Genomic DNA, 107,555 nt, shown 5'->3' with positions numbered 1-107,555 from the left:
CATCTTTAGTTTTCTTTTATTTGCTATATTGTATACATAAATAATGTAATGTCAAGTTTATAGTTGATCATTTTACTATACAAAAGTGACTTTTTTTAACATAAGGTTTCAAATAAACTAATGAAATTATAATTGACCAAAAAAAAAAGAAAAAGAAAAAAGCAAATAAAATTATAGACTTGCAGATCACACACGGCAAACCTTATTTTTCTTATTAAAGTCTATAACATAAGAAGCCCGTGGCCCGTGGCAATGACCACAGCAGAGGCCCATTTTACTATTTAGGGGTTGATTTATTTACCAGGGTAATTGGGCGTTGGCTCATAAAATTTTAAATTATGTAAACCTTTAAGAGTAATAAAATTATTCAAAAAGCACAAATTTTTTTTTTTTCAAAATTTGAATTTTATTTTAAGACAACAAAAAAATTATTATTATTATTATTTATTTTTGATAATATAATTATAACCGATCGACAGCTATTGGTTAACAGGAGGTAACTGGCAATCTGCGAGAGGTTGATGGATTGTCTTCTCCGACAACCACATTTTGTCATTATTCTGAGTGTTAACCGAAAGACCTCAATGGGAAGGTAGACATTTAAAAGCACAAAATAATAGAAAAGGACAACAAAACCGCCCAAGATTAGGCCTTTTTCCTTTTTCGTTTTTTTGGTTGTTGTTGTTATTATTATAAGGACAATAAAACCGCCTAAACTTCGACAAGTAACTAAAGGTTCTTTGGTCGGCTAATCAGTGACTGATTTCTTCCCATGGATATCAACTAAAATAGAAAGGAATTTTTCCGAAATTTAATAAAATTTGGGTACGTACAACTAAAAATTAAATTGAATTTACTGTCTAGGTACTTCTCGAAGCATTAAATTAATTGGTTACCTAATATTTTTGTAGGGTCATAATATATATATATATATATACAATAATAGTCATAATGGTATTTGCTTATTTCATATATATTACCTTTCTGTTTTTATGATTTATTTATTCCTATTAAATCCATTTGAAAATCGTAGAGTGATTAATTATCGATTAGTCAACAAAAACTTTTATTTTTCCATAAAAAATAAAATATTTTTTTTCCAATAATAACAATATATTTACGATTTCTTACAATTAAACAACTTTACACCACTCCAAATTATGAACAAAAAAGAAAAAAGTACTTCAAAAAGAAAGCAATTGACCGTAGATTTCTGATAAATAAGAATGTTGATGGAAAAAAAGAAAAAGAAAAAAAGGCAGGTAGAAAAGCAAAAAATAAAGTGAAAAAAGTTCAAACAATTAGATATATAAAATATGCGAACTAATGAGAAATCAAATAGAATTTGTCTTCCCCGATCCATGGGTTTTGCCACTGAAGGAGTGTGCGGGTAGGTAAAATGTGGGGCACTATATAATCAAGCAATGACATGCTTGCTTGCTTGCTTGCTTTGATCATGACTTCCTGTTCTTTGCCTAATTCATCATATTTTATTTTATTTTTTTTAACTTTTAACCACAACCACATGATTTAATAATTCATGTACTTTTTCTTAGGATGGTCGAAATTCCATTGACTTATAAACACGGCTGCAAAATACGCAACAATCTATTTCAATCCTATATAACTTTTTGCATATATACCAGCATGATACGTTTAGATATGCTTGTTTAATTACTCTCTCTCTAAAAAAAAAAAAAAGATTTATAGATAGAAATTGATAAGTCATTCTCACTAATTGTGATGCAGATGGTTATCTTCTACTTAACTGAAAATTGTAGTGATCATCATAATCTTGAATGGTATATCTTTGTTCTCATCGAAATTATTACTTGGGAATTGTTCCCTTAAAGACTCAGCCAAGTGGCAAAGCGAAAAAGATTAACATTGTGTTTGAGTTTTGGGGTGAATATTGCTTTATTATAGTGCCCAGTTCGCATAATTAAGTATTCAAATAAATAATCGACCCTGTTTTTCGAATTTTGGATTCCCTTGAAAGAAAGTAAAAACGAAAGCCTACAACGAAAGCCTACATATTTTCGTGGAAAGTACAAATGCATATTTTCTTCTCATTTGAGATGTATTCTTCGTAGCTTTCTTTTAAGTAAAATACAGAAAAACCAAAAATCTCTTCTTCTTCTTCTTTTTTTTTTTCTCTTTCTCTATTCTTCATTTATATGATAATGGAATTCGAAACTCAACAAGAAAACGGTAATTTTTTTTTTTTGGAAACTAACTAATAATAGGTTAATATAGTCATGGTACAAAGCAGAATTTTCTGTGAGCTAACCAAATTCAAAACATTTGGAGCAAGGAAATGAAGACAAATAGTTGACATTTTGTAAAGGTCTTTATCAAAGTGAGGGGCCACTAATACTAGTGGAGTTGGACTCAAAGCGAAAAGAGTTAGGAAATGACACACCCAAGTAAAAATGACTTTAAAAAGCCAAGAATGTGATAATCCCTTTATCAAAAATAGGTCAACATGTATTATTTTATCTTTTGGTGAATGAAGTTGCTGGATAGCCCATATTGAAACCAACAAAACACCACCACAAACTCAAATTACTTAAACAAAATTAATCACTTTATTTTTGCAACAAATATTTTTTTTAAGTCACAAATCATATAATTATTATTATTATTTTTTAATCTTTTCAATTTCTTTCTCAAAAAGGTAGCGTGCCATTGCACGACCCTAAGTTGTCGCATCCAATCTGATTTTTACGAAAAAAAAGTAGGTGACTCGTGCGACCCTTCTATACGTGTCAAGTTATTATTATTTTTTTGTCCAAGGAAAAAGTTGAATTTCATGTCCAAGAAAGGACAATGGCTACCACTATGGTTTTTAATGGAGTTCTTATCTTATTAGCCACTGATTTCTGTCTAATACACACCTAACTTTGCTGGTTTTTTATATACAGATTTTCTTTTTTAAGACAAAAATTATATGAAACGTTTCGATATTGAGGTGCTTAATTTTGCTGGCATAATCTTATGCGAGAAGAAAAAGTGCAGGACCAAAATAAAAGCCAAATACTCCACAATTGGCGGAATCGTAGGGCTAGATGAGTTTCAATCAAAAAGTAACTAATGTATAATTAAAACAATAATACTGGGCTTAATTATTTTATTTTTTTATTAAAAAATTCACTCCTCCATATATAGGTTATATATATAATTAACTATTAACATATTGATATGTATTATTTGATAAATAACTTTAATAAATATTATGATATCTATAATATTATTATGATTTAAATAATTATTTTTAACAAAATAATGCTGATAACCTATTGATGACGGATCACTTGTAATTAATGGATTGTGAGGGCAACATAATGTTGCTATCATCCAGTAGAATATTGTAACAGTCCAATATTGTCCTCTTTGAATCTGTAAAATTCTCTTACAATCCAGTCCTCAATGTTTTGTCAAAATATATTATACGGAAAAGGTATTCACACCCACTTATATGGCATGTTTCGTTCCCTTTCCAACCAATATGGGACTTAACAATATTTTGTCTTTTTTTTTTTTTTTTACTAAATCAAATTCGATATTTTAAAATATAAATCTTTAAAAGAGTTCTAGCTTGCTAGAATTCCATCACCAATAGTTTTGTGTTTATTTTTAAATTTACAATTAAAATGTAAAAACTCCGTTACTTAGCTCAATATGAGTGGCCATCTATGTTTTGTCAGGTTTTTAATTTGGTACGTAGGCATCAGAAATTTTATAGACAAAGTTAGACAACTTTATGCTCCACCAAAGAATATATAAGATCAATTACAGAAAAAAAAAAAAATTATATATACATATATGTAGATATTGGCACCAATGCACTTTAAAATATCACTCTACATTTTATTTTTTATAATATTGTGCATCTTGAATTTCACTCTTCTTTGCACTTTGCATATTTCTCATTTTTTTCAGCTAACTTTTTAACAGACTTATTATATGGCTGGCACTGAAACAAAAAATGAAGATGCAAAATGCAATTTTGTATATTTTTGGATACAAAAGTAAAGAATTTTCACATAAAACAATAATTATGTACAAAGAAAATTATTAAATAATACTATTATATTTTAAAGAAGTTTGTAAAAAAACCAAAAAATAAAATATGATTTTTTTAAAAATAAAAAATAAAAATCTTTACATATAATAGATATCCTTAAAAAAAAAAAAAAAGACGAAGACCAATAAAAAAATTTAAACATGCATTAAAAAAACTTGAAAAAATAAAATTGTTATAATAAAAATAAATATCAGAAAATACTATAAGTATTTTTTTTCCCTAAATAATAACTTTAAATATAAAAAATATGTATAATAAATAAAAATAATGTATTTTATAATAATAATTTTCCACGTTATTTAGATTTTATAAATACCATATTACTTTTTTTATGGGTTTTGATATTTTTAATTTTTAGAATCTTTATAATATCTACAAATTATTATTTAATTTTTTTAAAAAATAAAATAGAAATCCAAAAAACGGAAAGACTAGTAAAAAATATGAACAAGCATTAAAAAGGCCATTTTTATAAGAAAAGTAAAATTTATAAAAAAAAAAATACATATTAAGAAAATTTTAAAAGTGTTTTTTTTTAAATAAATATAAATATAAAAATGCATAAAATAAATAAAGTAACATACTTATAAAAATAATCTTTCAGAGTTTTCTTTTAGATTTTATAGTACTTAGATTGCTGTTTTTTTGTAAGTGTTTATTTTTATTTTTTTTAAACCTCTATAGTATTTACATACAAATTTTTTTATATTTTTAAAAAATTATATTTGCGTTCCTTTTAAACTTTACTAAATTATTAGAAGAATAATAATTCTATTTAATGAAAACAGTTTATTAATCTTTCATTAATTTTTTATTTAAAAATTTTTGCATGCGCATCCTAAACTAAATAATTTTTTTTTTTTTTTTGCTAAAACCTAAACTATCCTAAACTAAATAAAATTGCAGTTTGCACCTCATTATTTCCCTCATATATTGGTCATGTGACCCAAATTTGTTAAAAAGTTAATAAAAAAAGAAGAGGTGCAAGGTGCAAATAAAAGTGAAATTTAGGATGCATTATGCAAGAAAAAAAAAAAAAAGGGTGCAAAATGACAAAATATGGTACATTAATGTCAATAACTCTATATATTTATATAGAGTAAATCTCTTGCATGTACAGAGAAGGGAAAAAAAGAAGAAGAAAGGCCTGCATGGTGGTGTTTTTATGGAAATTAATTATTTAAGATTCTGTGATAAGAAACATGTTTTACTCATAAGAACCGTGATTAGACAACAATAATACCTATTTAAATAAGTAATACAATTCCGTCCAAGTTTTACGATAAAATTTCTAAACAATATCTAGCTATTTGATTATCATATATAATTTTAATGGTAAAGTGTACATGTAATACATGATGTGTGACATTTTTTGTTATAAGCGCACTTTGTCATTATAGAATAATTTTGAGAAAAAGTTGATCTTTGCTTTTTGGTTTATATAGTTATTTAATCACGGTTACATATACTTTATATGAGCTAGATATAAAAACTGTGCTTACTGTTTTAAGCCAGAAAGTAGATAGTGCAAATCATCTGTAATCTTTATATAAATAGTTTTTCTATAATACATCAATTTTTCTACCAGGTGGGATCACGATACACCTAAGTGCTTCTTTGTCCACGAAATGAGTTAAAGTATGTCGTGTAATTACAAAATGCTTTTTTTATAATATGTGAGGCTGATATTTGGTGGATTTAGAAGATCGATATAAATATGAAGGAAATTATGGATGATAGAAGACCCTTAAGTGATGGTTATAGAGAGAACACCAAGGAAACATATATCTTAGACTGACCATGATTTTATTTAAAATCAAAATACAAAGTATTGCAAAAGGGTAAAAATTTAACAAAATTGTCACTTACGAATAGTAAGTAGGCTTGTTTTTATTAGTATGGAAACGGAAACTGGATCTTTTGCCAATTTTAATTCTTGGATGCTTGTGAATGCTTGTTTTTGACGCTTGAAATATATTTAAATACATGTTTATATTCAATTTATTTATATATTTTTTAATTTCTTTTATTGACAAGATAATTTAATATTATTCATTGAATTAGTAAACCATGGTTGAAACTGAAAACCAAGCATCGAAAAATGTGGGGAAAAAACAGTTATATCAATGATCATATATGGAAATGACTATGTGGATGGAAGATGTAAATTCTTTTATTAAGTTTGTATTATTAATTAGAATAAAATGCAATTCTTATAGTAAATAGTTCGTAGATAGAATATGGTTTATATTAAATTATCGTGGATCTGATAATATATATTAAAAAACTAAACCTTATATTTGTAAGCTTATTAGTAAAGAGGAAAGAAATTGGATACGATCAAATATGACCTTTTGATCACAAAATACTATAGTGAATTCCTATCAATTACAAAATCTGTAACTAATAAGAAATTGATTCAACAATGTATATCAAATTTTACTTTCTACTATATAGATATTGTTGAACATAGAAAGATCGTATAAAAATATATGATTGTATTATTCATGGTGACTATACAATAAGAATTAGAAAAAAAAAAAAAAAAAAAAAGAGAGTATATGCTAACGAACATATCGATTCTTGCAGCGCCTAATTAGTTAAAAAGCTCCATCCCTATTTAAATGAGAGAGACTTGGCGGATTCAAAATGTTAAACAATTTGCACTTTTCGTTGTCATGATTAATTTCTAAATAGAACTGAATAGGATGTCAAATTTATATAGAAAGCCGCCAAACCAATCAACTGTTTCTGGTCCCAATTAAGCTTTTACCAACTTTCTCCCTAAACGCAGTTAAACTAAATCATCTATGCATTGAATGGATGGCATTCTATCCACCATTTTAATTTAATATCTAATTATTTCAAAAGCATGAATAAATAAATAAATAGATTTTTTTTTATGTATAGGAGTAGGACCTAATTAGAACACCTGCTTTTGTGACCATATCTGATGAAGAAACCAATAGGATACTTAATTCTTTTGCTACTTAATTCTTTTGCACCAGTGGCGATATTTAATATTGGAAGTAAAAGGAAAAAAAAATAAATTAAAATTTTAAAAAAAAAATGAATATATTCATCAGTGGAATTTTGATGTGAGTGATATAGATTGCCACTTGATAGAAACACCCACCATGCCACTCACCGACTGGCACCTAATTAAGTAATAATAGGAAACATATTACACATTACAAAATAATATTACCAATATTCAAAATTAATCTGGAATTCGCAATGAAATTAAAAAAAGTATCAAAATAAGCAAAAATTGGTGGAAGAAAAACTCAACCTCATTAAAATATTTTATTCTATTATTATTATTTTTTTCAATACCAAATAATTTTCACATGCCACCATTAAAAAAGTTGATGCTTTGTACCCGACTGATGTTCCCTTGTAGAAATTAGCATTTATCTAACAGTATGACCGAAAGCAGTGCCAAAAGAGGGCCACTGGCAAAGTGACAAGAGGATATCTTAGTCTTCCTCAAGAGCTACGTTTAATTTCTTCATGGTTCTTAAGTATATAGTTCAACTTCAATTAATTCGGTCAAATTCTACATTTTATTAAGTGGGTAATTAATTCGGTCAAATTCTACATTTTAAGTGGGTCCCTAATACGTCTTCTCGAATACAAGCCAGTGACAAAACTACAATTCTTCGTACATGATTAATAATTCAAAATCAAATTTAAGAAGGAAAAAAATCATAACAGAATTAATTATCTTATAAACAAAATCTATTTTTGGTTAACTCTTTATAGGATTGTATCCAAATTATTATTATTATTTTTTTAAAAGGATTTGAACTTTAGCTTTCTATTTCAGAAACAATGGATTTTTATGACGACTGTTCCCGACAAGATACCGTATGTGTAAGTTAATACTAACTTATAAAAGGGCTTTATTTATATAAGTTTGGTTATTTATGGACAGAACATAATAGGGGGACTTAATTATATATTTATTGATTATACCTACAAATCATAGAAGTTCCATTAATTCAGACTCCTGATCCATATTCTGAACCATGGTGGTCCCGATGGTCTCAGTGGTTATTTCCCTGATTTCGAATTTCCATAATTAGCTCAATTCCATTAACAAAATAATCATAATAACAATAATAATCATAATAATAATAACAATAACACTAATAATAATAAATTGCATAGACAGTGACTGTGTTCAGTATTGAAGCACACAAACTAACAGATTAAAGAACACTACTACTAGCTATATTAGCAAAAATATTTTCCATTGCCAAAACCTTCAAAAGGACAAGCCATCTTCTCCAGCAAATACATTCCAGATTTTTGTCTCTCAATTTTCTATATTGTTATTATTAAGGATATTCTAATATTGTCAGCTTGACAACCACACTAAAGATAATATTCTCTTAGTATTAGTCTTAATTTGGATAATTTTTTAATGAGATAATTTTGTTTCTTCTGTTATCTTAATATTGATTCCTGACTAGTCTTAGATAAAACTCATATGATCTTTATCAGCAAGCCTGCATGCCATTCATAATTCACATAATTTTCCTGCTGAGCCAATTTCTTCATTTCACCAATTGAAGGATTTCTTTCTTTCTTTTAAAAAAAATAATGAGAAAATTTTATCCAAATCAATAAAAGCGCAGACTTTTTCATGTATAATTCAATAGTACTTCAATGGAAATATGATAGCAGGTTAGCGCACAAGTCTGTAAAAAAGTTTTTAGCCGACAACTAAAAAAAAAAATGAAATAAAATTCTCCAAGTGCAAAGTCCCAACCTTTTGTTAGCCTTGGATAAAAAGTTTTTATTTTTTATTTTTAGCCAAAAAATTATTTTTTTAATAAAAAATCAAAATGTTGCATCATGGCACTGGACCTGGATGGTATTTTTGAAAAATCAATTAACACTCCACGTGATCCACACGCGCGTTCAGGACAGATCATCAAAGTGGGCAGTGTACTGTACGTGGACAAAACAAAACGAAGAAAAAATAAATAAATAAAAGGCACAGAAATATTTACAAACCAATGTTCCTATCCACAACCCATCATCTAATCAACCGGATTAAAAAAAAAAAAAAAAGTCTTTCTGATATAATTCAAACTACTTTGTTTTTTATCGACATACATACAGTTATGTAACATATACAAAATGTTAATCAAATATATTTTTTAAATAATAAGTGTTAATAGTATTATTAATATATATATTCATATAACTTAAATATAAATAAAAAAATAAAAAAATAAATCAATTAAATATTATTATATCATCTATTAAATAATTAGATAAATAAATTTAAATAAATATTTTGATAATTTTAACATTATTAATATATATAATATTTTTAAAAAAATTTTAACCATAAAATAACCATACAAGCCCACTATAATAAGGCTTTAACAAAAAAATAAAAAGAGCAAAATAAATAAATAAATAAATAACTGTTATATAAGATTCAAAGCAAATGCACTCTACTTTTTTTTAAAGTGAGGCCACCTTTTGTAGGCTTCAACTAATTATAAGGCACAACTCAATTACATAAAATTCAATAACTATATGATTCCAATGAAGGGATCTCACTTTAAAAAGCAAATTAATTTTATTATTATTGCCTAGTAACAGGATTATTCTAGACAAAAAATTTATCTAAATTTTGAATAAGAGAATTTTCATATATTTATATTCAAACTTTATTAGAAGTTATTGTTATACATTAATATCAATGCTATTTTAGTGGTTTATTTATTTTTTTTTATTTTTTGAGCAGTTTATGATAATTTCTTACGCAGCTTGATAAGTAATAGGACAATGACACAGACGCCCACGATCCTATTATTAGTATTAAGATGCTGACATCTAGCATAATTTCAATATAATACTTCCTACTAAAATAAAATTATAAATATATATATATATATACAAAAATGTAATGGTGGGAAATTGCCTATCATTTGGTGGGCGAAAATAATTAACAACTTTTGAAACTATTACCATTATATGATGTCTAATTTCGCTCACAATAGCAACCATATATATATATATATATATATATTAAATTTGCAACTTTTTAGGCCGTGTCCCTTAGAATTCCCACTCCTTATCCCACTAGACGGGTTGGAGGTCTTCCTTTTTGGATTCAAGACTTAGGGGAAAGAGTATAAAAGTCTTAGGATTGAAGATGTAATAAAGATGCAAAATAACATATTAGGACCTGCACCTTGAGTCGGCCTTATATTTGTATTTATACTATATGAAGTATATTACAATGTACAAAGTATGAACAAATTTTATGATTTTTGAAGGCACAATCTACTAATACAGTCATTGTTTTCTCAAACGATGATTTGGATTTAAATCTTTGCATAACCTTTTATATAAAAACAGAAAAAAAAAAAAAAAGAAAAAAAAAAGCAACAACGAAAAGCATGATTAGAATTTTGTGTTAACCCCTTTTCTTAGAAGCCAAAGTAGAGCCGTGAGCCTTATCCAAATGGAAAATAAATTTTGGTCCAAAAAGAAAGAAGTGTGCGTGTATATATATATATATATATACATATATATGTATATATATAGAGTTTCAAAACATGAGTAGAAAAAATAAAAACTACAAAACCAAAAATAATGTGAAAAGCAAACCCTAAACCAAACTCTTGATGGCCCAGCCTCCCTCATATATATAATAATTGCCCACGAAAGCGTTAGTGGAGTACTCAGGGTGCATATTTTATTGTCTCCCCCATAATTGCTATAACATACAAATTAAAAGCTTCGTACGTCACCACCAAAGGATATATCCTCTTCTTAAATTCCAACCCTCCACCCAAGCGAAAAAGAAAAACAAAAACCAAACACACTCCCATTTTAACCCCTCCATTCCATTTCCACTACTTCCATTCCATTAACCAAAAAAAAAAAAAAAAAAAAAAAACCAAAGTCAAGCTATAGCTATGGCTGAAGAATGTACGGAGAGTTCTGTTGCTACTTCTTCCTCTGCACCACCAAACTGGTGGGATCTTCATCAGCCTTCTTCATGGAGCAACGCCAATATTCATAATAATCCATGGCACCAACCAAACCCTAATTCCAACTCTTCTTGTGATGAGGATGTTTCTATCTCTACTTCCTTTACTAATGCCTCCAACCACTCCGGTCTCACCGTCGAGTCATCCCGTCGGCTTGTTGAGCCGGCCGCATCGTCTAGTGACGAGTTGATTGGTGGTGAACAAGGTGCTGATAATCATATTTGGAGCCATGTTTTGCTGTAAGTTTTTTTATTTTATTTTATTTTATTTTTTGTATTTATAATATACACATACCATGCATATACAGTAATATTTAAAATATTTTCATCTTTTTGGAAAAAAAGCTATAGGTGATCAAAAATATATTTTCTATATCACTAGAAGTTGTAATTATTTAGTGCACTACTTTCACGATTATTGAGTTTAAGTGGAAGGAAGAATCTTCAGCAGATTAATGAAAAAGAATAAAAGGTAGTTTAATGGGTAGGTGCACGAACACAGAGGAAAGTTCCATGGTTAGGTTTTTCCATTCAAGATGTACCTCCCTTCTTTTTCTATTAAAATTTTGTTCACTTTTTTACTTTTTTTTTCCCTCTAAAATTGATAATATATATGTTCATGCTCCTACCTATGAAAGTAAGGAAACAGGTAGAAAAGTACCCCTATCATATATTATTATTATTAGTATTTTAATTATTATAAGTTTGATTAATCATGCAGAAGTGTTGGAAGCAATGGAGATTTGCAAAACCATCAAGATGTTGGAGAGAATTTCCTTGATGGTCTATCATCAACAAAAAGCATGCAAACCGGTATGTTCGAACCGGCTTGTGATTATTTGAAGAAACTGGATCATAGTACATGGGAATTCAACAACCCTACATCTTTCAACAATTTTGATAAGCAAATGAATGGTTTCAACGAGACCATGATCGAGAACAACGAAAGGTTAACGAAGCTGTCAAATCTTGTCAGCACCTGGTCCATTGCACCTCCTGAACAGGAGGTTCGTCGCCAATTCAATCCTCAAACATGCAACAACAATATATCTTTGAGTTCTTCCATGGATCAATACCAACAATCCAATAATCTTTGCCATTTGAAACAAACTTTCAACGATAATTCAACGTCTTGCGAAATTGGAGTGAATAGAAACAACTCAAGTTTGTTTCCATGTTATAGTCATGCTCTTAAAGTAGAGACCGGACATGATCAAGAGACTGCAACACCGGGAACGTTGCTTCGGAGATCGTTTAATGGGAATGGTAATATTGGATATCAAATTGGTCTCAACGGTCCTGCCGTTGAAGATAATGGCAAATACTATTATGGCATGCCTGATTCTTATTCTTCATGTCAAAGTGCAAGAAATTTCGCTGATGTTATATCTTTTACTAGTCGCTTAGGCAAGCCATTGATTGATATTCATGCACCAGCTAAACCTTGTTTTAAGTCTCTGAATTTATCAGATTCCAAGAAACAAGGCATTCAGACTACTTCTCCACCGGTAAGCCAAAGTTTTTGTTTTCTTATTCATATACTTTAATTTTATTTTTCATGATAATTGATTAAACAATATTTATATGGACTTGTATCTCATATACAAATATATATTCACCACCACCCTGAACATATATACAATTTTTTTTTTTTTTCATCTGCTGAAAACCTTAGATCTTGTTTTTGTGCGAGATTTTAATTCTTGATTTCCATATTTAAATATCTTGGAAATTAACCTAAAGCCGATAGATTAATAACTTTATTATATGCACTACGTGCAGACAAGAATGAGTGGAAGAGGACAGGGAATTACAAGTGAAGGAAAGAAAAAAAGATCCGAAGATAATTCAGAGACAAGCCTGAAAAGACCAAAGCAAGAAAATTCTAGCGTTCCGTCTGTTAAGGTTCACCACTTTAATATCGAAATCACAAATTCCTAAAGAAAAAGGGAAAAGAAAGTGAAAAAGATTAGCACAGTTTCGTATGTGTGAAAAAGTTTTGCTTATTTAATTAAATATTATATTTATTATTTGACAGATGCAGGCACCAAAAGTCAAGCTTGGAGACAGAATCACGGCCCTTCAGCAAATCGTGTCCCCCTTTGGAAAGGTTAGTGACAGTAAGATCCCTAGAGTGCTACTTACTTGCTTTAATTTCAACTTTAATTTTTACTTTAGTTTTTTATTCCACAAACATACATTAATTAATCTATTTAATTATTTTTTTTTTCCCATGGAATATTTTTTTAAAATTTTTTAGACCGATACGGCTTCGGTACTGTTAGAAGCAATTCAATACATAAAGTTTCTACAAGAGCAAGTGCAGGCAAGTTTCCACAAAAGTTTAATTATTATTTATATTTATTTTATTATTATTATTGAGAAATTATAGAAATTAAATTAAGTTTATTGCACGAATTTCGGAGTTGATAATGACTATAATGATGACATTGACCTTTAACAGTTGGTTTCAAAAAGAAAAAAAGACTTAGTAGTGACTTTTTGCTTCCTTTTATACCCTTGTCCATATCAAAAAAAATAAAAATAAAAAAAAAACAGAGGAAAAAGGACGACAACATTTGTCAAAAATCTCTAAGTCATTCCTCTAAATGCGACAAAAGTCTTAAGAAAAAAAGTCGTGCAGCTAATTGTTATCCCAAAAAGAAAAAAAAAAAAAAATGGTCGTGCAGCTAATTTAAAGCGAAAACAAAATTAACTATTTGAGTTTGGACGTCAAAAGCATGGTATTATTGCTGTAATTGTTAATGCTCTTCTCTATCTATTTTTATTTTTGATGTTGTATTGATTTGCATCTTGTATTCCATTTAAAATAAGAACACCAATATTCATATACATGAAATTTGCAATTGATTAATTAATTTCCTTTAGCTTATATCCTTTTTTATTTATTTTTTCATTTTTTTGGGCAGTTATTGAGTAATCCTTACATGAAATCTAATTCCCACAAGGTACACGACGATTAGTTATACGTACTTATTAATTGTTAAACACACTACTTTTACACCCAAATACATGATATTAATTAATTAATTGATTGATAACAATATATTATTAGTTGTCTTTGGATTTATTTTCAGGACCCATGGGGAAGCTTGGATAGAAAAGAAAAGGGAGATATAAAGCTTGACCTGAGGAGTAGAGGTCTTTGTTTAGTTCCAATATCATGTACACCTCAAGTTTACCGTGAGAATACTGGTTCAGACTATTGGACGCCAACATATAGAGGGTGTTTGTATAGATAAATTATTGTTAGGTCTATTGTCTTTAAACTATATTACAGATAGTTATATTTATATTTTCTTAGTAGCCAATCAAAAAACTTTCTAGAATAAGTGTCTAAGTGATATGAGATTAATTAGTCTACAACAAAAAACCTTCAATTGTAAATAAATTTGCAAATGCTATATTGATAAGTAAGCTAGCTATCAATTTGCCTTTGCATAACGGCTCATGTTTGCCTCAGAGAATAATATTGTTCTACATAATATATATTGAGCATGCTTATTGTCATTATGAAATCAACGACAACTTTCTTTTTTTTCCCCAAATTAAGGGGTAGTATTTAATGACACACACACACACACACATATATATATATATATATATATGCTGAGATTATTTTCATTCTTACACATTGAATTAAAACTTTGCCAAAATTCTTATATATGTTTTTTTTTTTATTTTCTTTTTCTATCTTACGTATATATATATGCTATTTTTGAACAAGAATAATATTGACACACATATATATTATAAAAAATTATCATATCAACGGTAAGCTAGCTAGTGTATATATTATATATATATATATATATTTCTCCGTTGTTTTGCTTTTTTTCAAATTTATTAATTAGTATAACCAGCACATTTTGTAAAATTTAAAATAATAGGTGGGACTACAGTTGATCGTCATAATTTTGATTTTAAGATTGAAAATCTATGTAGGAATATAAATCCAATTTATGAATTAAATTGTATGGAGCTAGCTCATTGACAATGAATTACCAACGGTGATATATTTTGTTTTTAGATATAAAATTCAGCATGACTAAGTATTTTTATCTTCTTTTTACATTTTTTGTTTATAAATTGAAATCATTTTACTGCATTTCAGTTCCATTTAAGATATTAGCCCAAAAAAAAAAAAAATCCCTTAAAGCTTAGGCATTCTCATTTCTTAGCCATTTATATGAAATTCACTTTTTCTTTTTTATTTTGGAGTGTATATTAAGTTCACTTTTATACACAGAAGTAAGAAAATAGTACGTAAAACAATTAATTGTGGAATATAATATCGGCAAAATAATATATATATATATATATATACATACACACATATATAACACAAAATTTATTACATCAGATTCATTTTGTTCCGTATTTACTAATCATTAATATTACTGGTAGATGCTTCAAAAACAAGAAAAATATTACCGGTGGAATTAAAAACACCTAAATACATTAATAATTATGATAAAAAAATACACTAATAATTCAAACATAAGAAAAAGACTTAACAATATATTGAACGACATATAAGTATACTAATATATGAACCTCATTCATCATTATTATTAGCAGTTAATTCAACTACTTTTTTAAAGTTAATTGAATTTTTTTTTTCTATGAAGCAATCCATATGATAAATTTCTTTGTATAAATCCCTTATAAAAGTCCTTTATTGTATTGAAACTATATAATATATTTACATTATACTACTTGGATGAAATTATTTCCTTTTCCAATGGATCAATAAAATGATGACCAAAACGTTGAAAGCAAAATATGTGGAGGAGCCGGCAAACTTTCCAAGGTGGCCATTAATTTGTCATTTTCTTAATTTGTCTCATACATATGAGATGTCTCAGGGCATGAAGCAAAGTGAAATTCATATTTTCTCCAACCCTGTGGAGAGCTCTCCTTTATTTTCTAGAAGGAACAAGTAGCTAGTTGATGGAAAAGCAAAAAAAGTAAATGCAAAACACAGGGATCGTCAATGGGGAGATGAGCATAAAGTGAAAAATGAAAACCGGAGTTGGTGGTGCACTTAAAGACATGTTCTTGGTGGTGTTCACAATGAGAGCTCAAGAGACTCTTTTGGGTCTACTTGGAAGAAAAGGGCACGATGTGCTTTCCAAGTGCCTGAGGCCATTCCCAACCACAGGATATATAAATTTAATATTAATATAAATAAACTTCTTAGAGATAATTATATTGTTACTACAATTGACTTTGACTAGATCATGATCATCATCAATCTTTCATTTAATCTTCAACGTGTACGTATATAATTAATCAAAATAATAATATTGCAAAGAAAAATAATAATATTGCAAAGAAAACTGATGCAATATGATATTGATATGTCTAAATATATATATATATATATATATATATATATCACTTTTAAGGACAATGTGATTGAATTAATGTATTCCCAATGTAGCATGAAAATGGTATAAAGGCTTATGAGCAAATGGAAAGAATATCAATTAGCATGCTTGAAATTTGGTCTTCTTCTATCTCCTCTAGGTACAGTATGAGGATAAGTCTATATTCAGTTAATGATCATAGGAGTGGAAAGAATTATACCCATATCATTCATCCCACTATATATATGTCGATATACAATATCTACCTTTCAAAACCACTTAAATTACTTTCACAAATTATAATTATAAATAATTATTATCTTACCTAATTCTCTCCTATTTTATCTGAGTGTAAATGTTTAGATTTTTCCAAGATTTAGCCATGTATCAATTAAAACTACTATTTTTTTTCCTCATATTATGATGATTACTACCTAATACATAAGCAGTGAACCTGAGTCCAACTTTTTATTTTTATGAAGTCAAATACTGTTTATTAAATACAGTAATAAGTGTATATCCTATTCCATAATATGCATGCTTAATTATTTAAACGCATATCAATAAAATAATAGGTATGTAAAATATTTATGCACCTATCTTTTAAAAGATAGGTATGTAAATGTAAATGTTTTAGACACTCATTAATTAATGCTTTTTATAACAAATCTTATTGTATAATATGTAAAAAAAAGTTATTTAATTTAAACAAGTATTCTATAGTAAGGGAATAATTGATTTTATTCAATAAAAGATTTTTATTCGACAAATACTACAATTGTCAGATCATGTTTTAGGTTTTTAGATTTAAATTCAAATAATAACTTATGATATAATTGATCAATAAATATTTGCTATTTAATAAAATCAGAAATTCTCTAATAGGAGATAGGACTCTTCCTCTAAATATATAATTATATCTATATCTATTTGGATATGCAAACCATATGTACACATATACATAGTAAACTAGATGAGATCTATTAAATTTAAGTATAAATGTCTGGCTGTTGTTAATTTTGGCAGGTGAACTAGAGAAATGAAAATGCTACAAATTTTTATTCTAAGGAAGAATTTTTATCTGGTTGTAAACTTTTTTGGTCCACTAGTCATATATGAAAGTGAAATCCCAACAGATGAGAGGAGAGGGAAAAACAAATATATATATATATATATATATATATTATATTTAGAAGAAAAATGTATATGCATTTCAGTTTTTACATCGAGGACTGGGTAAGGAGCCATGAAAGGAAATAGACCGCGCGTGGGCCATGAGGAGCATTTGGAGTTAGAGCATGGTTGGTTGGAAACATGGAATTGGATGCTAGTAAAACTAAAGCAATCACAATTAAAATAACAAAATCAAATTAATATTAAAATAATTCAGGTTAAAAAAATGTTACAGAAAATATAAAATCGTCCAACTTTGAGTTTCAAATTAATATTATTGGTAATAGTTGAGTGCCAAAATAATAAAGGATTTAAGTTTGAATTTCTTCAACTTTGATGATATATAAAAAAAAAAAAAAAGAAAAGAAAAAAATTGTCAACCTTTTAAATGAAAAAATTAATTTAAAGGGAAAAAAAAATAATAGCAGGGTTAAAGTTGACAGAAACGTTGAAAGTCGATAAAAATCTGAAGAGGCTTCGATGATTTATGTATTTAAAAAAGCCAAATGGAGCTTGAAGTTTCAGCCAATGGAAAACGATTGAATTGATTGCAGATTAAATTTAACAAGTATAAATATTTATTAAAAAAGTTATTTCATTTTAAAATTACTAAGCATAAAAAAAAAAAAAATTTCTTACATTTTAAAATTGATTGATTAATGAAATTTTACATTAAAAAAATAAAATAAAATATTAAAGAATCAAATATGAAAAGAGGGCAAATATCCAGTGCAGGCCCGCGCTTCCCATTTCGGTGTACCGCCCAATTTTGTCAAAAAAATAAATTCTGACTTTTTATTTTATTTTATTTTTTTTTAATTTTTCTGGTTTCGCCCAGACAAATGGCGCTTCTTTTTCTTGTAAAGCAGTTCCAATTTTTGGGAGGTCTTCAACTTTACCTATTCATCACTCCCATTATCACACACAAACACACTCTGTGTTAGGGCTTTTTTTTGACAATTTAACCCCCAAAATTAACAATGAAATGAAGCGTGTCTTCGAAGAAATCTCCGACGACGAGTGGGAAAACCACTCCTTTAAGCCCTCTCGAATTCTCAACAACAAGTCCTCCCAAAACCCTAGCCTTCCTCAACCTCCTCCTATCGAGTCCTTTGCTTTCCGGTCGTCGTCGTCGTCGGCGAGGATTGAAATCTCCGATCAAAGTAGCGACGATTGCGTCGAGATTAAGGAGGATTTGGAGGACGACGATGCCAACGTCGAGCTGGTTAGGCCTCCGGCAAATCGTGGCCGTCGGTTCGTGATCGATGATGATGAGAGTGAGGGAGAGTTCGATGAAGTGGTGGCGTTGAAGTCCACGACTGAGGATGAGGAAGAAGAAGAAGAAGAAGAAGAAGAAGAAGATGAAGAAGAAGAGGTGGATGAGGAAGATGTTGTAGGGAAGGCTTTACAGAAGTGCGCGAAGATTTCGGCCGAGCTGAAAAAGGAGCTATATGGTTCTGGAGTGTCGGCTTGTGATCGTTATGCGGAAGTAGAAAATTCTTCTGTGAGGATTGTCACTCAGGTTGGTACATTGAAATGCTTGTGGATTCTGAGGCCAGAGGAGTTCTTTTGTATGCTCTTCTTCTTTGGTCTTTACAGTGATTATGTGCATTTTGTTATAGCTGAGCTAGTTGTGCAATGTTTGAAGGTTTTGGTTTGAATGTTGTAGTCTATTACTTTTACTTACTGTTAAAATGATTGGAATAGGGAACTCAAACTAAATCTTAGTTCAATTGGACACTGCGGAAGTTTGACAACTAAATTGAAAGAATAATGACATGAAAAAGAAAAGAAAAGCCTTTGAGGATTTCTTTAATCTTTTTGTTTAAGAACGATGTTAAATTACATATTTATGGTTTAGGTCCTGCTCTTAAATTACTTATACACAAAAATAAGAGAATTTGAAGTGTATTCATCGCATATAACATGCAGATGATTTGCAGCTATAAAATTAAAAGATTGCTGAACTTTTAATCGTGAAAATCTTATTTAAGATAAGTTAAAAGTGTCGCGACTTAAAGGTTATGAGTAAAATTTGATGGAGTTATAATGAGAAAGTTAAAAGAGAGAACTATTTGACTCTGTTTTTATACTCATAACTTATGTTTTACCACAATTTATGGTTGATATTTTTTGAAATTAGTTCAGGAGCCAAATTGTCATTAAATGCTTTTGGCTGCACCTTTTGCCTAAATTCAAGAATTTAATCACCTAATTATTTTAATTTAACAGTCAAAGTGTCTAGTCGACTCAAGCTTAGGGTTTCATGTGTTTGCAATTTTCCTTTAGCCACAATGTAAACTTAATTCTAGGATTTAAATGCCACAGTTTTCAGTCCTGGAATCTATGTGCTAAATCATGCAAAGTTGAGGGTTTAAGACTCAATAATATTAATTGCCTTCCTCTAAATGTCCTTGCTATCACAAATTTTCTTTCTGTACTAGTTTATTTTCAAAGGAGTTGGCTATTGAATTTCGAGTATTTATTTTAGGATGATATTAATGCGGCATGTAGATCAGAGGATTCAGATTTTCAGCCTATTCTCAAGCCATACCAGTTGGTTGGTGTGAACTTTCTTCTTCTATTGTATCGGAAGGGTATTGGAGGAGGTACTCTTTTCTCATTTGAATTATCATTTTACTTCTGCGTTTGATAGCAGCTAATGTCTTTGATGCCATAGGATCAATATCTAGGCGCTGCTTACTGTGAAATTATAAAACCCATTTTATTGGTTATATTTGGAATGATTATATGCATATAAAACTTCAACATGTGTCTTTTTAGTTATTCCCTGCATGAATCTTACATAACCACTATTCCTCTCAAATAGCAAGAGAGAAAGGCTTTTGATTTTAGGTAATTCTCTCAAATTAAATTTATATGTTTGAGGTGCCTTCATTGGCAAGGAGGCCATCCATGTATACCCACCTTTTTGGTAATGGATTAAGAATTATTGCTTGATGATCAGGGTATTGTGATGATACTAGAGTAAGATAGAGCATTAACTTTTGTTATGCTGTTGAAATTCTAGATTGTTTCGTTAATTTTATTTTATTATTATATGTAATTCCTTTTTCAGTGTTTGATTTCTCTCTCCTAATTATGGTTTTATGGTTTTTAAAAATCACTCTAATGAAAGAGAATAATAATTGCTTTGTTGGGGTTTCCATGTATCTTAGAGGCAGGATCAAACTTATATGATTCCTAAGTAAGCATTTGGAACTTTAAAATACCGAACTGAGCAGCCTCTTAGAGGTGAACGATTGTATATTAGGTTTTTATGCTTTGATTTACATTCTTTAATATTTGATTGTTAGCCTGGATTTAATTAATTCCAAAAGATGAAACTTCTTATTCAATGCAGCCATATTGGCCGATGAGATGGGCCTTGGGAAGACTATTCAGGTATACGGGGCACAATGCTCTTTTTCTGTGTTTCAATGTTCAGTGTTGATTTAATTGTAACTTTGATCATTCTATTTTATGATAGTTGTTCTCTCCAACAGGCTATAACTTATCTGACCTTATTGAAGCATTTAAACAATAATCCTGGTCCGCATTTGATTGTATGTCCTGCTTCTGTTTTGGAAAACTGGGAAAGAGAACTTAAAAAGTGGTGTCCATCATTTTCTGTTCTCCAATATCATGGGGCTGCACGATCAGCTTATTCAAAAGAGTTGAGCTCATTGGCCAAAGCTGGGTTGCCACCTCCATTTAATGTTCTTCTTGTTTGCTATTCACTTTTTGAAAGACACAGGTTTGTTTCATAGTATTTATGGCAGAGTGGTACGGTCTAGTTTTCATTGTATTTTAACGAGTCTTTTAATGGTCTTACAGTGCACAGCAGAAAGATGACCGCAAAATTCTTAAACGTTGGCGATGGAGCTGTGTGCTTATGGATGAAGCCCATGCCTTGAAGGATAAAAACAGTTATAGATGGAAAAACCTAATGTCAGTTGCACAAAATGCGAACCAGCGTCTAATGCTGACAGGGACACCATTGCAAAATGATTTACATGTACGAATTTTCATGGTTTTATTTTGAACTTTTATATGATAATGGCTTGAATACTTATATATCCACATAGTGTTGTGAAGGAGTGCCATCTTTAATTTGCAACTTCATAGTCTAGTGCGTGATGCTGATGTTCCATGATAAAGGAAGCCTATAAAGAGTAAACTTATGTTGTATATGAATAAGATTTTTATTACATGATATGGTGTTAGAATACTAAGGTTTAGTATCTGATTTTCTGATCACAGTATGACTAATCTCTAATAAGAAATTTAAAACTTAGCATAAACTAAGATGCAAAAAATAGGTAAATTAAACTTTATTTATAGATGTAGCAGAGGATACAAAACAAAAGACTATAATGCATTATGAGTTTGGACGTTTGGACTTCCTCTGTTTCACCTGGATAGATTTTATCTTGCCATTAAAACATATATGGAATGTGGATGCTTCTTAACATATTGAACTGGGTTTATGGGTTGCCAATGGCAATGTTAAATTCTTGCTAAGAGAGGGATGGCTATTAGCCAATGGCAACGTTAAATTCTTGCTAAGAGAGGGATGGCTATTAGGCAGCATATAGATTCGGTTGCTAAACATTCTTTTGTTTAAGTTCAATTTCTAGCATTTTTTTATTTTTTTATTTTTTTATTTTTTTGACCTCAAAGACTTTGGTTGCAGGAGCTATGGTCGCTGTTGGAGTTTATGATGCCTGATCTTTTTTGTACTGAGGATGTTGACTTAAAAAAGTTACTAAATGCTGAAGATAGAGAGTTGATTGGCCGTATGAAATCCATTTTGGGACCATTTATTTTGAGACGTTTAAAATCTGATGTAATGCAGCAACTTGTTCCAAAAATACAGCAGGTATATTATATGATTTTTCACATGGTTAGGTTTCTGTTAAAGTACTTTATAAATGAGGAAGGCTTGGGAATTTCCTCTCCTTTCAGCTGATTTTTATTATATCAGAATGTATTTGAGAGTTGATTTGCAGGTTGAGTATGTTGTAATGGAAAAGCAACAAGATGACACCTATAGAGAATCTATTGAGGAGTATCGTGCAGCTTCACGAGCTCGTATGGCAAAAAGTTCAGATGTTAACTCTAATAATATATTTAAAGTTCTTCCTCGGCGGCAGATTTCCAATTACTTTGTTCAGTTTCGTAAGGTGCTGTCTCTATTTACTACATTCTCTTTATCCACATTATTTAAAAGTAATTATGCTCTATATCTTTTGTGCTTATCTTTGATCCATTTTTTTCCCCTCTTTCTCCCTTCCTAGATTGCAAATCATCCTTTATTGGTGAGGCGTATTTACAGTGATGAGGATGTTGTTCGGTTTGCTAAAAAGTTATATCCAATGGGTGTCTTTGGCTTTGAATGTACATTAGATAAAGTGATTGAGGAGCTTAAGAGTTATAATGACTTTTCTATCCACCGGGTAATATTTCTAGCTTTTGTCAATGATTTTAGTTATTTTGACGTGGCAAATCACATGCAAAAGATTTATGAGTTGTTAATTTTAATATAATTATACCTTTTTCTCTCTATCTCTCACTCTCTGTTTTTTTATTTTATTTTTTATTTTGAGGTGTTTATTCTGTTATAATCTTTTGATAAACACGTAATGATTTTCTTTACTAAAATTTCTTCTGGCATAATGAAGGATTAATGTTTTTGCATTAATGCTGTTGTACAATCATGCTCTACAGGTTTTGCTTTACTATAATGTCAGTGATGCGAAGGGATCCCTCTCAGACAAATATGTTATGCTTTCAGCAAAATGTCAGGTATGATCTTTCTTTCACAGCTTCTCTAGTAAATGGCCCGATTCAAAATATTGAGAGGGAAAAGGTACTATGAATGATACACTCTTTCCAAATTTGAAATTGCTGGTTTATCTTGATAGGCATTAGCTGAACTTCTCCCTTCACTTAAACAAGATGGACATAGGGTTCTGATTTTCAGTCAATGGACATCAATGCTTGATATCTTGGAGTGGACTTTGGATGTGATTGGGGTTACATATAGACGTCTTGATGGAAGGTACTGTTACTGTTCTATTTACCTTCATACTACTGAATGTTCTGCATATTGTAAACAAATGTGCTCTAACATATATAGTATTTATGCTCCACTATTTATATGTGCACACATCGACTGTTTTCACTTGTTTTATGAATCTTACATCTGATATCATCCTAACCTTTTGGAACAGGAGATTGTAACAATTGGGGTTTTCTCGTTCCTTAGTAATGTAGGAATTTTCCAGAACCACATTTAAACCTGTCTGCAGCTCAGGAATGACTTTAATCTTGGGTATAAAAAAAAAAATACACTTTGAATTTTAATTTCAAAATATAATGTATATTAGCCATGTTTATGATCCATGGATCATAGTTGGGTTTATTCTATCAGTTTCAGATACCGTTTCAATAGCTTTGTGAATAAGAATGATGTTCTACCAACGTTAGAAGTGATCATGTATTACTATGAATGTCTGTCTTCTTTTTACTCAATGGATAATAAATTTGAGTATACCTTTGGGAATATCTGATGACTGGATAATCATGTTCTTCTTGGCTTCTATTTTCTTAATTAGTTTTTCACCCACAGCATTTCCTAGACAGTTCTTCGTGTCCCACATTGTATTTAAGTATATCATGGCAACTTATTGTATATCTTCCTTGTGAATTCGTGTCTCCAATGGCAGTACTCCGGTGTCAGAGAGACAGACCATAGTTGACACATTCAACAATGACACTTCTATATTTGCCTGCTTGTTGTCAACAAGAGCTGGGGGGCAGGGTTTGAACCTGGTTGGAGCTGATACTGTTGTAATCCACGATATGGATTTCAACCCACAAATTGATCGACAGGCAGAGGATCGCTGTCATCGCATTGGTCAATCGAAGCCTGTTACCATATATAGGTATTCTTGCCTAACCATATTTCCATCCTCTAACCTGGGGCAGAGGAAATCCATCATTACTTCTATCACTTCTCTCAGTAAGTAGTAACAACGAAGTTGTAGTGCTTAATTATTTGAGCTCATTGCAGGCTAGTCACTAAGGGCACAGTCGATGAAAATGTTTATGAGATAGCGAAACGAAAGTTAGTTCTAGATGCTGCAGTCCTCGAGACTGGCATGGAGGTGGATGATGAAGGCGACTCAACTGAGAAGACTATGGGAGAAATATTATCATCACTTTTACTTGGTTAGGACATTAACATAACATGTATTCCTATAGATTTTTTTTGATTTTGCATATAACTTGTTAATGAGTTTTAGTTCTAGGTATTTCGAAGCAAAAGATATACTGCACCATTTATGGGGTATATGTTATACGGGTATGAAGTGGCCCAGAAGCATTCTTGTAGCTGTAAAATTATTATCAATAAAGGATAATGATGATATAGTTGCTAATTTAATGTTTTTGAAAATTACTCAAATGGTTTATTTGAACTCCTTTCAAAATAAAATAAGATAAAATAAAATGAAAAATGTAAAAAGGAGAAGGGTCATTTTAACTCGATGGGCTCAAGTTCACTGATAATGTGTACTTAATAGATATCATAAGTCCAAATTCGTTAATTCTATTATTCATGTGTCAAGAGTTTATCTACATAATTAACGAACTTTCCGAAACTTGCTCTTTTTTTAAAAAAATTAAATATAATTAGTTTCTACTTAAATAGAGTGATTTGCGTTTAATGAGAACTAATCTCTTCTACATGCATTTATCAGAAAACTCAATTCTACTCACTATATATGGCTGGGGCTGTATAACAAATTAATTTATTTTTTGCTTCTGATAGAAACAAATTAATACACTAGGTCACCTGTGGCTGTAATTAGAATTTTTTTGTTTTTTTGTTTTTCTGACAACACGTGAAATTAGAATTTGCACCCACATAGTTTACCTTCGCATTCACTGGAAGATAATGCCAAATTCCACTTATACCAAAGCCTGTTTTCGGCCTTCAACATTTAACTTGTTTTATTCATATATATACACAAAAGTTAGGACCACTTTTTTCTGCATTCCAAAACTGAAAAACAAGTTTCTGGCATTACATACAATTTTAAAATTTATGTCACGGTCCGGCCAACAATTAGTTGTAAAATGCTTTTTGTAATAATTACTTTTACAGTATTCCATGCATCTTCATTTACACCACGATAAATTTGGACAGCAGGAGAAGTTTATTTTATGTTCATGTCCTAAAATGACTAAAAACAACACCCTTTGAGTTTACATCCAAGAATATTATGACCCTGAATAAAAAATAATAAAAGAATCCAGAGAAAAAACTATATAAAAAGTCTATGCTAGTGAGGACAATGAAGGAAATGAAGAAGAAGGCAGAAAAAAAGGAGGTAGTTGGTGGATCATTGTTCTATGAAAATTCCATTTACGAGATTTATGTTTTTTTTCGGTTGCATCATCTCTAGCACTACCTAGCATATATAGTACTACTTTTCTTTCTTATAACCTCTCTTTCAACTGAATCTTCTCCTTTGGTTCTAAATTCAAAGTGATATATACAGCCCGTGAATCCTTTTTGCTTGTCTCCCTCCCTCTCTCTCTCTCTCTACCCCCACCCCCCCACGATATCTGCGAAGTTTACCACTCCAATTCTTTTGGACCCTACAGAACAGAAAAAAAGAAAATAATAATAATAAAGAAAAATAGATTTTTGTTAGTATCTTCTTTACCATTTAAACCAACACTAGAGGCATATAACTCTTTATTGATTTGCATGGTAGCCTTAAGAGTTAAAAGAATAAAAGAGGCTGTAGGCCTGGGACTTTTGGGGGGTCCTTCCTTCTCTACTGATCACAGCTTGTCTCAACTTTATGCTTCAATCCAAAAGAATACCACAAAAAAGGCAGGCCCTACAAATGGCCCGACACCACGTGTCCCACTCTAAGTGTCACATGCATCAAACCCAGGCAAATCACATGTTTCTGTGTCTTGTCTATCTCTCTTCTTTTATACAACTAGTACTGCCACTTTCTTGTAACTTAACCTTATTTATTTATTTATATTTTTTTTCTACTTTGCCGAGCATTTACGTTTTTTCGTCTTCCTATTCATTGGTTGAAATACTAAAACATGACAAACTACTAGCATTTCCCAAACGAAAAGGAAAAAGGAAAAGGAAATTACTATGCTCGTATAGTACCCCAAAAAAGTGTTATTTGACTGTTTTTGCGGATTAAATAATTAGAAAAGTAGTTGAAGAAATTAATAAATTATATTGAGGATTATGAGCTATGATTTCATAATACTCTCGTAATCGCTAGCAATTTTTAAAGATTGGCCCAAATATGGAAGGACAGATTAGGCCTATCACTCCAAAGATCCGCATAATAAAGCCCATCACTCGAATGGTCCTTGTCGCCACGTGGTCTAAGCACATTCAATTAACCAAATCATTCAATCAACACATATGTGATTATTGACTTAGCTGTCAAAATATTTATAATATAAAATAATAAAAATAATAATGTATGATCAAATTTCGTCTTCAGTAATCCCGCAGTATGAAAATGCGAAGAGCCTGTTTCATTCACTTTAAACATATATATGGAATTTCACCCAAAAAAAAAAAAAAAAAGTATGTACTAATACTCTCTTTTAAGAACTTTTAGTGGAGTTTTTTGCAGCTGAAAACCCTGATTTTTTTTTTTTTACGCTAAAATTTAATTTAATGTTTATTTTTTTTTATTTTTATAGGAAATTGAGATATGAAAGTTAAAATCTTTTTACTTAAATTTGGTTAATGGTAAAACCACTTAAAATACACCTCTACAACTATAGTTCAAATATTAAATTAGATGAAATTCCTCTCTCTCTCTCCAATTGTAAGTGCAATGAATTTAATATTATCTGAAAAAATAAATATATAATCCTCTAAAAACAAGATGATTTAATCATTAGCTGTTAAGATGAGAATTTCAAATCTAAAATTATTATTGAAGAAAATAGTAGCAATCCAGCAGGATTGCAGGATATGATATCATTTCAAGTTGAAAAAACTATAGCCGACGTTCCCCATTTCCTATATTTCAAATGTGAAAGCATCTTAGAAAAAGCTTTGCAAAGTAAATGTACTAAGTAGTACTAAAAGCTAAGTGGGGGGTTTGCAATCTTTTAAGCAAAGGAAGAAAGTTCCCAACTAAATTTAATTTAACTGTTTTAATTTTTTTTAATTAATTGTTTTTAATTAAAATTTTTAAAAAAAAAAAAAAAAAAGGGAACACGAGGAGGGAAAGGAATATATAGAGGAAGGAAAGGGACCAAGGCACGGGAGAGAATTGTCTTACATGGTGTCCATATCGTGATGCCGGCAGGGATTCCTTTGGCGTATGATTGGGTCCCACTTCTCTCTCCTTCGTAGAACAACAAGTATTTTGAAGAAGAAGAAGAAGGTGCGTGGGGTTTCACTTTCATGTACTCCACCGTAGCTCACTGGGAATCCCTACAAACCTCTAAAACTCTCTCCCTTCAAGATAAACCATGTCCCACATCTCTCTTTCTCTCTCTCTCTCTTCCTTTTCTTTTTCTTTTTTTATTTTCCATATTATTGTATTTTATTTGTTTTATTTGTTCAAAGTTTCACACATTTGCTACTTTAATATGTTCTTAAAATAATGAAACAATTGTTGGAGGGTATCAAGGATATAAGATTATAATCAGATTTTGAAGACCCCAGTTGGAATTGACATCTACCACTTTTTATTTTTTTATTTTTAATGTTTAAATGGAAAAAAAAAAAAATTTTTTTGAATGGGCCGGAGATTATGAGCATATTTTGAATCCCAATAATTTAATTTTAAAATAAGTAGTGGTTTATGTTTAACTTCATTTGCAAGTATAAATTCTTAATCATAAGAATATATTAAATTAATTATTTGGAATGTCAGTTGCTGTCATTTGAAATATTTAAATAGTAGCGATCCACATATTGAATATTTAGAATTTGGTGGAGTACTCTATATTTTTTTTCGCTTTGATGGTGAAGTCTATTTTTAATAGATATTTGGAAGGAAAAAGAAAGGAACTTGCTATGAAAATGAAGATTAGTCTAATATAAATATATATATATATATATATATATATTAACTTGGTATGAAAATGAAGATTAGTCTAATACAAATATATATATATATATTATATATATATATATATTTTTTTTTTTCTTTTTTAGGTGTAAAGATGTGATGTGAAACTTTGCCAAGATGCTCAGGAAGAGAATGTGTCTCACGGGACTGATTGAAAGAGAAAGGCCAAAAGGTCAGTAATTTTTAATTCCTCAAGGAATTGGATATTCTGGAAAAAAATTTCAACTTGTCCATTCATGGTCAGCCATTCATTTTATTTTTATTTTTATTTTATTTTTTTACCGTGGCTGTATTTTGTTATCTTTTTGGGAAAGATTGAAATTTGGGGATTTAAATGTGCTTGAATCGATCTAATTCGAGAAGCTAGCCGTGTATACAAATGATATTTTGTTTTTATTGAATAGCCAGAGGTTTTAAAAAATAATAATAAAATAAAAAAAAGTTTTTTTGAAAAAAAAAAAAAAAAAAAAAAACCTAGAGCTAAAGTCGACAGCTTGCTTTTTATCATTTTCATTATTTACCTTTCGAAGAGGGAGGTGGCTTGCCTCCGAACATTCACCTAATGTCCTTTTAAAAAATCACATTATTGAAATTTGAAATGTGAATTAAAATGAATTCATAAAAGATTAATATTAATAAACGTAATAATTTTAATATAGTTAATTTTTTTTATTAATTTTATTTCAAAAAGAAAAATTGTTTCAAACATATTTTGGATTATCACGATAAGGTCACTAAATATATAACTTTATTAAATTATAAGTACCATCTAATGTGGCCGTTGGAGGAAAAAGAAAAATAAAATAAAAACTAATGTGACTGTTTTATTGATAATTTACATTGTACTTCTTTCAAATTACTGGTTTTTTTTATAAAAAAAAAATAATAATATATTTTAAATGAGAAGGAAAGAGATTTCATCCAAACCTAATAAAAAACTTAGAAGTATATTCTTAGTTTTACCATTTAGTCAAACCTACAACTGCCTTTAAAATATTGGTCCGCACAACAATTTCACAACAGTAAATATATTTTTCTACAAAAATTGGACCTGCATTTATGAGGACTTGAAAATAGAAGTTTTGATCATCATTTCTTTTCAACTAATTCTAAAATAATAGGCAGATTTTTTAAAGTATGGATTTATTTCAAAATGATATATATATTTTTTTAAATATTACTTTGATTAATTTTATAGAAATGAAACAAAAAGAATGAGCCCAATTCTGTTACCTAACCACTACTAGTTACCCATGCTAAAAGGAGGAAGCCCGTACAACAATTATCTATAAATATATAAAGAGTCAGGTTCATACGAAGATCACCTAGTAGTTTTAATATTAAAATTTTTTTTATTAGATTTTTTATCACATAAAAAAAATAAAAAGTTAAGATTTAAAATTAAAAAAATAATTAAATATGGATTTAAAAATATATTAAAATTCTATTTAAGAAAAATAAATCTTATTAAAATCTAATAATTAATAATATAATTTTAAATTTCAACAGTTGATATGATACCAGAGTTGAAAATAAAATTCAAATATTAAAAACATTATATGAACTTAATAAGATATATATATATATTATACGGTGATGATATATAAATTTGAACTCTTCAATTTTGTTAGAGAAAATATCAATTTTACATTAGGTTGTCTCCATGGAATGCATACATACATGTTATGAATTTAAATTATAAGGTTAATTTGGATTATTAGAGATAGGGGTGGCCATGAATTGGATTTGTTCGATTTTGGATTAAAATACAATCCAATCTATATTTTTCGGATTACCTAATATAGAATCCAATTCAAATCATTGAAACGTTAAACCCAAACCAAACCAAATAATTTATGATTAGTTTGATTTGGATTGATTAATCGGTTTAAAACTTACTAGTTTATAAATATATAATACAAATAAAAAGTTTTCCAACTATAAAAAATAAAAAATAAATTATAGTTATCTAAACATAAAATACAATTAGTATAATCCAACATAGTCATCATCTCACTCGTACAATAGAAAATAAATAAAAAAAAAAACATAGCAAGGCAGGTAAATGTTTAGGGTTATGGTGGTGGTTTGGCGTCAAGGCTGGAAAATATTTAGAGTTCCAATTCAATTTGAGAATTGGGGATGAGACTGATGGGTTAAAAATATATATATATATATATAATATAAAAATGAAAAAAATAAATTAAAATTAATATATAAAAATAAAAAATAGAAAATATATAATTTTTTTTAATTATATAATATATAATTTGGATTGAATTTATATTTTTAATCCATAATCAATTTAATTTAAATAATTTATAATATTTTTAATCCAATCCAATCTAATTGATATAAAATTATAATCTAAATTGTTAAAACTAAATTGAATTGATCGATTTAAATGGATTGAATTTGATTTTATCCATCTCTAATCGGATCGGAGGAGATGGTGTTTGGAAACACTAGCCAAGTCCCTGAATTTACCGAACACAGAATTTAAAACCTTAAAAATAAACAGCAATTGCATTGCAAATCAGAAATGAAAATCTTAGGGCAGATAGTGGGCCCATCTCATAGCCCATACAGATTACAGCTAGAGTGACAAAAATTATCAATGCCCAATTATTATTATGCACTTCATACAATATAATCTATTATTTTAATATATATACATATATATATATATATAGATAAATATATGGGTCAGTGCCACATAGCTGGATATGGTGGTTACACAAGAATCTATTTTGACTTGAAATGACCCATGAGTCCCTACTGAAACTGACCATGAAATTGAATGGCCAAAAAAACTTTTGACCTCCAGAAAATCATGGTCATCCCATTGGGTAAGATCCTTTTTGTGGTGGCCCACCAACATGCCTAGGGAAATAGAGCCCCACAAAGAGAGAGATAGAGAAGGAGAGATAGCTATATGGAGTTTAGACAAATGTGGGACCCAGATAGTATCGTGGGTGAGAGTATGTACACTATTACGTAAAAGGGAATAAAGAGGATGATTACATTTTAGCAGGGACTAAGTCGCTGAGGTTGACAGAGGAAATAACCAAAGAATTTGGTTTTTTTTTTTTTTTTTTTCAGAACCCAACATTATTGTCTCTGTCTCCGTGAAATGGTCAAGGAAATACACTAAATAGAAAGGCTCACTTTCTTGATGGGTAAAAAGGCAACTCAATGAAGCTTCCTCCGCAGGTAAAGAACAAACCCTACTCTCAAATCATTTTGCAACCTACCAAATTACAGGAAAAAGGGTTTCTTTGATGCATTTCTCTTATGCACCTTCATTTTCTTGCAAACTTACTTTCTTTCTTCTTTTTAATTTTTTTTTTTTCTTATCCTTCTTTTGTTTTCTCTTTCGTACAACTCTCTCTTTCTTTTTTACTTCACAGGCCTCTTTTTAATGAAAGAGAAGCTAACCAGAAAGTTGGACCTAGGACCGGCCTAGGAAATATTTATTAATTTATAGTTTATTTCGAAAATTTTGATAACATATTTATCATTTTCCCACTCTATTTATGGTCTCAATCAGCCACCTTTATACAGTGCAATTTCCTCATATGTATACATACATATGTACATATATATATATATATATATATGAAACTTCTCTAACTTTCCGTGCAATTTATTATTATTATTATTATTATTATTATATGTACATAAAGTTGAGGGTTTATTCATTTTAAACTCTAAACTATGATACTTTTATCACTTTGTTTTCTGAAGTATTATTTTGTATCACTTTAATTTAATTTAGCATTTGGAATGAATGAATTTGATCAAATTAACTCTTTGCAGTCCAGTGGACTTGTAATTTTTATCCGGTGTGTATAATTAATTTAACCAAATTCATTAGAAAAAAAATTCATATATGAACTAAATTGATATATAAATTATAGTTTAAGAGGCAAAGTAAGAAGAGAAACATGTCATAATCCGAGGGTAAACTAATACCAACCCTGAAATTAAAGATAGAATGATGATGTTTTAAGATCTCTCGTCTAAAATATACTGATGCATGGTTTTAGTAGTAACAAACTGTTTGATCGAATTGATGAGTAATATATTTCGAATTTTGGATACAATATATATGAACAAAATCGGTATATATATATATTTTTGAAAATCGGTATATATATATTTTTGAATATATATATATATATATACATATATACACACAAATATTATACAACTTTGCAGCAAAAAAAAGTCTTTGCAACAAAAAAAAAAAAAAAAAAAAAATCACATAAGAGTACTTTGATTTCTAGTCAAACCAAGGATTTAGAATATTGCGTTATAGTTGGAAGGGCCAGTGTACTTGAAATTATAGTACTTTGTTTCTTCAGTCACACTAAAATGATAGGAATGTTAGAAGTGTATACCATTTTTATTTTTATTTTTTTAAAATTTATTGTGGAAATTTGAATACAGATCATGTTGTCCCATACAGGTGATACTTCTAGATTCCCTAAAAAAATCATTTGGCATTTTTTCAATTTATATATAAATATTATACTCTACCAAATTACTAAATAACCACCAAAAGAAAAAAATGTGAGGATTGTCCCCAAAAAAAATTATTGAGAGAATTTTTTAAGAATCTACTTCAATTAAATTATTACCAGCAATTAGATCAGTCCTAACTGAATCCATACAAATAAAAGTTGTAAAAATATTAACTTAACAATGCCAAAACGACGAAACGCAAAAAACAACGGGCGTGGGGCATATTAAATTAAGGCTTTATTGCATTTTAGTATTTTTGATTTGTAGAATTTTGTATTTTAAATCATGAGTTTTTAAAAGTAATAATTTAAATTTTCAAATTTTTAATTTATATCAAATTCATTTAATTTTCAATTTGGCCAAAGAAATAAATTAAAATATTGATTAATAAGAAAAAAACAGTTACATGAACGAAAACATTATTAATTTATTGCTTAGTCAAATTGGAGATTTAACCATTAAAATTTAAAAGTTTAAATTACAAAATTATAACGATCGCAAAACACAAATTTCACAAAGATAAAGGAATTATGCAGCTTGAATAAGAGCAAACTTTTTTTTTTTTTCTTCATAATGGCCCCTCCTCTATCCAAATTTTCTGAATGGTTACAAGTTAATGCAACTTTTGCTATTTGATATATTTTTAAGAATTGATACGGCATTAGATATTTACTTTACATATGTGCTAAAATAGTCAAAAGAAACAATAAAAAAATGTAGATAAATGTGAAAAGTCAAAGTTGCAGAATGTAAAATGTAAAGAAAAAGAACATTACAAGAAAGTAGATTAAGGCGAACACAGTATATTACGATTAATTATAACAGCTCTGATCATCAATGTAAAACCATGGACCAGGTAAGGCATAGCCAAATTAGCATGACTAAATTTAAATATTTTTGTGAATTAGAACCGGATATATAGAGCAACAGAACAATGGTAGTAGATATATGAGAGTTAATGCATATAAATGATTTTCGTTCAGGAAAAATTAAACCTACTCAACCACTCCTTTCCGTGGATACTAATTGCCTTTGTTTCTTGTTCATTAGTTTCATTTAATCTTTTTTAAGAAATAGGCAAAAGTGCTCGTTATAAATCTGTAAATATCCACAACTATGTTTTACCCTTAATAAATTATAAGTATGAAAATTTAGAACACAACAAAAACGAGTCACAAGGGGGTTCCAATTTCAAAGTGGTTGCTTTCCTAGATTAAGTATACTTCTTTTCACTTGCATGTTTCCATATATTGTGCAAATATTGGGTCACTGATTTTACACAGACAGATCATCTTCCTTCTTGGGGGAAATGCTTTTCATGCAATTTGGTGTTGAAAATGACATATAGCAACTTTATTTTTGTAGTATCAAAACCAAAATTCTTTAAGACCTAGACTTGTATCTGGTTGGACTACTGTCCACTTTTCAGCTGAATTTTCACTAAATGGCCAAATTAATTTTAATTATTTTGCTAGATCTGCTGTATCAATACATGTAGGAATCTGCCCTAGCTATGGTTTAAATTTCTGCAACAAAGCTAGCATGAAGGAACTATCAATCAAATTTCTAACTTCCTTTAATTGAAAAAAAACTTGGAAGAAAGAGAAGCACAAGAAATTCATTTACCAAAAGAGGGTAGCACCAAAATTAATAAAAGGAAAGCAACACTCACGGTTAGGAAAAATAATAGAAAAATTGACCTTGAGTTTATTTGAATAGAGATTAATAGCAATTTTAGCCTTATTGCCCTGCTCCAGGGATTTTTCTCTCACGAATCAAAGCCTTATATTCCTTTACTATAATATTGGTTTGAGATATTTATTATTCCAATCTTTAGGTATACATGAATAAAGTTCACGTTAGGTTGATTTTATAGCTTTAGTATCAAGATTCCATTTATGAATAGCTAGATAACTTTAATTGTATCTGCTAATAAAAAAGATCCAATAGTAAAACTAATCATATCAATCTGATGAAAGTTTACTTTAAATATGTAATTGAAGATAAAGCATATAAATATCCAAAGAGTGAGCAAATGGTCCCCAGAGGGGAAAATAATATGGTTAAGGTCTAGAATTTGAGTCCTCATCCATATTAGAAAAAACGTAACAAAATTTATTGGTAAGTATTTCAGGGCCCGGTTTGTTGAATTACATATCAATCTTTTGTTATTTATCCATGGTTTGAAATTTCTCAAATGAAAATATAGGCAATGTATTTTGTAAAACATAAATATTACAAGTCAAAAATTTTTATGGGTATTGTAATTAAGTAAATTGCCCCATTTGTTTTTTCTTGCACTATATGATTATGTGACTAGAAATTAGTTGCGTCGTCTCAAATCAAATAAGAAAAAGAAAGAAACTAGTCGCGACAGAGAAACAAATAAGGAAATGAAAAGGGCCTACATAAATTTCAAAGCCCAGAATTATCCCCTCATAACCAACCTATCGTCCATATACGCTTTACTAAAGAACAGAGCATGGAGAAGCATAATTCTGACATAGTTTGTCTATGTAATAATAGGAGAATCTTCAATATAACATAGATTTGAATCTCTGTAAATATTACATTCATTGTATATAAGAATAACAATTGAAGAAATAGCTCCAAATTTTCACTATTTCTTACTCTGTTGTCTCTTCAGTAGTCATATATATCAAACTCTTCTTCTGTGAGAGACATACATTAAGAATAACATCCTAGAATCATATATGAAACTAATTAGTACCAAGTTGGCATAATATTGATCAACTTAACTCCCTGATTATATTTAAAATATATATATATATATATATATTTCCGAAATTTGTTTATAATTACTATATTTAAAATATGCATGCATATATATATATATAGATATATTAATGTTTTAATGATCTATCTAGCTCACATTTATTATTGATTATTTAGAGATAGCATAGACAAATTATATATGATAGTATTAGTTTAAATTTTTTTATTTTTATTTTTTAATACTAATAATTTAATAAGGATAAGTAATGCCAATTAAATTCTCACATAGTATTTAAATAAACTCTCATGATTTTTTTTTTCAAAAAAATTGAAAAGTTCTATGAATTTTCTTCTTTACACCTATTTAGTTTTATACCATGTTAATATTTAACATTATAAAGTGAGCTAAATAGCCCACTAAATCAAATTCTGTATCTATATATCTATCTATATATATATATATACATATATGTGTGTACGCACAAAAACATTCTAGTTAAGATTTTCAATTTTAATAAATAAATGATCGTTATATGGCAAATGATAAAATTTATCACATCTCATTTTTAATATTTTATATTTAAATATAAATATTATTTATCACTTTAACTAAATGAAAAAAATTCATGCTAAAATCCTTACTTCATAATACATACATATGTGTATTTGTGGAATTCAGACATGTTATAGAATTGTCATCGAAAAGATATGAAAAATGAGAGAACATATATTAAATAAAAAAATTTCTCTTCAACTATAAGTCAAGTTTTCAAATTAATGTAATAATAAAATAAAATATATTATAGAGACCAGAGACCGTACGTACGTGTGGTATTGTAGTTGCGCGTGTGTATGTATATATATATTTGTAGAGAGAGAGAGGGAGAGAGAGAGAGAGAAGAGGGGGGGGGGGGGGGCGCAAATATACGTGTATATATATATATATATATATATATATAAAAGATGGTGGGCATAAGTGACGAAAGCAAGGGTTGTCTGGATGCTAGGCTTGAAGATACGAAATAAGAGAAGGAGAGAAATGGGAAGAGGGTAAGGCTTCCAGCTTGGTGGCCCCAAACCATTCTCACTACACGACATGTTAGGGCTGCGTGAGAGCTGCATGAACAGCGACACCAGCGCCCCCACAACAATTACCCTTCTCTTTCTCTCTCTTTCTCATTTTTATTTTTTTATTTTTTTTTATTTTTTGGTGTGTGTAAATATATTAATATTTACTAATGGAAAAAGGATGATAAATTAAAAATCACAAACACAAGAGAGAAATAGAAATAGAAAGGGAAAGAGAAAGAAAAGAAAAGGAAGAGAAAGAAAGAAAGAAAAGAAAGAAAAGAAAGAAAAGAAAGAAAGAAAGAGAGATGGGTGTGCATATGGGTGGACATGTATATGTTGTGTATATACATGACACTAAAAATGATTGAGGAACATTTTTGAAGTGTGTCTGGATCAGTTTCCCTTACATTTAAAAACAAAAGCAAAAGTAAGAGGAAAAAAAAAAAAAAAAAAGCCTATATGGTATTTTTGATTGTTTTCTTCTCCTCTTTAATTTCCGGATTCTAGTTGTCGCTCTGAGATACTTTCTTTTATTTTCTTTCCTCTTGGTGTTTTGTAGGTTGTCTTTCTGTGAAATCTTAATCAAGGTCGTCTTTCGGAGGAAATATTACCACTTCAATTTTTCTATCTCCTTTTCCTTTCCTTTCCTTTTTTTTTTTTTTTTTTTCTTTTCTTTTCTTTTGGATTTTGATTTTTGTAGTGTTCTTCAATTCGCTTTGGAAAATATTTAGCCAAACTAAATATCCAAAGATGTCTGCTGCTTCATCTTCCATGCCGTTTTTTGGAACCACCACAAGAGAAGAAAACCAAAACCAGATGTTGCAGCAACCGACTTCCACCCCTGCTTCTTCAATTGCTCCAACTACAGCACCTCCAAAGAAGAGAAGAAACCAACCAGGAACACCAAGCAAGTATCTTTTCACTCTCTATAAATTCCCATTCACAAACCCTAATTACTTATTTTGAATCCACTTCTGTTTTTTCATCTTATGGGTTTTTGAACTGGGTTTTTTTTTTTTTTTTTTGAATTTTTAAAATTTTATTTTGAACTTTCTCTTGTAATGAAAATTTATTAAAATTTTGTAATAATTTGTTGGTTATTTTCAGATCCAGATGCGGAAGTGATAGCACTATCTCCCAAGACCCTAATGGCAACAAACAGGTTCATATGCGAGGTATGCAACAAAGGGTTTCAAAGAGAACAAAACCTACAGCTCCATAGAAGAGGACACAACCTTCCATGGAAGCTAAAGCAAAAGACTAACAAAGAACCAAAGAGGAAAGTCTATCTCTGCCCCGAACCCACATGCGTTCACCATGACCCTTCGAGAGCTCTCGGCGATCTCACTGGAATCAAAAAGCATTATTCGAGAAAACACGGTGAAAAGAAATGGAAGTGCGAGAAGTGCTCGAAGAGGTATGCTGTTCAGTCAGATTGGAAAGCCCATTCTAAGACTTGCGGTACTAGAGAATACAGATGCGACTGTGGAACTCTCTTCTCAAGGTATATCTACTCTCTCTCTCTCTCTCTCTCTCTCTCTCTCTCTCTCTTCTGCATCATATTATTAATTTTTCACAAATAATATAAATCATTAGCGCCTACTTTCGCTGGGCCTCTGCATCCTATTACCAGTAATGGGACGGGGCTAGTAACCCAGTATAATCTAGGTGACAACAACTAGTAAAATAAAATTATATGAAAAAAAAATCATTTATACACGCATAGTAATCTATAAAGAAAAAAGATTAGAGAATCTTTTTTCTTTTCCCGTCTAACATAAAACGAAAAGAGAGTACGTTTTAGCAGATATGGAACTGCTGTTATAGCTATAAGGAAAGAACTTTCTGATGATTTTACGGCTTTCCTAGTCATCTCTTTTTCCGTTTTCTTTGTATTATTAATAATATTTTTTTTCCTCTACGATGACATTTTCTCAAACAACACAAAAGAGCTAAACAAAAAAAAAAAGAAGAAGAAATATATGGATTGCTTCTTTCTCTTTCTCTTGCTCTCTCTTGGTATAGCTCAGGACTGGTTTCTCTCCAGTCCACGTGAGTAATCTCTGTGAAAAAAACTGAGAATTTTATTTACAGGTTCGAAAAGTAAAAAAAGAAAAAAAAAATGAGAGAATTTATGGGAGAGAACAAAAAAACAAAGAAAAAAAAAAGCTCATCTTTTTTTTTTTTCCTCGAAAACACCGCCCTCTTTTTCATCTTTTTCCGACTCACGTGTAGTTTTATAACAATGTAAGAGGGAAGCATATAGATATTTGATAGGAGAGAGTGAAATTTGTTTTCATATGAGTTGGATATGTTTGCTGGGTTTTTTTGTTCTTTTCCGGGTTGGCTATACATATGAATTCAGAGCAATACCTCTTTCAGGTACTCCTTCCCATGAAAAAATATAAACCCTTTTGAGAGCCAAAGATGCTTCTCTCTCTCTTCCTCATCCCTAATTGGGTAATTCTTTGATTGGTGCAGCACCATTTTTTTTTTCAAGTGTAGTACTTTTTTTTAAAAATTTTAATTTTATAATTTTAACTATATGCTGTAATGATTATTATTTGAAATTTTTTGGGTGGTCTCTCATGGGGTAAATTGTTTAAATGATTAGGGGTTTTGTGAGCCCGTGATATATCATTTTATCGGGACTCATGTATATGGAAACTATTCTTTTAATGGGGAAAAAAAAAAAAAAAACTGTTCATTTGTTTCAATTGAGTTGAAGATCCCCCACTGAAATGGGTTTCTGGGATTTCATGAAACTTTGGAAGAAATTTTCTTGCATACTGATTGAAGAGCTACGACACAAAGATGGCATATAGCTTGAATTTGATTGGTTTTTCATTCGCTTTCATATTCCATCCTAGATGTCCTATTTTGGACCATGCATTTAAGCTTCCTTACGCATTTCAATTTTCCTATATACACAATGTCGGTAAAGTCTAGCATTCTTGATCGACCCCTCTTTTATATATATATATATATATATGTCTGTGATAATTTTTCAATATCTACTATATATTTCTCCATAGAAGGGTGACTAAATAACATTCTTTTGGAATCTTGTAAGTAGGGTCAGGTTTATAATCCCCTTTAACTATTTTTTCTTTTTTTTTTCCATCCCTCATATATATATATATATATATATATGATTTTTCTCTAGATAAATTTATGTCCAAAATTAAAATTAATTTTATGACTCATTATAGAACAAAAAATGTTCTATAATGTTGATAAGATGAACCCAGAATAAAAAAATTTAAATTTATCAAGGATTTGGAAATAAGAGAACCATCATAGATATATACAATATAAAAAAAAAAAGTACGAAACTTCCTGGAAGTATACAGACCATTCATATAAATTAATGCACTCAAAGTGTCTTCTCTCTATGTATGGTAAAAACATTTTTTTGTTCTTGCATGAACGTACGGTTCAAACCCCTCCTAACACTGAAAGTAAATTTCCAATGTACATTAATTGATACAAAAATTCATTATAATGATAAACATCTTTTTTTTTTTATTTTTTTTTATTTTACATTCTACTGATATATACACACACACACATATATATATATATACACATTATGTTAAATATGCAATTGGAATAATTAACCTTCCATTCTAACTTAATATTGTTTGTATATAGGCGGGACAGTTTCATCACCCACAGAGCTTTCTGTGATGCACTAGCTCAGGAGAGTGCAAGGCACCCAACAAGCTTAAACACTATAGGTGGTCATATCTACGGAAACAACCACATGAGCTTAGGCTTATCGCAGATGGGTTCCCAAATTCCGTCGCTACAAAATCAGAACCACCCATCAAACAACATGCTTCGTTTGGGAAATCCTGGAGGACCCAAATTGGAACACCTAATCCAGCCTTCAAACCCTCCTTACGGAGCACCGCCGCCGCCTCAACATCTCAGCTCCTCCGCTTTCTATCTCCCAGATGCTGCTAATCAACCTTTCCAAGATCATCAATCCCACCACCATGGAATACCTTTTTCCAACAAGCCCTTACAAGGTCTCATGCAACTCCCTGATCTTCAAACAAGCAGTAACAACTCATCCGGAGGTGCAGGCCCAGCCGCAGCTAATCTTTTCAACCTTGGATTCTTCTCCAATAACAGCAATGCCACTGGCAGTATAAGTCCTGATCAGTTCAACGACGGAACTAACACCGGCCAAGGCGGTACCGGACTTTTCCCTAATAACATGGGAGATCATATCGGTTCAGGCATGTCATCACTCTTTGGTAATTCAGTTCAACACGAAAACATTGCCCCGCATATGTCAGCCACCGCATTGCTTCAGAAAGCTGCTCAAATGGGGTCGACAACGAGCAACGAAAGCTCGAATTTGCTGAGAACATTGCGTGCTTCGTCTTCCAATCGAGCTGCAGCCGCCGCCGCCGCTGCTAAATCCGATAGACAAGTCATGTCTCCGAACAGCATTCAGAATATTGGTGGTGTGGAGAATGAGAACCATTTGCAAGGGTTGATGAATTCGCTTGCCAATGGAACCTCGGCGGCTTCGATGTTCGGAGGAGGTCAAGGACAGGACAACACCTTTGGTGGCTTCAGTGGCGGTGGTGGTGGTGGTGTGGCTGAGGCAAAATTGCATCAGAACTTGGCAGCGAGTTTTGGAGGTTCGGATAAACTAACGTTGGATTTTCTCGGGGTTGGTGGCATAGTAAGAAATATGGGTGGTGGGTACTCACAAAGAGATCTTCAACATCAACAGCAACAACATGGAATGACTAGTATGACTTCTTTAGACCCACAGTTGAAGTCAACGCAAGGTAGTCAACCTTTTAGAGGCACAGCTCTTCAATGAAATAAATGTTTACATTATATAAGTTTCCAAGAGGGGAATTGAAAAAAAAAAAAAAAAAAAGAAAGAAGAAAAAAAAAATAACACAGAATTCCGTGTTTAGGTGGTGAGTGTTGAATATTTAAGGAAGTACGAGAATTAAGTGAGCTAGCAAGTTTTAAGATTAACCCCCTACCATTAATTACTGTTTCATTTTCTTAATTTAATGTGAACGCGCGCCTTAAGGCTTACATTTCCATCCAATTTTAAATATCAGTTATTATATTTCTGTACCATTATTTGTATTTACTTATTTATTTTTTTCTTTGGATGTGATAATATATATATATATATATTGTTAGATCTCTCTTATTTATAGAAATGTATATGCATGTGTAATCAATCAATAACAGGACATAAAATGAGACAAAGATTGAGACAGATTATCTGAACAATAATATTTATATTGGAATCAGAATTCAATATATATATATATAGATTGAATTAAATAATATTGTGGGAACTGGGAAATATTTTTAAATAAAAAAAAAATGAAAAGTTTTAGAGTTGGTTCTGAAGTTCATAATTAAATAATTGATGGAAATTAATGTGTTATTTGTAAGCCATGTTGATGGGGTGGCATCAGAATGTCACACGGCAGAAAAAGATATAGAGGCGGAGCCACTAATCTTTTTGAGAATCTTCTCAATGACTACGTTCCAACATATTCGACAAGCAAGAATTTAATTTCTTATTTGTCTGCTTGCTATATTCCAGCAATAACAATTTAAAAATTCCTATTCATAAATTAAATATAGATAAATAAAATTCAATATAGACTATAGAGAGAAAAATAATGTTGGTTGATGTTTGTATAGTATTAAGAAGAATTTGTTCGGCCACCTAATACCTAACACTTACTACTAAATATGTTTACAAATAGATCCTTAAATTAAGGCTGACCTAATTGAACTTCGTTTGCCCACGTTCTAATTCTATATATACAACACACTAGTTGACTCCCATTTAATTTGAAATCCTAGCAATCTCTGTCTACTTTTATTTTACTCGTTATTTATGTTCCCAAAATATATATATATATATATATATATGTATGTATCAGCAATAGGATTTTCTTTTCTCCTCTTGCTTCTTCAATTTTCCGTGATTTTGCACTCTAATTACAGTTTTGTTATAATTTTCTCCTTAAATAATTGTCCTTCATATGTCTCGTGACTCGTTCGTAACATTCAAGAAATAGAATAACCAAAAAAAAAAAAAAAAAAAAATGCAAAATCATAAAAGTTGAGGGGGCCATACGCAAAAATCCCAACAAGTTGTAACAAAGCCAATGAAATTCAAACATCACTCTCGTCCATGCAAACAAGTGGTGTAACATTGAAGAAAAGTCATTTATATTAATAAAATCTCAATATATAAGATTCTTTATAAAATAGTTTTATATTACATTAGTGCATACTCTATATATATATATATATATGTCATCCAATGACGTCTTCAAATATATAATTCAATCAAACAGTCCCTAAAGTTCAATAAAGTTTTTAACATGACTCTCATAACCACCATATATTTAGAGATGATAATAATAATAATTAAGATATATTTATATATATATATATATATATATATAGGAGTGTATATATATGTATAGTAGGGTCCTAGATATAAACCGAACAATAAGCTAACAACAGTAAGGACATATTCTCCTAACCAAAAATTGGCGTGCCTACAATATCTTCGGTTTGTGAAAGGAAATAGTAGACGCAGCTAGTTCTTTGATTAACTGAATTAAAGCCAAGTTAAGTTTGGTAAAATGTTAAGAAAATCAGCATAAATTAATCAGCGAGCTTAATTCGTACTCCCAGAGTAATTAATTATTCATTTTCTAAACACAGATCCATAAAAACATAAATAAATAAATAAAAAGACTCTATTTGCTCACGTGCATAACTACTGTACCCAGATTCCTCTCTATGATAGAGGCCCGCCATAAGTACGTCATGTGATATAAAAACGAGCTACTCTAAATTTGAATAGCTAGGTTCACTATGAAATTATTCACTCAAAAACAAAAAAGAAAAAAAAAAAAAGTTTCACTATGAAATTACTTTGGAATTAATGATCATATTGCTGAGATAAATTGCTAATGGCCAGGTCAATAAACCAATAATTATATGCATGCATATATATATATATATATATATATATATGCATGCATCAAAATATATATATGTCCGTAAAAATAAAATAAAATTCTCAGTGCAATCTCCGAAGAATAGCTCTCAAATATTATAAGCCAAGTTATAATTATGCATTAAAGATACTAGGACGAACCAGGGATTCGGCTCCAAAATAATGCCTTATATGTCTACCTTTATTGGTCAAAAAATAATCTCTACCCAAAAAAAATAAAAAAAAATGGCAGAACAAAATATAAAACGCAACAAAATGAACCCAATCATTTTAATTTGAATTATTACTTTGCTTTTTCTCACATACATATATTTCCTTATATGTACAAACGTCCACCACCAAATTGAAAAAATAAAAAAAAAAAAAAAAATGGTTCCGTTACTAAATGAAACACTACTTTATTGGTTTGGTGGCATACAGATCTGGAGTGGGGACAGTGGTTGATAGTTAATAGCCCAGTTTTTCTTTTCTTCTTCGTAAACAACGGTTTCTCTCTATCAATATTACATACCACCCAAACTATATTTTGTACTATATATTTGCCAAAATTTCTTGTAATTATAATTATTATAGATAAATGCACTCGGTTTTATTTTTATTTTTATTTTGTGGGTGATCATGGTTCAGTTATATGGGATTGAGTGGTACCTTTTGGGAAGCTGGAATTTATTTATCTCGGTGGTTTGGCTTATTTGATGGAAGTACTGCTGTATTGTAGAACCCAAAAATTGAAAGCTACAGCACGCTGGGAAGTTAGTCAACGCTAATCTTCAAAAAAAAATAATAATAATAATTAAAAAAAAAATGAAGAAGAAGAAAACAAACACACACACACACACACTTGGAATGTAACGAGCTGGAAAGGTATTGAATTATTTACTGACTAACCAAATTTGACTAGTTATGCTTTTATCTATGTCTATACAAAATACGTTAATATTATAACAGACAGTGCAATGAAAAGGTCAATCAGGACCACTTAGCTAATATGAAACCCGAAATTTAAAGATCGGGACAACTAAATTTGAATAATACAGTTAATATTAATTGTAAATAATTAATATTAATTAAAATTTACACTTGAAATTTGTAAATAATTGATTAATAAACTATTTCTAAAAAAAAAATATACTTTTAATTAATTAATTAACTATGATTACAATTTCTTCTGGGGTTGGGAAAGAGTTCCATGATTTCAGGAAGAGGAATTCAATTATGAAAATGAATAATAATAAATCTTGGATTGATCGAGAAGCTAACAAGTAATGGGTTTTTGGAACAAATGTCAACAATAAATCTTGGAATGATCGAGAAGCTAACAAAGTAATGGGTTTTTGGAACAAATGTCAACCTGTTGACGATAGTAAGGAAGAATATAGTGTTTCAACAAAATGTCAACTGCCACGCTCGAAATCCGCATTCAATAGCTGCTTTTTGTATTTTTTTTTTATAAATTAATTAAATACCCAAGCATTTTTCTTTTTTTTGGGAGTATGGAAATGGAGATTATGAACTTTGAAAGATAGCTAGGTTTCTTCCCTTTCTTTTCTTTTCTTTATTTATTATTTAATTTAATTTAATTTTAATTGTCTTTGGAGAGGGAGGTATATGCTTTCTGATCTCTTTGTCTCTCATCCATAAAACGTTTGAACTATTGAAACAATCAACAAAAGGGGAAAAAAAAAAAAAAAAAACGATGGCCTTTTTGCATCGGTCACTAGCTCATTACACCTTGTACTATTGCCTATACATTGACTGATGACCAATTACTTCAAAATAGTGATAACACAATTTATTTTGTCCAATTCTTGGTGTTTTAGTACCTGTCGCTAGTGTCCGTGTATAAGAATTATAAAGATATGTAGGTTTTATATGTCAGTCAATTTCCTATGAAGATATTTTAATGGATTTTTCATCAAAATTTTTATTATTAGCATTTCAATTTTTTTAAAAATTAAAATTTAAAAGTATATTTAAAATTTATATGGATTTAATAAAATATTAAAATTTTAAAAAACTCAAGTAAATTTTTGTTGGATCCATATCAGCTTAAAATATTTTTTTCAAATTTCAATGGTAAAAAATCTAAGGACGGATAAAAGAAGTCTTGTGACAATTTTTGTATATATATATTTATATTAATTGATTGATAAAGGAAATTATTGATATTGATCTTTACCAATAACTCCATTAATGTATCTTTGAGATATTTTTTTGATTAACAAATTAAGGCAGGGAAGGAATAATTATTCTATCTCCATCTTCCGTCCCCAACAATCATAAAACCAAAATATTATGCTTATTGTTATTTTATGTTCCGTATAGTGTATACCAGAAAAAAGGGGGAAAAAAACAATATGCAAATTAAGAAATAAACAAACCAAAACCACATAAAATTGAAGTGCCTATTGGTATGCATATTCTAGTTTGTCAAAGAGTCGACGAAACAATTAATAAAATCTTACTCAATGGAAATTAATATTACTGTAATTCACATCACCTAATTACAAAGAAAAACTTAATTAATGTAAAAAAGTGGAAATTATTATCTGCTGTTTATATACGTCAGTTCATAAATCAGGAAATAACTTGTAATACTAGTATTAATTAATGCTATGCCTGAAAAAATCAGACATTCCCAAATACGTATAACTTAAGGGTGAATGAATATGATAAGGCTAATTGTCCATGATTAGAAAATAAGTTAAACATTTTGGTAATTATTCGATGCAATACACACATAAGCCACTTCTTTCTTTCTTTCTTTCTTTCTTCTTTTTCTTTTTCTTCTTCTTCTTCTTCTTCCCTTTTTTTTTTTTTTTTTTTTTGGTTGTTGTTGTTGTTGTTGATAAGGCATTTCTTGAATTACTATGTAATAATTAACATGCATGTGGGATCTCATATTACTATATACATGAATCTTTTAAAACATTTATTAATTGTATAAAAGATAAGAACTAGAACCAATATATAACCCAAAATCATGTGCTCAATGAGGATATCGAGTATGCACATATATAATATATATAGACTGCTAGGTAGATGTTTTTTCATTTCTATATCAATCATAGCAAGTAACATTATTCTACCTGCCTTATGCTTATATGATCAGTAAAATATATATATATATATATATATATATAAAATCGTCCTACCAATTAATTTAATTGAATCTTGTCACCTAGCTGCTGGACTTGTTTGACCTTGAAGGCAGTGAAACGTGTACAAACAAATAATAATTGTTTTCTCAGTTTTTTTGTACCAGAATTGGGCCATGGGATCCAAAGAATTCCAGTAGATTGCAAAATATTGTATAAACATTTTTCAGAAATATATGTATATTAAATTAAAGAAGAAGATATATTATATGTATATAAGACCGAAAACAAAATATGTACCATGGCATGGTTGTAGGTTGTTGAGGGCCAGTTGATGTCGTGATCGTTTTATACTGTACGATAAATTTAACATGAAGACATCGTAGAGTGCTAGTCACTGTCAGTTTTTTGGACCATGCATGGATTTATGTATCTACATAACAAAATTGGCATCTTCAGACTTAATTACCATCAACATTTGGATATCAATATTCCTATTGTATTCCTACATAGCCAGTAGTCGAAGAAAAAACCCATTTGCTGCCTCAAAATTCAAAAATATATAAAACTAATAAATAAATAAAGAAGCGTCTGCCGACATTATATATATATATATATAAAATATTGAGAAGAAAATTATTTTCTCCCTCAACGAAAAAAGGAAAATCCTTTCAATTGACATTAAGATCGAAGTGGGAACAATTTTATTTTTTGTCTTCTTTTATTACTGAAAACCTCTCCAAAAATAAAATTTTTTTCTGACAAGATCTATTGAGCTCTTGTAATTAAGATCTCTTCAAATAGTAAAACAAATGTTTCTTTGAAGACAGCCTAGATGGCAAGGTTAACACCAGGTATTGGGTTCGATCAGGCTTGAAGCTAAACAAAATCCCTCATTCCCAATACAATTTGTGTTTGGAATATTTGTGATAGTTTTCTATGAGAGCTTCGATTTTTCTGTTTGTAAGTATTAGTGCATAAAATAACACCAATTCAACATCATGAAACGGGAGAGGAAAAAAAAAAAAAAAAAAAAAACTATGAAAGATGTTCTTTAACTAGCTAGCTTCCATTGTTTGAAACCCCAGTAACACCATAGAGGAGCAAAAAGATAGGATATACAGCTTGAAGTAGCTTAAAACCGCATTCCTTTTGTGAGGTGTCGAAAACTCCTTTAGCATTTGATCAGATATTGCTCAGTCAGAAAACATATACTGTGCATCCAAAAGTTGAGAGTAAAACGGTCTATTTTGATTCATAAACAAAGTTTGGAAATACCTGCAAAAAGGGCAAGACATTTTTAGAAGTTGAAGTTGTTGATCCTCTGTGAATAAAAAAAGATATATCAAAAAGATCCAAACATATATATTTTTAAAAAATAAAAAGAGCTTATAGGCAAGATTATGCTGATCATATTCCGATTTCTTTAATATTCTATAGAAATATGCCTAACTGTGCAAGTTTATTGAAATCAAAAAGGCTTAAAGCTTTTTAGTAAGAATCTACCTTGGCTTATTTTTAATTATTTCATGTTTGCAAATATTTCTTATCACAATAGAAACAATATAGCAAAGAAAGGATCAATATTCAGCTCCATGCATGCAATATAGGATAAATAGTATGCACTTCATGATAAATCTAGCTTATATCTCTTAAAATTCGCCACCCAACAAAAAATAATTTACTTAATCGTTATTTTGAGGAATTTTTATTTTTACATATTATTATTTTACATAAAATCTTCCCAAAATATGTCTCATTTGAGTTTGAACTACAAATCATTTTCTTTTTTTGTTATGCATGGTTGAAACGCGTTTGAACTACACCAAATGGATAATATCATACAAATAGAAGTAAATAAAAGACATAGATACAAAAGTATGTATATATTTGCAATTTTATTTTGTGCAAGTAATGTACTTCACTGTTACTACCTTAAGATTTAATTTACACACAATTCAAGTTATAAATAAAAAATAACAAAATCAGATAATTTATCTCATCTCTCGGTTATATATATATATATATATTTTTTTTTTTTTTGTCATTAGGTTATTTGGAGTGAAAACTTTAAATAATGTGGATAATTCAACCAAACTGTCCCAGCATAGACATCTCAATTATATTTTAATTAACGGAAAAAGTGAAACATTATTATGATACTAATCATAGTGGTGAGAGACTAGATATTTACAGGAGCATATCTCAAACTCGTGACCCTTGCCAGCCCAGATTAAAAATAATAAAAAATTCACAAAAGTTTGAAAATTAAAAAAAAAGCGAAAAAAGATATAAAACCAAAAAAGACTAGAAAACAAACAAAAGCATATAAAGTACTACAAGTCATAAAGCCCCATGACTGCCTCTATGCAAGACAATATGTCAGAAAAAGTAATAAATAAATAATTAACAATTACCAAGGAAAACTAACTAAATTTACTCTTTTTTTATTTTTATTTTTTAATTTTTAGCATTTATAATCATTTAATCTACGTCGCCACTAATTTTCACGTACCTTCCTTGTCTCTGTATCTTCTTCATTTTCTTCTTATAATCTTTGTTTCACTGAAAATTCCCAGCTGCTCCTCCGAAAGATTGGCTTGACGGCGCACCAGGCTCCGGATCCAACGAACCCATCTCCAAGCTCTGTTGCTGAGAATGGCGGTTTTGTTGCTCTCTCTGCCCAAACCCTCCGCTCATGTTCCTCACTATTTCTCCAACCCCAAGAAAGTCCCTCGTCAACCTATCAGATCCTCCAATGCTCACCGTAACATTGTGGTGCAATTTACCCTCTTCCATTCGCTCCAAATTCCCTCGATTCGCATCGAATCCACCGCCGAATGCGCTTCCGAAAATGGAAGAACTGCCGCCAGCAAAGGAATTCATTAGGTCTTGAAGATTGTTATCGTTATCGCCGAACATGCCGCAGAAGTTTCCGGGAACAATAGGTCTACTGCCGCTGCTTTCGGGTTTGGCGGTACTGGGTGTGGAAGATGTTCCGAATGTTCTTAGCAGCGATGCGGTGTTGTTGGTTGAAGTTGACGAACCCATTTGAGCTGCTTTCTGAAGCAATGCTGTTGCAGACATATGAGTGACTGAAGAAGCATGGCTGTTGTTGCTGTTGTTGTTGTTGTTGTTGTTGTTTTGAAGTGAAGTGCTGAAAAGAGAAGGAACACCCGAAGTTATGTGCTCACCGGTCATATAGATGTTCGATCCTACTACCATGTCGGCGGCGGTCCCAGTGCTATGTTCATTGTTGAAAGGATTAGAAACTAGTAAACCTGAAGAGGGTAGAATATTGTTACTGTTGTTACTGTGGGGATTGTTGTTGATGTTATTGGAAAGTAAAGGAAGGTTGAAGAGATTGGAACCAGAGGAAAGAGGATTATTGTTGCTGTTGTTGATGGTGGTGGTGGTGTTTGTGTTGCTTTGGAGCTCCGCGAATTGCATTAGTCCATGGAATGATTTCTGGTGTTGCAATGATTGGTGTTCTTCATGGAACTGGTGGTGGTTAGATTGATCAGGCAAGAAGAAAGGCTGCTGAGGTGTTCGGAAAGAAGAACCGATGGACGACGGCGAGAGGAGATGATCGAATTGTCCGGATCGGCCGCCACCGAGACGTAGGACATCGCCGCCACTTGATTGGTTGTTGTTGTGGTTGTGGTTTTGGATTGAGGATAACTGAGGACCCACTTGGGATAAGCCTAAACCAGTGTTATTGTTTGCATATAATAAGTTGCTTCCAATGGTGCTCAAATTGGGAGGGTGTCTTGCACTTTCTTGTGCCAGTGCATCACAAAAGGCACGATGTGTGATAAAACTGTCACGCCTGAAAACCAATAATTTTGATAAATATATGTCAGAGAGCAAAAATTATTAAAATAAATAAAAAAATTTAAATTCCTAGAAGAAGTCTTGTCAGATAGATCAACTTTAACAAAATAACAATGAAAGAAATCATGAAATAACGTTACTGGAAGGACAATTGGAAATGAGAAACAACTGCGTTTTGATAATATTCAATGGACCATTGAAAATTTTGCAAAATGGACCCACTTTGACACACGAAATTTTTTGAGTATGATCCTAATCATTTGAAAATGAAATTCCTTAATTGAAAGAAGCCTAACTCAACTTTGCTTATGACACTTGAGAATGTGTATTGAAGAAAATTATTGATTACCATATTTAGTAATGTTCCTTTTGGAAACGTTTTTAAACACAAAACCATGAATTCATCATAATTTTCCACCGACACAAAAAGTTTCCTCTCCAGTAAAAAAGGAAGAAAATTTTGAAAGTCATTATTGAAATTGAAAATATATATCTAGATATAGATGGAAATACGATACTTAAAAATCCTAATCTTCTTTGAAATTTCAAGATTAATTCAAAAAAGGAAAAGAATATTGTAGAGACAAGCAGGTAGAGAGACTCATATACAATGTATACAATGTGAGAAACCTTTGCAGGAAAAAAAGAAAGAAAAAAAAAAAAAAACGTTTTAGCCAAAATTTCCCAAGAGAGATGGAGATATATTGAGATAAATATGACATACAATAAATAAGGGGTAGCCAAGTATATTAGAATTGAAAACAACCATGAGCTAGCTACCATTTCAGGAACTGACCGTTTAATAAATGCAACAAGAGATTGAATTCAGCGTGATGAAAAGTAATCAATCAACAAACCCCATTTGAGGACTTGTTCTCATTTAATGCACAACTCATGAAATGCCTGGCTTTTTTCCAGTTTTTGAAATTATTCTCAAAGCACACCCTATTGATTTTTTTTTCTTTTTTTTTATTTCCCATATTGTTTCCTTTCAATTAATTAATTCTCATTCTTATTCTCTGTATATTATATTTCTTTCAACAGTCAACCCCAGATGAGACTGCCATTATTATCGAACCACAACCACATGTTTTTGAAACGGCAAAAATGGTGGTGATGAAGAAAAAGAAAAGAAAAACATCTGAAAACCAGTTGATTGAGAAGAGAGAGAGAGAAGAGAGAGAGAGAGAGAGATTTTGTAAGGGGACCCAAAACCAAACGTTATCATGAAAAGAAGTAGCTGCAAGTGCACAGTACTGATCACATCTAGCCAACCCATAAGAGAACAAACCTGGTAACAACGCCACCAGTACCATCCTCTCTACATGGCATAGCAACACGTGAATAGGAAAAAAAAAAAAAGTAGAGAGCAAAAAAAAGGGCGTTGTTTCCGAGGTGAAAAGAAAAGAAAAATATATATATATATATATTAAAACCAAATAATAAAAAGAAAAAAGAAAAAAGGAAAAACTTTGATTAAAAATTTTGATGTGCGGTATTCTGTAACCTCTACGACCATGGCAGTTTCCAGAGATTATTCACGTGGGGGCATGTTTTTCTGCTAGTTTCTTCTCTACCGTACCAATGGAAAAAAATAAAAAAATAATCCCCAAAAAAAAAAAAGAAAAAGAAACCCATTTGCGAGAAAACAGAAACCAAAAAGCATGAACACTTTTTTCATTCATTTGTCACTCATGGGAAGGATTATGAGCTAGCTAAACCTAAAAAGAAACCAAGTTATTAGACAAGCACACACTTGCTAGAGAAAAATGGATGCAAGTAGATTGTGGAAGAAAGAATGAGATTAAGAAGAATTTTAAGATTAAGAGATTAATATATAATAAAAGAGAAGAGAAATTAATAAAATGAATATAAAATTACCTTGAGAAAAGAGTTCCACAGTCACATCTATATTCTCTTGTACCACAGGTTTTGGAATGGGCTTTCCAATCGGACTGAACAGCATATCTTTTAGAGCATTTCTCGCACTTCCATTTTTTCTCACCATGTTTTCTCGAGTAATGCTTTTTGATGCCAGTGAGATCGCCAAGAGCTCTCGAAGGGTCATGGTGAACGCATGTGGGCTCGGGGCACAGATACACCTTTCTCTTTGGTTCTTTTGTAGTCTTCTGCTTTAGTTTCCAAGGCAGGTTGTGTCCTCTTCTGTGAAGCTGTAGGTTTTGCTCTCTTTGGAACCCTTTGTTGCATACCTCACATATGAATCTGTTTGTTGCCATTAGGGTCTTGGGAGATAGTGCTATCACTTCCGCATCTGGATCTGTTATATGAAAAATGCCAAACAACAAATTATTAAAAATAAAATTTCTTTCTTTTTTCCTTTCTTCTTTTTTTTTTTTTTTTTTTTTTTTTGTTTAACAAAAAAATAAAATAAAACTTAACTTGTAAGTTCTAATTTTATTTAAAAAAAAGAAAAACCAAAACAAAACAAAACAAGAACATCTTATATACCCATTTGAATTCATCTATGAATTAGGGTTCCTAATCAATTAAAAGCCGGTCCGAATTAAGAAAAGAAAATTTTTGGATGGAATACAGTCGGAATTATACTCGAATAAATGATATATATATATATATATCAAAAAGAATTGAAGTAGATCTTTTAGGTGTATGGATAAAATTGGGTTTTTTGGATACTTGCTTGGTGTTCCTGGTTGGTTTCTCTTTTTCTTCTGGGGTGGTGCTGGAGGTGGTGTTGAAGACGTTGGTGTTGTGGAATGCTGCTGTTTCATCTGATTTTGGTCTTCTTCTCTAATTCCGAAAACTGCTGCTGATGAAGATGATGCAGCCATAGCTTTCTTTGTGAGGTTGTAGAATTAAAAAAATTGCTTCTTTCTTTTTTTCTGGTCACAAAACAAAGCTGAATTCTAGAAAACCAGCAAAACCCAACATGCAATTTGAGTTTGTCTCTCTTAGAAATCTTATCCCAAAAAGAAAACCCAAAAACCCAGACGTGATTGATTCAGAGCTTTTTCTTTTGGGTATTGATTAATAGAAAACAGACAAACAAAACAAAAAAGAAGCCAGAAATAAAAAATTCAAAAAAAAAAAAAAAAAAATATCTGAAAGGAGGAAAGCTGCAACCGAGAGGAAGTGGAGAGAAATAAGAAAGAATCATCTCCATGGACATTTGATACTTCTGCTGCTCTCTGCTTTTTTTTTTTTTTTTTTTTTAGCTCCTTCTTTTTAATGAATTTTTTTTTTTTTTTTAGAACAAAAATGATTTTTACTTTGCTGTCTCTGATTTGGTGTCATGCAGATACATTAACACATATGCACAGCATATATTTTTTTTTTTCATTTTTTCATTTTTTTTTTCTCATTTTTTTTCAATTTTTTAATATATATATATATATATATATAAAAATTCCCCACATTTAATTGATTCTTTCCTACCTTAAATAAATTACAAAACTGAAAAATTAATTGAGAAGGAGAAAGAGAAAGAGAGAGAAGGTAAGGCCTACAGGTCGGTGGACCCAATCCACAGCCGCTTAACGACATAGGATATTGGTGTGTGAGGGCAGCATGAACAGCTACTCCTCTCTCTCTCTCTCTCTCTCTCTCTCTCTCTCATTCCATATCTTCTTAATCACTTGCAGACAAACTTTCCTGCATCACCGTTCCTATGTGGGCCTCACTGTAAAATTAATACATCATTAAGTAAACCATTGCCTAAAAGAAAGGGGGGGAAAATATACAGTGAATTGAATAATTTTGTGAGTTGGGAAAAGATTTTAAAAGTAAGAAAATAAACGGTTTAGTTTTTTTGAAATTAATTAGGAAACCCAAAAAAAAAAAAAAAAAGAACACCTGAAGATTGATTGGGTGAAGGTTGGGGAAGAAGTTGGGCTGAAAAATCAGGCTTAAAAGCAGTGTACTGTTACCGTTTGAGAGAGGTCCTTTTGGTCACTGACATGGGAAAGGAAGAAAATGGGTCAAGCTCTTTTGTTGTGCTCAGCTACTTGGTTTGGTTCACTTCCATGCAATTGCGACAAGTCACATCATGGGGTATGAATGAAAAAAATCAAGGGTAATTTAGTCATTTTGTATTTTAATAAAGTTGCCGAAATCACAATCAAAATGACCTAAGAAAAGACCTAATTAATCCAACCACTATATAATCAACAATTTAATTACACTTAGACAGTTTTAATTATACTATGTGCTAATTAATCTACTTCACTACTTAATTCTTTACCTACCTGTTGTCTTCTTGTGTAACAGCCAAGTTTCAACCATTGATTTTAGTGTAAAAAAACCATCAAATATTCTCAAGTATTTAAACTCTCACTCATCTATCCAAACAATTATATAATAATAAATATGAGGGTGTGTGTTTTTTGAGGAATTTGAATTCATGATTTGGACAGTTTTTCATTTCATTTTTTTTCCCCTCGTCTCCTCCCTCTTTTATTTTATTTTATTTTTCGATTTTCAATCTTTGAACGACAGTTATTATTCCACGCCAGCTACTGTTTTTTCCTTGAAAGAAGATAGAGTTAGCAGCAAAGTTGTCATTCTTTTAAAACAATGACAGCTTAACTATAACTATATGCATCACTGTCATATATAAATATTTTTGATGGATAACGAGGGTGTAACTCGTTTTTTTTTTGGGTGGACATGAAATTTTCGTATGATGGAGTTTGGACTACCAAATTTTGCTTACAGTAACCCCTTACTAACATTTCCTCTATCTCTCTCCCATCAAGCTGCAATTCCCTCTTCGGGCCTAGAGCTAGTTCACTCATATCAGTTTGGATAAGTATATATATATACATATAAAGCATAGATTAAGTTATAATTACCATAATTACATGTAAATTATATGTTAAACTTTCATCATAATCTAAGCAACGTCATCCATCATAGGAGAGCTTTATAAAGAGCTATTATTGGAAGTTCTTCTTGTTTCTGGGTTCTTGACGTTATACAAATGCATATTGTCATCTATATCTATATATATATATATATATATATTAATATCTATATGGCTAAGAGTGGCTTTTTTTTTTTTTTTTTTTGGGGGCATATAAATAAGAGTAACGTCAAGAGAATGGCTTTTGTAAGTGAAGAAAAACCTCAAAAATACAAAGAAGAAGTAACAAAAAGTTATTTACAGAGAAATTGTCAAGGGGAAAAAAAAAAAAAAAAAACCAGAAAATCCAAAAATATAAGCCACAAAGCAACTAGGGCTGCGGTGAGACTTACAACAGCGGAAGAGCATATTAAGTGACAACACAGCAGTCTGTTTTGCAATACCACCACGATGCCTCTGCTACACTTGGACACGTTTGTATTTTCAACATCGGCGGCATTTTCATATATCAGTTTTTCTATTAATACCGATATCTCCACGTGTGTATATATATATATATTATATTTTTACAATGTTGTAAAATACAATATATACATATATATATATATATATATATGTATATTGTTTTTCCATTTTTACCACTATCAGCACCTCACTTACTCCACTAACACCCTCTTGTAACAATTAATTTATTAACTTTTATATTATTTAGTTTTACTTTTACTCATTTTGTATTCTAGCTTTACAATTTACATTCCCATCCATTTGCAGAGGTAAATTCTCTTTTGTAGCTGCCACCCAATCTTTTTTAGGACTCACCACTTTGAAAAGTGATAGTACATAAACTAACAAAAGGGCTATTGTCAATTTGATGCTTAGAAGAAAGCCCATTTTGCTTTTGGGCTATATATCATGATAAGCCTAAATGACACATCTAATCCAATTTGGTGAAGGAAATATAAAAAATTCAGGCAATCTTGGAGGTGTACTACAATGTGAAACAGAGACCCTCTGAGAGGAAAAATAACTTATTAACTTCAATATCAATAACTTTCGCCATATTTCTATAAATTTCCATTTTTTCAATATAGGACATTTTTATTTTAAAAAAATAAATTTATAAATTCTGGTAAAATATAATATTTCTATCCATATATTCCATGTTAATTTCATCACAATTTAATTAAAAAATCCATAATATCCACGTATAAATTTTTAAATGTTCATCATAATTTTTTATAAAATTTTTAAAATATCCCTTAAATTTATTTTCTTATTAAATCTTAAAAATATTACGAAACACTTACGTATTCAAAATGAATTAAAAAAAATACTGAAATTATATATGAAGGGAATGAGGAGAAAGTACACTGTCCTAACCCCAATTTCCCCCGCCGCCAATTGTTGCATGCCTGTCTGAAGATGTGTTTTCTCGATCCGACCGCCAAGGCTCAAACTACTTTACAATTTAGTTTTGCTTTGGGTTTGAGTCTGGCAATCACAACTGTTGGAGCTTTGATTTATTATAACAAGGAAAGATTGTTGCAGCCTCTAAACAAGAGCAACATGGACAAGACAACTGGTTGTACTGCGATTATTCTGTCTGATTTTCTCTTTTATCTTTTTTTCTTTTCTTCTTCCAATTGCAAAAAGGAAAATGAGAAAGAAACAAATTACTTTTTTTTTTTTTTTCTTTTTGGTCCGAATGTTTTTGATATGTTGTAAGGCATAATTTTACCCAAAAACATAATAATAATAACATATGCGTGTTCATAGTTGTTTGAATGAATGTGTTTGATTGGCCGCAGCATAGAAGGAAAAAAAAAAAATGGTAAAATGTTTTTTTATCTTTCATCCTTAAATTTTTGAAAAAAGGGATAATTAAATCTATATTATTAGTATGTTAGTAATTACATGTATAATTATCAATGAATAAAATATATTGGTAAACAAATTGAATAAAAAAATATTTTTTGTTATTCAAAATTTAATTAATAAATTTAATTACTCTTATACAACGCAAACCAACTTTGTCCACTTCAACTAATAAACTTAGTGTTTTTTTATAAATTGCAAAAAGATTAGAAAAGGAGAATATTAGTTGATAAACATATCGAAAATCGTCATACAATACACTTGGAAAATAAAATATTGCATGATTTTTATTTTTATTTTATTTTTATTTTTTTATTTTTATTTTTTATTTTTTTTTACACCCTTTGAAGTAAATAAATGAAGAAAGTACAAAATGAAAATGTTGTACTTTTAAAAAATGCCACTAAGCAAACAAAAAAGGATCCATAGTTGATTTTAATTTTATCCATACCACTGGACTTTAAAATCCAACGGTTGGTAACCAAACTTAGCCATCATAAGTATAAAATATATTACACCTTGATTTAAAAACCAAAAAAAAAAAAAAAAAAAACTTGTCTGAAATTGCACAATCGCTTATTTGTGACCTATGTCTTTCTTCATATCCCTCGAGAGTGGCGTTGCTGCAACCCTACCTCTATCGTGCCACTACATTCACTCCACCTCCCCATCTCCATCGCCTCCATTATCTTTGAGTTCAAGGGTTTCTAAATGCGGCTTGTGGGTAATGGAAAATCTAGAGGTTTGGATTACAGGTTATTTTCTTAGCCACGATACAATTTTGGTGTTTGCCACCTTGGCTCTATTTTAGATAAGGTTAAAGACAGCTGTTCGAATTTTACTATGAAGTCTGGGAAAAATTTGAAGATGCAAGGCCTGGAACACATTGAGCAGTTGCAAACATCTTATAATTTTTTTGGCCTCAAAGCCTAGGAATGTTAAGTGAGTATTTAGTAGCATACGATTGTGGTAAATTTTGGTAAAATAAAGAGAAAGAAGATTCCAAACTATGTCTGATGTTGCAAGTTGATCATTCCTAGTATAACAACTAATATATAATTTAGAGCCTAGCAATATTAATATCCCATAATAATCATAATAATTATAAATAATAGAAAGATGTGATTGAGCCACGAGTTGTTATACTAAGAACCACTCCAAACAACACCCAAGGGGAGGATTAGATAATAGGAAGCCGAGACGCCTCTCACGAGTGGATTCGATTTCTGATAAATCTCATTTAAATTTTAATGTAGATTTTAAATGTTAAACACTATATAAAAATGTGCTAGCTGATAAATCTCATTTAAATTTTAATGTAGATTTTAAATGTTAAACACTATATAAAAATGTGCTAGAAATAATAATGCATGGACTGGATAATAGTTCAGAGTCTTCTACCACATGAAATGAAGACAATCAGAGGTCCATTTTTAAATTTCCAAAAAAAAAACCACCCCAAACAAAGCCACAATAACTAGGACAAGGTGACTAAGCAAGGAATGAAATTGTACATTTTATGCAGGTTGGCACTTCTAAAACCGCCTTTTACAAAGTAATAATTAATAATAATAATAATTAATTTAAAAAAGGGCATCCCATCTCGGTTATATAATATAATAATAAAAGTCGGAAAAAAATTATTATTATTAAATATTTTATTTTTTCAGTTACTTTCTTCTTATTATTATTATAATAATGTTGTACTTCAAGACTAGTCAATGAGCTAAGCCAAAAAAAATAAAATAAAATAAATCTAATCTTTATCAGAAACAATCTTCAAAGTTCAAAGTCGCTGAGCAAATGGGCATTGAAACCTCTGTTTGTTTCCTCTTCCAGATTTTCCCTCCACAACAAAACCCTCGCGCCCAGTCTGTTTTGTTCAATCCATTTTCGATATTTCTCTAAGAAAACCAGCAATTTGCTAAAGATTAAGCCTTTTTTTTTTTTTTTCAAATTTTTATTTTATTCCCATGGAGATTCCCGTATTTACGAGTTTTCGGCTATCATACTCATCAGCGGTTTCCTTGCGCTCTTGCTCTTCAAAGTATAGTATTTTCTTCCATGGATGCTTCTTCCGCGGCAAAAGGTTGAGTATTAGGTGGAATATTTATAGTTCGAAGCCCTGTATGGGAATCAAAGCGAGTTTGGAAAACAATTCTTTGTCAAATGGGGTACTTGGGAAAGCTAAAACTGAGGTGAATTCTGGGGATTTCTGGGGACATTCTGAGTTCGTTGAAGTGATTGGCATTGGGAGTCGCAGGGATGCTGTTCTCAACTTCTGTCTCGAATCGCAGTTCAAGTCGTCGTCTTTGCGATTTTGGTAACAATGAATTCAATTTCTAGTTAACATAATGGCATTGGTGAAAATGCTGGTTAAATTGCTTCGAGATTTTTGCAATGGACGGTTTTAGGACGCATTTGTTTCGTAAATGCTACATTGTTTGACATATTGCTATGTTGTTTTGGTTATGAAGTTGTGTGCTTCTCTGTCTCTCGCTTCTTTTTTTTTTTTTTTTTTTTTCTTTTTAATAATTTTTATTCTTTTAATTCTTTAATTTTTTATCTTTTAACCCCTGCATTTTGTTCCTTGGTTGTGGTTCATGCATGCAAAGTTCTAAGAATTAAGATTGAGGTTGATAGGTTGTGGAATTTGGAAGCAAAATCATATCACGAAGTGTATTCTTTAGTAATGAGAAAAATACATATATATGTATATATATATTAGAAGAAAGCATAACTTTATCAGTTCTGTGTATCCACCTTTTTGCAGGAACGTTCTCATCAAGGATTCAATAGCGGTGCAATTACAACAAAGGTTCCTTGGAAAAGGTTGTGGTTGTTTTCAAATGAAATTTTTTAGAGTCCGGTTATCTTCTCAGTTGTTCATCACAAGATGCAATTTTTTAAAATATATTTCATTTTATATGGCAATGTAAATGTATTTTGACTTTAGGTGGCATGTGCTCCCTGCGCTGTTTGTTTCACTAACCATAAACATTGCGTTAGTTAACTCCAGCTCTTCATTTAATTTGCAAAATGGATAATTAATATTTGTCTATATGGATTCAAAGTAAAATTTGTTAGAGAAACATGTAAAAAACGTACTTATTTTATTTTATTTAATCCCTTGCATCATTAAGACAGTTTGACTGTTTATTGGGTAAGGATGTAGCTTGTGATAAGCAGTTGATTAAACTCTCAGATTGTGTGATGTAAATTATGAAATCAAGAATGGATCTCAAACTCAGAGTAGCTTATATTGTATTTATTTTGATTAAGTAAAGAACATAAAAGAATGCTGCGGATGTATAAGAGTTCAATAGATGTAGCTAACTTTTCTTTATATGCATTTTGAAGAGTTGTTTACTTTCATAAGTAAATTTTCAGAACCTTTTCTTGGCTATTTCTCATTTGATTTACTATTGCAGATCTGGCTCCAAGGATTTTTGAAGCACCACTATCTTTGAAGTCATCTTCAAAAACTATTATCCTTGTTTGTACATTTCTTATCCATTTCTCTTGCATTTATCAGACTATTTTCCAACATGCTTTAATGCCTCTAGTGGCTTTGTTGGAAATGTTTTTTCATACATTAGAATTTTGTATTACAGGATTTAGGAAAAAGTGAATAAACTGATTACTAAAATAAAGTCTTTAATTAAGTATCCAGTGGGTAGTTTGTTCTATACTTCTAACTAACTGGCAACCCATTCTCTGTTTCTTGTCTCTAGGTGGCGAGTGCTGGTTATGGCCTAGATCACATAACGATAGTTGATATTCTAAAAACATTAAGATCTGCAAATGGATTTTCCGTTGTTATTATCTTGAAGCCATTCAGCTTTGAAGGTCAGAAGCGCCAGGATGAGGTAGAGAATGTTTATGGACTGTTTTGAAATGCCGATGCACTCATTGTGATGACTTTTACTGAATGCTTTCTAGGTTATTTGATCTCATTTTGCCGTTGGTTCCAAGCCCTAGTAAACCGAGATATGTTATTGATTATTATACTGAATATAATTAATGTTTCATGAATGGCCTTAATAGTTCTGTACGAAACTGATAGTTTAACATTTAATTTGATATGCAGATAAAAAATCTGGTGGAGAAACTTCGGGGACATACAAATTTATTTATTGGTGAGTGATGCATTATAGATTTTAAGTTGAAAAATCAGTACTCATTCTTACCACATATTTCATTGGAGTGGACAAAATATGTATTTATTAAGTGTTATGATGTTATAGGTCATATATTTTTTGAGTTGATATGTTCTAATGCACCTTCCCACAATTAAATCCAGATAATTTTATTTTATTTTTTTCTATCTTCAGATATTGACACTGACATGTTACTTAAGAAGGACTTGGTTACTCTAGATGAGGCAGTGAGGACTGCAAATAATGCTGTGTTTCTGGCCATGACTGCTGTATCTTCTCTTGTATCTGTAAGTTTACTTCTACCATACCTCTGAGTGTTTAAGTTTATGCAACCTAGCTGTGACGTGGTTGTTTTATGGGACATTTATAGGATATACATCATAAACTTATTGATGTATCGCATAATAATGTGAAGGAGATTGGAGTTTCAGAAGTTTTGAATGTAAGTTTTCATGACCACCCCTTTATGTGCCAGTTATGATTTTCTTTTATTTATTTATTTATTTTTAAGTGATAATTGACATTTCACTTTTCTAGTCTAGGTTATTCTATGTTCTTAGATTTTGTTGTCCTAATTTCTCTTTGAACTGTATTTAGTTTGAATTTCTAGGTACAGGAATTTGAACATTTATGTCTTCTCTATTCCGAATCAACATGTTGAATTTCTTTTTCTTTTTGTTTATTGATTTCCTGGTCCTTTCATCAAGGCTAAAGTAACTATGTACAGATTCTAGAAAGATATAAAGAAGCAAAAATTGGATTTGGTGCTGGTTACAGCATCAAAACTTCAATTCTACAGTCTGTGTATGACTGCCCTTTCCTCGGTATGGGTGTCAAGGTATGATGAAATTGACCCCAAACTGGATAAATGTATGTTTTTTTTCTGTTGAGTTATTATTACATAATGCAGTTAGGCTTCTATTATTTCAAACTTTTCTCTGTCATTTGAAAATTCAAAAACAAAATCTACACATGAATGTAGTTTCCAAAATTCAAGTGCTGTGGCACTTGTGTATTTCTACACTGGTGAGGTCAACCATTAATTTCAGCAACAAGCTTTCTTTCATTAGCTCAAAACCCCCAAAAAAAAAAAGAAAAAAAAAAAAAAGACACGATGCTTCTTTCGTTTTCACATTATATTCTTTGCTAGTATTACCTTTTTTTTCTATTATTATTTTTTTTTTTTAAATTTTGCAAGATCTTTTATTATGTCGTAAGTCATAGTTTATTCTCAAATTTATTTAAGCATTGTGCATTAGAAAAAATTATTTTAAGCATTGTGCATTACCCTCCTTCAATGTGTTCATACAAATGTTCTAATGTTTTTGTGTTTTCTATTCCATTTTCATATCTATAATTTTTTTTTGTGTGTGTACAGGACTTGGATGGGACTATTATATGTGTCCTTGCAAGTTCTGGTGACATCAGCAACAGTGATATGCATACATTTGTGCATACTTTCCGTCAAACTACAGAATATACAAACGAAATCGTAGTATCAACTTTTCATGAACCTAGTTTGGAGCCCAATTTGCTTGTAACAATGGTTCTTGTTTTAGGGTAAGTTTTTTTGTTCCAAGATTATGACAATACCATTGATAAGCTCCTCAATATAGAAATATTTCTTTCAAGTTGTTTGTGCCCGCATATAGTTTCAGTTTTCTGATGTTCATTTTCTGGATACGCCAGTTTTACTGGGCAACAGACTTCTCAGAAAAGTAGCATAATTTCTAGACTGGCTCAGCGTTTTCCTTTCATTTTTGGACTTTTGACAAGACACCATTGGCAATCAACGGATACTCAGGGAAATAATTTACCAGACAATGGATGTCCTGAAGAGTCAGTTTCACAAGAACCATTGGAGACGGGTGATAGAGCTGCTGTTGATGTTGTAGCTGAAGATTCTGACAAGTACCCTGAGGAGGAAGAAGAAATCCAGCCAGTAATGAGCAGCAACTATAATGGATCATATGCTTCAAGGTGTAACTGATTTCCCACCTTAGCTTCAGATTTTGTTTAGATTTCTCTGATATATATAATAGACACAAATCTGATTATTTTGTTTTAATTTTTGGAGTTATAATAGTGGATCTGACCATGAGACTGAATTATTTGGAGCCACCAATGAGTTTTCCCGTTTATATGATCCAGGTGGAGAAGGTAGCAATGCAGGTTTCCTATTATTTTACAATTTGAATTGACTTTCAAAATGATTTGTTCTCACTTTGTGATCTTTGAAATGCTTGATATTGCGATTTATTCAAAATGCCAATGCACCTATTTGACTATCATGGGGATCATCAAGACACTCCTGCATTTCAAAGAGAGCCACTTGTTCGTTGGAACTTGGGGCCAGGATATCAGATTGCACAGGAGTGGGCCAAAGAGAGGGCAGCTAAAGCTGGAGCTGGTTCAGTACTTGATAAGTTGAGCATCTTCTGCCTTCCAGTTGGTGTAAGGCCTTCAGAAGAGTTGAAAGATAATGTCAATGTCTCTTCTCTGACACATCGCAGAGAGCCTAAAGCTGAGGATGGTTTGAAAGAACAAACTGTTGGCAATTTTGACACAGGACTTGAAGTGGTGAAAGAGTTTTGTAATACAGCATCAGCACTCTTGAAAGGAAAATATGCTGATCCTCGCAGAAAACAAGGTCATCTTTCTGCTCGTGCAGCATCTATGCTGGTATTCTTCTACTCATGCTTATTGTTTCTATAGAACTATGTGAATTCTTATGAAAGCTCTGTGGCTCATGCTGTAGTTTTTCTCTGGTTTTGTTTAAAGTCAACTATAGCAAGAGGAGACTTTTATTTTTTGGTTATTTTTATTAGAAAAGAAGTTTTAGTATTATATAAATGAAAATACATTCCTCAGAAAACTGAGAAATCCTTTACAAGAAAATAAAATGTCAAAATTTAGGCTAAATTATTAAACATCATTTCTTTCCTGATTGAAGCATTGAAAGGAGCCTCTTTATGCTGCTTAAGAGTTGATGCTTATAAAGTAAAAATATTCCCATTCTACATAAGCACGAAGCTATCCTATGCCCATCCCTTGCCATATTGAAGATGTACTTCTAATTGTGTGCCAATTCCTCATATAGGAAGCAGAACGGGATTCACCTAAAAAATGGAGTCCGATTGTGGAAATAAAATACAGAGGAGGAATTTACAGAGGGCGTTGCCAAGGCGGTCTTCCTGAAGGAAAGGTATTAATTGTCCTAAACTTTTATAATTATTTCAACACGGTTTTGGGATGATATTTGCCTGATATAAGGGGGGACATGAATGTCAATTTGTGAAAAACTTGTACAGGGTTGTCTGGTTCTTGGAGATGGAAGCATATACGATGGAATGTGGCGCTATGGCAAGAGATCAGGTCTTGGCACATTCTACTTTAGTAATGGGGATGTGTTCCAAGGTTCATGGAGGGATGATGTTATGCATGGCAAGGTTTGTCTCATGCATGTTGAGATTTCTTAATGGCTGTTTTGTTTAACCACCTTCTAAGTGTCAAATTCAGAATAAATCCTTTTGTGAACATTTAACAATTTTAGGAGAGGGAGGGAAAAACTTTGAACCTCCAATATTAGTAAAGCTGCCCCTTGAATACTTACTTTGCTGATTATCTATACTGAGGTAGATCATTTTGTTTTTGTCATGTAGGGTTGGTTCTACTTTCACACGGGGGATCGATGGTTTGCAAACTTCTGGAAAGGAAAGGCAAATGGAGAAGGACGCTTCTATTCTAAATCCGGTGATGTGTTTTTCGGCCAGTTCCAAGATGGACTGCGACATGGTGACTTCCTGTGCATTGATGTTGATGGAACAAGGTTAGGCATTTAATAGGTTATGTTGTTCGTATTCCTGTAAAAGGTATGATAGTTTATCTTGTCAAACTCAAATCTGTGTTTCTACAGGTGCTTGGAGAACTGGGATCAAGGTATTCTTGTAAGTCGTAGACCATTTGACACTTGATATGCAAAAATTGAGAAGCCCCCATATTGTAAATATTATTATTATTTTTCTTATTTCATTTATTCTGGTTTGTTCTTTACTAAGTAGAAGCTCCAAATCTATTGGAAAATTTTATGAGAATATTTCTTGGAAATTCAGGAGGATTCTTAGATATAGGATTGGTTCTCTCATTAGAAATCAGAAACCCTAAGAGACTCTTTAAATTTTATTAATACCTCCTAGAGAATTTAAAAGCCTTGGGCATGGCAGAATCAACTGCCAAGATAGTAGTTTCAGGTGAGAACAAATGGCGGTGTAGAACTAATAATAAGCAGTCATGGCACTTTCAAAGCGTAAAGCTCAGTCTGTAAGCTGTCTGTCACATGTGTTTGTGTGTCTTCGTTGGAGCACCGGTTCGACTTCAACGATATGCCACGTCAGCATTCAACGGGATAAAACTCCTGGGGTTGCGGATGATGGTGGGGGCCAGCTTGACTATCATCAGAATCAGATACTAAATTCTGCCAAAAATACACCTCTGGTCCTGAGAAATTAGAAATTGTTGGACTGGACAGTCTACACCTCAGTTATGGACCGTCCAATTAAAAATTGCTAATTCTATATTTATATAATCAATTTAAAATTGATAATTTTTTACTGATAAATCAATTTTGCTTAATTCTAGCGTGAAGATGCTTAATCTTCGGTCCTCTACTCCTCTCTTCCTTCATATATCACCTTTTCAATTTTTAGTGGCAAAGTAATTTGTTTTAGTCACCATAATAGTTCGTTTATAGAATATCAGCCCGTTTTAACTGCAACTTTCTATTAAAACATAACAACTTCCACAAGCCTCCATTTGGTAGCTGATAAATTGGTGGTAGACAAACAATTTTATCTGTGCTTATGGATTCCTAGCTGTCAAAACACTCATCTAAATTCTAAATTAAACCAAACATAACATTTTTTTTTTAAATTTTTTTTATGGCTTTGAACCAAACATATAACATCTTGTATGGTACAAAAAATATCAAGGGAAAAAAAAGCTAAAATTTAAAATAAAGAAATGAGATAAATTGAACAGGGAAAAGACAGAGAGGACTGGAGGTGAGGGAGAGTGATAATTCAAAAGCTTATATTTCTTTCTTCGTAATCTACCAAAAAGTTATATGTAATCATAAAGTCTTATGGATTCTTATTTTCTTGCTAACTGCATTTTTCACTTCACAGATGATTGACTACCTAACACAAACCTATCTTTTCACGAATAATCATAATTTACTTTGTCAAAAAAGGAATAATTATGCTTTAATAGGGGAATTCCCTAGTTCCTAAAGAGAACTCTGAATAGAAAAGAGAAGAATACAACCAACATATAAAACATAAATAATATATAATTTCAGACTTGATTGTTACAATAATTTTTTACTGTGGGACAAAAAAGAAAACTTTTATTTCAAAAAATAATTCTGAAATAGAATAGAAAAAGACATAAAATACCACATGCAGGCACATTTGAAGAATTTGGAACCAAAATCTCACTTATTGAGAATGCCACTATTTGAAGAAGTTTATGTCGAAGTTACAAGATTGCACCTACACCTTGAAAAATCAATTCTAACAAAAATTTTCAAAGTAGTCTAAATCATCTTACTCTTCTTTGTTTAATCAAAGCTATATATCCTAGCAGAAGTAAGCTTTAAATGTTGGTATTCACATCCCATTATATCTGGGTTGGTGGATATAGAATGAGACCCTTTTAGTTCATCTTTGTGTTTCTCTACAAATGATCTCTTCCCTCTCCCAGAAGAGGGCGTATGCTTTTTTGCGAGAGAGGAGAGAGATGGGGAATAAGCAACATACAAGGTGATTGACATTCTTGGAAAAAGCTCCCCACATTTGTGTGGCAAAAATACTCAGAACATTTAGACGACTTAACTCAATCTGGCGGACCATGATGAACTTTCAGCGGGGAACCATAGTGGTGAAGAGAATCAAGGCTGTAATAAATGATAGATCAGAATCAGAATGAAGGTATTTGAAGAAGCATATTGCATAAAACACTAAAACTATGTGTTGAGAATCATGAAAACCAACCTGCAGTTTTGCGGAACCCTCCAGGATATGAAAGAAGATCTCTTCAAACTTGGTTGCAAAGACATAAATTTTTTCCAATCTTGAAGCATAATTCGAAGGTCATGAAGTTTGCTATTCAGACCAAAACAACAGTTTGCATGCATTGTACAAACTTCATTCAGATCTTTGCTAGGTTCACAAAGGCCACCAAAGTAAGCAGTATCCAAAAATCTCATCTTGAGTCCAATTTCATCAATGAAAGGATGAAACTTAATAATATTGAGAACATCCTGATCATGGTATCCGGGATAGGTATGCTGTGAAGCATACCAAAATTTGTAAAACTCTATTGACTGGTTATTAGACTTTACATAGTTGAAACCTCCATTAGGTATGTTATTTACATCATCAGGACTGCCTAGGAAATGATCACATGCGATCTGGAAATCTGCATCCAAATAAAATCGTGGAAATGGATCCCTGAACCACATGATATCAGCATCCTGGAGGAGGAAGAATAAACAAAAACACATTGAATACAAAGGCACTTACAAGGCTAACTGGATAACAAATGCACAATAGGACAAAGAAATAACACCAAAAACGTACCCTAACATAGCAATGACATGTTTTTGACAGCTGCTTACTGAATCCGTACTCAAGTTGTAATTTAATTAAGGATTGCAGAAATATGCTTGCATATTTCCACAAATAAAATACCATAGACAATATGCAAGCCATTATAATCATACCAGGTCAGAAGAAGTCCATTTTCTGTTTTCCTTCTGGAATTAAAAAAGCACGTTTAAACTTTAAATAGCAAAGCTAAATATTACAAGAATTCATTATCAGGTCAGGTCAAAAGTTAATATTAATACCTATTTCCTTCATGGAAATAAAAGAGCACATTTTAAAAATTCTTTGGTTTATCCATGCATCTTCAACGTCTACAGATTTCACATGCCCTTGTTTCCTTTTTTTGCTAAGTTCAAGATCACATATTATGGATTCCTTTGATTCATTTTTTCGCTTTCAACACAAAGCAAATTCACATCAGAAGTGAAAAGAAAACCCTTCTGAAAGAATAAAAAGTGAGAAATGGCACTTCTACTTGAAAGATATGAACAACCTATTTTCTGCTATCTATCTGAAATCAAAAGTTCTTTCATTTAAAGCTTATGCTTGTATTCAACTTCTGACCATTTACTTCTTTTGCTTCTACGTTTGAAGTATCGATTGACTCTTCAATGAAGTCATGAAATTATACGCCAATAAAACTTACAACCAATCTGGTTACTCTGATAAGGAAACAATATTGGACAATGATCACTTGTCAAAGCATAAAAGTTAGAGATGCAACGAAAATAATAGATGCACAAAAGAGGGTTAAACTTAAACTTGAATGGCAGTAGAATGTGAGACAGTAAAAGAGAAACCAAGAAGTTACCGTGAAAACAAAATTGTACCCCATCTCAAGAACAGACCGCAGAAAATCAATCCTTCTCCACATCATCTTCAAGTAGGCAGGGGTCATAAAATATGCCTCCTGATGGAAATCAATGCCTTCACTTACAAGAAAAAAGCAATGTCTATGTACATCCAAACAGCGCTTAAATGCCTTCATATCCAACGCGATAATCACCAAATGGTTCAGTAGCCTGCTGGTCCGATCTCCAATTCTGAAGCTTTCAAGAAACAGATCAACAACAGAATTTGGAGCTGCCCAAGCTTCATTTAATGTTGTTAAAATAACAGTCTTGTCTGCCATGGCAGCATCCTTCAAAACTTTTTCAAGCGTATATTCCTCTTCACTGACCTATCATATAATTTCTTTGGATAAGCAAGAGAATTAAGCATAAAACGAATTGAGCATACAAACCATGTAGAGAAGAAATCCAATAATGGATAAAAGCCAGGAAATCAAATTTAATTATAAATTCATTAAATCCGATAATCAGGATTATGCATAATATTGCATAAAACCAGAAAGGAGTTGGTATTAACCCTTATTATAAGGAACTGAAAAGAGTATGGAAGGTGGAAATTTTTGCTCAATTCAGAGAAAGAATAATAAAAAAATTTCTTCCATTTTCTGCGGAACCAAACACATTAAGCTCCAAACTAGTAGAAGGAACTATTATCTTGTAACTAATAGCAAAATAGCAAAAAATCAGCTCCATGAATGACAATGAAAACAAGAAAAAGATCCGACAAATAATGAATAAGCAGGAGACGAACTATCATTGATAAAAATGAAAAAACACAGAGATTTAAGAAACAATTTACTCACAGACTGGGGAAGATAAGAAGACGAGGGAAAGAAGTAAGCAGAAGGAGAGGGCGTGAAGCGAGAGAGGAAGCGAAGGGACTCGGTGTCACGGAGAAGCACCAAACCAGCGAGCAAAACGACGGCGAGGAAGAGCAGCCGACGGAGTAGGGAGGCGGAGTCCGGCGGCATTTTGGTTGCAGAGTCACCGGGACGGTTAGGTAGCATCGTGGACGTGAATCGCCTTCGCTGGAAAACCGCTCTGCTCGGACGCATCCGCAATGCGTAGATTTCGAGCATTTATGGGCTCAATCTTCGGCGGTTTGTTTCCACTCTCTCTCTCTCTCTCTCTGTGTGCAAAACCCCCAAGAGAGAGAAACTAGAGAGAGAAACAAAAACAAGAAAAGGTACGATCAACAGTAAAAATTTTAAATCGGAGAAGAAAGTGGGATCGTGTGGGTCGGTAAATGCTCTCACTGTCACGACTCGTGAACCGTTTGGAACTGACGTGCTAGCCTCCAGTTGGTTGTATATAAAATTTTCCCAATCAGATTATGCCGCGTAAGTCGCTGGACTTACTGCGGAGCTCGTGTGGAGCCAGTGGGAGAACGCGGTAACTGCACCATTTTCAGTTCTTTGAAAGTGATGCTTATCTAATTCTCTTCTGACCGTTTTGTCACTTTCTTTTTTCACTCTTACACGACTCCATTTAATTTTATTATCTATTATTTTTAGTTTCTGTTTATTTTAATTTTTTTTTGTGATTAATTTAAGGAAAGTCAACCTAATTGGATATTTCTATTTTATTATATCCTAACTACTAACCAAAATATATTCTTTCTTTTTTTTTTTTTTTTCGATTGGATTACATTTTTAAAATTGGATTCTGTAAATAACTTGCATGGGTTTAGGGAAAAAAAAAATTGAAGTGTTCTAGATATGGTTAAAAAAAAAAAAATTACCATACATGTAAAATAAAGGAAAGAGAAATAAGCAATGAATAAAAACAATCTTTTTTTTTTTTTTTGGCCCAAAAAATAGATTTAACAACTCTAAGAGACAAAATTAGCCATTTACAATAAATACAAGCTGGTTGAGAGTGATTATTAAAATTGTGTAAAAATACTTTATATGGTGTTTGGTAAAAATAATTTAAAATCATTTTTAATGATTTTTTATGAACAAATCACATATTTGATAATTATATAAATGCCAGGAGAAATTTTGAAAAATGTTAAATAATTTTAAATGGATAAAAGCGCTTTATGTAATGTTTGGTTAAAAAATATAAAATTACTTTTTAATAATTTTGTTGTTGAAAAACCATCTATTTGATAATTTTAGAAGAAGTACGAATTTGTTTTTGAAAAATCAATTAAAGTAATTCATAAAAATCACTTTCAAACGAACTAAAAGCACCAATTAAATAATTTTTCAAAAATTACTTAGAGTAATTTGTAAAAATCACTCCTAAACCGTCCCTCTATATTAATACTTAATAGTTTATATATATTAGGTGTTAACGATGTTGAGTTGTCATTGCCAAATTAAAACTTTTACTTCTGCAACAATGTCTCTTGAAGGATAATCTTTTACCTGGGCAGTAAGAAAATAAATAAATAAATAAACAAATCCGGAGTTTGTCCCAGCCCATGTCTTTCCTTTTTCTTTTCTGTTCTTTTATTATTATTATTATTTTTTTTTTTATTATTATTGAGGAATTCATATTAGCATTCGTGGAAAATAGAGATAAATAATTATCTCAAACCATTTTTTTTTTTTTTTGTGTGTTAGCATTACAATTTTACCTTAAATTTGAATTCCAAATGCTTCCAACCGATCTTATCTCCCTTTGTTTTTTCCAATCAGAGATTTTTTGTTTTTAACCTGCCGATAAAAGGAACTCAGAAAACTCGACAGTCATTTTTAGATATATATAAAAAAATAAAAAATAAAAAATAAAAAGACAATCGACAGCCGACAGTCATAAAAGCATCTTAAATGGTTTTTTTTTATTAGAGTTTAGTTGCATTGATTTTAGAAAGTATTCATGTTTATATGGTATTTTTTCTATTTAATAGATAATGTTTTAGGTAATTTTTTTTCAATGGGTTTTGTTTAAAATGTCTTGAAATGCTAATGTGTAATTTTTTATTTTAAAATTATATCTAATTAAAAAAAATCAAAAACTCAAGCAGTAGTTTTTTTCTTTTATCTTTTAACAAAAATTAATAAAAATAAATAAAATGCTGACTCAACATGTCTAAAAAACTTCCAGAAGTAGACAATGTCCTTTACAGTTTCTATTTCTTTTGTTGTCACATCAGTTTGACAGAACTAATGCACAGAATCATTGGAGAAATTTTTTTTAAAATTTTATCTATTTACCTGATGTGGCAAACGATTTTTAAATGGACAGAGAACCATTGGAGATGCTCTAAGACCAAGCACACTCCGTTTGTTAATATAAAATTACTAACAACATCTTTGTTTCCTGCTTTTTTTTTTTTTTGGGGGAGCTAATAATTACTAATAACATCTTATTGCTAAAAAGTAATGCCAAAACCCAACTATTGGACTTAAATATATAGGTTTTGATGCAATCTCACATAAACATATAAAGCATGAGAAATTTCATCCCCAAAAAAAAAACCGTAAAGCAAAAGAAAAAGGCAAAAAAGGAGTAATTGCAGAATGGTAATTCATGAAAAAGGACATGGAGGCTCACAAACTGGCAAAACTCCTTCAATTGTCTGTCCAAACATTCTCATGGAAGGTGATATGAACCTAGGACGACCTACTCCTAAACCCGTATTATATTAGCTCGGATCTTAATTAAGTTCAAGTTATAATGGAATTGACCTCAACCCCTAACCAACCTGTGGTTAGAAATCTTGGTATAATGTAGACGCCACAATAGGGGATGGAAAACCTATTGATAAGTCAAGTTAAAACAACTAATTCTCTAATGGTGTTTTAGGTGTTCTCAAAGAACAAAAAGATAATTAATCTCACAAGTATTTTTTCAATCAAATCAAAGTTGTTTTGTTATTGATAACTAAGCCTTTAAATAGGCTACAAAGCCACGAAATAAAACCCTAGAACATAAAGAAAACCAGCCACCACACATAAAGAAACCTAGTTGGCTGGAACTATACTTCCTTTCCTAATCTAAGTTTGATTAATTAATTCCTTTATATTAAATTAGGAATTAATTAATTTACAATGGAAAGAATAAAATAAAAACCTTCCTAAAGTTATTTTTCCAGAAAATAAATAAATAAAAGCCAAAAAGTAATGTTAGTTTCCTAAAACAAAAAGTAAAAACAAATTAAGAAACTAAAAATGCTAGCCTTTTTGATCAAGTTGACTTTGATCAATCTTTGACCTCTTTGAGCTTCAAATCAGCTTCTAGATGATTTTTAGGATGCCAAATAAGCTGAATATGAAGTCCCACACGTTGCCCATGCTTGGAAAAATAAGAAAAGGCTAATACAGTAAAATACAGTAAAGCCAGCAAGCAATACAGCAAATTCGGCCAAATTGTTGAGGCTGTCCGTACAATCCCTTTTTTATTGCATTTGAGGCTGCTTTAACTTAATTCCATGACCTCTTAGGCATATGTATTGAACCCATAAAGCATTGGAACCATTTCATGCTTCCCAGACTCCAAAAATGTACCAAAACCGTCATCCGGATCCTTATCGGCTTCCACCACTTGGATGCTTAGAATAGGCTTTGTATCTTCAAGTATGGACAAGCTCTGTTGAGATTGATTACCCCCTGTATAAATACTCCCAGGTTGTCCTTAAATCTCTTAATTTGAGCTCTTGTGATTGGCCTAGTCTTCATCCGTGTCGAGTCAGCACCCTAGCGGGTTATCGGTGGAGCGGGCTCGGGCGGAATCACATCAGAAGGTCTCAAACATGGATCTTCTTGTATGCACCAAATCGAAACCTTCACCAGCATTTTGACCTTTTCCATGTCATTCTTAGGCTCTTCATCATCTTCCACAAGCAATTCCAATCTTTTTTCTCTATGACAGTCATAGACCCAATCAGCTAGATACATAACCTCCTCTTCTTCATCCTTTGTTTATTTTTCAATACATTTTCTAAAACAAATAATCTCCATCAGCATAACCCCATAACTAAATACATCAACTTTTTCTGTAATGGGTTTGTTCCTGAGTCTCTCAGGAGCTACATATCCTTTAGTTCCTTTAAGACCTGTTTGGGTACGAGATTGACCAAACATCAGAAGCTTTGCAAGTCCAAAATCCTAGATTTTTGCTGTGAATGAGTTGTCTAGGAATATGCTCTCAGGCTTAATATCACAATGGATGATTTTTAAGCCACATTCTTCGTGCAAGTACAAATTTGCTATTTGGATTCTCAGGTTCCAATCAGGCTTGTTCAAACTTTGAAAGAGGAAATTGGATAAGGAACCGCTGCTCATGAAGTCATAGATCAAAAGCTTGTTAGGTCCTTCATCACAGAACCCAATTAGTCTGACCAAGTTCTTATGATGGGTTTTGCCTATGGAATTCACTTCTGCTTTGAATTCTTTCGCACCTTCTTCCACCACCTTGTCAAACTTCTTCACTGCTATTGCAATGGCGGAGTGCATCGATGATGATACGACTCCTTTATACACAGTCCCAAAAGCACCTCTACCAAGTACTTCCTTGAATTCATCTGTGGCTCTTTTGAGTTCATCATATGTGAAGGAGTGGAGATTTGTCCCTAAGATATTACTAGATTTAGTGCTATGTTTCCGTCGCATGCGGTGTGAGAAGAAGAAGAAGAAGAAGATTAAAGCTGCCATGATGAGAAGGATGTTAAGACATGCAGAGATACCTAACATAATTGAGTCCCCTTGAATCTTATTTGATTTGCCAACCATGATGACCTGCTTGTCTAACTTACCAGATTTGGCTATTTTTATAGGAGCCTTAACATCCACCGTTGAGTCTACGCATCCGTTGGAGGGTGGCAATTTCTTTTTAAAGCATTTCCATCCTTTGATAACAGCAACTACACAATTGCAGTCATTCAAACAAGATCTGCTACAGTTTTCTTCATATGTAGGCTGCACCACATCATAGTTTGCAGAAGTATGCCAATATGTATTATCCAAGGTTACCATATCATAAACTTGCTCAGGTTTCAAATCACCTAGTTCACAGTTATGCACCTTTTCTTGAACACAGCCATTCTCAGCAGACTCAGGAAACCCTGGAGGGCACTCGCAAGTTGGCCATCCACCTTTGCTTACATAGAAGCTATTAAATCCACAAAAACCACCTCCAACTGGTCGACACTGCTTGTGCAAATGACCTGTGGTATAAACCAAATATGAATCCATGATTGGGTAGTTGATGAGCTTCCATTACTTTGAGCACTCTTGGGGTAAACATACTGCCTGAAATACCCATCAAAATCAAGGGTTGCCCTGTAATAGAAATCTTTAATTGATATTGAACAGTATTTATCACAGTGAGATTAGATACAATTAATGCCATAGTTACCAATGATAAAGAGATGTCCCTGATAGCCAAATTCTTGCCTTTGACTAGAATTCTTTTTATTAAGTCGATCATAAGTACGGCTATTGTAATAAGTTTGATATTCATATGCTGATTCAGGAATGATGGTATGAAGCACAAGGGATTCATCTGGTCGGATGTGAAGCTGAAACCTTCCCTTCGAGTAGTTGTTTTGCATTTCCCTTGAAGTTAATCGTTCTCCATTTTTTAGTACTTGATTTGGCAAGACAGTGTCTGTGGGATGGTTGAAACTTTCCCATTTGTAAATATTGGAACCAGTATTCGCAAGAACAAAGTTTCCGGTATCAAGCATCTCGGTGTAATCGACATTTCCATTGATGGTGGTCTTGGCTTTCCAAATCACATTGCCTTTTGGATCTCTAAGAATGAACCTCCCACTATAAACCATTAGCATATCAAACTACAGTTTTATCTGGGATTTTGTCAAACCAGATTGATAATAAGAACAGTTGTTGATGATCTTCAAGGAGAAGAAATCCAAATGCGAAATCACCATTAGATGATCTCCATGGGGAAGATTCATTTGACGCAAGAAGCGATGATGGTCCTATTTGGTAACCATTAGATGATCTCCATGGGGAAAATTTGGTAACTTCATCCTATATGTTTGAGCAAGTTGAAAATTCTGTGTGTGCATGTATATATGTGTCTGTGTACATAAACTTATCAAAACGACAGAGTTTGGCAACGGCTTTTGTTGAGGTTGCCATTGTACGCTTCGCCACATCAGCAAAGCCATTCCCGCATCATGACACTAACGTTTGGCTATTCTCCTTATTACAAACTAAACTTAAAAAACAAAAATGACTCGTTCTAGTTGAAACAACAATTAATGAAATTCAAAAGAAATGCCTGCTCAGCTCCAACGGTCACATAGGTCCACAGCTTCTAAACGACCTCACCTTCCATATGAAACGACGAAGCCATGAACTATATCTTCAGGCTTAATCAATTTCCTTAGCCAATTTCCATTTTGAGAGTTACTCAGGTTTGATTGGAACCAAAGAAACCAAAAATAGCATATGGGACTGCAAGAGGGCTGTTGTACTTGTATGAAGAATGTGGCAAACAAATCGTCCACTATGATATATATTAAGCCTCAGAACATACTTTTGGATGACTCTTTTAGTGGAAGGATTTCAGACTTGCAAAACTTTTGATGTATTGTCAAAACCAGAACTCAAACAGCCATTAGAGGAACTAAAGGATATGCAGCTCCTGAGTGATTCAGGAAAGCACCAATTACAGCAAAAGTTTATGTATATAGTTATGAGGCTGTGCCAATGGAGATTATTTGTTGCAGAAAGTGCATTGTAAAGGAAATAAAGAATGAACCAAGTGTGGAGGTTTTGCTTCTGGCTGATTGGGCTTGTGACTGTTACAAATATAGAAGATTGGATTGGATTGTAGCAAATTATGAAGAGGCTAAAGCTGATGTGAAGTTTTCTCATATTCTCAACCTCATAATATCAAACACAAATTCAAACCCTCAAATATTAAAAATTCAACTCAATCAATATGCACAAATAAAATACTATAATAATATTTAAAAATATAAAAATAATATATATTTATATTTTATATTGAAAGTAAAAGATTTGAAATCAAAATATTCATTGAAAAATTACCCCGTAAAAACCAATATAATATTGTTGTTAACCAAAATAATTATGCCAAACAAATTCACGAAACAGCAATTATTGATCACGTTGAAAATTAATTAAATCATAAAACCAGCATATAAAATTTAAGTTAATTTAACCATATATTAGTTGAAGCTAGTAGCTACGCTGTGTTAATAATATTTTAGCACATATGGGCCCGCCAAGCAGGCTGAGAGAAATTTCTTCGCAATTATTTTCCACGCTTTTCCATGTACATCAACCATAAACTTCCCGTATCTGTACAGTAAACGTGCGCAAAAATTTCTTCCCTATTGATTTCTACTCATACAACCACGTTTGTCATTTTGTCATGACTGTATAGCTGTCATGGACTAGTACCAGACCAATTAAAGCTGTATTTCTATTTTTATCGGTTGAAGAAATTCTGTTTCGGTGTCTAGCTATGGCCGTTCCTGTTCTTCACCAATATGTTTTCCTTTTTCTTCTTCTGGTTCAATCCCTGTCACAATTTGCTCAAACAACCAGGATCAATTTATCATCAACTCTGGACACTGAATCTTCTCCATGGAGATCATCCAACGGTGATTTCGCCTTTGGATTCCGCAGCCTTGGAGATGATCAACAACATTTCTTGCTGGCAATCTGGTATGACAAAGTTCCAAATAAAACTATAGTCTGGTTTGCAAATGGAGATAACAATTTAGCACCAAAAGGATCAAAAGTTATGCTCACATCCAGTGGGAGCTTAACCCTTAATGATCCGAAAGGCAGTGTGATTTGGAGAGCCGAAACCATCATCTATGGGAAAACTTTTTCAGTTGATGGAGCCGATTATGCAGAGATGCTTGATACAGGAAACTTTGTTCTGGCTAGCAGTGGTTCCGAAAGCTATGAATGGGAGAGTTTCAACAATCCCTCAGACACCATTTTGCCAACTCAAGTAGTGAGTAAAGGCGGAAAATTAACTTCGAGGCGGAGGCAACGCAGCTATTTGAAGGGCAGGTTTCAGCTTCGAATGCTACAAGAAGGAAACCTTGTGCTTAACACCATTGGCCTCGACTCAGAATTTCCGTACAAAGCCTATTATCAAAGGAACGCTACTTCTGGTGGTCAAAGTTTAAAGTTTGGCGAGCTGGGAAGCCTTTATATTGTCCAAAGCAATGGCAGTCTTATTCTAAGTAACTTGAACCAAGATTATCCCATAAAAGATTTCTACTACAGGGCAACTCTTGATTATGATGGGTATTTCAGGCAATATGTTTACCCCAAGAATCCCAGTCAAAGCTCAGATAAGTCATGGAAACGCATCTGGTTTGCTCCACCGGATCTTTGCAACGATGTTACAGAAGAATTGGGTGGTGGGTCTTGTGGGTTTAACAGTTTCTGTGTTAGCAAAGATGGATGGCCTACTTGTGACTGCCTTCCTGGGTTCTCTAAAGCAGAGAATGGCTGCGTACAAGAAAAGGTGCATAATTGTGATCTTGGTGGTTTGAAATCAGAGGAAGTTTATGATATTTTCACACTGAATTACACATATTAGCCTTTTTCTGCAAACCTCGACGAGCTACAGCCGACAAGTGACGAAAACTGCAGCAGATCATGTTTGAATGACTGCAATTGTGTAGTTGCTGTTATCAAAGAAGGGAAATGCTTTAAAAAGAAAATGCCACTCTCCAACGGATACGTAGACCCAACGGTCGATGGCAAGGCTTTTATAAAAATTGCCAAATTTGGTGGTTCAGAAAAGGAGGTCATCAAGGTTGGCAAATCAAACAAGATTCCTGGGCAATCAATTATATTGGGTATCTCTGCATGTCTCAACATCCTTCTCATCATGGCAGCTTCAATCTTCTTCTTCTTTTTCTTGCACCGTAAGCCAGGGAAACATAGCACTAAGTCCTGTAATATCTCAGAGACAAATCTTCACTCTTTCACATATGACGAGCTCAAAAAAGCCACAAATGAGTTCAGGGAACAACTTGGAAGAGGTGCTTTTGGAACCGTGTATAAAGGTACTGTATCGTCAATGAACGCCGCAATTGCCATAGCAGTCAAAAAGTTAGACAAGGTGGTGGAAGAAGGTGAGAAAGAATTCAGAGCAGAAGTGAGTGCCATAGGCAAAACCCATCATAAGAACTTAGTCAGACTAATTGGGTTCTGTGATGAAGGACCAAACAAGCTTTTGATCTATGAGTTCATGAGCAATGGATCTTTAGCCAATTTCCTCTTTGAGAGTTTGATCAGGCCTGATTGGAACCAGAGAATCCAAATAGCATATGGGATTGCAAGAGGGCTCTTGTACTTGCATGAAGAATGTGGCACACAAATAATCCACTGTGATATTAAGCCTCAGAACATACTTTTGGATGACTTTAAATGCAAGGATTTCGGACTTTGGACTTGCAAAGCTTCTGATGTACGGTCAAACCAGAACTCAGACAGCCATTAGAGGAACCAAAGGATATGTGGCTCCTGAGTGGTTCAGGAACACACCAGTTACAGCAAAAGTCGATGTGTATAGTTATGGGGTTGTGCTAATGGAGATTATTTGTTGTAGGAAATGTATTGAAAAGGAAAGAGAGAATGAAGAAGTGGAGGTTTTGTTTCTAGCTGATTGGGTTTATGACTGTTACAAAGATGGAAGATTGGATTTGCTTGTGGCAAATGATGAAGAGGCTAAAGCTGATATGAAGAAGTTTGAAATGTTAGCGAAGGTGGGGATTTGTTGCATACAAGAAAATCCATCTCTAAGACCCACCATGAGGATGGTTACACAGATGATTGAAGGAGTCGTACCAGTTCCTGAGCCACCATTTCCTTTCCCTTCCAGTTTAGTTTCTTAGAGATGGAAAATTAGGAAAACCAATAATGTATTTTATATCTTAGAGTGTGTTTCAGTTTAAATTGGTTCTTGTTGTTTAGATGTTTCTTTTATTATAGTTAAATAATTTTTTTCATTACGAAAAAAATCACATGATGGAAAGAAATTAATTTACTCTTTTATTTAGGAAATCTATGTTTAAGCCAAAGATGATGAAATTTAAATGAGCAGAAAAAATAAAAATGACAATAATTGGTAGGTAAGTTAACGAATTTTGAAAACTTCGAAGTTCTGAACCTTCAATTTGTTGAAGTGTGAAGGCAAGGAAGGATGGCAGAAGGAGAAGTCCAACCCAGAGGCCAGCAGAGCTTAGAGAAAGATGAAATAGAGACAGAGACAGAGAAACTCAAATATATGTTTTTTCTTTTTTTCTTTTTTTTTTTTTCAATTTTTTATTGTTGTTTGAATAACAGAGCTGAGGAATGAAGTTTTGTACTGTAACAAACTATATAAAAAAAAAATATATATATATATATATATATAGTATCACAAATTATTCATAATCAAATATATCATAACTAGTATATAGGATCTACATATTTTATTTTATTATCATATAATATTGTAAGTGATTTTATATCATTAAATTCACATTGTATGTAATTAATAAAAAAAATTAGAATAACATGATATACTTATCACATATAATATATTCTTCTTTTGAACAGATTTTGGTCTTGTGAAAGGAAAACTCAAAAGAAATTTCTTTGATTTATCAAAAAAAAAGTGAGAAAAAAGAAATTTCAAGATATGGAGTTATAAGGGTAAATTTGCGGAAATATCCCCTGAAGAACGACCAATTCCTTTGACAGGTCGTTTTGATGACACGATGGAAGGAGCCACTGGAGATTCATACAACTTTAATCCCTAAAGGCAAGTGCTAGAGCTTCTTCGGCTCTAAACAGCTATTCTGCTTATGATAATTTTTTTAAAAATATAGAGTTTAAATATAATTAGGATAAAATCTAAGATGTCTAAACAAAATTTTTGTTAGTTATAAATTTTTTTTTATTGTTGATAACTTCCGATTTGTATTCAAGGTCTAATAATAAAATCTCTTCCTGTAATTGATCAAAAAAGACGTTACTTTATGCAGTTGCAAAGTTTAATTCTCTATTACCTCATTTTCATAAAATTGATGAAAATAATTATTTTGGATAATAAAATAAAACGAGACAATTTGAAATTTAGAAATACACAAATTGAAGTTTCCAATTTTATTTTACGTTGTTGGCAAAAAAACGACTCTATCTTATAATACATGTTGGTTTAAGGACTACAAAAGAAAACAAAGACATTATGACATGATAAAACAAAAATTCCATTACTTTTAACTAATTCTCTTGCCAGTCCATAGAAAATAAAGTAAAATCGATATTTATAAAAGTCTAGTCTTGCACTAGAAGTTTGCTAGTAGTTATAAGTATCAATGGGCAAAAGAAAATAAAGATATTTTATTATTATTTTTTTTTTAGGAACAATTCATCTACTTACAAACTATCTAAAATTTTTTCTTTCTATGAATAAAAGTTTAATCTTGCACTAGAAGCTTGCTAGTAGCTAATATATATATATATATATATTTTTTTTGAACAATTCATCTGATTACAAACTATTTAAAATTCCTCTTTTTTATAATTTGAACTCGTATTTTCATAGGTACAATTAAAAGTATTTAACCACTAAAACTATGCGCTTCATTAGAAAAAAAAAAAAGAAAATTCAAAATAACTAGTATTATTAGCAAGTCAAGTTTAAAGAACGGTCTCATTTGAGATTCTCCTTGGCCTACCTTCTGCACGAAGAACTATTTTATATATATAATTAGTATACATGCATAAAATTTCGTATAACAAATCATAATATTTAACATAAGTAATATAATTGCTATATATAACATCTTCTTTTGCACAAATTTTCCTCTCGTTCAACAAAACTTCTTTTATACAAGTTTTGTATGGCTAAAGTGGTATATCAAGTTGCTAATGATCAAACATATATTTTTTTTTGGTTATAAATCAAACACATAGTATTTGTTATAATGCACATGTTACAATTTCCGAGGCATGTATGATTAGCTACCAAGTTTGCATGGCACAAAATAATCAGCCCATATACTACCAAATATAAAAAAATGCTATTTCTCAACAGTAACAATAATTATAAATGGGATTCATATGCTAATTAAATGACCATCTAAAATGCTAAAATTAATACATAATTAATATCTATTTCTACATATTTTTAAATTTATTATTTATGTTTATATGGTTTTATTTATATTGATTATATATACTAGAATTATTAGATTATTTGGCATAATACATATTGATTTTATCAGATTGTGTATGATTTGTCTATTATTATTTTTTATTTTTTTTAAAAAAAGGCAAATGAGTCTGATAATTAATCATGGGGAGGTAACCAAATTTGTTTGTGTTATTTTCCTAAAATCACCAAACTGGAATAAATTGATTTCGTTTAGCATCCGACCAAGGGAAACCTAACAGTAAACACGGCCCCCTCTTTCGCTATTTCGCTTGGAACCTTTGTAAAGTTTCGAACTTTCGAAGTTGAAAGCAAAGATAGTGTGGAGGTAAGCAAGGAAAAGATGGCAGAGGAAGGAGAAGCCGCAAACCAAAGACAACCAGAAGATAAAGAAGACGAAACAGAGGAAGAGAAAACGACAGAGGTCAGCAATCAGCAGCAGAGAAAGGAAGAGGAAGAGAAGAAGAGCTCGAGCTTCATCATGAAGCCATGGGAGCAGCATTATGAGGTCATCAGTATACCTCGCTATAACTATAATGCTCCTTCTTCTCTTCTCCAAAACTCTCACTCTGGCTTCCTTATAACCTGCACCATCAGTCAGTTCCTTTTTTTCGTTTTTTCCATCTTCATTTTGTTTTTTTGTTTGAATTATTGTTTTCTTTTATTTTTGGCCTCTATGATTATCTGGGTTTGCTTTAAATTTGCAAAATAGAGCTTCTGCTAAGTGGGGCTTTAGTAATTGTTTGTGTTGCTGAGTCTTTTAGGTTTTGAGTTTCAAGTTTATTTTAGCAAATTTTGTCTTTGTCTTCTTGTATTTTATCGTTATTATTTGTCGTAATTAGTGGTTTTTCTCATACTGGTGGTGAAATTGTGAATTGGGTATTAAGCCTTATCATGTATTGGTTTCAATTTTATGTGCTTTTAAGAATGGATATCGTGGTAGTCAGGCTAAAATGCATGGTTTTAGCATTGTTGAAAAAAGAGGAATAAAGAAGAAAAAGAGAACTCATTTATTTTCTGTTTTAAATTGCTACTGCTTTTAGTATTACTCTCGCAGCCCTTATGAGTATGCCGTTTAGGAAATGTTTGTTTCCTGAATTATATACATGTTTTTGTTCTTCAAGTTGGAGTATCAAACTTTCCTGTTTTTATCAGAAAGGGAGAAAAGCGCCACAAAAGAAGCAATCTCCATCCTTGGAAAGGTAGAGGCTTTGTTTGAAAATTTGTTTTGTTTAAGTTTCTATTTCGAAATCCCATGCGTTTCTCAACATTTCGGGTTAATATGCATATACTAAGCATGCCATAAAAAGTTTAGTTGCGTCGCTACACTCTTGCTTCTGCAGCAGTAGTTTATCCGAGTATCCAGTCCTACAAACGGTCCAAATATTGCAAATTTTCGGATAACAAGGGTCATTTGTTAAACTCTGAATCAAAGGCTTCTGTGACTCTACAATTTAGTCTCTACAATTTAGTTCACCATAGTTTAACTACAGGCAGCACTACCTACTATATCCTTGTGGGAGGAGTGAACATGCCATCTTTGTGATGGATGGAACGTGAAATTGCCATTTGAAACCCCCAACAATCAGTAAAATAAATTGAAATGGGAAATATTCACTGTTGCAGTTGCATTATTTTCTTATTTTCTTTTCTTTTGAAGTTGCATCCAATATACAATTTAGAGGCCTCAAATTCGTGGAATTATGGTGCATTTTTCCTGTTACTTCACCTGACATTCTTGGAAATTTATTTATTTATTGTTTTGCAGTATGTTGCATCCTCTGCTACTTGCAGTTTCAGAACCTTGGGTAACTCTGATGAAAATTCCACTTCTAAAAGAAGGAAAACATGTGCAGAGGATATAGTTGAGGATTGCATCATTGATGAGGAAAGCAAAGATTCTTCTAAAAATTACGAGAGCACTACCTGCACTAGTAATTTTATGGCAAATTTGACTTGAATTCTTCTGGGTTTTCTTTCTGTCAGACCCTTTACTAAGTATAGCCTTATAGCTTATGTTCCTATTACAATGGCAGGTGATCTTTCAGATGGTACCTCTTTGTCTACGGCAAATGTAGATGTAGGAGAAAAGAGTCCTGCTCTTTCTCTGGTTAAGCTGACGAGGAGCGGTTTGCTTCTGTTTACATTACCCAGAAGCTCCTGTCATGACACTGTCGGTATTGTGGCAAATATTGTCCAGTCTCTGGAAACTAGGAGTACTAGTTCACCCCAGTGAGTGGTTTATTTTATGCTTTCTGCATGTTTTGAGTGTAACAAGAGGCATTTTTCCCAATTTATTAAAAATTGTGCATTCTGTATTTTTGGGTTTTTGGTAGCACCATTCTTATCTAAACTTCTTCCCAGGTATTCAAATCTGTCTTAGATATTCATGACATTTATTATGAAGAAAATAATATTTTGTTTTTCATATTTTGTTAGTTATGCTTTATCTACGGGTACAAATGTTCATTATTGGAGATGTGAAGGACTAATGTCAAAATTATAATATAAGAACTCAATATCAACTCTTCAGTTTTTTGGCATTTGATATCTTTTACTAATATTTCATATCACATCTTTGTATGAAGATTTTTTAATATACAACCGACTCTTGTCTTTTGACAAAGCTGAAGGATGACATTTATGCGTTGTAGGTGGTGTCATCGCATTTTCCCTATCCAAACTACTTGTAATTTGAATGAGAAGGAGCTACGAGGAGTTGTAACAAAGCTTGTTCGTGAGTTCATGAATGAGAAACATAACACACTTGCACGGCCTCTGAAGGTAGAAGTTTAATGCATTATCACCATAAATGTGCACTTGTGGTCATCCAACATGCATACTATGGTCTGTCATGGGGATTTGTTGAGGCGTGTGCATGGGAATTTGTTTGATGTATATAGCAACTTTTTCCATAGATCATAGTTTTTAATTGATAAATAGTTTGCAGTTGGATACAACAGAAGAGGAGTTGAAGAGACGGAGATGAAGATTCCGAAACATACTTCAGATGGTTCGACTGCATTTAAATTGTTGGATCGCAACAACTGCTTTGCTACAGTGGCTGCTGCGGTCAAAGATGTTGTATCAGATTCAGTAGTGGACCTTAAATCTCCAGAGGTGAAAAGCCTTTAACTTTATTTACTCACTGACAGACGTACTTTGTCCTGACATTTTTTTTTACGATTGTTCTTACTGATTATATTCAAATCTACAGCTTTCTGTTCTTGTTGAGCTGCTACCCATTTCTGGATTGCCCAACGGGTCTCTAATGGTTGCTGTATCTGTTCTTCCACAAAATCTTGTCACTACAAAGCCACGGCTATGCATCAAGCCGCTGGTTTCAGATGCCAAATTGAGGGGTCAAAAGCCTTAAAAATTATGATTGAAGGCTTTAGAATCATCTCTAGCTGAGTCTTCTGTCTGTTCCCACCTCTTTGAACAGTTTTATGGTTGGTGGATCATTTTTCCTTATATATATATATATATATATTTTATCTTGTTTTATTACGCAGTTGATGGACTAGTAAGCATTTTATCAACCCCTTTAATTCTCAGGGGCTTTCTTCACAAAATTTATAACAGAAAAAAGTTGCTCGATGAAGGATAACCACTGTGAGACAATTTTATGTAGCTTGACCTTTTAAAGATCTATTAACTGTGGTTTGAAATGCAATGATTCATAACATTTACTCTCTTATTTTTTCGTTCACTCCAAGCTCGAAGTCATCATGCTTCTGCAAACTGAATTGTCATTGATTTATAGGGGTGTAAGAAGTCAGAAAATGAGAATCTTAGATATAAGCTTAGGTATTCCTTGTAATTTCTTAATGTTCTCTCTCCGGGACCAACAACGTTGTATCATATATAAACTGACGACGCTATCATTCTCTCCTGAGGTGTCAGGACTCAGGACTCAGGATCAGAGCAGGCAAAAATTGGAATTGCATTAAAAAAATTTGAATAAGAGAGGATATTGTATCACAATTGTTGGGTATATTCTCTGCAAAGTAGCTTTCAAGTTTCTGTTAACTTTTTGGAGCATTTTATTGCTCCTTGACTAATATCATAACGTGGGAACTTGATTGCGAAAAGAACACAAAAATTGGCAGATAAAACTTATTTTGCAGAACTAAATGTCTAACAATTTTGTATTTGCCTTCTTTTACAAAAGATTAATTTTGATTTTTTTTATTATTATCATCATATAACATACCCATAATAATAATGATGATGATGATGATGATGATGATAATAATAATAATAATAATAATAATAAAAATCTCGCCAAGATTTTCCACAGCAATTAATGTGTTTTCAGATGCAGGAGGCATAGATATTAGATAATAGATAGTTGGAGAATGGACCACATGTATTCCGGGAGCTCAATCAGCGCAGTGAGTCCCGTGGCCCATGGTGTGGGTTCTATGACTTCGGGTTTGTTCGCGGCCATTGCATAGAGTTGACCCATTTTTTATATATTTTCATATGCTGGGTCGGGTTGTCAATTTTTGAGCTTACGGGGCCCACTATGTATAATTTTGTGACAAATAATAAGGGTTTTTCCCATAAATAGCCACCTTACAACTCCATTTTAGAAAAATAGCAAAATTTTTTTTTTTAAAAAAAACTAGCCATCTTGGGACAAAAATACCCTTGATAAAATTGAAAATTACACAAAAGCTTTCCTTTCTTCTACACAGCCGTTCGTTCGTGAGGGTGGGGTTTATACAAAACTGTTCGTGGGGTTTCTCTAAACTCTTTGCATCTCATCGCCTCTCACTCTCATTTTTTTGTATTTTCTCATATCTCAAACTAAAATCAGGTAAAAATTTTATCTTTTTTCTTATTAGATGAAAGTAAGGAAATATGTGTTTTTTTTGTTTTTTCTCTTTCTATTTTTTCTTGTAAGTTTTATTAGTTTAGGGTTTTTTAAGCTTTTTATTTGATATGGGTATGCAAGAAATTGATTTATGAGATGTTCTATGTGATTTTAAAGATACTTTAGGTGGCATATGGTTTGAAAATGGGAGAAATTTTGTGTAAAACTGAAAAATTGCGAAAAACAGTAAAAACGGAGAAAATTTGGCGAAAAAGATGAATTTCCGCCAATTTCCTCCAGTTTGTCAGTTTTCGCAAATTTCCGCCAGTTTTCCGCCAGTAGGAAAAAGCTATATTTGGCCCGAAAAAAAAAAACAGAATCAACTTTTTTAATATAGTTAATATGTTTGTTTAATATTATTCAAAATTGTATATATTTATTGATTTAGTTTAACGTTATTCATTTAATTTTGTAGTCAAATGGAAGATGATGACATTGTAATTGCGGTTTTATACAATGGAACATTGGTACAAAATGATAGTGGTGATTGGGAATATCGAAATGGTAAAAATGTAATGGTTTCCGTCGGCAAGAGATGCACAAAATTAGAGTTAGAGGATGAGATTTTCAATTCTATTGAGATAGATCGAAATGAATATTTGCTAAAGCTAAAATGGATATATGGACGATGTGCAGAAAAGTTGGATCCTACAGAAATACGATGTGATAGGGATGTGAAATGCTTTCTTCAAGAAGTGAGGAATGGAGGGATGACAATGATGCGGCCTCCATTGTATGTTGAGGTGATTTCAAAAGTTGAACATGTATGTAGAAATGTTCATCAAACAGCATTTGCTTCGGATAGTGGGAGTAATCTTCATTCTTTTTCTTGTCCTCCAATTGGCGGTCGTCTACCACAAGCTTCCGGTACTGAACCAATTCAGGCTACATCTCAGGAAATTATGGTTCAAGAAACTCAGTTTAGAGATCAAGTTGATGTTCGTGGGGGGGCCTGGACATCATTTAACATTCACGAAGGAGTTGATGTTGGAGGTGACTATGCTGAACGGTTTCCTAACGACGAGGAGTATGAGCAGTTGCATCATATTGATCATGATGAGAATTACAATGCAGCAGGGGATGATGTTGGTCATAATGATGTAGATTTTGATCATGAGTTGCTGGATAATGATAATGATATGCATCCTGAAATGAACAATGAAGGAGTTGATGATGTTAGGGTTCATCGTGCTACAAGTGACCACATATCATCGAGCAACAGAAGTGGTTCTATGGCCATATTTTCGTCAAAGTTCACTGGCTGTGAGAGCATAGTAGTTGGACAATTATTTCGCAACAAACGTGACCTACCGAATAAACTGAGTATCTATTGCATGCGAGAAAATAAGGAGTTCAAGGTGACACGATCAACTACACAACGGTATGAGGTTGTATGCTTGGAAAATACTTGTAAATGGCGACTACGTGCAACCACATTTAAAAATGGAGAAATATTTGTTGTGAGAATTTTTGATAATGTACACAGTTGCTCGTTAGATATCGTGCATCGAGAACACAAGCAAGCCAGTAGCCGGGTTATCGGGCAATGTATCAAATCTAAATATGAAGGTATTGCACGTGTTTACAAACCCAAAGAAATTCAACATGATTTTTTGCAGAAATATGGGGTGAATATAAGCTACAACAAAGCATGGAGAGGTAAAGAGTATACACTTAACAATGTTAGGGGATCTCCAGAGGAGAATTTTGCTAAGTTACCTGCCTACTGTTTTGAGTTAGTGTCGAAGAACCCTGGGACTGTTACACGTATCAAAACAGACGATAATAACAATTTTGTATATTTCTTTATGGCGATTGGAGCAAGCATTAGGGGATTTAAATCCCACATAAGACCCGTATTGGCTGTTGATGCAACTACATTGAAAGGGAAATACAAAGGGTACATGTATATTGCATCGGGCATGGATGGCAATAAGCAAATATATCCTTTGGCTTTCGGCATTGGAGATGGCAATAATATGTTTTGATAATTATTTCATATCTTTTTTTTTTTTTGAATTTAATCCTAAATGAAAAGATGCTTTCTGGAATTGATTTTCAGTCTTTAGTTTACATATCATTTTATGAAATGTCCAAATGATTTTCAATCTTCGTTGGTAATCTGAATCCATTTATCTGCAAATCAAATACAACAAAACATAACAGATGGAGGAAACGTTTTTTCCGACACGAAAAAAGCCTGAAGGACAATTTTTCTGCCTGGAGGAAAACATTTTCCGCCTGGAGGAAATTTTTTCCTCCAGGAGTATAAAAATTCCCGCCAGAAGAAAAAAAAAGAGGAAAAATTTTCCTCGGGTTGGAAAATTTTCCAGAACCAAAATAACATACACCTAACGGGATTTGTGCAACAATATAATGAAAATGGCTAAATAATATTTTCAAACCAGCGCATAATACATTATACATTAGTAGTGTACATTATATATTGCTTCCTAAAGATAACCCATAGATATATATATTATGGTTTCACATTCAAACCTCCCATTAAATTCAAACAAAAACACAACTTCATAATAGTACTTGACCAACATCCAAATAACAGCTACCAAAACTACAATCCCAACCACTGATAAAAGCATGCACATGCAGGAGCATGCACCCTTTGTCTTCTTGTTCAAAATTGCCAAGTTCCTCTGCACCCGCTGTTACATAAATAAGAAAAGACCACAAACAACAAGTACTAAGATTCCACCACCAGAGATGCAATTGGTGCATATCTTCAATTTCAAGCATAAATATAAATGAACAAACTGAATGAAACATATCAAGACAGAAGTCAAAGCTACAATGACTGTCCTCATTATAACCGACTGCCAATTATCAGATAAGATAAATACTGACAGAGCGCGAAGATCACATCTCAGCTAGGCGAAATCATCTATTATGAAATGTTGAGTAGCCTGCTTCTTACTTTTTAATTTTCTCTTTTCTTATGTTCGAGATCACTAGTAGATTTAGATAATCAAACTCAATCTAAAAGTTGGAAATACACTAGAATTCCATAACATTTTACAGAAAATATATATTTTGACAACAAAGTTAACTCAAACCAGGCAGCTATCCTAATATTCTTTTTCCATTCACCATATAAATAGAAAGACAGAATATATCACGACTTTACAGAAAAACACCAGGTTGTCATCTACTATTTTTCTTCCACTCAAATTAAATGATTAATGACACCTCTTCTGTTTCGATTCATCTCCAAGAACAATTAAATAACTTATGAGGATGGCATTCATCATAATGCATCTGACACCAAAGATGCATCTCTGATCCTCAGATACAAGACCACTACATGCACATTCCAACATAAACATAATGAAAATTAAAAGATACCCGTAGCCGGGAGTCCGTCACATCCACGTGGCTGTCCAAGTCATCCTGTAAATAGAACAGCGCAGAAAGCATAAAAATTCAGAGTGCATAGTATATTTATATAAATGATAGTTATATGAGATTCAAATACGACAGATCGAATACAAGGAACATACAATAAGTCTAGTGTGTAGGTCAAGTTCTTCATTGACAGCCAGTGCGATATGTTTTGTGCTTACTACAGTCTTCCAATTTCTCCAGACCTTCATCTTGCTCTGCTCCAAAGACAGACACATGAAAATCCATATTGCAAAAACTAGCAAACACATAAATAAACTGTACCGTTCTACACACGTCAAGTTACTTGCCTTTCATTACTTGCCGTTGAAAACCAACAAGGCCACGGTTGTCCAAGCCCACAGTCCTACTCATGGCATCAGCTGGCTTTATTTCAGGTCCAAGCAAGCTATCCCTGTTAGCAAAGTTTGACATGTTCAATGTCGAAGCCATCTGGTTAACTTTTGATCTCAAATTTGAAAGCATGTCCTTGCGGCGATTCATCTCTTTCTCTGATCTGTTCAAACACAACAACCATTTTAATCAACTTCACACAGCAAAAACAACCAGAAGTCATGTTCACTGCTACAGTCTTATAATTATCATGTCCGACCAAGAAAATGTTTAAACTGCACATTTGGTAGTCTCTTTCATAAATGATGCAATTCAACAAAGAAAACTTACATGGGCTGCTTTCCAGGAAGCTTAGACAAAAGGGACAGTAAGCTATCAAGTCTAGTCCCTAAGATTGTGATCTTCCTCCGAATGGCCGAGGCATGCCTCTGGGATTCGGGTCCTGATGCAGGCAGTGAACCCCGTTCGGATATCATGCCATTGATATCATTAGCAAGCTTTAATGCTTCATTGTATTCTTTTGTCCACGAGTCACTAGAGGATGCCATTGACCTAAGACGAATAACATTTAACGAATGGTTATTAGATAAGAAAATTTAAAATGATATTCTTGAACAATCATCAAGTGTCATAAATAGGAAGTAATATTCTTGTAACCATCAAATTACATTAAAAACCTAGTCTTATCAATCCTCATGGTTGTTAAAAAATGAGAAACATGAAACCATTAAATTTTCAGGCTTGTCAATTGTCAATGGTTATCATCCTTGCATGGATAAGAATTCATGTACTGATACATATAAACAATTAAAATAGAATTTTTAGAACATTAATTGCATTGCAGGAACGTAGGAATGCAAGTGCAAGAGACCTTAAAGTATCCCCTTTTCACTTTTTAATCATTTATGCAACAAATAGATTTGCGTACATGATGCTTCTTCAATTCCTACTTTAACAATCAAGAATTTTTTTTTCTTTTGTTATTTTTTTCTTCTTTTTTTCATTGTTTTCTTCCATAACAGATTCCAGACATCATATCAAATATGTTATTTCCATATTTTAGATGTGCCCAAGAAACAACCCTTCGACTAGTCACCAGCATGAGAATGAGAAAGTCATTAGAAAAGTTATACGGTATAGTCACTCAAACTTTGGGAGAGAGGACCGATTTTAAGGGCATGTTTAAGAAACAAAATTAAAAGTTTCTAATAGCAATATCAAATGAAGACTGTAATTAGCTAAAGTGCAACAAGTTAAAATTGGACTTCCTAACATATAAAAGCTTCAATGCAAAACTCTTCAAGAGAATGGACATACATGATGCAGTGCAGTAACTATTTGATTGTAAAAACAATGTTGAATGTTGAAGGCACGTGAATCAATTTATATTGGAAGAAGCTGAAGAGCCAACTGCATCACAACCTTTAATGAATGTGCAACAATTCAAAACCACATACATTGACACTATGATATCAAAACTGATAATACGAGTCAGAAGAATACCATATCTGGCCCATATCTGAGGCTCGATCCCTCAGAAGAATACCATACTAAGCAGGCTCAACAAATAGATGATGGACTATTCTGAAACAGTGCTCAAGATTCAAGAAAGAAACTGGGAACTAGTATGGCTACTGCTTCACCATGCATATGAACAGACATTCACCCTAAGATTTTTTCACAACCTAATAATATTCTCAATTTCTTTGGTAACAGAAACAAGTATGCATGCTTCTGTATAATATAGTTCTCCATAAAATAAAATAACAACAGAAACAACAAGCTTCTCTGCTCCACTTTGTAAAAAACTAATTATATAAGTAACAAGCTGCTTTGGTCCAACCTCCAAAAACAGGTCACCGAAATATATCTTATCACCAGCTTGAATCAGGAGGTCCGCTTTTGATTTGCTTGCTTCAGAAATGACAGATTTCACACCTGGAACCTTGGTCTACAATAAACAAATTCACATATCAGTGGAATGCTTAAAGAAAATAAAAAAGCTAAATTTCCATTTTTGTTTCTACAGCATCAAATAGAAACAAACTCTAATGATAAACTAGCACTTTGGCGAAGAAATTCAAAGCAACAAAAGGCAAAATTACTTATTATATTTATGTAGGTAAGTGGTATCAAACCTTTATGAGGCCAGTGCCAGTTATATGGTCAGCATGGACATGCGTGTTCATAGCATAAATTAACTTGAGTCCCAACTCTTTAACAAGGGAAAGGTCTCTCTCCGCTGTCTTGTCAACTGGGTCAATCAACTGCAAATCAAATAAACACATGTAATACGAATGCATCAAATTTGCGTACGCAGGTCTAAGATTCTTACAGCATATTTTCAGGACAAAAAATTTCCTCAATGACATGAATCCTTATTAAGAAGTTACGTGCTTTGATTGTGAACAGGACAACGTAAAATTTACATTGTTGAGCCTAAAATAAAATTGCAATAATAATCATAAAAAGTGATCGATGCTCGATGCTAATTCTGAAATGGCACAATCCTACATTTTAGATATGTATAAATTTGCAAGTTACTAAGTATTTTTACATCAAAACATAAACAAGCGGGAAACCCAAAAAAAAATAAATAATAATAATAATAATAAAAATGCGAACTTTCTAAGAGGAAATAAAAAAACAAAATAAATATCTGAAAGAACATTAATCAACATTAGAGATCAATTTGACATGGAAAGGAAAGCTAACCAGAGCAGGTTTATCGGGATGAGAGACATCGGCGAGCAAGTAAGTATCGGTGCAGGAATCCTTCTCGAAGAGCTGACGGAAGAGTAGCTTCCCGGAAGAATGAGACGGCGTCGTGTAAGCGCGCGAGACCATTGTTTGGAAGGTGATCAACTTAGAGCGAGATGATGATGGAGAGACTAGGGTTTGCGTGGTGGAGAGATTCAGGAAATGGGAAGGAGATCTCCGAGCAAGAGATAAGCAGCAGCGGATGAGATTCATGGCCAGCAGGCCTTTTGATAGAGAAAAGAACAAAAAAAAATATATATATATATATATATATATATATATATATATATATATATATAGATAAGGATACTTTAGTCCAAATGGGTAAAATATTGATTAGTTTTTAAAAAAATAAAAAAAATTTGCTATTTTTCTAAAATGCAATTGTAAAGTGGCTAGTTTTCGAAAAAACCCCAAATAATAATGCAGATGAAATTTGTATTCCCTAGCGAAGATCTTTCAACAGGTGAAAAACCACCTCTTGTCTAATGGCAAAAATTTGGAATTCTTTATACAAGTTTAAAAACATCTTTAATTTTAATCTAAAAGTGTATAATTGGAAGCATTTTGTGTAAGAAGGAATGTTTTAGTGACTAAGGGATATGATAATTAGCTTAAATGATCGTCACACCATTTATTTCAACCTATGTTATAAGTTTCCACCAAAAAAAAAAATGGTGTCCTCACAAAGTTCATATTATTGAACATGTTCTTGAATTACTTAAAGCATTATTATACTATAATTTTGGAAGGAAAAATTTTAGCACCAAATCTTATACTAGAAATTAAGAATTATCATTGGATTGTATCAATCATATATTAATATATTATTTAAATCGTATACTAACATGTTTAATAATGTCTATTGGAATGATTTAGTAGGAATCTCTTTTAAGTTAAAAATTGATAAGAAATAAAAAAGTCATATATACTTTAAACACTCCTCTTTTTCATGAATTAATTATTTCTCACTTATACAGGCAATTAAACCTCCTACAAATTTTAAAGTGGAAGCACTTTGTGCAAGAAGGAATGTTCAGTGACTAATGCCTATGATACTTGCAATAAGAGCTTAAATGATCATAACACCGTTTAGTTCAACCTATGTTGTACGTTTTCTCAAATAGTTACATATAATTGAACAAGCTCTTGTATTTCTCAACATTATCTATCAATTTCTATTTGGGAATATGATGTTGTAGGAATCACTTTTAGGTTGATAGGAAATATATAAATTACCCAAAAGCAAAAAGTAGCAGATACTTCAATCACTTCTCCTTTTCATGAATTGATGAATTAATTATTTCATTTATGCACGCAATTGGCTGTATAAAATTTTATGTAAGTGCTACCATATCATAAACAAATTAAACATGCATCAATTATAATATCGTATTTTCAAGATCTACATACATAATTATAGAACCATATTTAACTAAATTACAAATATTTTATAGGCAATTAATGAATAATCATAAAAAATTTTAACCTACAGAACAGATAACAAAGAACCAAGAACAATAGACATACTCTCTCTATCCTTCCATCAGGTTTTCATCTAACAGGCAGCCTTACATACCTCAAATCTAATTTTTCTATTGTATCTTATTAATTCTTGATAACTTGTATTCCAATTTATATATATATATATATACAAAAATAAATAATAAATAATAATAATAATAATAATAAATACAGAAAATAAATCAATTGAGCATTTAGAACACACACCCTTCCATTTGATGAATCATTCAATTTAATGAAATATTACGACTAAAAATTAATACCAATCCCGTTACTAACACAAACCTGTTATTGAATCACTTCACATCATTATTATTATTATTATTGTTGTTGTTGTTATGATCATGGCTAATACATTGAGAATATCTAACATTTTAAAATGTCATTTATTTATTTATTTATTTCAATCTGTTTCGAGGATGATGTAAATAAAAACAAGAGTTGCTTTTGATTTATTCATAGCTCACTTTTGCAAGTCAGACCAAAAATTAATGCATGTTCTCTCACATAACAAAACCAGCATTGTCCTTGCAAAATCCAGGTAAACGGGATTAATTCACTGCTTAGAATACATTAAATTCATAAATATAATCCCATTTCTCATTTACAAATATCGATCATATATTAAAAACTAATATGACCTAACAAAACAATAAGACTAGACAAATATAAGTGGATCTTAATACTAGACAAGAAATTGAGAAGGAATAACTATTACCAAATTTAGATAGAAAAGAACAAAGAAATATGGTACGAGTTTGTAGCCACAAAGGATTACACAAATGATTTTTCTACAAAGATATAGGTCAGTTACCACAAAGAGTGATAGAAAGATCTAAATTGATACTCCGTTTCCCTGATGAGAAGCTTGAGCAATCCTTGTAATTGGACTTAGAGTAGGATGAGATTGCCTCGCTCACTTCGCTCGAGGATGCATTACTCCTATGAGATGAGGGGTGATGCAAAGACAGTGACAATGACAACTCGCACCGGCCAGCTTCGCCATCTTCAGCTTCTGCCCTAGTGGTAGTCTCATTGTTACATCTCCATTCTGGTTCATGGTTTTGATCTCTTAGCTTGTTAACCTATACACAAAAGATGTATTTGTAATTAGGATTTTTACAAATTAGAATGAGTAAAATCTTTGGTTTCATTCTCATTCCAGACACTCTACAAACATATATATTTGAATTTTAACTTTAATTTTTACCGAAAAGTGAAATATATTTGAATTCAAAAAGTAAAGTATAAAGATATTAGAATATGAACTTAGTTTAATCGGATCGCTGGCAGCCTACTATCTTCCAAAACAAGGAAAAATCTTTCCCAAATAGTACAAAGAGTTAATGGGTATCATGGAAAATGGTTAAGAAAATTAAATTCTGATGGGGTCCAGATATATAATTCAACAAAAGTTATAATGCCTGTTGCAACTTCAAAGACCATTCAAAGACTCGGTTTTTTATTTTTATTTTTTGAAATATCTTTTGGTCCTAAAACAAATTATTATAGAGCCTCTAAATGAGTACGATCTGCCCCAATGCAAAAAAAAAAAAAAAAGGGTCATTTTGAAATTTTCTATTTTGGCAATGGTCAGCCATATATATATTAGGAGGGTCCCCCTATCTCACAAGAGACAGTAGAAGGGACACAGGAAAATGTAAGAGTTTTTTTTTCTTGGAATTAATGTAGCTCCTGGAAACGCTAACCAAAAAAGAATAGAAGGCCTCGAAAATAAAATTTGATAGGGGGCATGTGAAAAGAGTAAAGTCTCTTTGGATAATCAGGTATAAAAGACAAAAAAGCAGTGTCTGGATTCTGAACCAAAATTAACTTTCTGCGGACAACTCATTTGGAAACAATTAGAAAAAAGAAAAATAGTAATAACAATAATAATAAATAATAAAAACTGTTACAAAGAAAATGCTTTTATACTAAAAGAACATAAATAAATGTAACAGAAGAATAATGAAGGAAAATAATTGTAGTACGTAAATGGCAGTCTTATCAGTATTTCAAAATACCACAATCCAAACCAACTCACTCCAAAATATGAGAGCAAAATAAAGCAACAGCAACCGCATGCTTTAAGGGGTTTTTCTTTAATTTTTTTTGCACTTAAAAAAACGAATTAGAATAAGAAAAAGAAGAGAGAGGAGAGAGAGGGGGAGATTTTTCATATAACGAAGAAGGTACTGCAGAGCTGAGCAGTCTTCTGCCCAGAAAAAATGCGAAATGAGGCAACCCCATAGAGAGAGCGCAGAGGTTGACCCAAAAAGCATAGACATTTCATGCTCTCTCTGGTCATAAGAGCATGTTCTCGTTTTCTTAATTACATAACATGCTTGAAACTAGAAAACAAAGACCAACATTACACTCAACCGCTCCCAAAAAAGCTGGCCAAAAGAATATATACATACAACACAATACAGGCTGATATATATGTATATAAATATATAAATATATATATATATATATAAAGAGAGAGAGAGAGAAATGGGTTATGATAGTGTGTACCTTCAAGAAATCAGATTCTTGCACAGCGTATTTGAAAGGGTTGAGGTTGTAGAGATGTTGTGGCAGAGAGAAGGCTGTGGAATGAGGAGCCTCCTTTATTCCCTTATTATGCTCACCCATTGCCACCAGATAATCATCAAAAGTGTACGGATTAGTGACTGTCTCACATATTCTTTGGCTGCATTGCAGGCTCTCTGAGATTGAACTTGTCGTCTCGATCCTAGCTCTGAGACCCCCACAAAAATAAATAAAAAATAAATAGATAAATATCAAACATAAAAAAGAGGAGAATATCAAGAAAAGAAAAGAAAAGAAAAAAATAAAAAAGGACCATGCAATGCCGATCTCTTTTTTTTTCTTTCTCCCACAAACTGAGTCTCACTTTTTGACATTTGAAAATAAAGTCTTGAAACTTCCTGAAACCAACCTTGCCCACTTTTGCCCTCAAGCCAAACAAAGAAAAAGAAAAAAGTTGGGCTTATAGATGTTTACACACCTTTTTGAAGGGAGGGGAGTACTGTAGATGAGCTGAGAATCTGATTCTCTGATGGGTTTTGAAGATTGGTGAAAACCAACACCATTTACTACTTCGTCAACACACCCATCATCATTCTCTTCAAAAGATTGTTTTCTTTGTTGCGTAGAATTCCTATCTGTTTTCAAAAACACGGCGAATTGAATAAATGCTTATAGAAAAACAAAAAGGGAAATTAAAATAAAATAATGTAAAAACTAAAAGCAAGCAAAATAGTTCTAAAAATATTAAAAACAAATTAATGGCAGATGTGACTGAGATTGTGGGTTTCATGAGAAATGCCAATATTGGAAGATCAAAAAGGATAATGGTTTTCATTTCCTCTCACCCATTTTTGGGAATCATATATACGAAAGAGAAAAACAATAAATGAAGTTGACGCGAAATAAAGCTATGCCAAGATAGGAGGTCATGCATTTTTTATTTTTTTCAGTTTGGAGAAGCACCAATTGAGTAAAAACTTAAAAGAAAAAATGGTAGAATTCCAAACATTAAATTTAATGAATCCCAACAGTTTTAGGTGTGCGATATAATATCATATAACACATATAAATTTCAAAGAATTAAAAGAGGAGAATCTGAAGAAAAACAACAACAAAAAGAAACTTCTTGTTAGCTTATTAGAATACCTTGCCTGCCCAAGTCACCCCTCATGCTTCTATACATCTGGTTTGAACAAAAACAAAAACCCAAATAAATAAGTGAAAACCAAGCAAAGACAAAAAGAGCATTTATTAAAATAATATATACATAAATACATAAGATAAAATAAGAAAAATAAGTAGGCCAAAGCAAGCAAATATACCTGGAGATGGCTTTTGACATGTGAAATGGTTAGTCCTTTTACATCCATCAACTGAAGAACAAGTTTCGGCGTTGCCTCTGCCAGAATAACAAATAACAAACAATAAACAAACAAAAAACACAAAAACACAAAGCAAAAGCCAAGAAAGACAAAGAGATAAAAGAAGAAGAAGAAGTTACTTTTATGGCCTCCAAGCCTCTCAATGGCATGCACAAAACAGTGATGAAGCTCAGGAGTCCATCTCAGACGAGGCACTTTCGATCGTATATACTGCCTTACAGCTCCATTTCTTCCACAACTCGTCATGTCTTCTTCTTCTTCGCTATCTCTATCTATGATCTCTATTACGTTCTTCAAAATCCAAATGTTTTTCTTTTAGTACACACAAAAATCTACCTCTTTTTTTCTTTTTTTCTTTTTTTCTTTTTCCCTCTTCTAACAAAGTTATATCCACCTGGGTTGTTCCCAAATTCACTCAGAACACAAGAATATAAAATAGAAAGAAATCTCTCTTACCTATCTTTCACTCAAACAAACAAAAAACAAAGCTCGATCCTCTTGGTCCGCCTTCTAGAAGAAAAAACTTTTCCTTTCCTTTAAACTAGCTCTAAAAAATAAGAACCCAGTTGGAAACTCTTGTCTATTATAAGGTTTGGAGCAGCAAAACACGCACAAACAACAGCCTTTAAAAAGGACAATTTTTTTAAGCACATAGAAATATAGAGAGAAAGAGAGATTATGGAGAGAGAAAAGATCACGAGAAAAGGAAAAGACGAAGCTGAGAGGTTCTGTAAATTCCCTCAAGGAGTCTGATAATACCTGCCTGCTGCTATGCCTACTGCTCTCTCTCTCTCTCTCTCTCTCTCTCTCGTCCACACTGCCAAAGCAAAAATTATATAAAAAAACAAAAAAACACTTCCCTAAAACTAAAAGTCGTTTTTTAAAAACATCAAAAAAAAAAAAAAAAAAAACACTTCACGAGCTTTCTGAAATTCTTGATATTGGAAAAAAAATACCACATCCTCTCTCTAAATCATGACCCCTATGCCCATACTACAACTGCTTCGCTTTGACCTTTGTTTCTCTTTCTCGCTCTTACCTCTCTCTCTCTCTCTCTCTCTCTCTCTCTCTCTCTCTCTCTTAAATTCAATTACTGATGCATACGCCAACGTCGTCATGATCACACAAAAAAATAAGCCACCTCCCCCAAATCCAATTATTATTATTATTTTTATTCTATTTCGCTCTCAGTCTTTTTATATTCTTCTTTTTCACCCTGTAGCCTACGAAAAGACACTTTTACCCCTATTGGGGGGTAACACAATTCGGGATGTGTCCTGGCCTAGGGATCTGCTACGTGGGTTCCCCTATTGGCTCCCCAAAATTGGTGACAAATTGGTCTCAAAATCTGCTTTTTTTTTTTTTTTTTACATAATTAAAAAAAATGAAAAGACTTTTTTGTCCCTTCCCGCGTAAACTCAAAAGCTCGCCGTGTTAAATTATAATACGTATTTTACACGGTATGACCGCCCTTGGTTTTGAAAGATAAACGAAATAACTCTCAATTTCACCATCTCACAATCATAAATACAAAATAGGACTATGTTTCATTTGATGGTTCACTATCCTGTAGCTGTATTTATTTTGTCATTAAATGTTTTTTTTTTGGGGTTATATTTCTTATATTGGGTAATGGTTTTTATTTAATTAATTTTTCATTATTTTGTGTTAAGAGTGATTTATGTTAACACAGAATAATTTGGTAAAATTGGTACGGACGTTTTTTCATGGTGTAATGGTGGGTATGCCAACCTCTTAGTACAAAATTTATTACACTTTTATTTGATTTGATTTTTCTTGGTGGATGGAGTGTTATGAGCATGTGAAAAAAAAACACTCTCAAGGATTTTTTTTTTTTTTTTTTGGTTTAAATACTTGCATGAATTACATGTATAATTATTTTGGGTAGAATGAAAAAGGCTTTTATCTTATTTTGTTTTATTCATTTAGCAATTATTTTTGCCTTTTAGGTGAAGTATTAAAGAAAATATTATGAAAAGGTTATTGGTCATTATAACCTCCACATTTTGGTTTTTAAATCGAAATTACAAAACAAAATCTTCAATTTCAATTGGGTTCAAGCAATTAATTAAGCAGCGCCACCACCATATGCATGAAATGTTCTATTGAAAAAAATGTTGTACATTTTGTCTGGACAATAAAAGTGTACCTTACCTAATTTTAAGAAAACATCCAAACCATTCCCATAGGTTTGGTGCTTTTCCATTTATAATGAAGTTCATTTTTTGAGTTTAGAGCTAGATAGATATTCCCTTTTTAAGTTTTAATAACAAAAACAATTATATATCCAGCTCTATTAATTTTTTTGACCTGTATTTCTGATAATCACCCAAAAAAAAATTATTTTTATTCAATATTCAAGGAAACACATTATATTTAACAAATTGACGTGGGGTATTTGTCCACGACAAACCAATTTTGGTTTGGTTTATGGGCACACGGAATATGTCTTTGAAATTTGAATGTACGTTAATGTATTTAAATATTGAATTAATTCTGGTTCAATTAGATCTCTATCCCAATATTAGACATTGAAGAAGATATTATATATATAATACACATACCATATCATTCTAATTTTTTTTTTCAATTATCATAAATTTAATAATTTATAACCATCAACAATGTTATATGATAATAAAATAAAATATATAAATTCTATGATTTATGGTTAAAAAAGAACATTAGAAGTTATCGTCTCAATGCCAACTGCCAAGCATAAAGTAATAAACTCGTAGTAATTGATTTTTCTATTTTTTGCACAATTTTTTTAATTTATTAATTCCTCCAAAAATCATTAATGGGTCTCATCTAAGATAAATTAGGTCGGTATTGAAAGGCACGCCCTTCAACCCCTATATTACATTCCAAACATTTTTTTTTTTTATAATTCATTCTCTCTTGAACTGGTCAAGGATAAAAATAACAATCGGCTTAGATAATCCTCCCATCCACGTTGGACAAATAGGGGCTCTACTTTGTGGCATTTAAAGTCAAATTTAAAAGTCAACCAAACCAAACTAGGCCGAAATAAAATCGTTAGTAAAAGATCCAAAACAAGACAAGTTCAAAGATTGGGAACAAACTAACAAACAAACAAACAAAGCCTTAAATTTTTTCCGCAACATGATCTCCACCGTCCACTTTACAACGTAAGAGTAGGCCCCGCATATCTAAGAGTTAAAATAGAGGGGTAGCGATTGATGATTGATGAGAAAGGGAGAGAGAGACACGTCAAATACTCTGAGAAGCATGAAGATAATAATGAACTTCCGTATAAGGAATTTAAGGCCATCAACTCAAAATCAAAAACAAAATTAGAATCAAAATGTTAAGCAGGTTAAGAGAATTTTGAAATTTATTATTTCTAGGACGGTATAGCGTAGTAGATTTTGTAGAGACGGTGCCAACTATAGAAAAGCCCCGTATACCCTATAAGCTTAGGCGTTTATCATTTGCCCTTTTATCTTCTTAGGTTTAGCTTACGTTTTATTCTTTCCACAAAAAAACAAATAAAAAATAAAAGGTTTAGATTTTATTGGTCCTAATTTTGTGGCATATTTGACTATATATTGAATTTCATGTCCTACCAATCAATTTCTTTGTCATGTCATAATTAATAAATTTCTAATTTTTAAATAATGATTAGCATCACCTAAAAACAAAAGTTATCTTTCATCCTTCATCTTTTCTTTTCTTTGATTGAAATTGAGAAACTTGAGTTTGATAAACAGGTACACAAATTTCAAATTACATATGCATGAATGGATAAAGTATTGGGCAAGACTTTTATTAAAACATAAAGGTTAATTTCGTATTTGAAAAACATATAACGTGAATCTATAGTCCTTCCTATAATAGTTTTTATAACTTTCAAACAAATAATCAAATTTAAAGACGTTAAATTTACCCATAATCTAATTGTTTATCAGCTATATTTTTCGTTTTTATGTTATTTATAACATGTATATATGTAATGGATTTGTTAAGAGGGAGAGAAAAACGAAGACCTTTCATGCATGTCCTTACTTTCCACATTTAAACCATTTAATATGTTTCATATATCACTTATAGTTAGAATTTTTTGAAGGTGAAGACTCGAGTTTAAACTCAATGTACCGTCACTAATCAATTCATTCTCTCCTAATAAATGCCTTTAAACATGTTTAGGTTAATTACATTTTAATATTCTAAATTTTTAGAGTTTTACAATTTTGATTTTTAACTTTTTGACCTATTAATTTTGATAATTGAATTTTCAATTTGTTACGTTTTGGATTTTTTTAACTTTATATTATCAAGGCTTAACAACAGTATTACATTATTAATATTAAACTACATCAATTTCAATTTAGAAAATACTAAAATATAAAATTTTGAAATTAATTCTAAAAATTTGTATTTTTAATATTTTATAATTTGAAATTTGATATAGATTAATACGGATAAAGTGATTTGTATCAATTTTTTAAAAAAAAAAAATTCAAAGTATAAAATATTAAAAATAATTTAATATTTCTACTTTAGTTACTTAAAATTTGAATATTGATATAGGTTAACACTAATTACGTGAGATAGTAGTTAAACAGTTAAAAGAATGCCAAGTTGCAATAAGTTGTAAAATCCAAGCCTAAATTGCGGAGTCAAAAATTGAAAGCTTAAATTTAAAATTTAGGATACCAAATATATTTAACTTAATAAATTTCTTGCCTCGAAAAGCTAGTTTTCTAATGAGTATAAAGGCTTTACTTTAAGAAAGGAAATTATTTACTTGCCTCAATGATCAATTTCTAGTATATAAAAAATTTTCATAAAGTACTTTTAATATTTAGAAGCATTTCAAATCAAAATCAATGTAAAATGATTTCCTTCAAAAATAATTTTGAAGAAGTAATAACAGAAATATAAACTATATCAAACAAGATATGTTAGTATTACATATCTAAATTGTGCATCATTTTATTAAATAGCACCAATAAATTCTCTCCAGAACAATAACAAAATCAGATGTTGTTAAAAACATTTTAGTTAATTAGGTGATTAGGACTAGTAATTAATTATAAAAGGTTATAAATGAGTATTCAAATGCTCTAAATATTTTAGTTAGGTGATAAATAAGTTGAATTGTTACAAGGTTATAGACATTTACAATAATTCAAATTATAAATTATTATCACCCTCTAGTCTTGAACCCTACGGCCATTAATCTCACACATGATGGCCTACATATAGAATTTGCATGCATTCTCACTTTCAAGAACCTTGCAATTTCCTATCTAATCGGTTTCCATTTTTCCACCACGAATCGGTTCCTTTTCCTTTTTAATTGCAAAATATTCTTTACACTAATTCTTACAACTTGCAACATTTTAAATGAATATATAGTTTACATATCAAAAAAGGAAAAAAAATAAAATTGTTGAACGCAATTTTCTGCAACATAAATAAAATACATGTGATTTTTTAAAGGAGATTTTCCATTACGCTAAGCTAAGCCATCGAATTGGACACTCAAGTCAAACTCGTATTCTGGATTTTCAATCAAAGAAAAAAGGTACATTCGGAGAAAAAAAAAAAAGAAGAAGAAGTTAGAAGGAGAACTAATAATTAAAACCAAATTTTAAAGTTCTTTTAAATGGTTCAGGCCATTGATCCCTTATGAGTATTGTACAACGAGTAAAAATTTAATCTAATTTCCGAAACCACAAAAAAAAAGAAAGATAATTAAGGATAATATTTATAAACATGAATTAATAAAAAAGCAGAAATATTTGTCTTGAAGGTGAGGAAGAAGGGTGGGTTGGCTGTTGTGTGCGCAGACGACAAACGACAAAGCGCATTTAGTATTTGTAGCAGGTGGGTGATCTGGTTCTGAACTTGAAGAGAAGAATATCCGAAAGTTGAGTGTCGTAAAGGAAAGGAATTATCATGGGTTCACAGCTTACTGTGCAATATTTGATATTCATTGGGATACACGCTCACTTGTACGTGTATTTATATATATATATATATATATTTTTATATATCCTCCTCCTCACGCTCATAATAAATCAGCATATCCCAGTCTCTTCCTCTCTCTCTCCTCTGACTCTCTATGTGTAGGTTTATAAGATAAGCGCAACTTGCTGTACGTCTACACAATACTCACCAATCAGGCGCGTCTGACTTTTGACAAATAGAATTAAACCTCATGATCTGCCTTTCAATTCAGCAATCCATCACATACCCAGGTTTTGATCTGATGTGTTGGTCCTCTTTCAACTTTTACAGTTGCACCCTACCCCTGCTACTTATATTTTACACCTAGCTTCCTATTAAACTAGCATTTTTAGGGTGGCTTTAGGCTTCGTTTATTCAATCTTGTTAGGGTAATTAAACTCTTCTGCAGGTCTCATCCAGAAATAATAATAGAGATACTATAGCATCAATTAAATGTATAATATTTACTGAATTAAAATGTTATTTTTTTATTAATCCTATCATTTATATTTAAATTATATTAATTTTTTAATGAATTTTAAAAATAATAACTACTAAATAATTATGATAAACATTTCCATAGACTTTACCTTGAAATGAATGGAAATTAACTTGGATTACATAGAGTAAAATAATTGTTTTATTTGGATAGTGATAAGCAATTTGAATTTAAAGTACCAAAATGTTACAATCACAAATGTTGTAAATATTTAATTTTTAAATTTTATATTATTTGGTTGGCTGCTAAGTAGTGGATAGTTTAATTGTCTTATTTTTTTGAATCATTCAAGCTATTTGTTATATCATAAAAGCTACTTATATGATAAAGGATGTTTGTGTATAATTTTCAGGAATAGGTTGGTGTAACTTTTTCTATTTAAGGGACTTAAATTAATGTAAAATATAGGCAATATTATGATATAATAATATGAGTCATTAATTTAATCTTTGGAAAGTTAAGTTTCCTCAAGAAATCAATTGGAAAGTTGAATTCCCTCAACGAATCTAATTTTATCTTCTATCTTCTTTTTTATTTTTCAGTTTTTTAATTTAAAATCATAGGAGTATAACGTTTGATTTCAGAGCTAGTTATAGCAAAAGCTATAGAGGTCATAGCTAACAACAAATATCTTGTTTTTGCTTTCGATACCATTTCACCAAATAGACTCATAGAATCGTACAATTTATAGGTTGAATTGAAATGCATTATATATATCAAATACTGATAGTCGAGTGAAACTATCAAAAATAAAAGGACTCTGCCAAATCAATGCTAATATTGTTGATCGCTGTGGACGTTGATTTTTGAAAGTGTGGTGGAATGTTACAATCCCAAATGTTAAAAATATTTAATTTTTTAATTTTATATTATTTAGTTAACTATTTAATAGTGGTTTGTTTAATTTGTCCTATTTTTTAATCACTCATGCTATTTGGTATTCCACAAAAGCTACTTATTTGACAATAAATGTTTGTGTTTAGTTTTTAAAAATAGATTGGTATAATTTTTTCTATTTAAGGAAGCTAAATAACTGTAAAATATGAGTATTATTCTAATATAAAAGTATGGATCATTAATTTAATTATTAAGAAATTAAATTCCATCGAATTATCTAATTTTATTTTCTATTTTTTATTATTATTATTTTTAATTTACTTGTAACATAAAAATTATGACATTAATTAAATATGCCATGTAACGTAGCCTTGATTATTTATAACCCAATCAATACAAAAACCACTTCAACTGTCCTAAAATATATATATATATATATATATGACAGGAAATGCCGATAAGAAAACTGACCATATGCAGGCACTCAATAATATATTGCATAAATTTAGCATGCAAATGATCGATGCAATGCACTGTTTTACAAAGAAAAAGAAGCAAGAAGGGACTATTTGCATTCCAAAAAGTGTCAAAAAAAGATAATTGAGAAAAACAAAAAAAGGAAAAGTTTTGGAAGTATGCGTGAGAGTTCCAAGATGAATTGAGAATGAAATCCAACTAGAATTTCAAGGTGGGTGTGAGTGAGAGAGAGAGAGTTTTGTTTGTCTGGGAATGAATTGATGA

General features: G+C 31.5%; 9 protein-coding genes and 1 pseudogene across 15 annotated transcripts; 5 read left to right on the top strand and 5 right to left on the bottom strand.

Moving 5' to 3' along the window:
- Positions 1 to 10,816: 10,816 nt before the first annotated feature.
- On the top strand, positions 10,817 to 14,619 carry LOC107428276 (transcription factor bHLH111). Of its 3 annotated transcripts, none has more exons than XM_048462225.2 (7): positions 10,818 to 11,351; positions 11,836 to 12,619; positions 12,894 to 13,016; positions 13,150 to 13,221; positions 13,372 to 13,437; positions 14,042 to 14,080; positions 14,210 to 14,619. In XM_048462225.2, the coding sequence occupies exons 1-7, from the start codon at positions 11,038 to 11,040 to the stop codon at positions 14,372 to 14,374; spliced, it is 1,563 nt and encodes a 520-aa protein (XP_048318182.2). In that variant the 5' UTR covers positions 10,818 to 11,037; the 3' UTR covers positions 14,375 to 14,619. The 3 variants fall into 3 exon arrangements, with proteins under 3 accessions (XP_060669255.1, XP_048318182.2, XP_048318181.2); XM_048462224.2 differs by having other exon boundaries at positions 10,820 to 11,351; positions 11,833 to 12,619; XM_060813272.1 differs by lacking the exon at positions 14,042 to 14,080 and having other exon boundaries at positions 10,817 to 11,351; positions 11,833 to 12,619.
- Positions 14,620 to 18,513: 3,894 nt separating this feature from the next.
- On the top strand, positions 18,514 to 25,142 carry LOC107428281 (protein CHROMATIN REMODELING 19). 2 transcript variants are annotated; one of them, XM_016038791.4, is made up of 12 exons: positions 18,516 to 19,199; positions 20,169 to 20,286; positions 21,042 to 21,082; positions 21,184 to 21,434; positions 21,515 to 21,695; positions 22,374 to 22,559; positions 22,690 to 22,863; positions 22,978 to 23,136; positions 23,408 to 23,485; positions 23,605 to 23,741; positions 24,409 to 24,627; positions 24,756 to 25,142. In XM_016038791.4, exons 1-12 carry the CDS (start codon positions 18,663 to 18,665, stop codon positions 24,916 to 24,918), a joined length of 2,244 nt encoding a protein of 747 aa, XP_015894277.3. In that variant the 5' UTR covers positions 18,516 to 18,662; the 3' UTR covers positions 24,919 to 25,142. The 2 variants fall into 2 exon arrangements, with proteins under 2 accessions (XP_015894276.3, XP_015894277.3); XM_016038790.4 differs by lacking the exons at positions 24,409 to 24,627; positions 24,756 to 25,142 and adding an exon at positions 23,914 to 24,247 and having other exon boundaries at positions 18,514 to 19,199.
- A 12,212-nt stretch (positions 25,143 to 37,354) lies between these two features.
- On the top strand, positions 37,355 to 42,279 carry LOC107428314 (protein indeterminate-domain 5, chloroplastic). Its single transcript, XM_016038836.4, has 4 exons — positions 37,355 to 37,588; positions 37,721 to 38,068; positions 38,269 to 38,665; positions 40,816 to 42,279. Exons 2-4 carry the CDS (start codon positions 37,912 to 37,914, stop codon positions 42,005 to 42,007), a joined length of 1,746 nt encoding a protein of 581 aa, XP_015894322.1. The 5' UTR covers positions 37,355 to 37,588; positions 37,721 to 37,911; the 3' UTR covers positions 42,008 to 42,279.
- Positions 42,280 to 47,988: 5,709 nt separating this feature from the next.
- On the bottom strand, positions 47,989 to 54,478 carry LOC107428319 (protein indeterminate-domain 5, chloroplastic). Of its 3 annotated transcripts, XM_016038841.4 has the most exons (5): positions 53,792 to 54,477; positions 53,014 to 53,410; positions 50,670 to 51,127; positions 49,814 to 50,579; positions 47,989 to 48,576 (listed from the first exon to the last, which is right to left on the bottom strand). In XM_016038841.4, the coding sequence occupies exons 1-4, from the start codon at positions 53,940 to 53,942 to the stop codon at positions 49,861 to 49,863; spliced, it is 1,725 nt and encodes a 574-aa protein (XP_015894327.3). In that variant the 5' UTR covers positions 53,943 to 54,477; the 3' UTR covers positions 47,989 to 48,576; positions 49,814 to 49,860. The 3 variants fall into 3 exon arrangements, with proteins under 3 accessions (XP_015894327.3, XP_048318433.2, XP_015894326.3); XM_048462476.2 differs by having other exon boundaries at positions 47,989 to 48,622; positions 49,814 to 51,127; positions 53,792 to 54,478; XM_016038840.4 differs by having other exon boundaries at positions 49,814 to 51,127; positions 53,792 to 54,476.
- A 5,107-nt stretch (positions 54,479 to 59,585) lies between these two features.
- LOC107428285 (protein ACCUMULATION AND REPLICATION OF CHLOROPLASTS 3, chloroplastic) lies at positions 59,586 to 66,134 on the top strand. Of its 2 annotated transcripts, none has more exons than XM_016038798.4 (16): positions 59,586 to 60,170; positions 60,621 to 60,679; positions 61,279 to 61,343; positions 61,582 to 61,716; positions 61,938 to 61,986; positions 62,182 to 62,294; positions 62,378 to 62,449; positions 62,735 to 62,845; positions 63,386 to 63,567; positions 63,697 to 63,987; positions 64,094 to 64,167; positions 64,313 to 64,689; positions 65,108 to 65,212; positions 65,319 to 65,456; positions 65,670 to 65,836; positions 65,924 to 66,134. In XM_016038798.4, exons 1-16 carry the CDS (start codon positions 59,821 to 59,823, stop codon positions 65,979 to 65,981), a joined length of 2,346 nt encoding a protein of 781 aa, XP_015894284.1. In that variant the 5' UTR covers positions 59,586 to 59,820; the 3' UTR covers positions 65,982 to 66,134. The 2 variants fall into 2 exon arrangements, with proteins under 2 accessions (XP_015894284.1, XP_015894283.1); XM_016038797.4 differs by having other exon boundaries at positions 64,085 to 64,167.
- Positions 66,135 to 67,474: 1,340 nt separating this feature from the next.
- On the bottom strand, positions 67,475 to 70,758 carry LOC107428293 (uncharacterized protein At4g15970). The gene is made up of 4 exons (XM_016038809.4): positions 70,327 to 70,758; positions 69,484 to 69,852; positions 68,058 to 68,539; positions 67,475 to 67,960 (listed from the first exon to the last, which is right to left on the bottom strand). The coding sequence occupies exons 1-4, from the start codon at positions 70,600 to 70,602 to the stop codon at positions 67,900 to 67,902; spliced, it is 1,188 nt and encodes a 395-aa protein (XP_015894295.1). The 5' UTR covers positions 70,603 to 70,758; the 3' UTR covers positions 67,475 to 67,899.
- Positions 70,759 to 82,819: 12,061 nt separating this feature from the next.
- LOC107428296 (uncharacterized) lies at positions 82,820 to 86,345 on the top strand. Its single transcript, XM_016038812.4, has 7 exons — positions 82,820 to 83,241; positions 83,801 to 83,847; positions 84,414 to 84,579; positions 84,682 to 84,877; positions 85,300 to 85,429; positions 85,589 to 85,765; positions 85,863 to 86,345. Exons 1-7 carry the CDS (start codon positions 82,989 to 82,991, stop codon positions 86,019 to 86,021), a joined length of 1,128 nt encoding a protein of 375 aa, XP_015894298.1. The 5' UTR covers positions 82,820 to 82,988; the 3' UTR covers positions 86,022 to 86,345.
- A 3,620-nt stretch (positions 86,346 to 89,965) lies between these two features.
- LOC107428279 (syntaxin-51-like) lies at positions 89,966 to 91,853 on the bottom strand (annotated as a pseudogene).
- Positions 91,854 to 92,553: 700 nt separating this feature from the next.
- On the bottom strand, positions 92,554 to 94,256 carry LOC107428280 (persulfide dioxygenase ETHE1 homolog, mitochondrial-like). The gene is made up of 3 exons (XM_016038789.4): positions 93,993 to 94,256; positions 93,416 to 93,544; positions 92,554 to 93,228 (listed from the first exon to the last, which is right to left on the bottom strand). Exons 1-3 carry the CDS (start codon positions 94,248 to 94,250, stop codon positions 92,956 to 92,958), a joined length of 660 nt encoding a protein of 219 aa, XP_015894275.2. The 5' UTR covers positions 94,251 to 94,256; the 3' UTR covers positions 92,554 to 92,955.
- Positions 94,257 to 96,103: 1,847 nt separating this feature from the next.
- Positions 96,104 to 100,583, bottom strand: LOC107428294 (myb family transcription factor MOF1). Its single transcript, XM_048462103.2, has 7 exons — positions 99,935 to 100,583; positions 99,598 to 99,769; positions 99,419 to 99,495; positions 99,243 to 99,279; positions 98,575 to 98,731; positions 98,079 to 98,304; positions 96,104 to 96,646 (listed from the first exon to the last, which is right to left on the bottom strand). Exons 2-7 carry the CDS (start codon positions 99,722 to 99,724, stop codon positions 96,368 to 96,370), a joined length of 903 nt encoding a protein of 300 aa, XP_048318060.1. The 5' UTR covers positions 99,725 to 99,769; positions 99,935 to 100,583; the 3' UTR covers positions 96,104 to 96,367.
- Positions 100,584 to 107,555: the final 6,972 nt, after the last annotated feature.

This window comes from Ziziphus jujuba, chromosome 12 (genome assembly GCF_031755915.1).
Source record: "Ziziphus jujuba cultivar Dongzao chromosome 12, ASM3175591v1".
In the NCBI taxonomy this organism is placed as follows: Eukaryota; Viridiplantae; Streptophyta; class Magnoliopsida; order Rosales; family Rhamnaceae; genus Ziziphus; species Ziziphus jujuba.
The sequence above is the reverse complement of the archived record's forward strand: the minus strand, read 5'-3'. Positions and strand labels throughout refer to the sequence as shown.

What these genes read in the sequence shown, in the direction of transcription:
- LOC107428276 (XM_048462224.2), top strand. Translation starts at nt 11,038, where the DNA reads ATGGCTGAAGAATGTACGGAGAGTTCTGTTGCTACTTCTTCCTCTGCA. An exon ending in CTAGCGTTCCGTCTGTTAAG is followed by an intron (nt 13,017 to 13,149) that starts GTTCACCACTTT and finishes ATTATTTGACAG; the next exon opens with ATGCAGGCACCAAAAGTCAA. An exon ending in TCGTGTCCCCCTTTGGAAAG is followed by an intron (nt 13,222 to 13,371) that starts GTTAGTGACAGT and finishes AAAATTTTTTAG; the next exon opens with ACCGATACGGCTTCGGTACT.
- LOC107428281 (XM_016038791.4), top strand. Translation starts at nt 18,663, where the DNA reads ATGAAGCGTGTCTTCGAAGAAATCTCCGACGACGAGTGGGAAAACCAC. An exon ending in CTGTGAGGATTGTCACTCAG is followed by an intron (nt 19,200 to 20,168) that starts GTTGGTACATTG and finishes TATTTATTTTAG; the next exon opens with GATGATATTAATGCGGCATG. An exon ending in GCCTTGGGAAGACTATTCAG is followed by an intron (nt 21,083 to 21,183) that starts GTATACGGGGCA and finishes TCTCTCCAACAG; the next exon opens with GCTATAACTTATCTGACCTT.
- LOC107428314 (XM_016038836.4), top strand. Translation starts at nt 37,912, where the DNA reads ATGTCTGCTGCTTCATCTTCCATGCCGTTTTTTGGAACCACCACAAGA. An exon ending in AAACCAACCAGGAACACCAA is followed by an intron (nt 38,069 to 38,268) that starts GCAAGTATCTTT and finishes GGTTATTTTCAG; the next exon opens with ATCCAGATGCGGAAGTGATA. An exon ending in TGTGGAACTCTCTTCTCAAG is followed by an intron (nt 38,666 to 40,815) that starts GTATATCTACTC and finishes GTTTGTATATAG; the next exon opens with GCGGGACAGTTTCATCACCC.
- LOC107428319 (XM_048462476.2), bottom strand. Translation starts at nt 53,942, where the DNA reads ATGGCTGCATCATCTTCATCAGCAGCAGTTTTCGGAATTAGAGAAGAA. An exon ending in AAACCAACCAGGAACACCAA is followed by an intron (nt 53,411 to 53,791) that starts GCAAGTATCCAA and finishes TTCATATAACAG; the next exon opens with ATCCAGATGCGGAAGTGATA. An exon ending in TGTGGAACTCTTTTCTCAAG is followed by an intron (nt 51,128 to 53,013) that starts GTAATTTTATAT and finishes ATTGGTTTTCAG; the next exon opens with GCGTGACAGTTTTATCACAC.
- LOC107428285 (XM_016038797.4), top strand. Translation starts at nt 59,821, where the DNA reads ATGGAGATTCCCGTATTTACGAGTTTTCGGCTATCATACTCATCAGCG. An exon ending in GTCAGAAGCGCCAGGATGAG is followed by an intron (nt 61,717 to 61,937) that starts GTAGAGAATGTT and finishes TTTGATATGCAG; the next exon opens with ATAAAAAATCTGGTGGAGAA. An exon ending in ATATGATCCAGGTGGAGAAG is followed by an intron (nt 64,168 to 64,312) that starts GTAGCAATGCAG and finishes GGGATCATCAAG; the next exon opens with ACACTCCTGCATTTCAAAGA.
- LOC107428293 (XM_016038809.4), bottom strand. Translation starts at nt 70,602, where the DNA reads ATGCTCGAAATCTACGCATTGCGGATGCGTCCGAGCAGAGCGGTTTTC. An exon ending in CTTCTTATCTTCCCCAGTCT is followed by an intron (nt 69,853 to 70,326) that starts GTGAGTAAATTG and finishes ATTATATGATAG; the next exon opens with GTCAGTGAAGAGGAATATAC. An exon ending in GGTACAATTTTGTTTTCACG is followed by an intron (nt 68,540 to 69,483) that starts GTAACTTCTTGG and finishes TTCCTCCTCCAG; the next exon opens with GATGCTGATATCATGTGGTT.
- LOC107428296 (XM_016038812.4), top strand. Translation starts at nt 82,989, where the DNA reads ATGGCAGAGGAAGGAGAAGCCGCAAACCAAAGACAACCAGAAGATAAA. An exon ending in AGGAGTACTAGTTCACCCCA is followed by an intron (nt 84,878 to 85,299) that starts GTGAGTGGTTTA and finishes TATGCGTTGTAG; the next exon opens with GTGGTGTCATCGCATTTTCC. An exon ending in CACTTGCACGGCCTCTGAAG is followed by an intron (nt 85,430 to 85,588) that starts GTAGAAGTTTAA and finishes ATTGATAAATAG; the next exon opens with TTTGCAGTTGGATACAACAG.
- LOC107428280 (XM_016038789.4), bottom strand. Translation starts at nt 94,250, where the DNA reads ATGAATCTCATCCGCTGCTGCTTATCTCTTGCTCGGAGATCTCCTTCC. An exon ending in ATCCCGATAAACCTGCTCTG is followed by an intron (nt 93,545 to 93,992) that starts GTTAGCTTTCCT and finishes TTTGATTTGCAG; the next exon opens with TTGATTGACCCAGTTGACAA. An exon ending in CTGGCACTGGCCTCATAAAG is followed by an intron (nt 93,229 to 93,415) that starts GTTTGATACCAC and finishes TGTTTATTGTAG; the next exon opens with ACCAAGGTTCCAGGTGTGAA.
- LOC107428294 (XM_048462103.2), bottom strand. Translation starts at nt 99,724, where the DNA reads ATGACGAGTTGTGGAAGAAATGGAGCTGTAAGGCAGTATATACGATCG. An exon ending in GGGTGACTTGGGCAGGCAAG is followed by an intron (nt 98,732 to 99,242) that starts GTATTCTAATAA and finishes TTTTGAAAACAG; the next exon opens with ATAGGAATTCTACGCAACAA. An exon ending in ACTCCCCTCCCTTCAAAAAG is followed by an intron (nt 98,305 to 98,574) that starts GTGTGTAAACAT and finishes TGGGGGTCTCAG; the next exon opens with AGCTAGGATCGAGACGACAA.